This window comes from Podarcis liolepis, assembly GCF_965112155.1.
Source record: "Podarcis liolepis genome assembly, chromosome: 7".
Classification (NCBI taxonomy): domain Eukaryota; kingdom Metazoa; phylum Chordata; class Lepidosauria; order Squamata; family Lacertidae; genus Podarcis; species Podarcis liolepis.
In genome coordinates, this window is record NC_139561.1 from 1,900,687 (window position 1) to 2,042,066 (window position 141,380).

A 141,380-nucleotide genomic window follows, 5' to 3' on the forward strand; every position below is an offset into this window, starting at 1 on the left:
ATAGATGCAGCAAATAAAGCTTTGGCTTATCAATAAAATGTGACCAACTTTGAGGAAAGGCAAATTTTAATAAACTGGACTGAGAGTGGCAAGAGAGGCCTCTGAGGGGCATGGTGCCTGCTTCTCTCTGGCCTCCTTTTACTCCCACACCAACCAGGGCACAACGGGGGCTGGGGGGGGGGGTATAAAGGAGGCAATGGCAGCAGTGGAGGGGAGGCTGCAGAGGAGGAGGAGGGGGGAGGTGGCTTTTCTCTTTTGCCTCAAGCGGCAAAACATCCTGAGCTGGTCCTGTCCACCCCCCCTGGCCACTGGCCGTATTGGCTGGGGCTGATGAGAGCAGGAGTCTAAGAGGATATGGCAGGACCCAGGTTCTCCATCCCAGATATAGTGGGTGAGCTGCCACTCAGTGGGTGGCAACAGGTCCAGTGCAGTCAGGATGCGATCCAACCCAGACCTTGGAGAGACCTCTTTGGAGCAAGAGGCTTCAGAGAACTTCACTGCAACTGAAGACCTGGAAGAACCTCTATGGGTGCCAAGACAGCCAGGAGAGCCCCACCTCAGGAATGCCTTTGCCCTGTCTTGATCCCAAATTCTCTCCCTTCCCCCCTCTGGGCCTAAGGAGTGAAGGTGACTGGAGCCCAATGAGCTCACAGGAGAAAGGGTCTCCATGAGCAGAGGGGAATCTCCAGCTGGTGGTCGTCTTGGCCACTAGGCAATCTTTCCCAAACCACACTCTCATGGGTGACATCAGGTGATGGACCAGGTTGAGAGGTTCGAATCTCTGCTGGCTGCGCATGCCAATTCCCCACAGCCAAAGCAGAAGGATTTTGCAGCACACGTTTGTTGAGTGGCCAAGGTGTGTTTTAAATCCTGCTTAGTCCCTTGCAGAGAGCAGGAGTGAACTTTCCACTCACCAAATGATAAGTGGAGACTTCGGTCCTGCTGGGTGCTGCTTCAAAGTGCAGTGTGGGACTGTTTGAAAGCCCTTTTGCAAACAGCCCCACATTGCTCTTTCAACCTCTGGTTTTTGTAGAGAAATTATTCAGTCAGACCTCGTCCAGACTGTTTCCCTAACTAAGCTAACAGTTAAAACACTTTGCACCTCTCAGTTAAACTTATTCTGGGTCCCTCTGCAGCCTTCTCCTCACTCCTTTCTGCCACAGTTTCCCAACTGTGCTCTTCAACACTTTCCCGTGTTCCAGCTCTCTTAAAGTGTTCCAGCCCTTTCTCTTCCTTGCAGCTCTTCAACTTCTCTAATTACCCTATTGCCCAGCTTGACTTTTATACAGCCTTTTCACTCCTCCTCCCAGTGTTTCAGCCCTGGTTATGTTTCTCTTTTATTGCTGGATTCCTAGGCTGAACCTTTTACCCTCCTGTGTATTTTCTTTTTTTTTAAATAAATAATATTTATTAATAGTTTCAGAATAATAGAAAAAAGAGAAAAACCAATACAGCAATGCAACAACAACAAAAAAACACAAAAAGGAAAAAAAACACAAATCCCAAATTACATATCTTTAACTTCCATTTGCTTGTTTCATTAACCTCCTCACACCTCCCCTTTTGTATTCTGGTTTAATTACCGGTAGTTATTTCAGCAAATTCTTTCCATCTTTCTCAATTTTTGTTAAATAATTTATCTTAACATTTTAACCTAATAGTTAACTCAACAAATCCTTCCCATCTTTCCCCATATTCTGTTATTTAAATTACCTTGATTTATTTAACCTTATCTTATCCTAAAATACCTTAAAGCTTGAATCTTAATGCTCAAATATACATAGCTCCTGATAACATTTCTGCTAGAGTCACATAGTTTTATTCCAACATTTTCCCTAATATTCATTTATTTTAGGCTAATTCCCCAAGTAAAGATTTTCTTTTTTTATATAAAGTATTTATTGAAGTTTAGACATTACAAAAAAAGAAAAAAGAAAAAAAGATATGAGCAATAAACAATCACAAAGCCTCAAAAACAAATATAAATACAGTAGTACAAAACATCAACAATACAAAAAGAAAAAGAAAAGAAAGCAAAAGCATTTTTTAAAAAAGGAAAAACCCAAAAGAGAACAAACATACAAAAGAACCACATATTTTCATATCCTTATCTTTCATTGGCTTATTTCCTTGACTTCCTCACACCTCCTTTTTTGTATTCTAGTTCAATTAAATATTCCAGCAAGTCCTTTCCCTCTTTCACAAATTTAGTTCCATGATTTAACTTAACGCAATTTTAGACTTAAATTTACATCTTTACCCAATATCAATCTATTCATACTTGATTCTTTATAATATTTCTACTAAAGTCATATAGCTTCTTTCCAGCATCTTTCTAACATTAATTAATTTTAGAATATTTCTGCAAGTAAGTTTTGAATTTTTTCCAATCTTCTTCCACCGACTCTTCTCCCTGGTCTCGGATTCTGCCAGTCATTTCCGCCAATTCCATGTAGTCCATCAGCTTCATCTGCCATTCTTCCCTGGTAGGTAGGTCTTGTGTCTTCCAGTGCTTTGCGATGAGAATTCTTGCTGCTGTTGTAGCATACATGAAAAAACTCTGTCCTTCTTTGGCACCAATTGGCCTACCGTGCCCAGGAGAAAGGCCTTTTGACCCTCCTGTGCAGAAGAGCCTCATCTAAAACTAAAAGCAGCCTATGGCTTCCAACCCCAAACCAAATACAATAGGGCTGAAAGTCCTATGTTGCAGTGCGGGGACCAAGAGCTGCTGCACATCCCTGTATGTTCAGAGCCATAGCTGTCAACTTACAGATTTGAAAATAAGGGACCAGCAGCCTTGAAAATAAGGGACCAGCAACCAAAATAAGGGACCTGCAGCCTCACCTGTTCCAGGCACTCCAGTCTTCCTGTCCTCCTGCAGTCTGGTCAAACTCATGCTGGTAGCTTCGAGAACACTGTCCAACCAACTTTGTAACCAGAGGTTCAACTGAATAGAATCTGAATCACATGCACCACAAGGCCTATGCAGCCTAACCTAAGATGGCTCCCCGGCCTGGCTTTGCACTGCAAAGTTTGCAGCAGCACGTGCAACAAAATGGCGTCCAGCATTCAAAAAACCCCTCAGCTTGCATCAACTAGCGACACACAAGGCATGCAAGCTCCACCCCCCCAGTCGTTCTTAGACTTCTTATTGGGTGAGCAACACAGCCAAGCAACACAGTTGGAGCCTCCCTCCTCCCTAGCCGGCAGGGAGGGAGGGAGAGGAGCTGCTTCCTTTGAAATTTAAGGGACATCATTTAAGGTGCTACCACTCAGTGGATTTGTAACTGGCTGACTGACCGAACCCAAAGGGTGCTCATCAATGGTTCCTCTTCATCCTGGAGAAGAGTGACTAGTGGGGTGCCACAGGGTTCTGTCTTGGGCCCGGTCTTATTCAACATCTTTATCAACGACTTGGATGATGGACTCAAGGGCATCCTGATCAAATTTGCAGATGACACCAAACTGGGAGGGGTGGCTAACACCCCAGAGGACAGGATCACACTTCCAAACGACCTTGACAGATTAGAGAACTGGGCCAAAACAAACAAGATGAACTTTAACAGGGAGAAATGTAAAGTATTGCACTTGGGCAAAAAAAAATGAGAGGCACAAATACAAGATGGGGGACAGCTGGCTTGAGAGCAGTACATGTGAAAAGGATCTAGGAGTCTTGGTTGACCACAAACTTGACATGAGCCAACAGTGTGACGCGGCAGCTAAAAAAGCCAATGCAATTCTGGGCTGCATCAATAGGAGTAGAGCATCTAGATCAAGGGAAGTAATAGTGCCACTGTATTCTGCTCTGGTCAGACCTCACCTGGAGTACTGTGTCCAGTTCTGGGCACCACAGTTCAAGAAGGACACTGACAAACTGGAACGTGTCCAGAGGAGGGCAACCAAAATGGTCAAAGGCCTGGAAACGATGCCTTATGAGGAACGGTTAAGGGAGCTGGGCATGTTTAGCCTGGAGAAGAGGAGGTTAAGGGGTCATATGATAGCCATGTTCAAATATATAAAAGGATGTCACATAGAGGAGGGAGAAAGGTTGTTTTCTGCTGCTCCAGAGAAGCGGACACGGAGCAATGGATCCAAACTACAAGAAAGAAGATTCCACCTAAACATTAGGAAGAACTTCCTGACAGTAAGAGCTGTTTGACAGTGGAATTTGCTGCCAAGGAGTGTGGTGGAGTCTCCTCCTTTGGAGGTCTTTAAGCAGAGGCTTGACAATCATATGTCAGGAGTGCTCTGATGGTGTTTCCTGCTTGGCAGGGGGTTGGACTCGATGGCCCTTGTGGTCTCTTCCAACTCTATGATTCTAAGGGACATTTAAGGGACATCCATCAATAAGGGACAGCAGCGGGACATGGCGCTGGAATAAGGGACTGTCCCTTCAAATAAGGGACACTTGACAGCTATGTTCAGAGCACACACAGTAGCTCTGTGAGCTGGGTGGCATGTTGCTTATTTATGATAAATACAGGCTATATAACCAGGTTGTGTGCCAGAGAGGAAAGTGCTGCTGTGCTGGAATAAAAAATGTTAATGCATCTCCAACATGAAACAATAGAGTATAACTTAATTTCATCCCCAACCATGAGCAAAACAACCAAATACGAGTCAGATTCATTAGCTGGAGACGTCATGAATTGGCTGATTTAGCATGTAAGAGTTTTTCATCCTCTTAATTGAGGGAAATTGGTGTGTTTTCTCCCTCTGATGGAATGAGTCACTCTGGATTTATTTCCTCTTCATTCCTTTATTTGTCTCATTAAAATTATTCATGTAGTTTTCAAAGCACCATAGCCATATTGGATCAATGATCTCCACAGCCTTGCCCCCTTCTCCGTTTTGGCTCTGGCTTAATGTAGTAACATACGAAGATGTGTTATATACCATACCCTCCAACATTTCTACGATGAAAATAGGGACGTCCTATTCCTCTGTCACCACCATCCTCATCACCACCACCATCATTTTAAAATTTATACCCGGCCCATCTGATGGGGTTGCTCCAACACACATAAAATATAATAAAACATTAAAAAAATATTTCCCTATGTAGAACTGCCTTCAGATGTCTTTTAAAAGTTGTGCAGTATCACCTTGTTGGGCGGCGGCGGCGGGGGGGGGGGGGGTTCACAGGGCAGGCACCACTGCTAGTCTGGTCAGTTCTTGTACTTGCCATGGTGGGAGCGCCATCTTGTCTTTCCCCACAGGTGGCCAAATCTCTTGCTCTGGCTCTGCTCAGTCACCTCCAAAGCTCCTATTCTTTACACGTCTGGTACCCCAAGCTTTGTTCAATGTGCTCCATCAGACACCTAGCAAGTGCCAAGTCATTTCTGGTTGCTGTTACAGTTTACATGGAAACCTGGACTTGCAGGAACATTTTTTTAAGCTGATAGAAATATCTCTCTCTCTCTCTCTCTCTCTCTCTCTCTCTCTCTCTCTCTCTCACACACACACACACACACAGAGAGAGAGAGAGAGAGAGAGAGAGAGCGAGAGAGCGCGCTCAACACAGGAATCTACTTTATGCTATTATTATCTAGCCCTGAATTTTCTACACTGACTTCCTGTAAAGGGAAGTTTTTAATGGTTATTTTATTGTGTTTTTAATATTTTGTTAGGAGCTGCCCAGAGTGGATGGGGCAACCTAGTTAAATAGCCAGCATATAAACAATAAAATTATTATTATAATAACTATTATGAATAATAATAAGGGTTTGGCTTCTTCAGTCATGTTTTCTGCTTCCTTGAAGAAGGACTTCTGGCAAGAGATGGGCTGCACCTCACAGCGGCCGGCAAGAATGTGTTTGCTAAGAGTCTCCCAGACCTGCTCCAGAGAGCTTTAAACTAGATCTTGAGGGGGAGGGAGATGACATTACAGATGTGGGGAGGGGAGCATCAGTAGTAGAGCGGCCCCCACCCACTGGCTGGCCGGCTCTGAGGGCGCGCTTGGTGCCCTGCGAGTCCAGCATCGCTTTGCAAGACTCACGAAAACAGGGCTGGACTCGCAGGGGGCTGTGAGCTGCTGCATCCTTCTCAGCTGGCCTCCAGCTGGCGGTTCCCTGAGAAGGATGCAGCAGCGCAGGTGCCCTGCAAGCCCAGCACCACTCTAGTTACTCAGCACCAAGCAAGTTGGAAACGCTGTAGCCACTTCCCTCTTTGCCGGCAGAAAGTAAGAATTGCTTCCAGGGGGAATCATAGAATAATAATAATAATAATAATAATAATAATAATAATAATAATAATAATAATTTATTATTTATACCCCGCCCATCTGGCTGAGTTTCCCCAGCCACTCTGGGCGGCTCCCAATCAGTGTTAAAAACAGTACAGCGTTACATATTAAAAACTTCCCTGAACAGGGCTGCCTTAAGATGTCTTCTGAATGTCAGGTAATTATTTATCTCTTTGACATCTGATGGGCGGGCGCCACTACCAAGAAGGCCCTCTGTCTGGTTCCCTGTAGCCTCACTTCTCGCAATGAGGGAACCGCCAGAAGCCCCTCGGCACTGGATCTCAGTGTCCGGGCTGAACGATGGGGGTGGAGACGCTCCTTCAGGTATACAGGACCGAGGCCGTTTAGGGCTTTAAAGGTCAGCACCAACACTTTGAATTGTGCTCGGAAACGTACTGGGAGCCAATGCAGATCTCTCAGAACCGGTGTTATGTGGTCCCGGCGGCCACTCCCAGTCACCAGTCTAGCTGCTGCATTCTGGATTAATTGCAGTTTCCGGGTCACCTTCGAAGGTAGCCCCACGTAGAGCGCGTTGCAGTAGTCCAAGCGTGAGATAAATAGAGCATGCACCACTCTGGCGAGAGAGTTCGCAGGCAGGTAGGGTCTTAGCCTGCATACCAGGTGGAGCTGGTAGACAGCTGCCCTGGACACAGAGTTAACCCTGCCCTGGACATAGAGTTGGAATAGACCACAAGGGCCATCGAGTCCAACATCTGCAAATTTGATCAGGATGCCCTTGAGTCCATCATCCAAGTCGTTGATAAAGATGTTGAATAAGACCGGGCCCAAGACAGAACCCTGTGGCACCCCACTAGTCACTCTTCTCCAGGATGAAGAGGAAGGTGCCTAAAGAAGCCAGGGTGGCTATCTAAAGAACTTTTAACTGAGCTAAGATTAAAAAAGGATGTGTACAAAAAATGGAAAAGGGGGGAAACCACCAAAGAGGAATTCAAACAAATAGCCAGCACATGTTCCATCTTCCATGTTTCCGTCTCATTGGTATTGCCTGAAGTTGTGCTTTTCCTATCTCCCTTTTAACAAACTCCCAGCCATCATGAACTCCCTTTCCTTTTAGTATTACTGTCCATGGGATCTCACCCAGCACTTCCCTAAGTTTTATGAAGTCGGCTTTCTTAAAGTCAAGAAATTGAGTCCTAGTATGCTTGGCTGCTCCTTTCCGCTGTATAGTAAACTTCAGAAGAGCATGATCACTCGCACCTAATGATCCTTCCACTTCTACCCCACTAACCAGGTCATCAACATTGGTTAGGACCAGATCTAAAATGGCTGCTCCTCTTGTTGCTTCTCCCACTTTCTGGACAATGAAGTTGTCTGCAAGGCCAGTGAGGAATCTGTTTGACCTTATGCTCTTGGCTGAGTTTGACATCCAACAAATATCCGGGTAATTGAAGTCCCCCATTACTACTATCTCCCTTCCTTTTGCATGCTTGGCCATCTGTTCCAGGAAGGCATCATCTATGTCCTCTGTTTGGCTTGAGGATCTATAGTAAACTCCCACAATGAGGTCTCTGTTATTCTTCTCTCCCTTAATTTTGACCCAAATGCTCTCACTTTGGCTTTGAGGTTCTAAATCTTGGGTCTCTTTACAGGTATACACATCCCTGACATATAACGCCACTCCTCCTCCTTTCTTGTCTGGTCTGTTTCTCTGAAATAGATTGTATCCCTCCATTATTACATTCCAGTCGTGGGACTTATCCCACCAGGTTTCAGTGATGCCTATTATGTCATATTTAGTTTGCTGTACCAAGAGCTCAAGCTCATCTTGTTTATTTCCCATGCTTTGCGCATTAGTGTACAGACATTGAAGTCCATTAATCATTCCCCCGTGTCTCTTATTTAAGGATTTTTTCCTCCCACCACTAGGTCTGCGTGCTGTTTGCTCCATTTGGTCTATGACATTTGGATGATCATCTTCATCAATTGATAGATTCCTACCTTCAGGAGCACTGTCTCCCTCCCCCACATTAGTCAGTTTAAAGCCCTCCTGATGAGGTTTCTGAGATTTTTGGCAAAAACATTCCTCCCAGCTGTTGTGAGGTGCAGCCCATCGCTTGCCAGAAGTCCATCTTCAAGAAACTGCAGTCCGTGATCTAAGAATCCAAACCGTTCCTGTTTACACCATTTGCGAAGCCAGCTGTTCACTTCCACTATTTTTCCCTCTCTCCCTGGGCCACGTCGTTCAACTGGGAGGACAGATGAGATGACAATTTGTGCATTTAATTGCTTCAATTTCCTGCCCAGAGCCTCGTAGTCTCTTTTGATCTTCTGGAGGCTATTGCTTGCAGTGTCATTGGTTCCCACATGAACCAAGAGGAAGGGGTATTTGTCAGTGGGTTTTATGATTCCTTGCAGTCGTTCAGTTACATCTTGGATCTTAGCCCCAGGGAGACAGCACACCTCCCGAGACATCTTGTCAGGCCCACATATCACTGTTTCTGTTCCCCTCAGTAGGAATCCCCTATCACCACTACACGCCTCCTCTTAGGTTTGGTCGGGGTTCTTCCGTGAGCTGTCCATTCAAAGGTCACCTGCACATTCCCTTAGGACTGACTTTGCTGCTCGTCTTCATATACCTGATCGACTGTAATGAGGGAGAGATCCTCAAATGGAGTCTGCCCTTCGTCTTCCATGCTAGGGAAGAGGACTTCAAAGCGATTGTGTATTTCTAAAGAATCAGAACGAACCCTGGGCCTCCTACTTCTTTGAGTCACGTTTCTCCATATATCTGGCACCTGTGTTGGTGAACTAGCCTCCTTCTCAGGGGTGTCCCCTGTCTCCTCCTTGGTGGAGACGGTGTTCTCTGTTGCTTCCAAGAAGAGCTCCAGCTCTCTAATTCTTTGGAGCGTAGCTACACGTTCCTCCAGTTGCTGGACTTTGTCTTCTAAGAGGGCAATCAACATACAATTGCTGCAGGTAAAGCTGCCTGCAACCTTTGGCAAGATGGCAAACATTGCGCAGGAACTGCAGGCGACTGCAGCTGTTCCCTAACCCTCCATCTTGAGAACGTGTCGTTGGGGGTGGCTACAGTGGTCCTCCATCTTAAAAAGCGTGAAGACAGGACAAATACCCCCCCCAAAAAACCTAGGTCTCCCCCAACAAACCTTTGAGACTAGCTCCCCTAAATCTAAAAGATGGATCAAACTGTGCGCACCGCTAGGCGCGCGCCGCTGCCCTGCAAGCTCTGATAAGCTCCTCCCACAGCTAATCACCTTCCTCAACAGAAACCCTGCCCCCTCTGACCTTTGCACAGGGAGAACAGCTAATCAGCCACAAAGAAACACACACAAGAAAACCCTTTTGCTCCTCCTTCAGCTGCTGCCCTGTAGTGGCATCCTGTCCCACATGGACTGGCAAAACATTGTAGAAGCTTTTGGAAGCTATTGTCCCTTTCCTTAATATTGTTGCCGGCCACCCCAATCTGTGAGTGGTGCCAGAGTTCAGGGGTTCCAGGCACTTCCCCAGGGTTCATGTTTCCTATTGGAAAGAGGCACAGCAGAAACTCTGGTGTCTTCATGATATACGGTTTATTTACACAGATATACAGCCTGGGCCTGCAATGGAGGGGTTCTCCAGCTCGCTTCTTTTCAACTCTACCTTTTTCCTTCTAACTATCTGTGAGTTGAGGGAGGGGCCCCACCCCCACCAATTTGTCATCTCCCACAGAACCCTTTTCCTTTGTTCCCCTTAACGAGCCATCATACAGGCCATCACCTCATCAGGAAGACAGCCTGCCTGATATTTTAACATCTGCTGGTTAGAAGGGTCTTAGCATACATAACAACTCCAGCTCATAACAATATTGTTCCTCTTGCTCCTTTCTTTTCAAATAATTCCTGCCCTTTACTGCCCTTTACTGAGTTCCTTCCTGTCCCCACTACCTGGTGCCTAAAGGTGTATAATGAAGGCGCCAGGCAAACTTTCCACCCTTTTAGCCTGGAGACCCCTGCAATTGCAGAATTTATTTATTTTTTAATGATATTTATTAAGTTTTCAAAGGAAAAAAGTTACATAAGTAAAAAAAATAGACAAAAAGACAACAATAAAAATAAAAGAAAAAAGAAAAAAATACAAAATACAGAAAAAAGATACAAAACATTTGAAAAAGAAGAAAAAACACATCAATCTTTCCATATCATATATTCATATCCTTGCTTCCCTGACCTCCTCACACCTCCCTTTTTTGTATTCCAGTTCAGTTAGTTAATTCAGCAGTTTCTTTCCCTCTTTATTTTTGTCTTAATCCTTTAACTTAATATAATATAATTTTGAGTTCTCACCTATTATTAATCCATATTTCATACACCTTTAAAACATTGCTGCTTAAACCACTTAACTTCATTCTGACATCATTCTAACATTCATTAATTTTGCAATATTTCTGTAAGTAGTCTTTAAATTTCTTCCAATCTTCTTCCACTGACTCTTCTCCCTGGTCTCGGATTCTGCCAGTCATTTCCGCCAGTTCCATGTCGTCCATCACCTTCATCTGCCATTCTTCCAGAGTGGGTAAATCTTGTGTCTTCCAATACTTTGCAATAAGTATTCTTGCTGCTGTTGTGGCGTACATAAAGAAAGTTCTGTCCTTCTTTGGCACCATTTGGCCGACCATGCCCAGGAGAATGGCCTCTGGTTTCTTCAGAAAGGTATATTTAAATACCCTTTTCAGTTCATTATAAATCATCTCCCAGAAAGCCTTAATCCTTGGGCACGTCCACCAAAGGTGAAAGAATGTACCTTCAGTTTCCTTACATTTCCAACATTTATTATCGGGCAAATGGTAGATTTTTGCAAGCTTGACTGGTGTCATGTACCACCTGTATATCATTTTCATAATATTCTCTCTTAAGGCAGACCCCTGCAATTGCAGAATTGCTCTCATAAACGTGAAACTAAACTGAATTACTGAACAATTGGAAAGAGGAAATCAATAACTGAAGCCCCTAATTAACGAACAATTCAGGAATGTCATGGATATGCATATTAACAGGGAGAAAATAATCACAGGGATAGAAGCTGTTTTAAAGGAATGGGGCAGGCAGAAGCTTACTACAGTAATTAAAGGGAGAAAGGCGAGGAAAGCATGGACATTTTTTGGAATGAACTTACTGCTGAGGAAGCATTGTAAAAGGTTCCTTCTTATGACCCCAGAAACTAGCACAGACAAGGACACCAAGTGGGAGGCGCAGCATCACCTGGCTGAGGAGCTGGACTAGTTTTCTGCCTCCGAGCCTGAAGCTGGTGGCCAGGGGACTCCTGAATGGGAAGCTGGTCTGTGGAACCAGAGCCAAGACCCTCACAGACACCTTCCTCTGGACCCAAGGAACTGTGCTGAGGCTGATGGGAATTGTAGTCAAAAGCAGCGGGAGGGCGCCAGGTTGGACAAAGCTGTCCTAGGGTGCCTCCTCCAGATTGTTGCTATTTTGTAGCTCTGCATTCCAGAAATTTAGGTTTTTCCAATGTAACAGATTAAAGCTTGCTGTCACCCTGATGCAACAAATGCACTTTATTTATTTTTAAAGGACTTTTTTGCAGTTAGGAAAGTGACAAGGAAATGCACAGAAAGGAGTGGGATGAATAAATTATTAACTGGAAGATGCATAACCTGTTCACAAAAGAACACACTCTAAGCACTATGTAAGCTTTGTGCAAGCAAATCAGGAGGAAGGCTGAGTGAACGGGTCATGTGGAGGAATTAGAGCAGGGGTCAGCAAACTTTTTCAGCAGGGGGCTGGTCCACTGTCCCTCAGACCTTGGGGGGGGGGCGGACTATATTTTTTTGGGGGGGAATGAATGAATTCCTAAGCCCCACAAATAACCCAGAGATGCATTTTAAATAAAAGGACACATTCTACTCATGTAAAAACATGTTGATTCCCAGACCATCAGTGGGCTGGATTGAGAAGGCAATTGGGCCTGATCCGGTCCCTGGGCCTTAGTTTGCCTACCCTTGAATTAGAGAATTGTAGGGTTGGAAGGGATCACCTTAGGGTGCCGCCCAACCCTGCAATTCTATGATTCTATGGATGTCAGGTGATCTATTTTTGGATGGGTGATTTTTTATATTGCTCTCCAGAGGACTCCAATGCATCAGGTGTGCTAGCAGAAACTCTATGTGCAATAGATCACACCATCTATAGTGCAGCAAAGCTTCCTACTTATGCATCCTTTTGGGCAACAACAAACATTCTCCAGCAGAACAGGTGTACCACTAAGTGACTTTAACTTAGCACTATATAATCCTATAATAACCCACCATGAGATGACAGAGTGAAGGGTAGCCTGTAAGTGCAGGCAGGTACGTAGGTAGGTAGGTGGTGGTGGGGAGAGAAATTTGCTGCAACAGAACTGCTCGTGTGCATAAGAAATACACAAACTAAACAATTAGAGGCCCAGCAAAGTCTGAAGTAAGTGCTCCCCCCACTCAGCTAGCCACCCACGGTGCCTCTAGATGCCCTGGGCTCCTTCCAAGCAGCGAAAATACTCAAAATAGTGACTCACACAGAAACACAGAGCAATTCTGACGCTTTCACACTCAAAAGCCTTTTCAGGTGCAAAGGAGAAATGTGTGTCCAATTCGGGGGGTGGAATAGCATGATTCAAATCCCTGATTGTAATAATAATAGGGGTTGCTTGTGTGTAAGTTGCCGCCACTCCTGGCTAGGTTGCCTGGTTGAACCTTTTCTGTCTGGACAGCCCTTCACTTCGTGGCTGCCTCAGTCGCTAGCAGAATCCATCAGTGGGCGTTTCTTAAACCTTTTCCAGCATAAAAGCTGTTTGACGCCAAGTCTCCTCCTACTCTCCCTGCGCGGAAGTCTTCTTCCGGGAGGACCCGTGCTCTCCCCGCTGGTCTCCCCTCACCGATTCCCCCATCTGCCCCCCTTTATCCCTGGTATTATGCTGATTTCCTTCCCCAGCTGATGAGCTGCCTCTCTCCCTGCTGGGCCCTTCTCCAGCATCACTCAGGAGCCTTCCCTCCGCCTCTGGCTCCGATGTCAGTTCCCTGACATCCACCTCCCCCCCCAGGACCCCCTCCACCCCCGGCCCGACCTTTTGATCCAACTTCGTCCCTTTCTTCGGCCGACAATGCGGGGAACCCCCGGAAGGAGCTGTCGCCATCCTCTGAGGATTCAAAACCCGCTTCCCACCCACTCCGATCCCTTCCCGTGGGGTGGGCCTCCCAGTCTGATTCTTCTTCCTCTGAAGCCTCTCCTCCCTCCTCTTCGGAGGCAGAAAAACTCAGAAAATCCTCTTCATCGTCTGTGGTTCCAAATTGCTCCTCCCAGAATCTTGCTAGTGGTTTAGGTTTGTCCGGGAACAGGCTGTGCAATTCCTCCACAAGATACCCGTCATTGATTGCCTCCGCGGGAACCCACGTGTTTTCCGACCCAGGTTCTCCCTCCCAAGCTACCAAGTACTCCACCTGGCGTCCTCGCCACCTTGAATCGAGTATTTCCGTGGCCAGGTTGTGGTGTTCTCTCTCTTCTATCTGCGGGTGTGTGGTGACTTCTCCCTCTCGCCCCGGGAATTCCCGCCCCTCCCGGTATGGTGAGAGTAGGGACCTATGGAACACCGGGTGTATCTTCATGCTGTCAGGCAACTTGAGCTTGAATGCCACGGGGTTCACCTGCTGTGTTACCTCAAACGGTCCCAGCCGCCTTGGCTGCAACTTCTTGCACCCCCCCTTAAAGGGTAACCCTTGGGTTGACAACCACACCCGGTCTCCCACCCGTATGGTCTCCCCCTCCCTACGGTGCTTGTCTGCCTGCTCCTTGTAAATTTCCTTGGCCCGTTCCAAGTTCATTTTAAGTTGCTGGTGCAGGGCCTCCATTTCTTCCACAAACTGCTCTGCCGCAGGTACGCTTCAACCTTCCTCCCCACTCCCCAGGAAGGCCCTAGGGTGACACCCATAATTGGCCATGAACGGGCTCATTCCCGTGGACACATGTTCAGCATTATTGTACGCAAATTCAGCCAGCGCTAGTTTCTCTACCCAATTGTTCTGCCTCTCGCTGACGTAGCAGCGTAGGTATTGCTGGAGTACACTGTTCGCTCTTTCTGCGTGCCCGTTGGTTTCCGGATGTCTCGCCGTCGATAAGCCCACTTCGACCTGCAGCAAGCTCATGAGCTTCCTCCAGAACCGGGAAGTAAATTGTTTCCCGCGATCGGAGATAACCCTCGAGGGAGCCCCATGCAGCCTGAAGATGTGATCCACAAACAACCTGGCTGTTTCCTCTGCCGTGACCGCATGTGAGCAAGCTATAAAATGGCACATTTTTGTCAGTAGATCGACCACTACCATGACTGCTGTCTTCCCCCTTGACTTGGGCAAATCTGTCATAAAATCGATGGATACCACCTCCCAGGGTCTTCCCGGCGTGGGTAAGGGTTCTAGTAACCCTGCGGGGGCAGCCCTCTCCCCCTTTGCCCTCTGGCAGCGGTCACACCCCTGTACATACTCCCTTACATCTTCCCTTACCCTTGGCCACCAGAACTGCCGGGTGACAAGCAACATGGTTTTGTGTTGACCAAAGTGCCCCGCTTTTGGGCTGTCGTGGAGTTGTTTGAGTACCCTTCCCCTCAAGATCTCCCCCGGTACGTACAGCCCCCCCTTGTAGTACAGTAGCCCTTCCCTTTCCTCAAACCCGCCATGGTTTTCCCTTCCTTCCCGGATTTCCCGGATTTTAGTTTGAGCGCATTCGTCGTTTCTAGTAAGCCCGGCCAGTTCTAGTTTCCCAACCAACACTCCCCCACATACCCATCGGTTCTCGGGGAACACGTGTCTGACTTCAGGCGGTCCCTCTCCTTCCATGTACTCCGGCTTCCGGGAGAGAGCATCTGCTCTTATGTTTTCCTCTCCTGGTACGTACCGGATCTCGAAGGAAAACTTGGAGAACTCCTATGCCCATCGAATCTGTCTCTGGTTGAGTACTCACGCAGTCCTCCAGTATTCCAAGTTCTTGTGATCCGTACACACCTGGATCTTGTGCTGCGCCCCTATTAGCAGATGTCTCCATCGTCGAAATGCTGCATAAATTGCTAGCAATTCGCGGTCATACACCGTGTAGTTTTGCTCCGACTTGCTCAGCTTCCTCGAAAAAAAGGCGCACGGCCTCCAGCGCTGCTGGGCCCCTGGCTGCAACAGTACCGCTCCGATGGCTCGGTCTGACGCGTCGGTCTCCAGTCTCATTGGCTTCTGCAAATCCACGTGCAGGAGCCACTCTTCCGAAGCGAACACCTTCTTCAGTCTTTCAAAGGATTGCTGGGCACTTTCTGTCCAGACGAATTTCCTTTTGCTACTGAGACAATCTGTGATGGGCGCTGTCAAGTGGGCGAAGTTCTTGATGAACTTCCTGTAGAAGTTGCTGAACCCTAGGAACCTCTGCACGTCCTTCCGGGTTTTGGGGGCCTTCCATTCCAGCACCGCCTGCACCTTGCTTGGGTCCATAGCTAGGCCTTTGTCTGACAACTTGTACCCCAGGAACTCAACTTCTCTGGCGTGAAACTGACATTTCTCCAGCTTGACCCACAACTGGTGCTTCTGCAGTCTCTTTAGCACTTCCCTGATGTCTCTGACATGTTGCTTCTCATTGTCCGAATAGATTAAGACGTTGTCCAAGAAGGCTACGCAGTTCTTGTACAGCAGGGACCCCAACACGTGGTGCATGAAAGCTTGAAAACAGGCAGAGCCTGACTGTAATCCAAATGACATAACTAAGTACTCAAAGGCCCCCAGGGGGGTGAACATTGTGGTCTTCCATTCGTCCCCCTCCCTCATCCTAATCAAATTGTATGCTCCCCTGAGGTCCAGCTTGGTAAAAATTTTCCCTTCCTCACCCGTGTTAAAATGTCGTCAATCCTGGGCATTGGGAAGGTCACAGGTTCTGACACCAGGTTGATGCCCCTATAGTCCACAATGAGCCTGGGTTGATTAGTATCTTTTTGTCCACAAAGAACACCGGACTGCCCCCCACCGCCTTTGATTATCTTATGAAACCTCTTTTCAGGTTCTTGTCAATAAACTCCCGCAACTCCTTCATCTCCCTGTCCGACATGGCATACAGTTTACCCACCGGCAGCTGAGCCCCTGGGAGCAAGTTGATTTGGCAGTCAAAGGGTCTATGGGGGGTAGTCTATCCGCCTCCTTCTCGCTGAAGACCTCCTGCAGGTCAGCATATTGTGGTGGCACCTCCCTTTCGGCTCCACAGCTATCCCAGCCACCCTGGCCACGGTCATCCTTGGGGTTTCCCCCCCAGACAGTGTTCCAAGCAGTAAGCTGACCCAAAGGTGACCGTCCGCTGATGCCATGCCACTACTGGATCATGTAGTGCCAGCCAGCTCATCCCTAATATTATTGGGGTCCTGCCAGTGTGGCTACGTGAAAGGCAATGGTCTCCGTGTGCCTGGAAACCCTCATTCTCATTGGTGGGGTCTGGTGCCTCACTTCCCCTCCCAGAAGCTCCCTGCCACCAATGGTAGTCACTTGCAAGGGAAAATCCAGGGCAGCAGGTGGAGCTGGTGCTCTAGGGCGAAGTCCTTGCTGAAGAAATTGCAGGAGCTGCCCGAATCCAGCAGACCCTTCACCTTGACTGGGTGCCCATTCGGGAGTTCTAGCACCACTTCTATGGCTATAGCCGCCGTGGGGGGTCTGGCTGGGGCACTTCTATTGGTTGCTGGCCTGGCTGCTGTGCCCGCTGATCGGCAGCCAAGCGTTGGCGTTTCCCTGCTCCTGCCCCTTTTCTCCTCCTCCTCACCACCAGCAGCTCCCACCATCCCTTGCCAGGCCTTTCTTTGAGGGCAGACCCTGGCAAAATGTCCTGGCCATTGACAGAGGAAACACTTCGTGGTGGTTTTCCAATCCTTTCCCTCCCTCTTGCGACCTTCACTGGAGTTTGAAACCTCGCGCGTGCGCGCCCCACCTATTTCCATTGGCTCAGCCGGTGGGGAGGGCTGCCTCGGTATTTCAGGAATGCGGTAGTCATGGCAACGTTCCCCTCTCCCTTCGCGCTTCTCCTGAGCCCGCGCTTCCTGTCTTACGCCAATCGCAAGCACAGCCTTGGTCAGCTAATCCATCGACTGCGGCCGTGGCGCGCGGGAAAGCTCGTCCTTCACCGCTGGGGACAACCCCTCCTCAAACAACATTTGAATGGGTTCAGAGTCCACTTCCCACCCGAGTCGGTGGATTAACATTGCAAAGCGCGACCAGTAGTCTCTCACTGACTGGTTCCCCTGTTTACATCCCAACAGTTCCCGCTGAGTCACACTTTGCTGCACATCACTGGAATACATCGCATCCATCGCCTGGAAGAATTTCCTAAGGTCTTTCAAGGCGGCATTTTGCGTTTCCATTAGGGGCCTGATCCATTCCCTGGCCCCATCCTGTAGATGCCCGACAATATAGGCCACCCTCTCCCCATTGTCAGCAAAGTCCTTCTGCTGCAGTTCCAAAGCGTACTCTATTTCCATTCGGAACGCATTGTAGTCCTGGGGCTTCCCCCCAAACTTGTGTACCAGTCAAGCTCGCAAAGATATATCATTTGGCTGATAATAAGTGTTGGAAGTGTAAGGAAATTGAAGGTACTTTCTTTCATCTTTGGTGGACGTGCCCGAGGATTAAAGCCTTCTGGGAAATGATATATAATGAACTGAAAAGGGTATTTAAATATACCTTCTTGAAGAAACGAGAGGCCTTCCTCCTGGGCATAGTCGACCAATCGGTGTTAAAGAAGGATAGAACTTTCTTTATGTATGCTACAGCAGCAGCAAGAATTCTTATAGCAAAACATTGGAAGACAGAAGACCTACCCACCGTGGAAGACTGGCAGATGCAGCTAATCGATTACATGGAGATGGCGGAGATGACTGGCAGAATCCAAGACCAGGGAGAAGAGCAAGTGGAAGAAGATTGGGGGAAATTTAAAATTTATTTGCAGAAATACTGTAAAAATTCTGAATGTTGATCACATTGAAATGAATTGTGGAGGCACTAGTAACAAGATAAAAATTTAAGATTAAACCAACAATTAGATAAATTAAGGGTTTTGAATTTGCTGAACCAACCTTTAAAAGGGATACAAGAATGGGAGATGTGAGGAAGTCAGGAAAATATGTGAATTTAAGATATAAAATAAGAAAGAGGGGATTTTTGTGTTTTTTGTATATGTGTGTTTTTTTTATTATTAGTTTTATTAATGTATGTATTTTTGTATTTTGTATTTTTGTGCTTAATGTTCGTATTGTTGTATTTTGTAGCATGTATTGTGTGTTTTTATATCTTTTTTTTTGTCCCTGTCCTTGTATTTTTTCTTCTATTGTTAAGACCTAATAAAAATTTTATAAAAAAAAACCCCACAAACTTGTGTACCAGTCCTGGTACCTTCCTTGCTACGGGGGTGGGTCTGACCTGTGCATCGTGAGCCCGCCTTTCGTCCAACCGCGCCGTCAGAAGCGCCACATGCTGTTCCAAATCTCGGTTCCTCTCCACCAGATTTTGCACTCCAGCTGCTCCCTCCGTGGTGCCGGCTTCTCCGGTTTGGCTCATTATGCTGCCTGCCTGTCGCTGCGCACAAGCAACGTCAGTGACTGATGGATTGCTGTAATAATAATAGGGGTTGCTCGTGCGTAAGTTGCCGCCACTCCTGGCTAGGTTGCCTGGTTGAACCTTTTCTGTCTGGACAGCCCTTCACTTCGTGGCTGCCTCAGTCGCTAGCAGAATCCATCAGTGGGCGTTTCTTAAACCTTTTCCAGCATAAAAGCTGTTTGAAGCCAAGTCTCCTCCTACTCTCCCTGCACGGAAGTCTTCTGCGCAGGGAGGGTGTGGGTAGCGGAGGACCCGTGCTCTCCCCGCTGGTCTCCGGCGAGGAGTCCTGGAGCCTCCTCGCCGATTCCCCCATCTGCCCCAGTAGTGGTTGGGAGCTACTCATGCGTAATCCTGCTCCGTTTGAGCATTAGTTTGCCTGGTTAAACCCTCCGGACTGCACAGCCCATCTCAGCGTGGCTGCCCTTAGTCACTCGTAGAATCTGTCTGTGGGTGTTTCTTAAAGCGCTGCCAACATAAGAGTTGTTTGACGCCTAAGCGTCTCCGCCTCTCACTGCGCGAGAGTCTCCTGCGCAGGGTGGGCGTGGGCAGCGGGGTGCTTGGGCTCTCCTCACTAACTTCCAACGAAGAGTCCTGGAGCCCCTGCACCTCCCTGTCCCGTTGCTCTCCTGGAGCCCTGGTGTTACACTCATTCTCTTCCCCTCTTTCCCAGCTGAGTCTCCCCCTAGCGCTGGGACCTTCTCCTGCAGAATCAGAGACCCTCTCCTTCTCCCGTGCCTCTGATGTCAGTTCCCTGACATCCACCTCCCTCCCAGGGCCCCCTTCACTCCCCCTCCTACCTGTGGGCTCTATTGTAGCCTCTGCTCTGGTCGGTGAGCCAAGAAAACCCCGGAATGAGCTGTCCTCCTCATCTGTGGGTGCGAAAACCTCTTCCCACCTGCTAAGGTTCCCACCCAATGAATGACCCTCCCAATCCGATTCTTCTTCGGATTCTGAAAACCCTTCAAAACTCTCTTCCTCCTCCGTGGTACCGAATTGTTCCTCCCAGAATCTCTCTAAGGGCTGGGGCTTATCTGGGAACCGTCGGTGGAACACTTCCACCATATGCTCGTCGCCAACTGCCTCTGTGGGCACCCACGTGTTTTCCGACCAGGGCTCTCCTTCCCACGCGACCAAGTACTCCACTTGCCGACCTCGCCACCTTGAATCAACTATCTCTGTGGCCGAACTTTGGTGTTCCCTTTCTTCTACCTGTGGTGGTGGCGGGACTTCTACCTCCCGCCCCTCGAATTCCCGCCCCTCTCTGTGTGGTGAGAGTAAGGACCTGTGGAACACGGGATGTATTTTCATGTTGTCGGGCAACCTGAGCTTGAACGCCACGGGGTTTATCTGTTGTATGACTTCAAATGGCCCCAGTCGTCTGGGCTGCAACTTCTTGCACCCTTCCTTAAAGGGTAACCCTTGAGTGGACAGCCACACGCGATCCCCCACCCTTATGGTTTCCCCTTCCCTTCGGTGTTTATCTGCTTGCTTCTTGTAATTGGCTTTGGCCCTTTCTAGGTTCATCTTGAGCTGTTGATGTAACGCTTCCATTTCTTCCACAAACTGATCAGCTGCAGGCACACTCCAGCTCTGTTCCTCATTACCCGGGAATGCCCTGGGATGACACCCATAATTGGCCAAAAATGGACTCATTCCTGTGGATACATGTTCAGCGTTATTGTACGCAAATTCTGCTAACGCTAGTTTCTCTACCCAATCATTCTGCCTCTCGCTCACGTAGCAGCGTAAGTATTGCTGGAGTACGCTGTTTGCCCTTTCCGCTTGCCCATTGGTTTCTGGGTGTCTCGCGGTCGAGAAGCTGACCTCGACTTGCAGTAGGCTCATGAGCTTCCTCCAGAACCGGGAAGTAAATTGTTTTCTGCGGTCTGAGAGAACCCTCAAGGGGGCGCCATGCAGCCTGAAAATGTGTTCTACAAACAACCGCGCCGTTTCTTCCGCCGTCACCGCATGTGAGCAGGCGATGAAATGGCACATTTTGGTTAGCAAGTCGACTACTACCATCACGGCTGTTTCCCCCCTCGATTTGGGCAAATCCGTCATGAAATCAATTGACACCACCTCCCAGGGTTTGTTGGGTGTGGGTAAGGGTTCCAGCAAACAGTGCGTTCCCCTTTGGCCCTCTGGCAGTGGTCACACCCTCTTACATATTCGCGTACATCTTCCCTCACCCGTGGCCACCAAAATTGTCGAGTCACCAGCATCATGGTTTTGTGTTGCCCAAAGTGCGCCGCTCTGGGGGTGTCATGTAGTTGCTTGAGTACCCTTATTCTTAAAGCCTCCCCCCGGTACGTACATCGCCCCCCTGTAGTACAACACCCCTTCCTTCTCTTCGAACCCCTCTGGTGCTCCCCTCCCCTCTTGGAGCTCCCTGATTTTTGTTCGTGCGAATTCATCGTCCCTAGTGAGTCCTGCCAGTTCTCTCGTGCCCACTAGAGTACCCCCACACACCCATCGGTCCTCAGGTATGACGTGTCGGGTCTCCGGCGGCCCCTCTCCTTCGAAGTACTCTGGTTTCCGCGAGAGAGCGTCTGCTCTCACGTTTTGCTTGCCTGGCACATACTGGATTTCGAAGGAAAACTTGGAAAACTCCTGCGCCCAGCGAATCTGTCTCTGGTTGAGCACCCATGTTGTCCGCCAATATTCCAAGTTCTTGTGATCTGTGCAGACCTGGATCTTGTGCTGCGCCCCTATCAGCAAATGGCGCCACCAACGAAAGGCGGCGTAAATTGCTAGCAGTTCTCGGTCGTACACGGTGTAGTTTTGTTCCGACTTGCTCAGCTTCCTCGAGAAAAAGGCGCACGGTTTCCATTCTTGCTTGTTCAGTCCTGGCTGCAACAGAACCGCCCCAATGGCTCTGTCTGACGCGTCCGTCTCCAACCTCAGTGGTTTCTCCAAATCCACATGTAGTAATTGTTCTTCCGACGCGAACGCCTTCTTCAATCTTCCAAAGGATTGCTGGGCTTCCTCCGTCCACACAAACTTTCTTTTACTACTGAGACAGTCCGTGATTGGCGCCGTCAAGTGTGCAAAGTTTTTGATGAACTTCCTGTAGAAATTGCCAAAACCTAGGAACCTCTGCACATCCTTTCGTGTCTTTGGGGTTTTCCACTCCAATACTGCTTGCACCTTGCTTGGGTCCATCGCTAAGCCTTTGTCAGATAACTTGTACTCCAGGAACTCCACCTCTCGGGCATGAAACTGACATTTCTCTAGCTTGACCCACAACTGGTGTTTCTGCAAGCGTTGTAGCACTTCCCTGACATCTCTCACATGTTGCTCCTCATTTTCTGAATATATCAAGACGTCGTCCAGGAATGCTACACAGTTCTTGTAAAGCAGAGACCCCAACACGTGGTGCATGAATGCTTGAAAACAGGCGGAGCCTGACTGTAATCCGAAAGGCATAACGAGATATTCAAAGGCCCCCAGGGGTGTGAACATGGTGGTCTTCCACTCATCTCCCTCTCTCATTTGGATTAAGTTGTAAGCCCCCCTAAGGTCTAGCTTGGTGAAAATCTTTCCCTTCCTCACTCTCGTCAGAATGTCGTCAATTCTGGGCACAGGGAAAGTCACAGGTTCTGACACCAAATTTACCGCCCTGAAGTCCACGACGAGCCTCAGTTTATCAGTGTCCTTTTTGTCCACAAAAAATACTGGACTGCCCTCCACTGCCTTTGACTCTCTTGTAAACCCTCTCTTTAGGTTCTTGTCGATAAAGTCCCGTAACTCCTTCATCTCCCTGTCTGACATGGCATACAGCTTACCCACCGGCAGCTGCGCCCCAGGGAGCAAATTGATCTGGCAATCGAACGGCCTGTGGGGTGGTAGTCTATCTGCCTCCTTTTCACTAAAAACCTCCTTCAGATCAGCATATTGTGGTGGCACCTTCCCTTTACCCTCCACTGCAGTGCTTGCCACTCTGGCAACGCTTATCCTTGGCGTTTCCCCTCCTAGGCAGTGCTGCAGGCAGTAGTCAGACCCAAAGCTGACGGTCCTCTGATGCCACGCCACCACCGGATCATGTTGCGCTAGCCAGCTCATCCCTAATATTATTGGGGGACCCGCTAATGAGGCCACGTGGAAGGCGATTGTCTCTGAGTGCCTAGACACTCTCATTCTCATCGGTGGGGTCTGGTGGGTAACTCCCCCCCCAATCAGTTCCCTCCCATCAATGGTGGTGACTTGCAGAGGTGCATCCAAAGGTAGCAGGTGAAGCTGATGCTCTAAGGCAAAGTCCCTGCTAAAAAAGTTGCATGAGCTTCCTGAGTCCAGCATACCTTGAACCTTCACTGGGTGCCAATTTGGGAGTTCAAGCACCACCTCAATGGCAATTGCTGCTCTTGGAGAATCTGGTTTGGGCACATTCATTGGTTGTTGGCTCGGCTGCTGTGCCCGCTGATTGGCAGCCAAGCGTTTCTGTTTCCCTGCTCCGGAGTCTGGGGTTCCTCCTCCTCGCCCCCCACGGCCCCCACCATTCCTTGCCAGGCCTTTCTTTGTGGGCAGACTCTGGCAAAATGTCCTGGCCGTTGGCAAAGGAAACATTTCTTGGTCGTTTTTACATCCTTTCCCTCCTTTTTGCGACTCTCGCTGGGGTTTGAAACTTCCTGGGCGCGTGCACCGCCTATTTCCATTGGCTCTGCCGGCGGGGAAGGCTGCCTAGGTATTCTAGGAATGCGGTAGTCATGAAAACGCTGCTCTCTCCCTTCCTGCCTCTCTTGAGCCCGCGCTTCCTGTCTTACGCCAATCGCAAGGGTCAGCTGATCCATAGACTGTGGGCGGGGTGCGCGCAAAAGCTCATCTTTGACCGTTGGTGACAACCCCTCCTCAAATAGCATTTGTATGGGTTCCAAGTCCAGCTGCCACCCCAGGCGGTGAACGATCATTGCAAAACGTGACCAATAGTCTCTAACTGACCCTTCTCCCTGCTTACAGCTCAGCAGTTCCCGTTTTGTAACACTCTGCTGCACATCGCTACTGTACATTGCGTCCATCGCCTGGAAGAATTTCGGTAGATCCTCCATGGCGTCATTCTGCGTCGCCATAAGCGGTCGAATCCACTCTCTAGCCCCGTCCTGCAAGTGCCCCACAATATAAGCAACTTTCGCTGCGTCATTTTCAAAATCGTTTTGCTGCAGCTTCAAGGCATATTCTATTTCTGTCCTAAACGCCCCATACTCTTGAGGCTTTCCCCCAAACTTATGCACCAGTCCCGGTACCTTCCTCGCTATGGGGGTGGGTTTCCCCTGAGCATCCAGAGACCGTCGTTCGTCCAGCCTCGCCGTCAGGATGGCTATGTGCTCTTCCAAGTCGTGGTTTCTCTCCTCCAGCGATTGGCCTCCAGCCGCCCCTCCTGTGGCTCTGACTTCTCCGGTCTTACTCATGATGCCCCCTTCTGCTTGTTGCGCACGAGCAACTTTCAGGGACAGACAGATTGCTATAGAGGTTGGGAGTTACTCGTGCGTAATCCTGCTCCGTTTGAGCATTAGTTTGCCTGGTTAAACCCTCCGGACTGCACAGCCCATCTCAGCGTGGCTGCCCTTAGTCACTCGTAGAATCTGTCTGTGGGCGTTTCTTAAAGCGCTGCCAACATAAGAGTTGTTTGACGCCTAAGCGTCTCCGCCTCTCACTGCGCGAGAGTCTCCTGCGCAGGGTGGGCGTGGGCAGCGGGGTGCTTGGGCTCTCCTCACTAACTTCCAACGAAGAGTCCTGGAGCCCCTGCACCTCCCTGTCCCGTTGCTCTCCTGGAGCCCTGGTGTTACACTCATTCTCTTCCCCTCTTTCCCAGCTGAGTCTCCCCCTAGCGCTTGGACCTTCCCCTGCAGAATCAGAGACCCTCTCCTTCTCCCGTGCCTCATATGTCAGTTCCCTGACAGCCCCCCTTTATCCCTGGTGTTACGCTGATTTCCTTCCCCCGCTGATGAGCTGCCTCTCTCCCTGCTGGGCCCTTCTCCAGCATCACTCGGGAGCCTTGCCTCCGCCTCTGGCTCCGATGTCAGTTCCCTGACACTGATATTTTGGCAAATTCCGCATTATAGAATAGCATAAGTGAAAAATATAGTTCTCCGCACTTGAGGAGCTTACAGTTTTTTAAATAGATCTGCAAAGGGTCCAGAGTAAAGGAATCTGGCTCTGGTTTATTTGGAACAGCTTCCACCTCCATGTGCGTCTGTCTTTGCGTGTCCCTTCCCAGCTAATGAAAACAAAACAGCTCTTTCCAAGGCGTGTGAAGGCACCTCTCAGATCTCTCCTACTCCGGTGGACCAAGGTGGCATAATTCACTTTACTGCTCTGCTCTCTTGGCCTCCAAAGGCCAAGTTAAATCAACAGCAGCCCCTCCCTCCTCTCCCTCCACTTGCCAATTTTGTGCCTCCCTTGCCAGCTTTTCACAGGTGGGGATGGCCAGTGACATTTCAGTGCTCAACGCAGAGAAGCCAGAGCATCCCTCCCTATGGGGACAATCTCCTGTGGCAGCTGCCTTGAAATGAATGGGCAGCAGGGAAGGAAAAGGAACCAAGAAATGATGTTTAAAAAGGATGCTGTGGAGGACTGGGGTGGGGGGGTGGACACGTGTATGGAATGGTGGGCCCCAGGGTGGGGGAGATGATTCAGTCCTGAGCCAGATCACAGGGACTTGTCACTTAGCAACCATGCGGAACTAGGGTGCCCAATGTGGGTTGCACTGCTGGAAGCATCTAAATCAAGCACAAACGAGGAGATGGAATGGGGAGGGCCTACTGGGGGAGAGGCATTGCAAGCAGGGCCAACCAATCCCCTTAGCCCGGGGGTGGGGAAATGTATGTCCTCCAGATATTGTTCAACTCCGGCTCCCATCAGCCCCAGCCAGCATGACCAATGGTCAGGGAAGACGGGAGCTAAATTGAACAACACCCCCCACCCCATAAATGGCTGGTTGCTGTTCCAAGTTTCCTGGTCAGAAGCCAGGTATGAAAGTCGGATGCAGCAGTCAGGCTCCCCTTCACAGAGGGTTTGCCAATGATGAGTTAATGCTTGGCAGGGGGTTGGACACGATGGCCCTTGTGGTCTCTTCCAACTCTATGATTCTATGATTCTATGAATGCGGAGGTGAATTTCAAGACTTCAGGAAAAAACATTAAGGCCCCAAGATTTAAGATAAACCAATAAAGAGCAAGTGTAGTAGAGAAAACAGTTGACTGTAACTATCATAAAGCCACCAGAATGCAGACTGGAATTTTTTTAAAAAAAGTATTCAGGGTTTTCCTAAACGCCAATACACATTTCCTTGGGCAGGGCATTCCAAAATATGAGCCCATCACAAAATATCTGTCTGGAAGAATGCTAAACTCAATGGACCTTAGTTTAATATAGTCAGGCAATCCTTATGAAAACTGTATCCATAATCCTGCCCACCCCCAGGTAACAATTCCACTCCAGTGGATAAGAAGAACTCTGTGTAGCTCAAAAGCTCTAAACCACAGAGCCTAGGACTTGCCGATTGGAGGGTCAGCAGTTCGAATCCCCACGACGGGGTGAGCTCCCGTTGCTCGGTCCCTGCTCCTGCCAATCTAGCAGTTCGAAAGCATGCCAAAGTGCAAGTAGATAAATAGGTACCGCTCCGGCGGGAAGGTAAACAGCGTTTCCATGCCTTGCTCTGGTTCGCCAGAAGCAGCTTAGTCATGACCCACATTACCCAGAAGCTGTACACTGGCTCCCTCGGCCAGTAAAGCAAGATGAGCGCCGCAACCCCAGAGTTGTCCGCGACTGGACCTAACAGTCAGGGGTTCCTTTGCCTTTACTTTACTTGTTCTGTTGGCTGAGTAACATAACTTAACGTGCTTCCAGTTAGGAGCTTAATATGACAAGGGCAACACGTTTGGTTTTTGTTTTTATAAAAAAACCTTATTGGATTTTCAGTGGAAAATGTATATCGGATTAAATGGGGCGGGGGGGGGGATTAGAATCCAGGCTGGCATTTTGATGCCCACAATACCACGTGGATGCTATGAAAAACCTGTATGCATGAGGAGCACCAATCCCACAATAAACACCTTTCCGGCAGCACCCTTAAACCCAATTATTTGGAAATGTGGGAGAGAAACCTTAGGTGTCATTCCTTAGACCACCAGTACCACCTTGTGGCCAAGTAGGAATGTACTTTTACTATTTTTTAATTAAAGGGTGGATGAGTTTTGCAGGCAAAAGTTGGAGGTTCTCCCATGACCCTGGGTTCTATGCCATGGGCTGTTATTCTCGGTGAAGCAGCTTGGCTGTCCATAACCCTCATCATTAATTCAACTATCTTGCTGTCTTATTCATTTAACAAAATTTATACAGTGGTGCCTCGCAAGACGAAAAGAATTCGTTCTGCGAGTCTTTTCGTCTTGCGATGTTTTTCGTCTTGCGAAGCACGGTCCGTCGCAACTGCGCCTCTTCAAGCGGCTTTTTAAAAAAAGCGCAAGACGTTTTCGTCTTGCGAAGCAAGCCCATAGGGAAATTCGTCTAGCGAAGCAACGCAAAACCGAAAAACCCTTTCGTCTAGCGAGTTTTTCGTCTTGCGAGGCATTCGTCTTGCGGGGCACCACTGTATGCTGTTTGATTGTAAGAAAACCTCTACCACTGAGCTTCTGCACCACCCTGATAGATGCTTCTTTCTCATCCTGTCCAAACAACCCCCCCCCCCCATAATCTTGCATCTTCTTCCCCAACCAGATGTTTTGAATGACATAACATGCTGGCTGCGGCTGATGGGAGCCAGAGACCAAAACATCTGGGAGGCACCAGGTTGCGACTCTTAGCAAGATGAAAAAACTGGCAGTTATTTATATGGCATTTATATCCCACCTTTCCACCCAAGGAGTTCAAGGTGGTGTACATGCTTCTGTGCCCTCCCTGTTTTATCTTCAAAACAACCCTGCAAGGTTGGCCAGGCTGAGACACCCTGATTGGCTCAAAGACCACCCTCACACCATGCATTCAAAGCGCTATGGTGCCACTTTAAACAGTATTGGCTGCTCCCAAAGAATCCCGGCAACTGTGGCCTGTTAAGGGTGCTCAGAACTGTTAGAAGCCCCTCTCTCCGCCCCCCCCCCCAGCAGTGTAACAGCCAATCCTTCTTCTCAAGGAATTCTGGGTGGGGAAGACCATAGTGGTTCCTTAATGGTATGCCATAAAAAAAAGCCCTGGGCCTCCTCTGGTCTAGTCCCAAGAACAAAAGGTAGAAGATCTGGCCTTCTGTGACAATTGACTGGACCATCTCTAGCGCTGGAGTTTGTAATGCTGGCCTGCCTGCCTGCTTTCTCCTTGCCCTCTTAATTTGTGAATAGATATCAGCTGATAACGTGGGGTGGGGGACCTTTCCCTTCTGTAAACAGCTGGATTCCATGGGGATGTTGTATGCAGTGCCAAAGCCAGCTGCTGCTGTGGGCTGCCGGGGCCACTTTTACAGAGGGCAAATGGGACCCTGCCCCATCCATGTCAGCCCTCGCTTGGCCTCCACTTCCTTTTATTACTTGCAGCCCGGGGGGAGTTGCCAGTCAGCTTCCTCCTCCTTAGTCTCTGGACTCGTCCACCCTTGCCCCAGGCCTGGCAAGCAAGAGCCCAAGCCGTTTCCCACTTGCCTCGTGCTTTCTAGGCATGGCCCTGCCACTTCCCCACACAAAACCTGCTCTTTTGTGCATAATCAGAAAAAATGTCAAACTGGAGAAAACCCAACAATGCTTGCTCCAATTCAGCAGTGGGCATTGTCCTTTGAGGATGGGCTGGGCATTGTAACTGCCAACTGCAGGTTCTGTGCATCAATCATTCTAGGCTGAGAGGCAGCACTTGCTAGCACAGGGTCTGATCCTGAAATACTTTTTAGCTTGGCACGAAGAAGAAGAAGAAGAAGAAGAAGAAGAAGAAGAAGAAGAAGAAGAAGAGGAGGAGGAGGAGTTTGGATTTGATAACCCGCCTTTCACTCCCTTTAAGGAGTCTCAAAGCGGCTAACATTCTCCTTTCCCTTCCTCCCCCACAACAAACACTCTGTGAGATGAGTGGGGCTGAGAGACTTCAGAAAAGTGTGACTGGCCCAAGGTCACCCAGCAGCTGCATGTGGAGGAGCGGAGACGCGAACCCGGTTCCCCAGATTACGTGACTACCGCTCTTAACCACTACACCACACTGGCTCTCAATAAGAACTTGCTTCTCTCCAAGGCCTAGAAGGGCTTGGTGCAGGAGGGCCCTTCAGAGCAGATTTGGGGGTGCACAGGGGGAGGAGAGGAAGAGGGAGTCCCCCTGTGCCAGCAGAGCTGCATGTGTGGAGTATTGGACAGACATTCTGGATGACAACTCTCATGAGGGCTGATGGAGCTGGGACTGGGCCAAGTTGGCAAAAAGTAAAGCAGAGGGTGGTCTGCTGTACTGGGGGTGGGAGGAGAGAGGATTTCATAATCAGAGAGTTGCATTTCCAAAAAGACCTGAGCTGCTCCATCTCTTTGCACCCCTGGCAGGAGACTGGCTAGCCTTTCCCCCATACCAAGCTGCCTCAGGACAGGGGTCGGGAGAAGCTGCAGCCTTCCAGATGCTGCTGGACCCCTATGTTCCACCGGCCTGACCCACTGGCTGTGCCAGCTGAGTCCGAGGGGGGTTGCAGCCCTGTAGCACCAGGAGGACACTGGGTTGGGGAAGGCTGGGATAAGAAACAAGCAAACCTCTGCATTGTTCTTCAATAAACCATGTGAAGTAGCAGTAGCAATTCTCCATGGTCACAAAGAGGACACTTACAGCTTGACTCCTTTATTTAACTCCTGCTTTACAAAGAGATCAGAGCACAGCCCCATGCAAGGGGAGCAACCAGGCAGAAGAGAGTCAAAGAGCCAGACTGCCGATAAACCACCAGCTTAAGAAGAAGCAGACTTTGCCCAGTCCGGCCTAAATGGAGCACCTCGCCCTCTCCGCAAACCACAGCAGCAAAGCCCAGAGTGCTTCCTCTTGGGAGCGGAGTCGACTGGCCTAAAATCCATCCCAGAGAGCAATCCAGTTTCTCTTGAGGAGCTTTGGAGCGGTGTGTGTGTCTCTTGAGCGTGCATGGGGCCTTTCCTGCCCTAGCTGAGCCCTGCTTCACTGCCGCTGTCCTCATCGAGCTGAGTGGAGTTCCTTTCCATGTCCCCTTTCTCCACAAAGTTGAGGATGCGCCGGTTGGCTTGGATCAGGTACTGCTGCTGGCGAAAGTAGACCTTCAGGGCTCCCTTCAGGGCCACAAAAGCAATGCCCCCCTGGCAGGGAAACAGAGAAAAGGAGGGCTAGGTGAAGTTAAGAGCCTCAAACCACCTCTTTTGCCTTCTGAGCACTGGAGAGGCAGGTCCATGTGAAGCACCACTTGGTATGGGAGGGAGGAGAGAGCAGTTCCCTCAAGCCCCTTCCTGAGAGGAGTCTGATTGACAGAGGGAAGCAGCCAGATCATCATTATCTGCTCCAGTCCAGGATTTCCTTTTCCTTTAGAACATTTAGACACGGCTCTTCGGCCAGAAGACTCCAGGGTTAAAGCAATCAGTTAAAACAAAACAGCCCTTTCCCCACAGGCTTACAATCTGAAAGGCACAGCACAAAAGAAAAAAGGGCCAGGGAGGGAAGAAGAAAAAAGAAAACATGGGGGCCAATTCTTAAAGTAAAATTGTGGTTCTTATAATGACCAGCTTGAATGGAAACCGTTCCGAGGCGGAAGGTGCCAGGTGCAACTGGTCTTCCGTGCTGAGAGGGTGCAATGAGCCCCCTTGCCCATCTCTGCCATGGAGGCAGCCTACCAGGTGGAAGCCTAGGATCGAGCACTTTCAGTGGCGCTGTAGGAAGGAAGGCAGCAGAAGCATCACCTGAGGGGGGTACCAGAGGGGACTGGCCTTCTGTAACAGCCAACATGGTGCCCTCCCAGTGCTGTGAGACTCCAGCTCCCACCAGCCCCCATCACCATGGCCAGTGGTTGGGGATGATAGGAGCTGGTGTCTCTCCAAAAATATCTGGGGAATGCAAGTTGGTGACTCCTGACTTAAGACAAAAGGGATCCTCAGGCTCCCTCCAGGTTCTGAAGTATGGAGGCCTCCCCCTGCCCCCCCAGACTGAAAACAACTGTGCTAACATATGTTTTCAAGCCACCTAAAAAAAGAGGGAAGACCTAAATGATGGAGAGGCAGGATATAAATCCAGAAAGAAAAGTGGAAATGTGGAGCTCCTTCTATCGAGTCAGACCATTATTGTTACTTATTAAATTTATACACCACCCTCCATCCGAAGATCACAGTATAAAAACACATGGATAACATAATAATAAACAAAGCAATAACCCCCACAGTTTAAAACGCTGTATATTGTTCAATTGGCCAAAGGCCTGGGAGAAGAGGCATGTTCTTGCCTGGTGCCTAAAGATATGCAATGAAAGTGCCAGGCAAGCCTCCTTGGCGAGAGCATCCCACAAACAGGTCCATCGGTCCATCTGGCCCAGCACCTTGGCGGCTGCATGCCTTCCTGATGGACTGAACTGCAACTTTCACCAGCCTCAACCAACACAGCCATATGGCGCCAGGTTGATGGGAGTTGTAGTCCAAAACTTCTGGAGGGCACCAGGTTGGAGAAGCTGAGTCTAATCTAATGGGCATCATCTCCAACAAAGGTCCTTCCCAGCCTGGCTGTTTGAGATCCTTTTACCCAGAGGTGCCAGTGCACCAAACCTTCTGCATATGAACTATGTGCTGTGCCAGCTAACCCGAGGGCTGTGCCAGCCTTGCCACCATGGCTAGCAGCATTAGGGTGCTGTGGCAGGGATGCTACGTCGAACCAAGCATGGGAGTGATTCCTTCAAATACTTGAATTCTGACCCAAGTATTGCACCCAGTTGACTCCAGAGTTCCTTCCCCAGTCTCTCCACTCACCAGGATGGTACGTTGGAGGCTGGAGTTCACCCTGCGGAAGGTGACTCTGCCAACTAGGTTGGCAATGGTGGGGAAGACCAGGGCCCCGCACAGTGTGCGCGAGATGGAGAGGTGGTCACTCTGGTAGCGCGACTCAGCGAGAGGGATGTGCGGAACAGGGCGGCTGATCCCTGAGGAAGCAAGAGAGATTAGGAAAAACATGGTGAGAGCTAAAAATCTGTTTAATAAAAATAAGAGCAGCTGCAGAATTAAAAAATGCAAACATGAATATTTAGCATGATTTGGACAGACTGCAAACTTTGCTTGGTGCAAATTTGTTGCTGTTGTTGATTACTATTATTCTGCACAATGGAGGAACATGCCTTGCCTCTGCCCTTCCTTCCACTGCATCCTGGCCAAATGCACATGGATTAGAGGGATCAGTTCATGCTGCAGCTCATGGCAATTGCAGTTACCATATTTTTCGCTCGATAACACGCACCTGACCATAACACGCACATCGTTTTTAGAGGGGGAAAACAAGGGAAAAAACATTCTGAATGAAACAGTGGGTGTATCATTTTTGTGCTTCATGCTGTGGCCACAGACATGTGATCTGATGGTGAATTTGGGCTGACCCAATGCAAAAATCCTGAGAATCCATGTGGATCCATGCTTTGTAACCACATTTTAAGTGGAGAGGGAAGGAAAAACACAGAAGGGACAAGGAGCACGAGAGGGGTGTGCAGAGAAGCAGCTGGCTAAGAATGCAGGAGTGGGGTATAACAGGAGGGAGGAAAGGAAGGCAAAAGTTTCCCCCCACCCAAGCACCCAAGCCAGCCAGCTCACGCTCTTTCTCTCCCACCTGCATGTTTTCCGGCTGCCTGATATATATATATTTTAATTGCCTTGACAGAAGAAAGCATTTTAACTGCATTAAGAACTATTTAGCAGCGAAACCTAAGCTTTGCCATCCCTTAAGAGGTACAGACACTGTAATCTTCCAGATCACATGAATTTACAGGCAAAACACTGTTTAAGGATTTCATCCTTTTAAATGGAAGAAAGCATATTTCGATGCTGTGTGTCTTCAAAAACAAAAAGCAGGAAGTCAAATCAGAATTTTAAGCTGAACCTGTAATCTCTCTTCCCTTCACAAACATTGTTCCCTCCGGAGCATGGAGAGGAATTAGAAGGAAGGACGCTCTGCTTTCCCCTCTGCTTGCCTGGAGGGGAGGGGCTTTCCCTGCTCTTTGTTCTGTTTCAGCAAACACAGCAACGAAACAGAGGAGGGTGGGCAGTAAGACCCTGAGGCAGAATGCAGGAAAGCAGCAGCTTCCTCTTTTCAGGTTTCCCTTCTCCGTGAAGCGCGATTTGATTTTTGCCTGATTTTTCGGCTCCAGGGACCACACATTCGCTCAATAACACGCACAGACATTTCCCCTATCTTTTTAGGAGAAAAAATCTGCGTGTTACAGAGAGAAAAATACGGTACTTGTTGTGTGTGCTGCTGTTGCCAAGCAGAACAGTCCATAACTCCAGATGCCATTCAACTCCCACTGGCAAAGCTATGTATACAGGTAGGCTCTTGGCTTACAAAAAGGACAAGGAATGGAGGATCTGCTTTTTTGTCCTGCTGCCCCAGATGCAGAGCTGTGCTCTGCCCAGTAACTAGTCTGGAAGTAGGATGGCTGTGAGAAATCCATATTCTTGTGAATTCCATGAATAGTCCAGCTTTGTCCAACCTGGTGCCCTCCCACTGCTTCTGACTACAATTCCCACCAGCAGGCTGAGGCCAATGGGAATTGTAGTCAAAAACAGTGGGAGGGCAGCGGCACCAAGTTGGACAAAGCTGTCCTAGGGTGCTGCCAATTGCCACTGTTTTGTAGGAGGGATTCATCCGCATACCACAAATTTTAGTTGGCCCACCTTTCCTTCCAAATGCAGAGTCCAGGGGAAGCCTGCCTCATGCTGCTCTCCAGGCCCATCAACTTCACGCAAGTGCCCAGGCCAGGAGGAGCGAGCGGAGGGTGGCACTCACCTGGCACCAAGGCCTGCAGGGCTTGGAGCTTGCTGGAGTATTTCCGCCACACCCGCAGCACGTAGTCTTCCCAGCGGATCATCTTGCCCAGCACCAGCATGACAGGGATGGTGGGGAGCCCCATGAGCAAGAAGAGGGGGTCTGCCCGCTCCATCACATCCAGGCCCTTTTTATGACCAACAACCTGCCAAAGGAGAAGAGACTGATCAGCAGTGCAGTGGGGCGAGCCGGGTGGCTTCTGCCTTCATCAGCGAGGAGAATAAAACTCCATTCACATAACCCAAATGGTCAGATTCTTACTGGATAGCTTCAGATTCCTAGCACAGCACTGTCTGAAGTACTATGATACCACATTAAACAGTCATTGCTTCCCCCAAAGAATTCTGGAAGTTTTAGTTTGTTAAGGGTGCTGAAAGTTGTTAGGGCGCGCGCGCGCACACACACACAATTTCTCTCACAGAGCTCCAAAGTGGACAGAGTTACATGTGAAGAGGAACTGACTGTTTAACCATGCTAGGAATGGTAGCTCTGGGAACAGGGGTCTCCTAACAACTCTTAACAACTGACAGTTCCCAGAATTCTTTGCAGGAAACCATGACTGTTTAAGGTGGTATCATAGTGTGAATGCACCCCCCTTTTTATCCCACTGATTAATCAGTCATAACCTTTGTCAATTCTGATTAAACCGTGCAGCCTCATTAAGCTTTCTTGCATATGATTTTATTTCACAAATTTTCTCCACTGCTCGATTATAATAAAATTTCCAAGTGACTTTCAAAGCTACTGACTGAGCTGAAGGCCATCTGATTCATTCTTTCCCTGCACCCCTTTGCTTTACCTGCATGACAGTGACAGCCCCATACGTCACAGCCGACCAGTAGAGTGTCCCCACGACAATGCCAGCTGCAGTGAAGGGGCTCACTTTGGATAAAATTCGGTCCACTTGTTGCAAGAAATACACCAAGGGTCCTACAAAGGAAGGACAGCAGAAACTCAGTGTTGCAGGCACTCAGCTTGGGCTCTCAACAGCCACCAGGATCATGGCCTAGGCATTCAGGCCCCTTCAGAGGTGTCACATCCCTCAGCCACTGAGATTCCATTGAAAGAGGGGTGTGGGTGTGAAATCCCAAGACAGAAGGAAAAGGGAACAGGAAGGGGTCTATCCGCTTCCTTGGTATTCTGGCCCCTTCTGCTCCTGGCTTCTCAAAGTTCCTGCCAATGAGCCCGAATGCGTTGAGTAACCAACAAATGGTAAGTGATTGTTTCTTTTTAATTTTTTTCTTAAAATCTAACTTACTTTATTAAAACTAGCTCATAACATATTACACTACTTTAGGTTTCTGCTATACATTTTAAGCACTATGATACTACTTTAAACGGTCATAGGTAAAGATAAAGGTAAAGGGACCCCTGGCCATTAGGTCCAGTCGTGGCCGACTCTGGGGTTGCGGCGCCCATCTCACTTTATTGGCCAAGGGAGCCAGCGTACAGCTTCCGGGTCATGTGGCCAGCATGACTAAGCCGCTTCTGGCGAACCAGAGCAGCGCATGGAAACGCTGTTTACCTTCCCGCCAGAGCGGTACCTATTTATCTACTTGCACTTTGACGTGCTTTTGAACTGCTAGGTTGGCAGGAGCTGGTCCTGAGCAACGGGAGCTCACCCCATCGCGGGAATTTGAACAGCCGACCTTCTGATCGGCAAGCTCTAGGCTCTGTGGTTTAACCCACAGCACCACCTGTGTCCCTTAAACAGTCATAGCTTCCCCCAAATAATTTTGGGAGCTGTAGTTTGTTAAGGGTGCTGAGAGTTGTCCTAATCAATCCCTCTTCATGAGGAACTCTGGGAATTGTAGCTCTGTGAGGGGAATAAGAAACACCTAACAACTCTTGGTACCCTTAACTACAGCTCCCAGAATTCTCTGGGGAAAGCCATGACGGTTTAAAGTGGTATCATAGTGCTTTAAATGTATGCTATGGATGAGGCCTCAGTGGAGTAGACATCATCATAAAATGCCTGTCTGTGACAGGGGGGGTGCTCCCAATTGTTCCTTTGCAGCCATGGCTTTGCTTTCGGCACTGCTTGAATTTGGCACATCGTGTTGCTTTTGGAAAGGGCTGGATACACCCATTAGTGATGGGGAGCTCTTGAGTGCATCAGATCCCTTCAGAAAACACTGCAACAGGGAAAGGTGCTAAATTCAAACAGGCCTGAATCTGGCACTTCTTGCAGATGTGCCTTTTGTCAGTTTACATTTCTTAGTACAGAAAGTATTGTGTGTATGATGTGTAGAGATCTTTACTAAATAATTCAAGAGGGTTCTGGAAGTTTCTCTGTGTGAAAGAAACAAGCAGGAGGTTCATGGTGTTTGGGCTATTCCTTCAGGGAATCTGAGTACAACTGGCCTAAACTGGTTCTGTTATCTTTTCTGTCAAGGTCATGCTGACTATAATAGGAGGCCAGAAGGAGTCTGGGCTTCACTTTCTCTTTCTATCTCTCTTCCTTCTGGTGCGGTGATTCTGTACATAGTGTGCTTAGTGTTAAGGTTTAGTCTTATTATAAGTTATTGCAAGTTTAAGTTAAGTCTGCTGCAACTGGATTTCTTATGGACAGTGCCAATCCTGAATGTATTGGATTTGTGACCATGATGCTCACTTGCCTTCAGTAGCAGCAAAGCTCTGCTGGATGAAATGAAATTGCCTCTGGTCTATTCTTTTGGAATCCTGCAACATGTTAAAGTTTTTACTCTGCTAACCATATCTTAAAGATTCTGCTCTGGATAACTACTGAGTACAATACATGACACCATTACCTGTCCTGCAACTGATGCCGCACAATGTGGGTGTGATTTGTGCAAACCAACCAACTGGGTCCATTGGGGAAGTCTGGCAGGGGTCTCATTAGGCCGACCATTGGCTGTTCCCCACTGCTAGTCTATGGGACCAAGCGAACTGTTTTATTTCTTGGAAGTGTTGGGATGCAACTCAGCTTGCACTAATGCTGACCACATTTGCATGGGGAGAAAGTAGACCTCCAAGCTTCTTAAACTTTCTCACTGTCCTCTGCACCTGTGCTGGCCTTCCTTCTGAGGTTAGACTGATTCTTAGGGTTGCTGACCTAACTTCAAGCTTCCTCTCCCGCTTCCTTCTGGAGCAGAAAAGGAGAGGGGACAACCTCCTACTGTCTCTCTGCTGCAGAGATCAAGGGGCAAGGGCAGCTCCTTTGGATTCACAACTAGCTAGAATAGGAGCTCTTTCCTATCCAATACGTTTCCCCTATAATTCTATATGCTTTCTCATTTTCCACACTTAGAAGTCTTGCTCTGATTGCTTTACCAGCCAAGGGTGCTCATACGACAAGCATTCAGTAGTGGCCTGCTTCCAAGCTGTGTGCTAACTCTCCAAAGCAGCCCAACGTTATTAAACTATGACTCTGCTCCTGCATCTTGATCTCGCTTTGGCTTTTAATGACACTGAGCATGTTATCCTCGTGGACCGGCTCCAGGGAATTTTGTGCTGCAGTGGTTTTGGTTCCGCCTCCTGGACTGAGTCCAGAGGGTGGCGTTAGGGGAATGTTTCTCAGTCCCCTGGTGGCTACATCACAGGGCACCATCTCATCTCCAGTGCTATTTAATATCTATAGGAAGGTGCTGGGAGTGATCATCAGGAGTTTTGGGATAAGACACCATGAGGATGCTGAGGATGCTCAGCTCAATTTCTCCATAGCATCTGAACTGGGAGAGGCCAAGCAGTCCCTGGCCTGGACACAGGGGTGAGATGGAGGAGGAAAAACAAGCTGAGCTTGAATCCTGCCAAGACAAAGGCACTGTGGTTGGTTGGCTGGCTGGCTGGCTGGCACCCATGTCTGAGAATTGAGGCAGTTCCCTATCCTGGAGGGGTTGCACTTCCTCTGAAAGAGCAGGTTCACAGTCTGGGGGTGCTTCTGGGTCCAACTTTGTCCCTGGAACCCAAAGTAGCCTCAGGAGCTTGTAGCACCTTTTACCAGCTGCGACAGGTATGGCAGCTTTGACTGTTCCTGGATCAGGATGGCTCGGTCAGTCATTAATGCAGTGGTTAATTTAAGGTTGGATTGTCGCCATGCGCTCTGCATGGGGCTTTTGTTACAGGTGCTGTAGGATGCCTGTTCTGCATTTGTAAGAAACTGATCAGTTAGTGTGGCAGCCCCCACACTCCGGAACTCCCTAATAAAATTATTGAAATTGTTATTCTTATTATTTGGAGGGCACCAGGTTGGCAAAGGCCCGCCAACATTGTCTGTAAGTTTCCCTTGGGCAGGTGGCTGGCTGTGGTGGGAGATCAGAGTGCTGAAGCACATGGACTTTGGATCTGCTCCAGCCAAGCAGCCCTTAGCTCAGGGATGGGGAACCTGGAGGGCACCCTCCAGTCATTGGACCCCACCTCCACCAGCTCCAGCCCACATGGGGAGCTGGGGTGCCCTCCTGCTTCATTAACTTTCAGCATTATTCTCTCTCTCATGCTTAAGGCTGGTCTCCAACAAATTTTGCAAATTCCTCCCCAAAAGTAACACAACATTGTTTTTTATTTTCCAAGCAATGATACTACTTAGAAGATAAGTGGCTCATTTTTGTGTAATTGGGGCTTGTATTCTAGAACAATTTTAGAAAAGATGTGTGTGTGCATTTGTGCAGGGAAGGGGAAGCCAAAGCAGAGCCACACAGAGATGCTGGGACCAGGGAGACCAGGGCTCAGGAGCTGCAACCCTGAACCAGTCCTGCCGCCCTCTCTCAGCCTAACCTGCCTCACAGGGTTGTTCTGAGGATAAAATGGAGAGCTCCTTGGAGGAAAGGTGGAATATAAATGTAATGATCAAGAAAATGATTTGAAGGAACCACTTCTGCTATGGGTAGGAGAGGGATCTCTAAATATTTTGCATACCCCCATCCGTAAAGAAGACTGTGTGTGCCTAGGTGCATGGCAAGGAAGTTGCCACTGACCACCACTGCATTGCTCCCTTTTTGACAGCAGCAGTTCGGCTGCCAGAGGAAGGGTGAGCAAAAAACCAGCCTGCCAGAGTTTTACTCATGCTCCCAGCTTGGACCTGGAAACAGGTGAGACTTCTTTCTCCCAGGACCTCCAAGACCACCCCTACCCAGGGAGTCTGCAGAAGGGGCCTGGATGCTCACCAACCAAAGACCTTCCTTTATTAATAATAATAAATTTTTATTTATACCCTGCAGGAGGGAAAAGGAAATAGAAAGAGGGGGAGGGAATCAAACTGATTCTAAGCCAAAGGTCAGGTGGAACAACTCTGTCTTACAGGCCCTGCGGAAAGAAATCAGATCCTGCAGGGCCCTGGTCTCATGAGACAGAGCGTTCCGCCAGGCCGGAGCCAGTGTTGAGAAGGCCCTGGCTCTGGTTGAGGCTAATCTAACTTCCTTAGGCCCCGGGACCTCTAGGGTGTTGCTATATATGGACCTTAAGGTCCTCTGTGGGGCATACCAGGAGAGGCGGTCCCGTAGGTACGAGGGTCCTAGGCTGTGAAGGGCTTTAAAGGTCAAAACCAGCACCTTAAATCTGACCCTGTACTCCACCGGGAGCCAGTGCAGCTGGAAAAGCACTGGGTGAATATGCTCCCATGGCAGAGACCCCGTGAGGAGCCTCGCTGCAGCATTCTGCACCTGCTGGAGTTTCTGGGACAGCTTCAAGGGCAGCCCCACGTAGAGCGAATTACAGTAGTCAAGCCTGGAGGTGACCGTCGCATGGATCACTGTGGCCAGGTCGGGGCGGGAAAGGTAAGTGTCGAAGGCGGAAAAATGTCATAGAATCATAGAGTTGGAAGAGACCACAAGGGCCATCGAGTCCAACCCCCTGCCAAGCAGGAAACACCATCAGAGCACTCCTGACATATGGTTGTCAAGCCTCTGCTTAAAGACCTCCAAAGCAGGAGACTCCACCACACTCCTTGGCAGCAAATTCCACTGTCAAACAGCTCTTACTGTCAGGAAGTTCTTCCTAATGTTTAGGTGGAATCTTCTTTCTTGTAGTTTGGATCCATTGCTCCGTGTCCGCTTCTCTGGAGCAGCAGAAAACAACCTTTCTCCCTCCTCTATATGACATCCTTTTATATATTTGAACATGGCTATCATATCACCCCTTAACCTCCTCTTCTCCAGGCTAAACATGCCCAGCTCCCTTAGCCGTTCCTCATAAGGCATCGTTTCCAGGCCTTTGACCATTTTGGTTGCCCTCCTCTGGACACGTTCCAGTTTGTCAGTGTCCTTCTTGAATTGTGGTGCCCAGAACTGGACACAGTACTCCAGGTGAGGTCTGACCAGAGCAGAATACAGTGGCACTATTACGTCCCTTGATCTAGATGCTATACTCCTATTGATGCAGCCCAGAATTGCATTGGCTTTTTTAGCTGCCGCGTCACACTGTTGGCTCATGTCAAGTTTGTGGTCAACCAAGACTCCTAGATCCTTTTCACATGTACTGCTCTCAAGCCAGGTGTCCCCCATCTTGTATTTGTGCCTCTCATTTTTTTTGCCCAAGTGCAATACTTTACATTTCTCCCTGTTAAAATTCATCTTGTTTGTTTTGGCCCAGTTCTCTAATCTGTCAAGGTCGTTTGGAAGTGTGATCCTGTCCTCTGGGGTGTTAGCCACCCCTCCCAGTTTGGTGTCATCTGCAAATTTGATCAGGATGCCCTTGAGTCCATCATCCAAGTCGTTGATAAAGATGTTGAATAAGACCGGGCCCAAGACAGAACCCTGTGGCACCCCACTAGTCACTCTTCTCCAGGATGAAGAGGAACCATTGATGAGCACCCTTTGGGTTCGGTCAGTCAGCCAGTTACAAATCCACTGAGTGGTAGCATAGTCAAGACCGCATTTTCCCAGCTTCTTTACAAGAATGTCATGGGGCACCTTGTCAAATGCCTTGCTGAAATCAAGGTAGGCTACATCCACTGTGTTCCCTTCATCTACCAGGCTTGTAATTATGTCAAAAAACGAGATCAGGTTAGTCTGACATGACTTATTTTTCAGAAATCCATGCTGACTATTGGTGATCACAGCATTCCTTTCTAGGTGCTCACAGACTGTTTGCTTAATGATCTGCTCCAGAATCTTCCCTAGTAGTGATGTCAGACTGACTGGGCGGTAATTATTTGGGTCCTCTCTTTTCCCCTTTTTGAAAATAGGGACAACATTTGCCCTCCTCCAGTCTGGCGGGACTTCGCCTGTTCTCCAGGAATTCTCAAAGATGACTGCTAGTGGTTCTGAGATCACATCTGCCAGTTCTTTTAATACTCTTGGATGCAGTTCATCTGGCCCTGGAGACTTGAATACATCTAAACTAGCCAAGTATTCTTGTACTATCTTGTGTTTCCTCTGCTGAATCATTTGCTCAAAATTCTTCAGGTCAGGCATTGTTTTCTTTATTGGAGAAGACTGAGGCAAAGAAGGCATTGAGGAGTTCAGCCCTTTCTGTGTCCCTTGTTTGCATTTCACCATCTTCTCCTCTGAGTGACCCCACTGTTTCTTTGTTCTTCCTTTTGCTACGAACATACCCATAAAAGCCTTTTTTGTTGCTTTTAACCTCTCTAGCAAGCCTGAGTTCATTCTGTGCTTTAGCTTTTCTGACTTTGTGTCTACACGTGCTGGCTATTTGTTTGAATTCCTCTTTGGTGGTTTCCTAACTTTTCCATTTTTTGTACACATCCTTTTTTAATCTTAACTCAGTTAAAAGTTCTTTAAGTAGCCACCCTGGCTTCTTTAGGCACCTTCCATGTTTCCGTCTCATTGGTATTGCCTGACGTTGTGCTTTTCCTATCTCCCTTTTAACAAACTCCCAGCCATCATGAACTCCCTTTCCTTTTAGTATTACTGTCCATGGGATCTCACCCAGCACTTCCCTAAGTTTTATGAAGTCGGCTTTCTTAAAGTCAAGAAATTGAGTCCTAATATGCTTGGCTGCTCCTTTCCACTGTATAGTAAACTTCAGAAGAGCATGATCACTCGCGCCTAATGATCCTTCCACTTCTACCCCACTAACCAGGTCATCAACATTGGTTAGGACCAGATCTAAAATGGCTGCTCCTCTTGTTGCTTCTCCCACTTTCTGGACAATGAAGTTGTCTGCAAGGCCAGTGAGGAATCTGTTTGATCTTATGCTCTTGGCTGAGTTTGACATCCAACAAATATCCGGGTAATTGAAGTCCCCCATTACTACTATCTCTCTTCCTTTTGCATGCTTGGCCATCTGTTCCAGGAAGGCATCATCTATGTCCTCCGTTTGGCTTGGGGGTCTATAGTAAACTCCCACAATGAGGTCTCTGTTATTCTTCTCTCCCTTAATTTTGACCCAAATGCTCTCACTTTGGCTTTGAGGTTCTAAATCTTGGATCTCTTCACAGGTATACACATCCCTGACATATAACGCCACTCCTCCTCCTTTCTTGTCTGGTCTGTTTCTCTGAAATAGATTGTATCCCCCTATTATTACATTCCAATCGTGGGACATATCCCACCAGGTTTCAGTGATGCCTATTATGTCATATTTAGTTTGCTGTACCAAGAGCTCAAGCTCATCTTATTTATTTCCCATGCTTTGTGCATTAGTGTACAGACATTGAAGTCCATTAATCATTCCCCTGTGTCTCTTATATTTTGTATTTTTCTTTTTTCATTTTGTAATATTTTGAAAATTTCAACAAATATCTTATAAAATAAAAAAATAAAAAGTAAGGGGAAATGTGTGTGCGTCTTATGGAGCGAATGCAGGCTGCGCAGCTATCCCAGAAGCCAGAACAGCAAGAGGGATCGCTGCATTCACTGCACAGCGATCCCTCTTGCTGTTCTGGCTTCTGAGATTCAGAATATATTTTTTCTTGTATTCCTCCTCCAAAAACTAGGTGTGTCTTGTGGTTTGGTACATCTTATAGAGCAAAAAATACGGTACTTCAGAAAAAGTACTGTGTGTCCCCTAGCCCAGTGGAAATCCTTGGCTGGACAGCTCACCTGCTGCTTAAACACACCTTGCCTTGGACCTGGCTTTGCTGGGCAGCTCCACAACTTTGCTAGGGACCCAATCTAGCCACACCAGGGAATGGGGCTGGCCAGGCCACCCCTACCACTCACCTAGTTTGGGGAAGACAATGCGATACTCCGTTCCACACTGTGGGCAGCTCACACTGCCTGTGCTGTTGCCTTTCTGCTTCTCATCCAGCCACCGCTGGAGGCAGGCCTGGTGGATCCATTTGGTGGAGCCTTTGCAGCGGCAGGGGCAGACCCACTCAGCTGAGCGGTCATCGCTCTCTGTGCCAAAACAGACCCAGCAGTGCCTGGGGGGGGGGGAGAGAATAGCTGTCACTTGTTCCACCAGTTTGGAGGTGCATAAGAAGCCGGACAAGGTAAGGTTTTAAACTCCCTAAGTCATAAGACTGATATGTGATAGGACTGAGGTAGTATGGAAGAAGGATAAAATTATAAAGGAATTAAATAATTTTTAATAGTTGAAATCTGTGTTACTAGTAAATGAAAGTTGGAAGATGAAGGTTGTCTTTGCAAGAGTACCATGAGAGCATGTAAGCAAGAGATTGTTATAACTGTTGTAGCCACAGAGATAAGAAAGTTGCAATGCCCCATGGTTAAACCAGTAGAAGCCAGTTTTGCCATATATTGATGTAACTGCCGCCACTGCTTGTGTGTAAATCAGTGGCTCTGAAAGGGTGTGGCAGGAGATGGCAGGTGTGGCAGGAAGATTCAAGAACAAAGAAAAGTTAAACATTTCAGAATAGTATAGGATACTATTAGTGCAACGTAGTGCGCACACACACACACACACACACACACAGTGGTACCTCGGGTTACATACGCTTCCGGTTACATACACTTCAGGTTACAGACTCTGCTAACCCAGAAATAATACCTTGGGTTAAGAACTTTGCTTCAGGATGAGAACAGAAATCGCGCGGCAGCAGCAGGAGGCCCCATTAGCTAAAGTGGTTCTTCAGGTTAAGAACAGTTTCAGGTTAAGAACGGACCTCCAGAACGAATTAAGTACATAACCAGAGGTACCACTGTATATGAATATGGGTAGATATGAGAGCAAGAGCATCAAACAGCTCACACCTCTCATTCAGTTTGTATACATACTTAAGGCACATTTGTAAGAGGCTTGCTTATCATTCTACTTTGGGGGTGATTTGTGCTCTTATGTAGCTGCACTATTTTATAATTTCTGGATCATACAGTATTATAAAGTGGATGTCTTCTATGTTATAAATCAAGCACTGCCAGGAGTTGCTTTTTTTTTGTTTTCCAATATATTTCTTATCAATAAAAGAGCATGTTTTTATTCTGAAAGTCTGGCCCAGAGAAAAGAGCTTGAGAACCACTGGAATACAGGGTAGGCCAGGCTGTGTTTTCCAGGCTCAAGACCAGGACAGAGAACCTTCCCCCGACTTTTATTTCCCTGGGAGAAGTGGGTGGGCCAGGACGGGGCTGCCTATCAGTAGCGGACAGGGCCAAAACTCACAAGCACCATCCATACCACCAGCATGGGGCACAGACATGCCCTCTCCTTGCACAGCCCACAACCCACATTCTTCCTCCTTGGGTAGCTTGGGGACAGGGCTCAGCCACACCCCCCAGCCTCCACTGCAGAGCTGTTTCCAGGGCTCAGCTGAGCAGCTTGAGAGCAGGACACAGGATGGGGAGCTTTAACCACACTGCTCACCTGATTTGAAAGAACGGTGAGCATCAAGAAGAAATGGCCGGGGCCTGGGAAGAGGCCAGGGGGTCAGATCAGGAGACGCACTGGGACCCATCCCTGCTCTAAAAGGAAAGCCATGGGAAGACAAAAGGGATTTCCCAGAGTCCAGCAGGTGCTTGGGCTACAGGATGCTTTTCACATCATTCAGGACTGTCTCCCTCTGACCACAGCCTGGACAGGAGCCTGTGGTCCCTGTTGGTTCCCCAGTGGTTTCCAAGACTATACCACCAGCCACGGTAATCCTTCTGCACTAGCGCTGAAAACAGGTCCTGAGACATGCCTGAGGCACAGGTGTAGTGCAGGTCGGCACACCCAGCGTGTCCCAGTTACAGCACACAGAGTTTGAGTGCTTTGATAAGGCTTCTAGTGGCCCTGTAATGTAATACTGCAGATGAAAGCATGAGGCTTGGGAAAGAACAGGAGCAAATATAGGAGTACGCAAGATCTAAATGTGGGACTTCCTGATTTGTGGCTCCTTGTTCTCAATCACCTTGACATGATAGCTCACAAGACTCGTTCCCCACAGCTTGGCCATCAACCCCACGATCCTATGCATTTCTGCCCCGACATACCTGGGATTTCCTCCAGCCCAGGTATGTTTATAGCAGGGATGGGGAAACGGTAGGCCTCAATATGTTGCTGGACTACAACTCCCATCATCCATGGCAACATCTGTATAATAAAGGGTTGTATGCAATGCTAGTTCATCTTGGACCCACTGAAATCAGTGGATTCACGGTCATTGGTTGCAATGTGTTTACTCTGAGCAGAACTCACAATGGAGACAACCCTTATCAATCTGGATTTCTGCTGCTTGTCCTGAGTGAGACTGTGGGACTTCAGACATCTTTTATATAAGAGGTGCTCAACTGGCAACATTTTCTGGGATGGGAAGCTTGCTTCAGACTCACCCTGATGTCTTCCCTCAGCACCAGGCAGCTGAAGGGCATTTCATTTCACCAATTTAGATTTAACATAGGATTGCTTTGATGTGGCTCTTACACCCTACTGTTTAATTACTCTACTCTTTTATTTATTCTGTTTCTTTTCATTTATTTTATTGTAAGCCACATTTGGTATCTATCAGAGGGCAGCATTACCATTTTATTAATATAAATACAGACAATCAAGCCGGTTTTTCTAAATGTGTGGAAAACTGGTTAGAGAGAGGCTTGGGTTCCTAAAAGAGCCTTCTCCAAGCAGGCGCCCTCCAGATGTTTTGGACTACAACACTCATCGGCACGTGCGGTCGCAGTTGGGAGAGAAACTTGGGAAAGGCTGTCCTACGATTTGCTGTAGAGACGCTCATTTGTCTTTCCGGACAAAAAAGCGCTGCGAGGCTTTAAAGAAAATTGGGAGTTTAAATTTCAGTTTCCCCCGAGCCCTTTCCGCCCAAGAAGCGCCCGCGGGGCCGAAGCGCACGGAAGGGGCCCTTGGAGCAGCCCCTCTCTCTCGGCCAGGCCGGCCTCCCGGGGCTGCGGCGGAGGAGAGAGCAAGGCCCCTGTCGGCTCTCGGGAAACGAAGCCCGGAGCAGCCGCGGAGCCTCGGGGGGGGGGGGGCTTCGGAAGCCCGGCGCCGCCGCCGCCGCCACTTCGCGCCCCCAGGCAAGAGGGGCAAGAGAGGCTTGACATCCAAGATGCCCCCCAACACACCCGGGCGATCCCTAGAAGCGGGCAGAGGCGGCGGGGGGGGAGAAGGGGCGGCCATTGGCACGAGCCCCCCCCCCCGGCCTGGCGCGCCGAGCCCAGCCTACCTCTCCGAGGCTTCCCCGGGGGCCGCCGCGTCTGCCATCGCCCGCCGTCAGCCCGGAGATGCGGCCCGGCTTCCGGCTCCTGCTGGCCTCCGCCTGGGGCCGCGGCTGCACCCGCCGCTCTTCTCCGCTGGCCAGGAGGAGCTTCCCCTGCCGGAAGGCCCCGAGACGCGCCCCAGGCCGGCGGAAGGCGGCGGGACTCGCTCCCCGGGGAGCGAACGGGGCGAGGATCGCAGCCCAGCCCCGCAGCGGCCGGAAGACGGGGATTGCGCCGCTCCTTGGAGTTTCTCCAGGAAAGCCCCCCCTCGGCCTTGGGACTCCAGGCGAGGATGGACTAGCCAAGCCTCCTCCTGGAGGGCTTAAAACTGGGCCGCGGGGCATAGGACTTCCCCGTTTTTCTTTCTTTTTGTTTCGTGCATCCGTCTAGTCACCTCAAAATAGGCTTTCCAGGTGTCCTGGAAAAGGACAGTCCTCTTTTGAAGGGCTGCCAGAGGACAGTCCTCTAGGTAAAAGCATCCTTCATTTCTCCAGCACCTGAAGAGCAGACCTTGCAGCACTCAGCTCTCCTGGCCACTCTTTCCCCTCTAGGGAGAGAGCCATTCTATTTAAGATTACTTTTTTCTAATTCTAATTAAAGGTAAAGGGACCCCTGACCATTAGGACCAGTCATAGCCGACTCTGGGGTTGCGGCGCTCATCTCGCTTTACTGGCCGAGGGAGCCGGCACACAGCTTCCAGGTCATGTGGCCAGCAGGACTTAAGACGCTTCTGGCGAACCAGAGCAGCGCACGGAAATGCCGGTTACCTTCCCGCCGGAGCGGTGCCTATTTATCTACTTGCACTTTGACGTGCTTTCAACTGCTAGGTTGGCAGGAGCAGGGACCAAGCAACTTTTATGCAAAGCATGCTCTCCCTTTTGGATGTGTAAGTGGGGCACCCTACCTCAAAAGCCCCCTAGAGCAGGCATGGGGAACCTGTTGCCCTCCAGAGGTTACTGATGTTTTAATCTGTTGGACGCCACCCAGAGTGGCTGGGGCAACCTAGTCAGATGGGTGGCATATAAATAATAATTTAGTATTAGTAGTATTGGGCTGCAGCACTCATCTTCCCAGATCATTAGGCACTCTATCTTTGCCCCCCAAAAGAGAGCCAGTAAGCCGGGGGTGGCGGCTTTTGGCCCTCCAGATGTTGCTGAACGACTCCTCTAATCAGCTCCAGCATAGCTAACAGCCAGGAAGAAGAGAAGAGTTTGGATTTGATATCCCGCTTTATCACTGCCCTAAGAAGTCTCAAAGCGGCTAACATTCTCCTTTCCCTTCCTCCCCCACAACAAACACTCTGTGACGTGAGTGGGGCTGAGAGACTTCAAAGAAGTGTGACTAGTCCAAGGTCACCCAGCAGCTGCAGGTGGAGGAGCGGAGATGTAAACCCGGTCCACCAGATTACAAGTCTACCGCTCTTAACCACACTGGAAGAATGGGAGTTGTCCTTCAGCAACATCTGGAGGGCCAAAGTTCCCTAGCACCTGCAATAAACCTACCTAGGAATCAAATGAAGATTGCAACTCTCATTCCAACCTTGCTTGCTTATTCCTTCTATTGACATTTTATTTGGTTGGAATTTCTTCCTGGCCCCTCCTTTTTTGTGGATACACATAAATTAAATGGCATTGTTGCACATTCAGAATAGAAAGATGAAAGGTCAGAAGGAATCACAAGCTATCTAAATGTAGAGTGCTGAGATCCAGTGCAGAGTATTGTTCTTGGGCTGGAGAGGCCTAGATTTAAATCCTTGCTCCCAAATTCACTGATGATTTTGCATGGATCACCATCAATCTGCTGAACCTCCTACACAGAGTTGTTGTGAAGGTGTAATGTGGGGAAAGGACATTTAGGCTGCCCTGAACTGTTGGGAGGAGTGCCAGCATGCAAATGTAGGGAACTCCCTTGCTCCACAGGGCCACCCACCACTGTGGGAAAGATCCCAGGAGAAGACACCCGTGGGCTAGCTCCTCTCCTCTCTCTACCATCAGCTGCCCAGAGGGAAAGATCTTGATGAGTTTTAGAGTGGATACTGTGAAATGTGGCTATAAAACACACACATTTTAATGTTATTTTTCCATTGTCTGGGAAATATTCATATCCTAAAAGAAGGGATATCAATGACTATACTAGATAAGTATGCTGAATAAAATGGATTCTGGAAGACATGATGGTGATTATTATTTATTATGTTTGTTCACAACTTTTTACAAGACATCTCATAGCAACTTACTGTGAAGGGAGTTTGCCAGGTTTGAAGTGGACTCTGGACCCCAAAGGCTTATGCCAAAAGAAATTTATTAATAACTGGTCCATACAGACAAATCAAATCAAATCAAATATCTTTAATACGGTCAGTGACCAGGAAGCAATTTATAAAATATGACATTAAGAGTAGTATTGTGCTACAAGTAGCAGTAAAAATATGGCCAATTCTCAGAATTGGTGCTTATATTTATGACCAGGTTTCGAGTTTTAAGTTTTTAAAATTCAGTTCAGGAGTCGCTACTGTTTATTATCGTTCTTTCGATGTTTACAGTTTGAACTCCTTTGTAGACATCATTGCTCGTCTTATTCTTGTTGCAATGTAACAGTACTTTGCCACGGACCTGTTAATTTCGGGCTCTTTGTCAGCTAAGAGGTGTCTGATATAGGTGTCGTCTGTACTACGAGGTATTTTCCTCAGAATCGGTTCGATCAGCTCTTTTCTTGAGTCTCGAAATAATGGGCAGTATAAGATGACATGCCCAATGGTTTCGATTTCATTGCTGTTACAGGGACATAATCTTTGTTCGATTGGTATTTTATTGTATCTTCCCTCTAGAAGAGCTGAAGGGAGAGTGTTAAAGCGGGCCCTGGAAAATGCTCATCAGTGTTTAGCGTTGTCTAGAACTTTGAGATAGTTTGCTAGATGGGGCCTCTGGGAATTGTATAGAAGTTTATAAGTTATCGGAAGTTGGTTAAAGTCATTTTGGGTTTCAATGTCCCTGAGTCTTTCTTTGATTATGTTCTTGGCCCTTCCCCCTTCTAAACTTAATAAATACTCTGGGGGAGAGACCATATGTGGCCAGTTTTCTGAGAATGCCCTTCAACCAGCTAGATTGGAATTTGTCAAGAAGCATCAGGGAAAGTAGTCCGACCGGTGAGTTGTTAAGTCTTAGCCAAGTGCATAAGGTTCTTATCCATACTTTGGCTTTAATGCTGTATAAGCCCGCTTCCAGTCGTAGGGCGGCGTTTGGGACGCATTTAGGTGTTTGCAGGAGTGATCTAAGGAAACCTGATTGTATCTTCTCATATGGGTCTAGATTAGAGAGGGAGACGAGTGGTGCGCCGTATAGGATTTGTGCTGTTGGTTTTGCAACGAATAGTTTAATTGTAGCAGGAATGAAATTTCCTCCCGTTGTACGATGGAATCTTAGGATTGCCGTTGTACTTTTTTGGGCTGTAAAGGAGCTGTAGTTTATGTGGGCAGTCTTCTTCCTTGATGCTTGGACTATCACTCCTAGATATTTAAAGCATGTCACTTGTTCAATCTCCTGATTGTCTAAATTCCATCTGTATATTTTCCTTTTGTTAGAGAAAACCATGATTTTTGTTTTTTGGTAGTTCACTGCTAGTTTCTCTTCTCTACAATATTGGGATAAGCTGTTAAGAGCTTTTTTGAGGCCCATCTGAGTCTGGGACAATATAACCGCATCGTCTGCATAGAGTAGGATAGGCAGTTTTTTGTCTGCTAATTTTGGGGCGTGTGTATCCGCTCCTTGTAGGTGGTCTATTAGGGAGTTTATATAGATGTTGAACAAAAAGGGGGCCAAAATGCATCCTTGTTTAACTCCCTTTGTTGTTCTAATGAAATTAGAGAGTTGACCTTCTTGGCTGCATCTTATATGAAGTCGTGTGTTGTTGTACAGTTTGTATATTAGTAGCAGCAGACGTCGGTCTATGGATGATTTGTTGAGTTTGTCCCAGAGTCGAGTTCTTGGGATGGAGTCAAAGGCTGCTTTAAAATCTACAAATGCTGCGAATAGGTGGTGATTGTGGTGCGACGTGTATTTCTCAGCTAGGTGCTGTAAGATCAGGCAGTGATCCATTGTGGATCTCCCTTGTCTAAATCCTGCCTGTGCATCATCAAGAATCTTCGCTCTTTCTATCCATTCGCACAGTTTCTCGCTGAGGTGTTTAGCGTATAATTTACTTATTATATTCAGGAGGCTTATAGGTCTATAATTGGAGGGATCGTCCCTCGAGCCTTTCTTGTAAATGGGAATAACGATGGAAGTCCCCCAGTCATGTGGGATCTGTGCGGTTCTATCTATATTTGTGAACAGAGAGGCTAGCAAGGGGGCCCACCAGTTCGCATTGGTTTTAAATAGTTCCGCTGGTACACAGTCAATTCCGGGGGCTTTCCCATTCTTTAGTTGGTCAATCAGCAGATGGGTCTCTGTTAATGAGACTGCTGGCCATGGCTGTATCTGATCATCCGGTATATCTAATGCATAGGACTCATCGCTGGATTTCTCGTAAAGATTATGGAAGTGCGTTTCCCAGGCTTTCATTGATATGCAGCAGGATAGTTGTGATAGGCCCCTATCCGGCTGTACAGCTACGATTCTCCAGAATAATGATGGGTTACTTGATTTGGAGGCCTCTATCAGTTGCTGCCATAATAACTTCATTGCGTATCTTTTCTTTTGTGTCAGAAGTTTTTTGTAACTTCTTTTGGCTTCAAGCATCTTTTGTCTGTTATCCTCTGTTGGATTATCCTTATGGCAGATGAAAGAGTGGATCAATGATTTTTTGGAGGTAATACACTCATGATCGAACCACTCCCTGGAAGTTTTCCGACGGTGGGGAGACTTGGAATTCGGTTTTACAACAAACTCTTGAATTTTTTGTATAAGCATTTCATATGTTGTCATCATGTTCGGGGCACTCTCCTCTATTTCTAAGCACCCTTCCATAATTGCTTTTGTGAGACGGTAGCTCTCCTCAGTTTTATACCAGTTAGATATCCGCTCGCTCACTTGTCCGTTCCATCTGATTTTCTTGAGGCCTGTTCCGGGTGTTAGATCTGGTTGATATCTGTGTTGTGGTTTGGGCAGATCGAAGGGTAAATCACACACGAGGGATAAAGGTAGATGATCACTTTCAGCTCTTGCTGTAATGGTGAATTTTGATATCCTAGGAATCAGGTCCTGGGAAACAATGCAATAATCTATCGTTGACAGTCTGTGTCCTGACCAATATGTGTATTGACCAGGATAGTCTCCTTTTACAGCCCCATTCAGTAAGTGTAGATTCTGTCTGTAGGTCATGTGTGCTAAATGTAGTCCTCCAATGTTGCATGTCTTACCGTAGGATGATCTTATCATTAGGGGTGGGATAGTTTCCATTTCTGGAGGCCATTGGTGAAAATGTGCATATAGGGCGTTGTCGTTAGGGCCCACTCTTGCGTTTAGGTCACCAGCTAGTAATATCATGGCTGACGGGTGTTGTCTCCTCCATTGCACCACGTGGGCTTCCACTTCTTTCCATAGTTGTTCTACTTGTGCCTGCCGACGACATGTAGGTAAGTATAAGCTTATGCATAGCAGTTTGCTTTGTCCGAAATCTAAAACTGCTGCTACAGACCATTCATCATTGGAGGGTAATTGGATAATATTAGCTTGTATCTGCGTTGAGAACAGTAAGGCTAAGCCTCCTTTGGGTCTGCCCCCTCTTTGACTAGGTGTTGCTCTTTTAATACACGATTGGTAATTATCCAGGTAGAGCTCGTCTATCGACCAGGTTTCCTGGATGAACAGGATGTCAAATTTAGTGAGGAAGTCCATTAGATTGGGATCTTTGCTTTTAGCTCCCCACCCTGCGATGTTCCACATACAGGTGGTCAGCTTGTGATTTTTGGTTGTCAGACATCTCAAGGGACAATCAAACTTAGGTTTATAGCCAATTTGGGATTTATCATTCATTATGTCCGTTTTGGGGTGTGTAGTGGGACAGTTTGGCACGGCGTGAACTTGGACATATTTTAGTGTCCCGGAGGGGCGTTCTTTCCCCGTGACCTTATTTCAGTCCGTGTGAATGGTGTCTAGGGCTCCTAGGTTGTCCACAAAGATTGAACCGTTCTTGCCTGGTGGTACCGCTATTTCAGCTTGATGTGTTATTGTTTTCTTTGTTATAGGTGGTTCCGTAGGTCCGAGTTCCTCTGGCGATAGGAATAGCCTTAGTATCCACTCACTGTTGGATAAAGGTTTTGTGGTATAGGTTGCAGTGTTAAATTCCCTGGTGACGGGTGTGGCTAGGAGTGTAATAGTTTTCCTTATGGATGCTAATCTTTCAATTAGTGCGTCCTGAGCTTTATGTATTTGTTCGATAGTTGCTATAAAGCGGTTTTCCTTCTCTATGTTGGAGCTTTCATCTGGTACGTGGTTTGGGGGTAGGGTTTTTGGTCTTTTAGCCAGCTGGTTTGGGGCTTTGTCTGCCTCTAGTTGAAGCATCTTACAGTTCTCGTCCGTCATAGACATTGTCGGCTTTATTTTTATCTTATCAGTCTTGATTGTTTCGATGAGAGGAATGGGAGTACCGGACACTTCGAATAGGCGAGTCACCTGCAATCCAACTCTTTGTAGCTTGTCCTTATTGTCTGAAACTAGTTTGGTTGTGTGCCAGTCTCTGAATGTTACCACAACTCTGTTTAGGTCCTTGTCTGATGGCAGAAATTTAACATTAATGATGTTTTCTGCTGGGACGAACCCTCTAACGGCTAATTCAGTTTTCTTGAGAATATAAATTCTCTGTTGTGCTGGAGAAAGGAGATCTTTGTGCATATATACAGGTAGGATGATGAGTTTTTGTTTATTTAGAATTAGATTTCTGCGAGAGTATGTTGTTTTAGGAGTAGTTTCTTGCTTAGGTATCGGGTTTTCTCTTGATTTTCCCGCGGTTCCATTCGGGAGCGCTAGTTGCTCTGTTGAATTGAAAAGCCCAGCCTTATGGAGGTTTTTATTTGGGCTTGGGCTGTTATCAAGGGGTGGCAGGACTGGGTTAGCTGGGTTTGTTGGATTTGAATTTTCTAATAGCTTAAATAGTCTTGTGAAGTTCATTTTCTTTGTTCGAGATGGGAGCTTTGTCTTCCTTCCCATTTTTACGTTCTTGGGCTTCTTCTCTTTATTCCTAGGACACTTCCCCTTTAAGAGGGGTTTCTTAGGGTCAATTAAGTTTCCCTTCTGGTTTGCTTTGATCCTAGATGTTTTCCTTTTTTCCACATTATGTCGGGTTTTATTTTCCTTGCTGGTGTTATCGTTTGGTGTGCTAGAGAGAATTTTATATGAATGCAAGTTGTCTATTCTCCTAGTTATTTCAGTCAGAGTGGTAAGTAGGCCCAAGCATTCTGAGAGGAAGTATTCGATGTGTCCCAATTCTCTGCCTATCTGCAACTTCTGTTCGTTTAACAGATCATTATATAGCCCTGTTAGTATGTAAGGGAGGCACTCCAAGTCCAGATATTGGGCTCTTTTTTTAATAAATATTTTATTAAGTTTTAAGAATAAAAGAAAATTCAAGAAAATACAAAAACAGAGAAAATACAAAATCACAAAATACAAATTACATAATACAAAAATACAAACATTAAACACAACAAAAGAAAAAAGAAAAAACACATATAATGAAAAGAAACAAAAATTCCCTCTTTCTTAATTTCTCATCTTCAGTTAACTTATTTTCCCGACTTCCTCATGTCTCCCGTTCTTGTATCCCTTTTACAAATTAATTCAGCAAATTCATATCCTGTTAATTTATCTGTTATTAATCCAATCTTACATTTTACCTTGTTGCTAGAACCCCAGCGGAGGCAGATATTGGGCTCTTGTGTCCTCCAGGTCCTCATTCGTCACAATGTGAAACCCCATCTTCTCCCCGGGCCTAGGTCTTTGGGAGGGCTCATCTGTCTTAATTACTGGGTTTTCCTCTTGTGACTCTTGTTCCTGCTCCAGCCCCGGTTGAATCACTGAGGTTTCATCTTCTATGGCAACTTGTTTTATTTCCATTGCCAGATCGACTCCCACCCCTTCTTCGTCTATTTCCATTAGCTCCCCGTACCTGGTGCGGTCTATGGACCATTCGTGGGGGTGTCGTTTGTCAGCATTATTTATTTTGTCTGTTTTTGGTTTAAAGTATTGTGATATTTTCGCCTGCCTTCCTCTTGTAGAGGGTTCAGCCGCTTTGGTGAGGGGGATTCCCAGCTCTTTACAGCTCTGTCTTGTAAACACCATTCTCTAGGTTGAGAGCTTCCCTTATTGGGCACTTTATTGTAGAAATAAAGGTAGAGGTAAAGTTTGGAAAACCGGTGTCCAGGCTGTTGGGTCAGGGAGCCTCCCTACCTTTCCCTCTTTAAGCCTTAACTTGGGGCGGGAGGGTATTCATGGGGGAGTTCTTGGACTTATCTTATCGAGGTTAGGCTCAATGGAGTTCAGCGGTTTCCTCTGCTTCTTTGGTTGTATTTCAAGCCAGTCCGTCGTCCGGGAGCTCCAAGGTTGTAAGTCAGTGTGGCAGTATCAGTAAACAGTGCAACGATAAAACAATAAAAGAATAAAAGAATAAACTAATTAAAACGAGGTGACAAGACAGACAGCCAACAGTCTTTAAGGTCCTTAAGGTGCAGTTTTGGGGTCTTGAAGAGGCTAAAACTAATAAAAACGCTTAGTTAAAATCGGAGGCTCTAATTAGGCTGCTACCTCCGTCACCATCTTGGCCTCCTCAGATCGTATCATACAGAAACGCCATTTGCCTTCCCACCGCAGTGGTACCTATTTATCTACTTGCGCCAGTGTGCTTTTGAGTGTGCAGGAGCTGGGACAGAGCAACGGGAACTCACCCTGTCGCGGGGATTCGAACCGCTGACCTTCCGATCGGCAAGCCCAAGAGGCTCAGTGGTTTAGACCACAGCGCCACCCGCATCCCAGGTGAAGCAGAGGCTGTCCCTGCACTCCTGCTGATCTTTGCAGCGTCAATGATCAAGATGGCACTGACTTGTGAGGCCTGGCACAAAGACGGCCCTTTATTTACTTGTGATCAGTGAAGAGGCCTCACCAACACTTTGGCGTCACGGGCTGCTGGCATTTTCATCCCCCTGCTCAATTTTGCCAGGATCCAACTGCCCCCTCGCCCTTCACTCCTCACCCAAAGCTTTACATCTCCTGTTTCTACCTCCAGCCTCTGGGATAGGCAGAGAGAAGGCCCCCGGTTCAATTTCCCCATAGCATCTCCAAGTAAGGATCCCCTCCCCCCCAAAACCAGTCTGAAACCCTGGAGGGGCCACAGCCAGCCAGCGTAGGCCACACTGAGGTGACGGACCCCTGCTCTGTCGCATTCACTCACCACGCCCTGCCAGAGGAGAAGCCCATTTGCTGAGTTGGTGCGCACTTCCAGCTCGATCGTCTCTGGTGAGTCCGGGAGGCTGCAACCAAGAGAGAAAAAAGAGACCAAGCGATGAGAGACTGTGCACAGCTCTGCTGCGCTAGCCAGTTTCCCCACAGCCATCTGGTTGGTCACTGGGAGAACAGAATGCTGGATGAGATGGCCGTTCGGTCCAATCCACCAAAGCTCTCCTTAGGGACACCCGTTGTAATAGCAGAACCTCCTTGCCCAGGAGCAGTCTACCTCTGATGGTGAACAGCAACTTTAGAGTTGCACTCGTGCCCTGCCTGGCGTCCCTGCCAGGACGCTGGATTCGATGGGCCACTGGTCAGATCAAGCTGAAGGCACTTATTATGATACGATACGATAATCTTTGTTGCCATTGTCCCATACAGAACAACGAAATTGAAAAATCTACATAAGACATTCAATACCCAACAAGCCTGCTATCCCAGCTATCCCAACCTGGTAAGCCTGGTATTTTATAAGAGATCTGAAGGCAGCCCTGTTTAGGGAAGTTTTTAATGTTTGATGTTTTATTGTGTTTTTAATAATTTGTTGGGAGCCGCCCAGAGTGGCTGGGGAAACCCAGCCAAATGGGCAAGGTATAAATAAATTAGTAGTAGTAGGCAAGAGACTGGCCCCCATGGGGGTGAGAGCATTCTGTCCCAGCAGGAGGTGGTCCAGATTCCTGCATTGCTGGGGGGGGGGGGTTGAATTAGATGATTCTTGGGGTCCCTTCCTACTTCACAGTTCTATGAATCTGTGATTATAAGACCCCCTCACTATGCAGTGCAGAGACTTATCATCATCATCATCATCGAATTGTAGAGTTGTAAAGGATCCCAAAGGGTCATCCAGCCTGACCCCCTACAAGACAGGAATCACAGCTCAGGAATCCCCAAAAGATGGCCATCCAACATCAGTTTAAAAACCTCTGATGAAGGAGAGTCCACCACCTACCAAGGGACTGTTCCACTGTTGAATGGCTCTTATTAAGCCTAACTAAAATCAATCATAAGCTAAAAACACCTGTCAGCATTTTTACATGTCTGGATAAGCAATTGCCTTTTTAAAAATGCTTTTAGCAGGCGCCAAATAGAGTACAGTGAAGGCACCCAACTGATGTCAGTAGGCAGGGGGTTGCAAAGTGTCGGTGCTGCCACACTCAAAGACGGGATTTCCTACAAAGTAACATGTGGCACCTGAGAAGCAGTACCAGTTCCTTCATGGGCTTCTCTCCCTCTATGGCATGACCCCCCACTGATGCCTAGGGGTGCCCTCTCCTAAGGAAAGGAGAAGGTGAGAAACAACGCTCTGGTTTCTGTCACAGGAGAAAGGAGCGAGCGCCAAAGCGAAGGACTTCATCAGCCTCGGGCTGAAGGACGGGCACCTGGTGTTCAGGTGAGGGAAGGCCGCATAAGAGTGCACGCTATTGGTCGCTCTGCATTGAGGCTCCGGGGTGGCCAGTGTGGTGTAGTGGTTAAGAGCGGTAGTCTCATAATCTGGGCAACTGGGTTCACGTCTCCGCTCCTCCACATGCAGCTGCTGGGTGACCTTGGGCCAGTCACACTTCTTTGAAGTCTCTCAGCCCCACTCACCTCACAGAGTGTTTGTTGTGGGGGAGGAAGGGAAAGGAGAATGTTAGCCGCTTTGAGACTCCTTCGGGTAGTGATAAAGAGGGATATCAAATCCAAACTCTTCTTAGAATCATAGAATCAAAGAGTTGGAAGAGACCACAAGGGCCATCGAGTCCAACCCCCTGCCAAGCAGGAAACACCATCAGAGCACTCCTGACATATGGTTGTCAAGCCTCTGCTTAAAGACCTCCAAAGTAGGAGACTCCACCACACTCCTTGGCAGCAAATTCCACTGTCAAACAGCTCTTACTGTCAGGAAGTTCTTCCTAATGTTTAGGTGGAATCTTCTTTCTTGTAATTTGGATCCATTGCTCCGTGTCCGCTTCTCTGGAGCAGCAGAAAACAACCTTTCTCCCTCCTCTATGTGACATCCTTTTATATATTGGAACATGGCTATCATATCACCCCTTAACCTCCTCTTCTTCTTCTTTGACACTGGCCATGTGTTTCCTTCAGTTACCAGCTAGGAAGCGGAGAAGTGAACATCCTGTCCGAAGACCCAGTTGATGATGGAGAATGGCACAGAGTGACAGCCATCTGGTGAGACGAGTGTGGAGAGATGTGGCTTGGGACACCCCTAGTTTGACAAGCCCAAGTGTTAGGGGGTGGAGAAAGGCATAGGCCCTGTTCCCGGAACAAGGCGGGTTGAGGAGCAATTTGTGTGCTTCTGGGGCTGGGGATGCTGCCCTTGAAGCTGACCCAGAAACTCCAGTGGGTGCAGAATGTCGTGGCGAGGCTCCTTACGGGGTCCTTGCCGCGGGATCACATTTATCCAGTGCTTTACCAACTGCACTGGCTCCCGGTGGAGTACTGGGTCAGGTTTAAGGTGCTGGTTTTGACCTTTAAAGCCCTACACGGCCTAGGACCCACATACCTACAGGACCGCCTCCCCTGGTATGTCCCACGGAGGACCTTACGGTCTTCAAATAAAAACATCTTGAAGGTCCCAGGCCACAGAGAGGTTAGGCTGGCCTCAACCAGAGCCAGGGCTTTCTCGGCTGTGGCCCCAATCTGGTGGAACGCTCTGCCACAAGAGACTAGGGCCTTGTGGGACTTAACATCTTTCCGCAGGGCATGCAAGACAGAGCTGTTCCAGCTGGCCTTTGGTTTGGACTCAGTCTGACCCTTATGTTTCCCTCCCCTTATGGTTTTGATCCATGGGATATTTTTAAAATGAGGCTGCATTTTAAATTGCATTTTAACCTGTATTTTAACTTGCCCCCCCCCCGCATTATGTTTTTATTGTAATTTTACTGGTGTTAGCCGCCCTGAGCCTGGCTCAGGCGGGGGAGGGTGGGGTATAAATAAATTATTATTATTATTATTATTATTATTATTATTATTATTATTATTATTTTGATCCACGTGAGGATTCCCCTGTGGAATATCCTTGGACCACATTTCCAATTCTGTTCTCACGGGCAGATGACAAGCACTTCCTTATCCATGCTCATCCTTTCCAATCCAACCAACCTCACTCAAAAACACCTTCGTCCTTCTGACACACTTTCCTGTTCCTCCCCCAGGGAAGGGAAAAGAGGCTTCCTTCAAGTCGACGGCAAGGAGATGGTAGCTGGGGAATCTCCTGGCAAGAACGTCATGGTGAATACCAAAGGTCGAATCTATATAGGTAAGCGCCTTCATCTCAACAAAGCCGCACCACTTTCAGGGCTCATGAGGGATTCACACCTCCCCTTTTCGTTTAGTTTTCGGCAGCCCTCATCAACGGAGTAGGTTTTCTTCTTCTTCTTCTTCTTCTGTTATGTTTCCCTCGGGGGTACAGCCATGAGGTGGGAACAGGCCAGAGAATCATAGAATTGTAGAGTTGGAAGGGACCACACGGAACATCTAGTCCAGCGGTTCTCAACCAGTGGGTCCCCAGATGTTGTTGGACTACAACTCCCATCATCCCTGAGCTCTGGCCTTGCTAGCTAGGGGTGATGGGAGTTGTAGTTCAACAGCATCTGGGGACCCACAGGTGGAGAAAGGCTGATCTAGTCCAACCCCATACAGTGCAGGACCCGTTTGCCTCAATGTAAGACTCGAACTCGTGACTTCATGCTCTGCTGAGTGGTGATGGCCACGGTGGCAGCAGCTTCTGGCAAGATCTTGCCAAGATCTCAGAAGATCTTGCTAGAACCCACTGTTGGCACCACCACTTTGCAGGTGCTGCCGCAGAACCCAGGTCCGGGCGCCAGCCGTGCGGAAGCACCTTCCCACTTCGCCTAAGGCAACAGAACAGGATGTGCCATCCATGCAGGAGGGCATCGCTTTTCATGTTTCCTTTCAATGTTGATTGCCACACTGGTTGCTGCCTGACTTCTAGAGCCTTTCCATGCAAATGGTGTAAAATTCACAGGTGCCGCACGACAACTTTGTGGCATCAGCCCTCCTGAATTTGGGAAGGCTGTTCAAAGGACCCTCATCCTCAAAGCTTTACACTTCAGTCTGGACTGTGTCAGTGTCTCAGGGCCACCCATGCCTACAGGATGTACCCGGGTGGGCATTATCGATTTGCTAAGCAATGCTTCTTCAGGAACGCCTCCTACAAATGATTTATTGAATATTTACAGATAAATCGTAAACAGATAAGAACATTGGCGGGATTATTGTAATAACCTGCAGTTTCATAAGAGTATATATTTAAAGAAGATAAATAAATGTGCAAATTAAGTTACCGTATTGGCCCAAATATAAGCCGCACCCAAATATAAACCACACCTTTAAAATTCAAGGAGGAGAAAGAAAAAAATACAATACCCAAATATAGGCCGCTCCATTAAAATTCTGCAGGCAGCCACACCTGTTCCATTTTACCATATGTCTGTTTCAGCAGCGTTATCGTAAAAGCCAATTTCCGTAAGGTCACGAATTCAAGCCGCACTTTAACTTTTCATGGTCGGAATTTGGGGGGGAAAGTGAGGCTTATATTCAAGCCAATATAGTAATTTGGATATGCAGAAGATACTAAAAATAAATTTAAGGAACTGCAGAAACGGGGTAGGAAGTCAAGTTTTGAAATGTTAAAATGATTGCAAAATCAGTGAAATATCTAAATCTGAAAAGTATATATATATATATGCTTTCGTAGATTTTCACGGGTACAGGAATGCAGGTTTTGGTGTCTTCGGGGGTCTTCCCGTGTAAGAGTTGGGGTGTCTAGGCGACGTTTCGACGAGGTCTAGCAAAACAGGGTTACGAAGCTAATCCAAAAAGAAACACCCCCCAAAAACCAAGACACAGAAGAAAACAATGGCATGGCCCTCCTTCCTTATATCAAGGGCACTACAGATAAAATTAGCAAAATCCTCCATAAACACAATATCAAAACAGCCTTTTGCACCAACCAAAAAATAGCCAATATCCTCAGAAACCCCAAAGATAAAATCCAGTTGGAAAACCAAGGGGTCTATGAAATACCCTGCAAAGTCTGCCCAGCCACGTACATTGGACAAACAAACAGACGAATAAATGCACGTATCGCAGAACACAAGAATGCCGTCAAAAAAGAAGAAAAAACTTCCTCTCTTTTCCAACACATGAAAGAAACAGGACACGAAATTAATTTTGCAGATTCCAAATTGCTCTTTAACATGGAACATCACCACAAGAGAATAATCATGGAAGCCATCGAGATAGAGAAACACCCTCACAACATGAACAAGCGTGACGACACGTCCCGCCTGCCAGACATCTGGAAATTAGCCCTCCCCACAAAAACCGACACCAGAACCAGAGGCACACAGAACGCCATCACCAATCAACCACACCAGACCCAAACCCAGACCCTCTCCACAGATAAATTACAGACACCATCCAGTAGCCAAACCATAGTGGCACCTCCGGATGCTGCACCCCCCTGCAATCCCTACACAGATCTGGCTGGCACAGGGCACAAAACCACAGCTCGCCCCTATACACGAAGCCAAGCCAGAGCACAACTAAGTGCAGTACAACCATCTTCTCAGAAAAACTCTTCACAAGCTCAAGAGGTCAAGACACGAAAGCTTTAGCAACTAATCCACACCTAATGACCCACCTAAGTGGTACTCAGAATATCACTCAAGAAATCACTCAAGATATCCCTCAAGTAATTAAGGAACAAAAGAAGAAAAGGCACACTAACCTGGGAACTTCCTCTCTGCCCAGAACGTTGGAGGCTATACACCACACCCCCTCAACAGTATTTATAGGAACTCAAACACTGAGATCCTGCTCTGTTCCAGTAACAAGAAGCCGAAAGCACCAGCCTGAAGATGACGAGTGAGACCTCGTCGAAACGTCGCCTAGACACCCCAACTCTTACACGGGAAGACCCCCGAAGACACCAAAACCTGCATATATATATATATATATATATATATATATACATATACATATAGAACGCCTACAAAAAAAACCCAGGAGAAACACAACAAAAGGATTTTAATGTATTTCCCTAATCGTGTTTCTACATTTTCCCTTAAGAAAACATAGAAAGCAGCTTGCATGAATTTCATTTTAAAAACGTGGTCCACATGGCAGCGACAGTAGCAAGTGACTTGTGGGCCCGAGTTGTGAACGAATGGATAGCAGCAGGAGAACCTTGAAAAGTCTACCCGCCTCTCTGAAGGATGCTGTGCAATTGAATCCCACGGCCCAAATGAGGGAGCATCGGTGATGATGCTGGAAATCAAAATGTTGGGATGGAGGCTGCGGTCCCTGCCAGCCTCCCGAATCCTCCCAGTGACTTGAGGAGGAGAAAGAGGACAACAGCCTCTCCCCTTCAGGGAACACACTTGCTGACGGACGGCTCTTCCTTTCCCTCTGCGCAGGCGGAGCACCTGACATCCAAACCCTGACCGTGGGAAAGTACATCTCGGGGATCACGGGCTGCATCAAGAACGTGGTGCTGATCAACAAGCGGCCCGGCCAGCAGCCTCAGCAGCCCATTGGCCTGCACCATCACTCGGAAGCCGGTCTCCACATCCAGGAGTGCTCCTCATAGGCCGGGCTTGCCTCTTAACCACACTCTTCGCTGTTTGATTTTTTTGTCATCAGGCCAATTGAGAGACATCTATTGTTATTATTATTATTATTATATTATTATTATGAATTTTTTTAAAAAAGAGAAACACACACTCACAAAAATGGTGCTTTGCTGCTACCAAAAGAAAATGGGGGTGGGGTGGGGAGACGTGGGAGGGAGTTGGTTTAAGGGTGTTTTTTTGTGTGGAAGTGACAGACCGATGGGAGCCACGTAGGGCCTGTCGTCGTCCCACCACCTTCCCCAGCCCTCACGTGGAAGGACAGAGAGAGAGAGGGCACGGTAGACACTTAAAGGACTGGAGAGTGGCATTCGTGAGAGGCCCTTGGACAGAGCTGTGCCCGAGGTTTTCCAGGGAAGAGCATCTCAGACAGGGCCTTGCCCTGAAGAGGCTGCTCTGAAGCCGAGGGGTGGGCAACAGGGTGCCCACGTGACTTCTCTTGCTTCTGCTGCTGGGCTGGGCCAGGCAGGTTGTGACCAAAGATACTGTTCTGTCTTGCCCTTCCCCTCCTGTCTTGCTTGTGGGTGGGGTGGGTGGGTCTCTGTATCGTGGTGCCCCACGCCCAACGCCGTAGCAGCATCCAGCACTCCAGCCAGGGCAGAGTTCGCAGGAGCACCGAGGAGGGAGGGAGGTCATTTGCCCTCGTCCTCCAGCATGAGCCAAGCTTTTCAACTTGGACAAGTTTGAGCTTCCTGCGTTTTGTTGCGGTGCCCCACGTGGCACTGCCCGCCTGGCACAATTGAGTTTGCTCCCGCCCCTCACTCATCCTGGCTAGGCTGTGGCCAGTGTTATTTTTCTAGAAAAAGAGGTGCTGGAACTCACCATGAATGCCTCGCTGGTTCTCTTTTAGTGGCAATGGCGCCTGCCCGAGAAGTGCTGGAACAAGTTCCAGCCAGGAAGGGCTGCGGCGCCTCAGAGCATCCTCTCCACCTGGTCCTCAGTGACACATGCAAAGCCATACGGAGTTCCCCAGTGCTGGCTGGCTGGCGCGGAAAGCAGCCGAGAGCCCAACACCAAAAAGCGGGCAATGGTTCCCATGCCTTAAGCGCCAAAGGGCAGAAATGGGATTTGCCCCTCCCAAGCCATCAGTGCCTTATTAGTCTGCGGGGGGTCTCCCATAGATCCACACCTTGTTTTGCAGTGTACAGTCCCCCAGAGCTGCAGACACCCCGGGGCCTGGCAGGGCCAGTTAAGGAGCTGTTGCAGCCTCATCTGCTGCCTGGGAAGCAGGCAGGCAGGTCTCTCATCAGCATTTCAGAGGACCCTTTCCGTGGGCAGGGGTGGGGACAAGAGTGTTGCAACGTGTGCAGGAGAGCTGCGATGGGCACCCCACACAGCAGCTCCTGCCAGCCTCCCAGTGCCACAAGCACTGGAGGGCAGGAGTTTCCCGTCCAGCGTTCCCAGGAGGGCGGTAAGATGCTTTGTGGGGGGATGAGAGGCAGAAGGAGCCCATTGCAGCTGGGGAAAGGGGTTTTGACTGCTGCCTTCTCCTCTCAGCCCCGAGACACTGAAGAGGGCAGACTTTGGAGCTGATCTTCAGCTAACTATACTGCCTTTCCTTCCCTCTTCAAACAGCCCTGGGTGTTGCCCCTGCAGACAGTGCTGGTGCCAAGCAGGCACTAGGGGGCTTATCTTTTGAGCTTGGGCCTCACAGGATTGTGCTCCAGCCAGCCTCCCACATTCCCTTAATGGTGTGGCTGGCTCTGGCTTGCCCCGTGTGAGCCTTTGCCACCAGTGTTCACTCTGCCTTGCCCGCTTCCTTCCAGAACCAGAATTCTACTGCCTGGGAGGCACCATGATGCTTGTGTCGCTCCAGAACCTGTTCCTGCCTTTTGCTTACCCTGCCTGCCACCCCCATTTGTTCTTTTTCTTTCTTTCTTTCTTTCTTAAATAAATGGTGCTGAACCCCAAAGTCCGTGTGTCAAGTCTGTGGCTCCCTGTCTTACCTGAGGTTGTGTGCATGCCGCACATTTAAAGCACACATGCACACACAAATCTTGGGAACTAGCTTGTTAAGGGTGCTGGGGACTAGCTCTGGGAGAGGCAAACAACAGTTTTTGGGATTCTTTGTGGGACAGTTGTGTGCTTTAACGGGTGGCGCTGTGGGCAAAATCACTGAGCCTCTTGGGCTTGACAATCAGAAGGTCAGCGGTTCAAATCCCCGCAACAGGGTGAGCTCCCATTGCTCTGTCCCAGCTCCTCCCAACCTAGCAGTTCGAAAGCACGCCAGTGCAAGTAGATAAATAGGTACCGCTGCGGTGGGAAGATAAACGGCATTTCCGTGCACTCTGGTTTCTGTCACGGTATCCCATTGCACCAGAAGCGGTTTAGTCATGCTGCCCACATGACCTGGAAAGCTGTCTGTGGACAAACGCGGGCTTCCTTGCCGCAACCCCAAAGTTGCCTTTGACTGGACTTAATCATCCAGGGGTCTTTTATCTTTTGCCTTGGACAGCATTGCAACAGCTTGACCAATGGGAACTGAAAACAACACAGGAGGGCAGAGAAATTCCATACTGGTCTCTGGGTTGATTTTGTACATACCAAGTGTGGTAGATCAGCTGCACGTCCCAAAAGAAGTAAAAAAATCCCCTCCATTTCAGTAATTTCCCCAGTGTTTTCTGCCTTTCCTTATGACTGTGCTGGGAACAGATGAAGAACAGTCCTATGTTTTAAAACAGTGGGTTTCAACCGGTGTGCCATGTCACCCTGGGGTGCCTTGAATGATGGTCGGGGTGCCAGGGCAACACTGGCCTCTGTCCCTCCCTCCTCTAATGCCCTCTTGTGTCTCTGCCTCCCAAAGGCTTGTGCGGCTAATTATTGCAGCAGCCCTGGCTATAAGCTCCCCAGGCAAATGGTACCTTTGGGAAGCACCTCTCTTTGGGGCAGGGGGCAGCTCAGAGACCAGGGATGGCGGCAGCTGCTGCCCAGAGGACTCCCAAGGAAATAGGAGAGGAGGCTGAGGGAACACTCCACAAGGGAGGGTGTTTGAAAAAGGGTGAGAGGCTGCCAGCTCTGCAAGCAAGGGCTCCTGAGCCCCACAAGAGGTGCCACAGAAAGGATGTAGTTGGTCAAGGGAGACATGGACTCAAAAAGGTTGACAATCTAAAATACCCACATTTCAAAGCTTGTCATTCCCAGTCTCCTGATACCATCAGTGGAACAGGTGCCTGACTTGGTGCCTCGATATAAAACAAGAGGGAACATCTGTGGGTCTCCTTTGACTTGATCCCACAACTCGGGTCTTTTCCTTTTCTTACAGTGGGGAGTCAGCTAGATGAACATGGGCTTTCCTTCCCCTATCATAAGCTGACTGTTGCTTAAGAGGAAAGATCTCAGACCCAGAGCAAAAGAGAAACCCCATCCACACACCAAACCTTTAAAGTGTTTTTGGGCCAATTTAATGGTCATGACTTCCCCCCCCCCAAATCCTAGGGACTCTTAGCTCTTGTGAGGGGGGTCGGTCTCCTAAGCACCCTTAAAAGTGCAGTTCCAAGAGCTGTTCGACAGAGGAAGGTGGTGGGCTCTCCTTCCATGGAAGTGGTTGGGTGGCCATCTGTCAAAGAAGCTGTAGCCGAGATTCCTGCATTGCAATTGGTTGATTCTATGAAACCCAAGTGGTATATGACATGAGAACTCGTGCACATCCTGAATGCTGGAAGATTTGGCCCCTATCTGGACAGGGATAGCCTAACCACTGTTGTCTGTGCTCTGGTAACTTCAAGGTTATATTACTGCAATGTGTTATAGGTAGGGCTGCCTCTGAAGATGGTTCGGAAACTTCAGCCAGTGCAGAATTCAGCATCCAGGTTACTCACCTGAGCAAGATGGTTTGAGCATATTACACCGATCCTGGTCCAACTGCACTGGCTACCAATTAGTTTCCGGGCCCAATTCAAAGTGCTGGTTCTGACCCATAAAGCCTTAAACGGCTCAGGACCGCAATAGCTCAAGGACCGCCTCTTTCCATATGAACCTACCTGGATCTTGAGATCATCTTCTGAGGCCCTTCTTCGTTTGCCTCCTCCTCGAGAGGTCCAGAGGGTGGCACCATGAGAACGGGGCCTTCTCTGCAGTGGCTCCCTGTCTGTGGAATGCTCTTCTCAGGGAAGTTTGTCTGGCGCCTTCATTATACACCTTTAGGTGCCAGGCAAAAACTTTCCTCTTTAACCAGGCCTTTGGTTGATCTGTTTGACATCCTATACCCTTTTAAAATGAGGCTCCTTTTTTGGGGGGGTGTTATTGGGTTGTTTTTATTTTGATTATATATATTGTGGTTTTTATGTTTATCTTTTCTGTGAACCTCCCTGAGACCTCTGGGTATAGGGTGGTATAATAATAATAATAATAATAATAATAATAATAATAATAATAATAATAATAATAGGAAATACTACTTTACTTAGTGCATAGTTAAACTATGGAACTCCCTCCCACAGAAGGCAGTGATGGCCAAGAGTCTAGAAGGCTTCGAAAGAGGATCAGGCAAATTCATGGAGGTCAGAGGCAGAGAATGCTTAAGAATTCCAGTTGCTGGAAAGCACAGGAAGAAAGGGTCTCCTTGTGCTCTGGTTGCAGGTTTCCCACTGGCATCTTGGTGGCCACTGTGAGAACAGGATGGTGGACTAGATGGGCCATTGGCCTGATCCAGCAGGCTATTCTTGTGTTCTTAAATGCATGGTGTGGATGTGAGCGTATCTCAAGGCCTGGTGCCAAGTGCCTTAGTTTGAACCCACTGAGGAAAGAAGCAGGCATCTCCTGCCACCTTGTGGGAGATCAGCCAGTATACATCTGTCTGATAAGCCCAGGGGTCAGCAGCCTTTTTCAGCCGTGGGCTGGTCCACCATCCCTCAGACCATGGGGGGCGGCGGACTATATATTTTGGGGGGGAGTAAGAAGTACGAATTCCTATGCCCCACAAATAACCCAGAGATGCATTTTAAATAAAAGGAAACATTCTACAGTGGTACCTCGGGTTACATACGCTTCAGGTTACATATGCTTCAGGTTACAGACTCCACTAACCCAGAATATTACCTCGGGTTAAGAGCTTTGCTTCAGGATGAGAACAGAAATCGCACGGCGGCAGCAGCAGGAGGCCCCATTAGCTAAAGTGGTGCTTCTGGTTAAGAACAGTTTCAGGTTAAGAACGGACCTCCAGAACGAATTAAGTTCTTAACCCGAGGTACCACTGTACTCATGTAAAAGCACCAGGCAGGCCCCACAAATAACCCAGAGATGCCTTTTAAATAAAAGGACACATTCTACTCATGTAAAAACACACTGATTCCTGGACCGTCCATGGGCCAGATTTAGAAGGCAATTGGGCTGCATCCGGCCCCCGGGCCTTAGGTTGCCTACCCCTGGCTTAGCCCCATCATGCCTCCACTGCCAGCTGCACCCCTTCTGGCCCATGCTCTTCTAAAACTGAGGGCCAGTGACCCTGCCCCCCCTCTCGTAGTCACACGGGTGGCTCGGTGCTTCCATGCGGGGTGACCTTGGGGGGCTCCCGGCGGGTGCAGCTGCGTGGGCAGAGGTGGCAGGCAGCGCAGACGGAATTGCAACCGGGCAGGTACCTGCAGGCGCCCATCCTCCAGATGAACCAGCCTGGATTCCAGCAGCACCAGAACACGAAGGCAGCACCCAGGATGGCAGCCAGCGAAGCAAAAAGAGGTTTGCGTTTGTCTGCAGAAGGAGGAGAAGGAGCCTGGTGAGTTGCAGGAAAATGGAACAAATCGTGTTCCCCAGCAAACAATTGCCCCAGCTGTGCTATTTTGATACTGTTGTTCATTTCAAAAAACATAGACACTGCTTGGCTGTAAAGAAAAACTCGGAGCAGTTTACAAAAAGGGTAGAACAAGAAAATCAAAAAATTACAACAATAAAACCTACAAAAATTTAAAATACTAAGAGATTCAAATTCACTTTAACTTTATAAGCATGTGGATAGGCTTAGCTATACAAAAATGTTTTATATATGATAAATAATGAATTGAAAAGGATGTTTAAAATAACGTTTGTAAAAAAACAAAAACAAACCAGAAGCTTTTCTTTCGGGAATTATAGGAACAGTACTACCCAAACTGTACAGAAACTTATTCATGTATGCGACTACAGCGGTAAAAATGTTACTTGCCCCCAAATGGAAAGAAGCAGAAGTCCCAGCAAAGGAAGAATGGACACAAAAACTTATGGAATATGCAGAAATGGCGAAACTTGCCGGAAGAATGAGAAATCAAGAATATAAACTTTTTATAAAAGAATGGAAATAGTTTATTGAACATTTACAGATAAATTGTAAACAGATAAGAACGTTGGCATGGTTATTGTTATAACCTGCAGTTTTATAACAGTAGAAGACTAAATGAGCAAATTAAGTTAATTTGGATATGTAGAAGCTATTAAAAATAAATTTAAGGAACCTCAGAAAGAGGAGGAAGTCAAGCTTTGAAATGTTAAAATGATTGTAAAATTAGTGAAATGTAGACCTGAAAAGCATATTTTTTTAAAAAAAATGTTTTTAGCAGACTTCCAGGGGAGATGAATGGCGGTTTTTCTGTCTTCCTGTTAGCTCCTGCTGACTTGGTGATTGATAACAGATAGTCTGACTATCGCTCTGGAGATAAGGGATGATCTGGGAGTTACCCTCAAATGCTTTGAATGAGGCTGTTTTTCTGCTGTATGCACCTGGAGACTTGGATGGGGATTTGAGTGAGTGGGCGAGCTGAAGAGTTGCCATTGTGCCAAACAACATAGAATCGCCTTTTGTAGGTAAGAAAGAACTGTGGTTTTAGCTTTCCTTCCCAGAAGGAAGAGCAGCAAAAGAGCCTTGAGCCCAGGAGTCAGCCTCTTTTCCTTTGGCCTTAGGCCCACCCCCAGCCGGCTGTCCATTGTCCTCCCTGGCCGGGGGCGGGTCAAAGGCCAGCTCAGGCAGGTGGGTGGCACCCGCCCAGGTGAGCCTCGCTTGGTGCCGCAAACCCCGCCCACCTTCGGGGAAGGGAGGGCGGATATTAGCTGAAAAGAGTACAGTGATAGCCACCTGCTTGGTATCAACAGGCAGGGAGTTCCCAAATGGCACACTATAAGCAACCAAGTTATTACAAGGCCTCATTCCTGCCAGCAATGGTACTGCTGTACCTGTTTTGTCCCAGGTGGCAGTGCCTGGGGGCAGGAGCTGGCTTTCCTGGGGTCCTGCGCAGGTCACCTGACTTGGCAGGGCGTTAACTGCAGAAGAGGCCTCGGCATTATTCAAGGGCGGCAGGCGCGTGGGTGAGCCTGGAGTTGAAAAGGAGAAAGAGTCAAAAACAGTAGTGGCCTCTGTGCTGCCACGGAGAAACCCAAAGCAGAGGGGCGTAGCCTCCTCCCTTTCCTAACAACTTAAGGGGCCGCTGCAGCCATCAGGCTCAGGCATTCAGCCTCACTTTCTCACCCATTTTTTAAAGTGATCATGAGCAAGGAATGGCACCGTTATAAGAATTTTAAGGTGATAAATATATAAAATAAATGTTCATAACTGTATATAAACCACATGTCTGAAACCCCATAGAAAAAGTCCTGAACAAATTGACCTCAAATATTTCTCTGCAAGGTCAAAATGGAAACTCTCCCCATTGTCTCTTTGCACACAAATCCTGTCTTAAGGGCACTTTTAAGATATGAATAGAGTGTGAGCCCAGTAGTTATCATAACAAAAGAATGGCCAGGATCCCCAGGTAATCCAGTCAAGTGACCATTAACAGGCAACCTGGCAGAAATGATAAAAACAATGCACTCAGATTTCTGTTGTAGACCGCCTTTTCTGTGATGTAGGTATGATGTTTCTGGGGGTGGTCTTGGACTCCAGGATGGGCAATTTAAAATGTCTATATAAGGGCTTGCGCGCATGGTTCGGGGTCTTCCTCCTCTCTCCTGCGTGTGGGGGAGCACCCTGTTGCAACAGTTAATAAAGATCAGGCTTACTAGCTGATTTGCTTCTCAATATTCTCTGGCTGGCCTCTATTATTTTCTCCTACCGATAGAGAACCTGCAAAGGGACTCTATATGGGCTCTTGGGTACCCCATAAGGGAAAAGGAGCAGTTTGGGTTTTTTTACTTATAACAGCACATACACACACCCTCTTCCTTGCACCAGGCTGGGGACTGGGCAGCCTGGTCTGTACCATCCCCACAGTTATCGACACTGCTGCCATCGCAGACTAGGCTGGGAGGGATGCATTTTCCATTGTGGCAGGGAAAATACGACTCCGTGCTGCAGGCCGAAGCGTTCAAGCCTGCAAGGGGAGGGAAAGGCAGATTTTGCTGTTCTTGCTGTTTAATGTACCTATACAGTGGTACCTCGGGTTAAGAACTTAATTCGTTCTGGAGGTCTGTTCTTAACCTGAAACTGTTCTTAACCTGAAGCACCACTTTAGCTAATGGCACCTCCTGCTGCTGCCGCCGCACCACTGCTGCACGATTTCTGTTCTCATCCTGAAGCAAAGTTCTTAACCCGAGGTACTATTTCTGGGTTAGCAGAGTCTGTAACCTGAAGCGTATGTAACCTGAAGCGTATGTAACCCAAGGTACCACTGTAATCAGTGCTTTTTTATAGAAAAAAAGGGGCCAGTACACGAAGTTGTTACAGGGAGGTGTTGGTACAGCGTACCTTTGAGTATCCCTAGATAAAAAGCACTGCCTAGAATATACCTCCCAAACTAGCTTAAAACAATAGTTAAAATGCATTTAACACCAGCATTGAAATTTTTAAAAAGGTAAAAGTAAAGGACCCCTGGATGGTTAAGTCCAGTCAAAGGTGACTACGGGGTTGTGGCACTCTTCTCGCTTTCAGGCTGAGGGAGCCAGCGTTTGTCTACAGACAGCTTTCTGGGTCATGTGGCCAGCAGGACTAAACCACTTTTGGAACAACAGAACACCGTGACGGGAACCAGAGTGCACAGAAACGCTGTTTACCTTCCTGCCACAGTGGTACCTATTTATCTACGGTTGAACGGTTCAACAAAAGGCGATAGAAGCGGGGAGTTTACACACTTCTCCCCCCGAGGATGCAGTGTCATCGACTATATTCTTGTTCCTTATAATATTATAAATTCGATCATGGACCTCAAAATTGGAACGCGTACTGAAAGCGACCATCAGCCATTATCGTTGTCTATTAACTTAAAGGATGAAACCAAAATAACCAAGTATAATATCATAGAACCTTCTCAATACAAACAAATGACTCAATTAAAATGGTCCCAGGAAATGAGTGCAGCAGTGGGGCAAAAACTTACAGCCAACCTGAGAAAACAAGTACTATCCAATTTAAAGACCACTAATCCCTACAGTGATATTCCGAAAATCTATAATGAAATCTTTCAAATGTTTGTAGAGCTTAGTACTCCACTTAAAGTATGGATACTTAAACATAGCGCTAGCCCCTGGTTTGACGATGAATGTTTCCAGCTAAAAAGAAAACTGCGCCAAACATTTAAAAATAATCGCACTAAACTAGAGCCCTCTTATCTTGATGAAAAAAGAAAATATCATTACATTCTGGCCGAAAAGAAACAGAAATATGCAACCCAAAAATGGCTACAATTATTCGACTCAATTCAGAGTAAAAACAACAAAGCGTTCTGGAATCTAGTGTACGGAGGATTGAAAGCCGAAAATCAATTAACCCAACCACCAATTGCAGAATCCAAATGGTCCCAATACTTTACATCTGTATTTAACAATCTACACAGTGAACTTAAAGGAAATGAGACCACTAAAAATAAAATCAATAAACCCCAGGAGTGGCCAAGGGTAGAAGAAGTGGAAATTAGAGAGATAGTTAAAAATTTCAAATCGGGGAAATCTCCTGGGCCAGACGGTCTACCAATAGAATTATTCAAGACCTATATAGATTGGTGGGCAGAACCCTTAGCTCAATTGTTTACTCTCATAGACAAAGATGGGATCATACCTGAGATATGGTTAAGATCAATAATTATCCCAATCTTTAAAAATGGCGACCCAAAAGAACCAAGGAATTATAGACCGATAAGCTTATTATCAGTGATAGGGAAAATCTACGCTAAGCACCTTTTATCTAAACTCCTTACCTGGATGAAAAATCTAAATTTACCAGGGAAAGAACAAATAGGTTTCTCCAAAGGTTGCTCTACATTAGACCACTGCCTTATACTTATGCATTTGGTTGAAAAATATAGATCCCAAAGGCAATCTAAGATATATGCTGCTTTTGTAGATTTTCGTGGTGCATTCGACTCAATTGACCGCCCAAAGCTGTGGAGGAAACTTGCAGAATTAAAAATTGATCAGCGCTTATTGACTTTAATACAAAATCTATACTCTTCCAATGTCTGTCAAGTCAAACTTAACACCAAAGGTCACCTTTCATCAGACCTCCCAAACTCGAAAGGGGTAAAACAAGGGTGTATTCTTGCCCCCTTTCTATTTAATTTATTTTTATCAGACTTGCCAGATCACCTTCAAAAAATAGAATCACATGCCCCTAAACTTAATCAGAAACCAGTTCCTCTCTTATTATACGCAGACGATGCAGTCCTACTATCATTAACGAGTTTGGGTCTGAAACGTCTTATATCTTCTCTGATCCTTTACTGCGAATGTAATAAACTCTCTATAAATTATGAGAAGACAAAAATTTTGGTCTTCTCGAATGGTTGGAAACTAGAGAAATGGAAAATAAGAGGGCAAGAAATCCAACAAGTAAAAATCTATAGGTATCTGGGAATCTTATTCCAGAGCAATTTAGGGTGGGCAAATCATCGCACAAACGCCATAAAACAGGCAAAGTGCACCTCATCAGCAGTTGCCCGTTTTTATTATCAGAAAGGTAATCAATTTATTCCTGCGGCCAATCAGATATTTCAAACAAAAGTGCAAGCCCAGATACTCTATGGAATCCCGCTATGGGTCCAAGCATATAACAGTGATTTAAAAAAGATTCACTCCAGCTTTCTGAGACGTATTCTTGGACTCCCAGCTGTGATCAAATATGAAACAATGTGTGCAGAAATAGGCATACACACAATGGAATACTGGGCCTGGTCCACCTCAATAAAGTACTGGTTACGCTGCCATTTTCGCTGCTCTCCATCAAGCCTGCTCGCTGATTTGCTCAAAGACTCCTATAAATCAAGATGGTATCAGTACCTCGAAAAAAAGATTGAATCTTTAGGCATCGAGCTGGAGCCCCTGTACAATTCTAATGAGCAATACATTTTCCATAATATCCTAACTAGACTAAAGGATGTCGAGAGACAAAATATTATGGCAGCTGTAAACAAAATTTGCTCCCCCATATTCTATGATTTAAATATCTTAGATAGCAGAGTCAATTACGTCACCAAATTAATAATCCCAGCCCAACGTAGGGCTTTTATGCTGGCCCGGTTGAATGTTTTTCCCTCAGCATTTGTCCGGGGAAGATATCAAAACATCCCTAGAAACAAGAGATTCTGCAGATGCTCTATGAATGTCCCGGACACTGTAGAGCATATTCTCTTTCATTGCCCATTGTACAGTACGCTCCGTCAACGCGTGCTGTCCCCTCTTTTGGGTGGTCTGGAACCCCAGCAAGGTGAATGTGTGGGATTCTGCCTATCCGACGTTGACCAAAGGGTAACGGCGGGGGTAGCTGAGTTTTTGGTAGCAGCCCTCCAAGGAGCAGGTTAACAAGGAAATCCACTGATTCTATATGTATATATATATATATGTATGTAGCCAACTGCTGCCTTTTTATATATATTTCAAGGCTTTTACATGTTATTTTCTCTTTTATGGTTTTATTTGCATAATGCCTAATAAAGGTTTGATTTCAACACCAACTTGCACTGGCGTGCTTTCGAACTGCTAGGTTGGCAGGAGCTGGGACAGAGCAATGGGAGCTCACTCCGTCGCTGGGATTTGAACTGCTGACCTTCTGACCGGCAAGCCCAAGCAGCTCAGTGGTTTAGACCACAGCGCCAGTTATCCTGACAGCAGCCCAGTGGTCCACATCACCTGCACCTTACCCTTAGGGTTCCAAGTGTTGGACTAGGACCCAGGAGAGACCAGAGTTCAAATCCCCCCACTGGGCAACATGAAACTCCCTGGCTGACCTTGGAGCCCAGTTGCTCACCCACCTTCTAGGACTGGGAGGATTAAATGAGGAGGCACACACCACCTTGAGCTCCTTGGAGAAGCAGTGGAATATCAATGCTCAGCTCATTTGCAGCGGCTTCCTGCCTTACCAGTTCGAACGGAGGTGAAGTCACCGACAAAGTCGAGGTTGCTGGCCGCGAGTCGCGAGCCTCAAGGTGAGGAAGTTGCCTGTGGAGGTGAGGGGCCGTGGGATGTTCTTCCCGCACAGCGGCATCCCCAGGGGCTTCGTGGTGTGGTTTTGGCCATCGTAGAATTGCACGTAGGAGCCTGCTGTGCAAGGGTCAGGGGTCTCCCGCTCGCTTCTGGACTTGGGAAGGGCCAGAGTGGGGTGGTCGTTGCTGGCCCTGCTGGCCAGCGTGCTGGAAGGCGAGCGCACCATGCTGTACACCAGGAAGAAGCGGAACCGGAACTGGACCTTGTCTTTGGGGGTTGCCGCTTGCATGGTCAGCTGGCAGTCGGTGCTGGCCACTACGAAGTAGTAACGGCGGGAGTCTCGGTGGGATGTCAACACCATCCCATCCCCGTGCAGGGTCTGGCTGCAGAAATCAACCATGCTCACTGTTGGGCAAGAGGGAGAGGAAAAGGGAAAGTCATTGGCAAGGCACAAGGACATACATAGAAGAACCACCTTCTGGATCGGGCCAGAACCATCCATTATATTATTATTATTATTATTATTATTATTATTATTATTATTGTTGTTGTTGCTTTTCAGATTTATACATTTCACTAATTTTACAATCATTTTAACATTTCAAAACTTGACTTCCTTTCCCCTCTTCTTTCTGCTATTCCTTAAATTTATTTTTAATACCTACTGCATATCCAAATTAACTTACTTTGCCCATTTACTCATCTACTTTAAATAAATACAGTGGTACCTCGGGTGAAGAACTTAATTCATTCTGGAGGTCCATTCTTAACCTGAAACTGTTCTTAACCTACAAGACTTCGGTTATAACATTATGTTTGCAGACTGGGAACAGTTATGGACCACCGGTATAAAGTTTACGGCATGTAATGCTTTAAGAGAGAATATTATGAAAATGATTTACAGGTGGTACATGACACCAGTCAAGCTTGCAAAGATCTACCATCTGCCTGATAATAAATGTTGGAAATGTAAGGAAACTGAAGGTACATTCTTTCACCTTTGGTGGACTTGCCCAAGGATTAAGGCCTTCTGGGAGATGATTTATAATGAAATGAAAAAGGTATTTAAGTATACCTTCCTTAAGAAACCAGAGGCTTTTCTCCTGGGCGTGGTTGGCCAATTGGTGTCAAAGAAAGACAGAACTTTTTTTATGTACGCCACAACAGCAGCAAGAGTCCTTATAGCAAAGTATTGGAAGACACAAGAACTACCCACACTGGAAGAATGGCAGACGAAGGTGATTGACTACATGGGACTGGCTGAGATGACTGGCAGAATCCGAGACCAAGGAAAAGAGACGGTGGAGGAAGATAGGAAGAAATTTAAAGTCTATCTTAAGAACTATTATAAAATAAATGAGTGCTAAAATGCCAAGGTTAGAGAAATTAAGAGGTTACAGCTGTATTGATTTAGTAAAAGACAGGGGGAGTAAAAGGTTAATTAGTTAAATTCTGAAGTGAGGATTTGCTGGAAGAAATTTGAAAATAGGGATGCAGAAAGGGAAAGTATGGGGAAGTCGGAGAAACAGGGTTCAAGAAAAAAAGGTTTTGAAATTTTACATGTTTATGTGTTTGTTTGTTATCGTATTGTGTATTGTTTGTGTTAAATATGTGTTAAAAAACCAATAAAAATCATTATAAAATAAAAGAAACTGTTCTTAACCTGAGGTACCACTTTAGCTAATGGGGCCTCCTGCTGCCACCGCGCGGTTTCTGTTCTCATCCTGAAGCAAAGTTCCTAACCCGAGGTACTATTTCTGGGTTAGCGGAGTCTGTAACCTGAAGCGTCTGTAACCCGAGGTACCACTGTACTCTTATAAAACTGCAAGTCATTACAATAATCCTGCCAATGTTCTTATCTGTTTACAATTTATCTGTAAATATTCAATAAACTATTGCCATTCTTTTATAAAAGGTTTGTTGTCTTGATTTCTTATTCTCCCAGTAAGTTCCACCATTTCTGCGTATTCCAGAAGTTTTTGTATCCATTCTTCCTTTGCTGGGACTTCTGCTTCTTTCCATTTTGGGGCGAGTTACATTCTTCCCGCTGTAGTAGCATACATGAATAAGTTTCTGTACAGCTTAGGTAGTTCTGTCACTATAATGCCCAAAAGAAAAGCTTCTGGGTTTTTTTTTTTTTTACAAAAGTTATTTTAAACATCCTTTTCAATTCATTACACAGTCGTACCTTGGATCCCCGAACACCGATGGAGAACCTACAACTAGACCCTATAAGGGCTCTTGTGTCCCCCATAAGGGAATAAGGGCAGATTTTGTTTATTACACCTCAAAGCTGGTTAGTCCATCTCATTCAACATTCGGTTACTGGCAAGAGATGACTCAAGCTCATAATCAGGACATGAGGCTGCAGCCTCCCCACCTCTTCCTTTGTCCCCCCCCCCCTCCCCATACATGATATTATGGGGTATACTGCCTCTGAAAGTGGAAGCTTAATTTAGTACCAATCTCCAGACAGAACTATCCTCCATGACAATTTGTGTACAACTGTGTGCAGTTTGCAGTCAACAAGGTGCAACGTTGGCTATTTCGTTTTGCTTCTAAGAATGAAATATCTAGAGATTTGGGGGGCGAGTGAGAGTTCAGCCTAATGTTCCTGTCACAGCTGTTTGAAAATGGATGACTTCACCAAGCATTTATCAGCGTGCTAAATGAGCACACTATCACACGTGCTTAAATTATTTGCTTTACTAATTGCAACACCCAGCATATTACCATGGGCTCATCGGTGGCCCAGAGATGGCCGAAGGAAGCCTGTTTAACCCGAATAACACCCAGAGGATGGTTGCCTTGCTACTGTCGAGTGCAACAGAGGACAGGGTTGTTTTGTGGCAATTTAGAGTTGGTAAAGAGATTTATGGTAGTGGAAACCTTTGTGGCCTAAAGACCCCTTCTCCTTTAGTCCACATACGTTTATGCCACTATAAATCTCTTGGTCTTTAAAATGCCACAAGACTCTATTGTGTTGCCTAATGTCAGCTGCTGTCTCAGTTACCCGGCACTCGTTTATTTCACTCCTTTTCACCATTACCCAGAAGCAACAAAACGGCCAGCACATTAAACCCAGGAATTCTGGCCCTCTAGTTCTTCCCATCAGCCTCATAATTTCCATACATCCTAGTGTGAAGAATGAGAGGCTGTACTCAAGAGGCCCCCCCCCCCCACCAGCTTCTGGGAAATTTCACTTGGGCATTTTGTCACTGGCTCATTCCAACTTGCCAGCAGTGAGTGAGAACAGCCTCTGGAGACAGGTTTTCAAACACTTCTGAACCACACAGTGTTCAAGGTAGCTGTTATGTTGGCGTATAATTATGGAGGGGCGGGTTATTATTCAACCAGAGCCAGGGCCTTTTCAACACTGGCTCCGGCCTGGTGGAACGCTCTGCCTCACGAGACCAGGGCCCTGCAGGATCTGATTTCTTTCCGCAGGGCCTGTAAGACAGAGTTGTTCCATCTGGCCTTTGGCTTGGAGCCAATTTGATTCCCCCCCTCTTTCTTTTTCTTTTCCTTCTCCTCCTGCGATGAGGCTACATTTTAATATTTTAATGCTTCAATATTTTAATGTTGTATTTTAATTTTGTTCTTAAGTTGTATTCATTCAACTTATTTTTATTATTGCTTGTTAGCCGCCCTGAGCCCGGCCTTGGCTGGGGAGGGCGGGGTATAAATAAAAAATATTATTATTATTATTATTATTACAAAAGAATGGCCAGGCTCCCCAGGCAATCCAACCAAGTAACCTGCCAGACAGGAGATAAACAAGGACAGGAGAAAAACAACATTCAAATTTCTGTTTAGACCGCCTTTTCTGTGATGTATTTCTGGGGGTGGTCTTGATCTACAGGGTGGCAATTTCAAGTGTCTTTATAAGGCCTTGCGCGCCATTTTTCTGGGTCCTCCTCCTCTCCTGCTTGTGAGGGGAGCACCCTGTTGCAACAGATCAAGAAAGATCCGGCTTACTAGCTGCTTTGCTTCTCCATATTCTCTGGTTCTCCTACCAATAGGGAACCTATGTAAGGACTCTCTATGGGCTCTTGGGTACCCCAGAAGGGAAGAGGGCCATTTTTGTTTACAACACCCGCTTGCCACATTTTCTTATCTCCTTTTTCTCCTGCCGTCTCCTTTGCCTATTCTCAGTATTTTCACTCATATTCCCCCCCCCCCTTCAGTCCTTTTCTGGTTTGGCTTGAAAAAGAAGGGAGTTGCCTGCCTCAGAGGGTGGTATTTTTCCACCTGTCTTTTCTCTTGGCCTCATTTCTTCTTCACTGTCTTTTCTTTCTTATTCCACACCCAGGGCCAGATTTAGGTTTGATGAGGCCCTAAGCTACTGAAGGTAATGGGGCCCTTATATGTCCAGCTGTCCTTTATCAACAACGAATTGTCGTTGTTTTTGGTGTTGAATATATGCTAGATGGTAATTTATGGACCTAATAGGCATCTAAAGCCATTTGCACATAACAAAATATGTATTTTATCAAAGTGTTATGAGGGTTATAAGGTCTAAGATATAAAATAAATGTTCATAAATGTACCAGACGCAGGCACATGCGTGCGCGCACTCACACAAACACACAAAATGTCTGAAGCAGTATAGGAAAACAGTCCTAAAGCCATTTTCACTCTTTCAGTGACCTCAGATATTGTCTCTGTGCTCACAAATCCTGCCTTAAGGGCACATTTGGGTATGAATAGGGTGAGCCTGTGAGGAATTACCATAAGTATTTATCATCCCAAAAGAATAGCCAGGCTCTCCAGGTAAACCCATCAACAGGTTTCCTGCCAGACAAGATTTTGTTGTAGACCGCCCCTTCTGCTGTGATGTATGTATGATGTATGGGGGGGGGTTGAGGTACAGGGTGGAAATTTCAAAAGTCCATATAAGAGTTGGCACACCTTTCTTCTGGGTCTCTCCTGCCTTCTGTGTGTGGCAGTGAGCAACCTGTTGCAGTAGTTAATAAAGATCAGGCTCACTAGCTGCTTTGCTTCTCAATATTCTCTGGTTGGCCTCTGTTCTTTTCTCCTTCCGATAGCGGACCTACTTAAGGACTCCATATGGGATTAACATATTCAGCTAAGCAAAAGTGATTAATATTCTGATTTTCAAGGGACCCCCCCCCCCGGTTGCCCCCGCAAAAGGCTTCTCCTTGCAGAGGCGTAGGGAGGCTGGGGTGGATATCCTCACATAAGACAGTCTGGTTCATTGGAGATATGTGCCTTCTGCCAGCTGCCTGGGGTCATTCACAGGCTGCCATGTCTCTCTCTTTTGTCATTTATGGCGCTTAACTTGGCATCTCAGAGTAGTCCCGAAGGTTTCCAATCTAATCAATAAAATGACTCTTAAACAAAATCACAGAATTGTAGATTTGGAAAGAACCCCAAGGTGCATCTAGTCCCATCTCCTGCAAAACAGGAATTCAATTAAAGAATCCCTTGCAAATGGCCACCCAACCTCTTGTGTATAAAAAACCTCCAAAGAAGGAGAGTCCACCACCTTCTGAGGGCGTCTGCATTGATATCCCATCTTTTACTCCAAGGAGCTCAAGATGACATACATAGTTCTCGCCTTCTCATTTAATCCCCACAAGCTGTCCCCAGGTCACCCAGTGAGCTGCATAGCTGAGTAAGGAGGCATTTGAACCCTAGTCTCTCCCAGGGTTTCCCCTTCTGAGAAACAGCTCTTTACTTCACTCACAGAAGCTGCTCAGTTCTGCTCCTGATGAGCAGTTGCTGGCGTGGTTTAAAAAAACACAAAACTGCAAGCATTCTATGATGTCACAGTATGGGGCTTGCAGGCACTGGGCAACCAAAGCCGGCATGAGTGTTACACAAATCTGAAGGTGCACACATAGCAGCCATGCACCCTAGAGAAAAAACAATCCTTCCCCATTCAAAAATTATAAAATATTCCCTGGAAAAAAGACACACTTTCTTTGAGTTCACAGAGCAATCCCGAAGCCATCTTGACCCTCTTAATGACCCAAGATACATTTACTCTGCAGTTGAAGGAAAAACCTTTCCCAATAGTTCTTTTCACTTACAAATCCTTCCAAAGCTATCTCTCATATAACAATAATAATAATAATAATAATATTTTTTATTTATACCCCGCCCTCCCCAGCCAAGGCCGGGCTCAGGGCGGCTTACAAGCAATAATAAAAACAAGTTGAATGATTACAACTTAAAAACAAAATTAAAATACAACATTAAAATATTGAAACATTAAAATATTAAAATGTAGCCTTATCGCAGGAGGAGAAAGGAAAAAGAAAGAGGGGGAGGGAATCAAACTGATTCTAAGCCAAAGGCCAGGCGGAACAACTCTGTCTTACAGGCCCTGCGGAACGAAATCAGATCCTGCAGGGCCCTGGTCTCGTGAGGCAGAGCGTTCCACCAGGCCGGAGCCAGTGTTGAAAAGGCCCTGGCTCTGGTTGAGGCTAATCTGACTTCCTTAGGGCCTGGGACCTCTAGGGTGTTGCCATTTATGGACCTTGAGGCTCTCCGTGGGGCATACCAGGAGAGACGGTCCCGTAGGTAAGTGGGTCCTAGGCTGCATAGGGCTTTAAAGGTCCAAACCAGCACCTTCAACCTGACCCTGTACTCCACCGGGAGCCAGTGCAGCTGGAAAAGCACTGGGTGAATCTGCTCCCATGGCAGAGACCCCGTGAGGAGCCTCGCTGCAGCATTCTGCACCCGCTGGAGTTTCTGGGACAGCTTCAAGGGCAGCCCCGCATAGAGAGAATTACAGCAGTCAAGCCTGGAGGTGACCATCGCATGGATCACTGTGGCCAGGTCGGGGCGGGAAAGGTAAGGGACCAACTGCTAATTGGGCCCCCGCAAGAGAAGGGAGTTGGTCCCTCATCCCCACGCCATCCCGACCCAGCCATAGGACCTCTGTCTTCAAAGGATTTAGTTTCAATCGGCTCCCATGAAAATTTATAAATAGAGGAAGATCTGTGACAATAGATTCAAGAACTGAGGTATTTACCATTTCAATGGAACAGCTCAGACTGGCCAGGAAAGGGCAACCAGCAAACATTGTCAGGTATCATGACAAGAGACAAGCCAGGAGACAAGACTGCCTCTTGCTGTGATTCATGTCTGTTGCTTGTTGGGTGGGCAGTGGTTTTCAATCGGTATGCCGTGGCACCCTGGGGTGCCTTGAATGATGGTCAAGGGTGCTGCAAGCAACACTGGCCTCTGTCCCTCTTTCTCCCCGCCCCCCATGCCTTCTTGCATCTCTGCCTCCCAAAGGTTTACATAGCTGTTTGTTGCAGCACCCCTGGGCTAGAAGCTCCCCAGGCGAACGGTGCCTCCGGAGCTGGCCAGGGGGTACTTCCCAGGCCCCCGTGGGGCAGCGTGAGGAGGCACCTCGCTTTAGGGAAGGGGCGGCAGCTGTGGCTGTCCAGAGGACTCTGAAGGAGAGGGGAGAGGAGAAGAGAAGAGGGAACACTCCACAAGGAAAGGAGTCAGAAAAAGAACGAGAGGCTGCCAGCTCTGGTGACATAGCTGGGCTCCTGAGCCTCACAGAAAGAATGTAGTTGGTCAAGGGAGCCGTGGACTCAAAAAAGTCCAAAACCTCTGGGCTAAGGGAAACCCAGCCAGATTGGGGGGGGGTATAAAAAAAATTATTATTGTAATCATTGGCAATTTCTCAAGTCTTTAAAAGTTGTTACACACACTTGTCTTGGCTCCTCACCTCCATGCAACATGTAAGGTGAGAAACTCTGTCGCAACAGTAAAATTAAGATCTGCCTTGCTTTGACTGGTTCCTGCCGCCGCTCATTTTTCTCTGACCCATCATGGATTTAGCCCCAACCCCAAGAAACTAGTAACTGAAGGAGGTGGGTCATGGGAATTGAAGCGTATGCTTTCTGCATACAACACACCCACTGCCAAGCACCTCCATCTCACCTGCCCCCAACCCCATACCACCCTCTCTCCTAAAATAGACCGGGGTCACTGAGTCCTTCCCAGCAATAGAATTAGCCGTTCTGGAAGATTCCTAAAATGTTATTAATCCAGAGTTCAGAGTTCAGAATTCAAAGGTCCCAAATATAAAATAAACGTTCATAAATGTACACGGCAAACATATAAGTAAGTACAGGGGTGCAATCCTGTCAGCTTCTTTAGGAGACAACAAGAGTCTGCAAAACAGGATACAAATAATAGAAAAAGTATTAAACTGTACATTTCAAAGAATATATATATATCACCCTAGTGTTGCATGGCATTAACATTTTCTAGCCACTAGGCCACACGGACTCTCCTAGCTAGAACCTTGCCACTGAGGCCAGGAATTCCATGCTCTCAACTGCTGTTGCCTAGGAACGGAGCTTGCGACCATTTGAGGTTCCTCAGCATCCAGAGGTTGGCAGAGGTGTGGCCTGAGGATGGCGTCCCAAAGACCCCTGGAGGTAAGTCTAGGTTGCCATGGCCAGGGGACCTAACCCTGGGACCTACTTGTATGAACTTTATTATGGTCACAGACCAGGATAAAAAAAAGAAAGAGCATATAAATAAAGTAGCAGTGAGGATTTATTTTTTTTAACCGATAATTGTTAGAGCAAATGAGGACAAAGAAACAGGCATAGGATAAAACTGTTGAATGGTCACTTTAAAATGTGAAGGTTCATTGTTGCTTCCCAAGTTGTGTATGTCTTTAAGGGCCAGGGCAAGTAACGAGGCCCAGTCTTACAGCTGTGAAACATAGCAGGTGCTGCTGAGTTGTGTTAATCAAGCTGTGTCAGCAATTGGGTCTAGTATCTAAGGAGCAGCACCTAGCTCTCCCATTACCCGGGGGGGGGGGGGTTGGTGGTTGGGTCTGGTTGTTGTTGATGTGTTTAGCGTATAAGGAGTTTTTGCTTTTGTTATTAAAACCTTGTTTGAGTTATTTTTGAGTCCCTTTTTAATGCATGGTCTCCCCAGCAAGCTCTCTGCAGCGCTACTAAACTGCAAATAGCCAACAAAAACATCTGAATAAAATACAAGATTAAACACGGATAATGGATGGATAAAAACTGATAATTAAAACAGATAAGAACTAAAGAACAAACAAAGGCACGCAGTTAAAACAACTGTAAGAGCATAAGAACGAAAAGACTCGCCGTTAAAACTATAAGAGGCTGCAGAGTAGAAGCTTCTGAAATAGAGGACACTCACAACATTAGAAACCGCTGTGCAAATATGGTTAAAACAGACAATTAAAACAATGCAAAACAATAAATGTAGAAACAATGTTGTAGTAAAGGGGCTCTGGCCACTCACCCCTCCCTCACCTGCCCTTACCCTCCAGCTGGGTCCGGTTTCTGGAACGGAGGCCGGCAGTCATTTACTTTTTGACAAAACCAAACGCCACAGAAATGGTAATGCTGCCACCACTCTGTCTCAGGGCACCCGGAGGCACAGTCCAAGGGAGAAGACTCTGCTCCTTTGTTACCGGTTGCCCCACTCTGCAAGCTGCTTCCACAAACCTGCAGGCAGAAATTCATCAGGTATAGCGTAACCAAGTAGTCAGGCGTTGGACTTAGATTTTCCCTCAGATTTGCACATAAGACAAAAGATTCTTTTTTTAAAATTTATTTAAAAAAACACAGTTAACATGCTTAAAAAGCAGGCATATCTTTTGTATCTTTCAGGCAGATAAAATAAAGACATTGTTTAATATAGCTAACTAAGATACTCACTTCTAAGAACTTCTATCTGAAGAAGTGTGCATGCACACGAAAGCTCATACCAAGAACTAAGTTAGTTGGTCTTTAAGGTGCTACTGGAAGGATTTTTTTTATTTTTTCTAAGAACAAAGACAGAGATAGGATAGTTTCAAAGTCCTTCAGTAGATCCGCATTACAAAGTCAGCAGGAATCTCCATTACAAAGAGACACAGGACTGCTGTTGGCAAATCGCAGGTTGCAGAGCGCAGTTCTTAGGCTCTTTATTCACAAATCTCACGTGGAACCAGAACCCAGACCCAATCACAATTCTTGATTACATTCAAATTCACCAATGACCAGCTTATGGGCTAATAATTTTGACTTGTGACAGCTGAGCTCATTAAGTTCCCAGAACCTGGATCAAAGGGCTCACCCCTTTCCTCGGATGTTTCACAGGTGCACATTCCCAGGTAATTAAAAGACTGATAACAACACTAGGTGGGTGTGAATAGCTGGAGCCCCAGGTGTCAAGACCCCAAATCAAACTAGAGAACTTCCTTCCTAAGATAACAATTTACACATTTGGAGACTGTGGTCTGCAGGGTTAAAGCAACAGACCTGTTTCCCATGACTTTTGTGGCTTTTTGATTACCCACAATACTCTGCTACTTTCTTGACCAAAGTTTGAAATCCTTAGCTTCACTACACCCTCCCCTCTAAGATGAAATTACAGGGCTAAGTCCCTAAATTTCATCAAAACAATGTACAAACTGATGCAAACATTTCCAGCTTGAGTGGTTAAGCAGCCTTTTAAAGAAAAAATCACTAGCAGCACACTCAAACTGATCTTCCCAGAACTAGGGGGGTTGCACAAATAACTCATCCCGGGTCAGTACCACAGGCACAGTAAAAAAGCTGTGAAATAACAAAAAACTTCCTAGCCTATGTTCTGGACAGGGTAGACAAGGATAACACATCAAAAGTACCTTTAGCCTGTTTGTACCCTTCTATGAAGTCTAAGTGCACCAAGGCTACCTGTGTTCGACTTCCAAAAGGAGTTAACAAAGAAAATTCAAGTTCCACATACATTTTCACAGTATTAGCATGGTGTTCGCTAAAAGAATTAGGCACCTTTTGGTATTTCTCTTGATAAAGCACAGGACTTAGCTTGGCCTCGGATGTACTAAGGCCAGGCCAGTAAATGACTCGCTTAGGGGGGAGACTGGTAAGATTTAAAGTTACAGGCCAGTCTCCTTTCTCAAAACTTTGAGTCACTATTTCCAGATCAGAAAGATCTTTTTGTTCAGCAGTGGGATGGTCTTTCTGTCGGGGCTACAATTCTTTGCTCAGGTGCACCACAGGTTGCCAACTTCTCTCATTGTCCCTTTGGAACAAAGCTTCTCCTAATCCTATTTTACTGGCATTGGTTTGCATTTCAAAAGGACGCTGCTGGTCAGCCACAAACTTACAAGGGCTTGTGTTAACAACTCAGCGGCTGGCTTGAATTGGTGTAAGAGCCATTCCAGTACACACTGGATTTCTGCTCCCAGGGATTTGATGTTTCCCAAGCCCAATCTAAAGCCAAAATCACTCACTTCTCCTTTAACGGGAGGGCCGGACCTCCTGCCAGAAGCTGAGGCTGTCGGTCTGTACCCACCAGCCGGTCCCCTGTTTACCAGATGAGAATGATTTAGTCTGAAAGATTCTGCGAATTCTGTAGCCTCCTCTAAAGATCGTGGACTTTGGTCAGCAACCAAACTCGCAATTTCTGGAGACAGGTGGCGCATAAGTTGCTCTATTAGCATCAGCTGCTTACCGTATTTTTCGCCCCATAGGACGCACCGGAGCTGGGTCTCCCACGGCTAGCGGATAGGCGGGGCCTGAAGCCTCATAAGGACTGCGTGCTGCTTGCTGCCTGCTGCCCAGGAGGACTCCCCTGAGTGAGTGCCTGAGGGCCCTGCTCTTGCCACTTACCATCTGGCCTGGGGCGGGGCCTGAAGCCTCATAAGGACTGCGTGCTGCTTGCTGCCCAGGAAGACTCTCCTGAGTGAGTGCCTGAGGGCCCTGCTCCTTCCTGCCACTTACCACCTGGCCCAGGGCGGGGCCTGAAGCCTCATAAGGACTGCGTGCTGCTTGCTGCCTGCTGCCCAGGACGACTCCCCTGAGTGAGTGCTGAGGGCCCTGCTCTTGCCACTTACCATCTGGCCTGGGGCGGGGCCTGAAGCCTCATAAGGACTGCGTGCTGCTTGCTGCCTGCTGCCCAGGACAACTCCCCTGAGTGAGTGCTTGAGGGCCCTGCTCTTGCCACTTACCACCTGGCCCAGGGCGGGGCCTGAAGCCTCATAAGGACTGCGTGCTGCTTGCTGCCTGCTGCCCAGGAGGACTCCCCTGAGTGAGTGCTTGAGGGCCCTGCTCTTGCCACTTACCATCTGGCCTGGGGCGGGGCCTGAAGCCTCATAAGGACTGCGTGCTGCTTGCTGCCTGCTGCCCAGGACAACTCCCCTGAGTGAGTGCTTGAGGGCCCTGCTCTTGCCACTTACCACCTGGCCCAGGGCGGGGCCTGAAGCCTCATAAGGACTGCGTGCTGCTTGCTGCCTGCTGCCCAGGAGGACTCCCCTGAGTGAGTGCTTGAGGGCCCTGCTCTTGCCACTTACCATCTGGCCTGGGGCGGGGCCTGAAGCCTCACAAGGACTGCTGGGTCTCCCACGGCTAGCGGATAGCTTCCTGAAGCCTGCAGAGTGAGAGGGGTCGGTGCGCACCGACCCCCCTCGCTCTCCAGGCTTCAGCGAAAGCCTGCATTCGCCCCATAGGACGCACACACATTTCCCCTTCATTTTTGGAGGGGGAAAAGTGCATCTTATAGGGCGAAAAATATGGTAAGTTCTTCTCGATGGTCGTCTCCCACAGACACTTCTTGCAGCTGCTGCGGCAGATCTTGATACTCATAAGCCATCCGGCTGACTCTCGGCCCCATAAGAATGGACTGGCCCATCTTTGGAAACTTATCACGGCACCGGTATCCACCTTGGTCTGGGTTTTGCACCCACTCAACCGCATCGCCCTCTGAAAACTCCATCTCTTTAGGCTCTGCATAAACAAGATAGTTCCCTCTAGGAGGTGTGGAGGCCATCCCAGCTTCCACTTCCTCACGAGGTGACAAGGGGTGGTTAACTGGCATGCCCCCCTCTCTCTCCAAGTTGCAGGACTCTTGCCCACCCTTCTGAACAGTTCTTATTTCGCTGGCGTCCACCAGCTCTCTCTCCGACTCAGGATCTCCCGAAAACCAGGAGGCGGATTCCGCTCTGGGACTTGGAGATTGGGGGAGGGGTTGTCTTCTCCACCTGGACCCCATTCGTCCACAGTTCGCAAAGTGTATTCCTGTAAAGCCCCAGCTTCCATGATTCCTGACTATCTCTATCCCAAAAAAATAAAACGCCTGTAGTACCCAATGTTTCGTGCCAATTTAAAATCAGAGTGCCTTTCTGCAGGGAAGTTCCATCCCACCGCTGCCACCATGTAGTAAAGGGGCTCCTTTACTAATAATAATAATAAAATTTTTTTTAATGATATTAAAATTTCAGAGAAAAAAAGAATTACACAAAAACAAAAAATAAAAATACAAGGAAAATACAAAATACAGGAAAAAAGGAATAAAGGACACTTAAAAAGAAGAAAAGGAAAATGAATAAATCTTTCTATAGCTTACATTCATATCCTTGTTTCCCTGACCTCCTCATACCTCCCTTTTTTGTATTTCAGTTCAATTATTTAAGTCAGCAATTTCTTTCCCTCTTTGTTTTCTCATGATCCTTTAACTTAATATACTATAACTTTAAATTTTCATCTGTTATCAATCCTTTTTTACATACACCTTTATAGCATTACTGTTTAAACCACCTAGCTTCATTCCAACATCATTCTAACATTCATTAATTTTGCAATATTTCTGTAAGTAGTCTTTAAATTTCTTCCAATCTTCTTCCACCGACTCTTCTCCCTGGTCTCGGATTCTGCCAGTCATTTCCGCCAATTCCATGTAGTCCATCACCTTCATCTGCCATTCTTCCAGAGTGGGTAGGTCTTGTGTCTTCCAATACTTTGCTATAAGTATTCTTGCTGCTGTTGTGGCATACATAAAGAAAATTCTATCCTTCTTTAGCACCAAATGGCCGACTATGTCCAGGAGAAAGCCCTCTGGTTTCTTCAAGAAGGTATATTTAAATACCTTTTTCAATTCATTATAGATCATCTCCCAGAAAGCCTTAATCCTTGGACACGTCCACCAAAGGTGAAAGGATGTACCTTCAGTTTCCTTACATTTCCAACATTTATTATCGGGCAAATGATAGATTTTTGCAAGCTTGACTGGTGTCATGTACCACCTGTATATCATTTTCATAATATTCTCTCTTAAGGCATTGCATGCCGTAAACTTCATACCTGTGGTCCATAACTGTTCCCAGTCAGCCATCATTATGTTATGTCCAACATCTTGTGCCCATTTAATCATAACAGATTTCACCGTTTCATCCTGTGTATTCCATTTCAACAGCAAGTTATACATTTTTGACAAAATCTTAGTTTTGGGTTCTAACAGTTCTGTTTCTAATTTTGATTTTTCCACCTGGAAGCCAATTTTCTTGTCCAAATTGTATGCCTCCATTATCTGATAATAATGAAGCCAGTCTCGCACTTTGTTTTTTAGTTTCTCAAAACTCTGCAATTTCAGTCTATCTCCATCTTGTTCCAAAATTTCCCAATATTTCGGCCATTTGACCTCCATATTGAGCTTTTTCTGAGCTTTCGCTTCCATCGGTGACAGCCACCTTGGGGTTTTATTTTCCAATAAGTCCTTGTATCTTATCCAAACATTAAACAATGCTTTCCTGACAATATGGTTTTTAAATGCTTTATGTGCTTTGACCTTATCATACCACAGATATGCATGCCATCCAAATACATTGTTAAAACCTTCTAAATCCAAAATGTCAGTGTTTTCAAGAAGCAGCCATTCTTTCAACTAGCAAAAGGCTGCTGATTCATAGTAAAGTTTAAAGTCTGGCAGGGCAAATCCACCTCTTTCCTTTGCATCTGTTAATATTTTAAATTTTATTCTAGGCTTCTTGCCCTGCCAGACAAATCTAGAAATATCTCTCTGCCACCTCTTGAAACAGTCCATTTGGTCCACATTTGCAATGTTTGAAACAAAAACAACATTCTAGGCAATACATTCATTTTTACCACAGCAATACGACCCAGCAGTGAAAGCTTCAAATTTGACCAAATTTCTAAATCTTTTTTCACTTCAGCCCAGCATTTCTCACAGTTGTCTTTAAACAAATTCCCATTTTTTGCTGTCATGTTAATCCCCAGGTATTTAACTTTCTTAACCACTGTTAAACCTGTCTCATTCTGAAACCTCTCTCTCTCCATTGGTGTTAAATTTTTCTCTACAACCTTGGTTTTTAACTTATTCAATTTAAATCCTGCAACTTGACCAAATTCTTGAATCAGTTCTAAAACCCTTTTGGTACTAGATTCAATAATAAAATTTATTTATACCCCACCCTCCCCAGCCAAGACCGGGCTCAGGGTGGCTAACAACCAATAATAATAAAAAAGTTGATTAAAATACAATTTAAAAGATTAAGATACAACATTAAAACATTAGGATGCAGCCTCTCCACAGGAGGGAAAAGGAAATAGAAAGAGGGGGAGGGAATCAAACTGATTCTAAGCCAAAGGTCAGGTGGAACAACTCTGTCTTACAGGCCCTGCGGAAAGAAATCAGATCCTGCAGGGTCCTGGTCTCATGAGACAGAGCATTCCACCAGGCCGGAGCCAGTGTTGAGAAGGCCCTGGCTCTGGTTGAGGCTAATCTAACTTCCTTAGGCCCCGGGACCTCTAGGGTGTTGCTATATATGGACCTTAAGGTCCTCCGGGGGCATATGGGGAGAGGCGGTCCCGTAGGTACGAGGGTCCTAGGCTGTGAAGGGCTTTAAAGGTCAAAACCAGCACCTTAAATCTGACCCTGTACTCCACCGGGAGCCAGTGCAGCTGGAAAAGCACTGGGTGAATATGCTCCCATGGCAGAGACCCCGTGAGGAGCCTCGCTGCAGCATTCTGCACCCGCTGGAGTTTCTGGGACAGCTTCAAGGGCAGCCCCACGTAGAGCGAATTACAGTAGTCAAGCCTGGAGGTGACCGTCGCATGGATCACTGTGGCCAGGTTGGGGCAGGAAAGGTAAGGGACCAACTGCTTGATGAGGCAAAGGTGGAAAAATGTCGCCTTGGCTGTTGTAACCTGCGCCTCCGTGGAAAGGGAGGTGTCAAGGATTACACCCAAACTCTTAACCAAAGGCTTAAATGAATAGAAGGGTGAATAAGGTCTCTAAGGAAATGGAGGCCAGAGATTTTCAGTTTGTTTCCCAACCTACCTCGTCTGTGCTTTCCTGATGAACACAAAAACATGAATGGGTCTGATCCATTCTTCACATTCTGACGTTCCTGTTTCTCTTTTCTCATGGACAGGTAACTGATTTTGATGAAGAACAAATATCGGAAGTCCGCCTGGAAGATGGGGAGGATCGTCCTCCAAGGTAATCCTGTGCTAATCCCCTCCCCCATAATCAATTGCTTTAAAAAAACCACCCGGTCCATTTCTATGGTGGTGGTGGTTGGGGTCTTTGAAGGATGGGAGGCAATAAACCCTTTTAATAAAAGTGCTACTCCTGTCTCCCCTCAGCATACCAACCACAGCTTCTCCGGCTGATCTTCCTCCTGAAAGCGTCAACGAGGACCGCAAGTTCTTCTTGGTAAACCTTAAATCCCAAATCGTTCCCCACCAGGACAGGACTTTTGCACACTTCAGGATCATGTACTATAGTTAGGTGGTTTCCATAGTACCCCTTATACGATACTGGAACAATGGCAGTAGGTTGAAAAATCTCATTCACACCATAGGGGCTAATCTTTAAGGGTTTAGCCTGCATCTGTATGGGCAAAACCAAATCTCTGGGCACACTGGTAATGTCAGACCCAGTGTCTCGGAAAGAGTTCACAGCAATTCCGTTGATCTCAATGGGGGCTGTAAACTTTGAATTAGCCCACTTCACATGAGGCACACTTGGACCAGCACCAGTACTCACAGGTCCCACAATAACTGCACTTGAAGTGGCTACAGCTGGTTTGAAAGCTATAGCGTCAGGAGCTGCCCCACCCTTCCCCTCCGGGACCGGGCTTTCCCAAGTTCCTGATTTTTGCTGTTCCGCTTCCCAATCTTCCTCCGGTTGCTGGATCATGTGCACCGCAGGAGTCGAAGTCAAAACTGGAGGCTTCTTTTCACTTAATTGGGGGCAAACTGCTTTTATATGCCCTGGTTTCTTACAATAAAAGCACAGTGTTCCCCACCTGCTGTAGATGAGTCTTTTGCAGGAGTAGGGGGACCCCTGCTTTGATCTTTAACGGGAAGGCCGGACCTCCCGCCAGAAGCTGAGGCTGTTGGTCTGTACCCACCAGCCGGTCCCCTGTTTACCAGATGAGAATGATTTAGTCTAAAAGATTCTGCGAATTCTGTGGCCTCCTATAAATATCGTGGACTTTGGTCAGCAACCAAACTCGCAATTTCTGGAGACAGGTGGCGCATAAGTTGCTCTATTAGCATCAGCTGCTTACCGTATTTTTCGCCCCATAGGACACACCTAGTTTTTTTGGGGGGGGGGGAATAAAGGGGGAAAAATTTTATTTCCCCCCCAGGTGCACTGTGCTAAGCCCGAAGCTTGGGGCGTGCGGTGCTCAGCGCGCCCCAAGCTTCTGGGTGCCGGCAAGGTCTCCGCTAGCTGTGGGAGACTCCTGGAGACTCCTGGAGGTAAGTCTAGGTTGCCATGGCCAGGGGACCTAACCCTGGGACCTACTTGTATGAACTTTATTATGGTCACAGACCAGGATAAAAAAAAGAAAGAGCATATAAATAAAGTAGCAGTGAGGATTTTTTTTTTTTAAACCGATAATTGTTAGAGCAAATGAGGACAAAGAAACAGGCATAGGATAAAACTGTTGAATGGTCACTTTAAAATGTGAAGGTTCATTGTTGCTTCCCAAGTTGTGTATGTCTTTAAGGGCCAGGGCAAGTAACGAGGCCCAGTCTTACAGCTGTGAAACATAGCAGGTGCTGCTGAGTTGTGTTAATCAAGCTGTGTCAGCAATTGGGTCTAGTATCTAAGGAGCAGCACCTAGCTCTCCCATTACCCGGGGGGGGGGATGGGTTGGTGGTTGGGTCTGGTTGTTGTTGATGTGTTTAGCGTATAAGGAGTTTTTGCTTTTGTTATTAAAACCTTGTTTGAGTTATTTTTGAGTTCCTTTTTAATGCATGGTCTCCCCAGCAAGCTCTCTGCAGCGCTACTAAACTGCAAATAGCCAACAAAAACATCTGAATAAAATACAAGATTAAACACGGATAATGGATGGATAAAAACTGATAATTAAAACAGATAAGAACTAAAGAACAAACAAAGGCACGCAGTTAAAACAACTGTAAGAGCATAAGAACGAAAAGACTCGCCGTTAAAACTATAAGAGGCTGCAGAGTAGAAGCTTCTGAAATAGAGGACACTCACAACATTAGAAACCGCTGTGCAAATATGGTTAAAACAGACAATTAAAACAATGCAAAACAATAAATGTAGAAACAATGTTGTAGTAAAGGGGCTCTGGCCACTCACCCCTCCCTCACCTGCCCTTACCCTCCAGCTGGGTCCGGTTTCTGGAACGGAGGCCGGCAGTCATTTACTTTTTGACAAAACCAAACGCCACAGAAATGGTAATGCTGCCACCACTCTGTCTCAGGGCACCCGGAGGCACAGTCCAAGGGAGAAGACTCTGCTCCTTTGTTACCGGTTGCCCCACTCTGCAAGCTGCTTCCACAAACCTGCAGGCAGAAATTCATCAGGTATAGCGTAACCAAGTAGTCAGGCGTTGGACTTAGATTTTACCTCAGATTTGCACATAAGACAAAAGATTCTTTTTAAAAAAATATTTTAAAAAACACAGTTAACATGCTTAAAAAGCAGGCACATCTTTTGTATTTTGCAGGCAGATAAAATAAAGACATTGTTTAATATAGCTAACTAAGATACTCACTTCTAAGAACAAAGACAGAGATAGGATAGTTTCAAAGTCCTTCAGTAGATCCGCATTACAAAGTCAGCAGGAATCTCCATTACAAAGAGACACAGGACGGCTGTTGGCAAATCGCAGGTTGCAGAGTGCAGTTCTTAGGCTCTTTATTCACAAATCTCACGTGGAACCAGAACCCAGACCCAATCACAATTCTTGATTACATTCAAATTCACCAATGACCAGCTTATGGGCTAATAATTTTGACTTGTGACAGCTGAGCTCATTAAGTTCCCAGAACCTGGATCAAAGGGCTCACCCCTTTCCTCGGATGTTTCACAGGTGCACATTCCCAGGTAATTAAAAGACTGATAACAACACTAGGTGGGTGTGAATAGCTGGAGCCCCAGGTGTCAAGACCCCAAATCAAACTAGAGAACTTCCTTCCTAAGATAACAATTTACACATTTGGAGACTGTGGTCTGCAGGGTTAAAGCAACAGACCTGTTTCCCATGACTTTTGTGGCTTTTTGATTACCCACAATACTCTGCTACTTTCTTGACCAAAGTTTGAAATCCTTAGCTTCACTACACCCTCCCCTCTAAGATGAAATTACAGGGCTAAGTCCCTAAATTTCATCAAAACAATGTACAAACTGATGCAAACATTTCCAGCTTGAGTGGTTAAGCAGCCTTTTAAAGAAAAAATCACTAGCAGCACACTCAAACTGATCTTCCCAGAACTAGGGGGGTTGCACAAATAACTCATCCCGGGTCAGTACCACAGGCACAGTAAAAAAGCTGTGAAATAACAAAAAACTTCCTAGCCTATGTTCTGGACAGGGTAGACAAGGATAACACATCAAAAGTACCTTTAGCCTGTTTGTACCCTTCTATGAAGTCTAAGTGCACCAAGGCTACCTGTGTTCGACTTCCAAAAGGAGTTAACAAAGAAAATTCAAGTTCCACATACATTTTCACAGTATTAGCATGGTGTTCGCTAAAAGAATTAGGCACCTTTTGGTATTTCTCTTGATAAAGCACAGGACTTAGCTTGGCCTCGGATGTACTAAGGCCAGGCCAGTAAATGACTCGCTTAGGGGGGAGACTGGTAAGATTTAAAGTTACAGGCCAGTCTCCTTTCTCAAAACTTTGAGTCACTATTTCCAGATCAGAAAGATCTTTTTGTTCAGCAGTGGGATGGTCTTTCTGTCGGGGCTACAATTCTTTGCTCAGGTGCACCACAGGTTGCCAACTTCTCTCATTGTCCCTTTGGAACAAAGCTTCTCCTAATCCTATTTTACTGGCATTGGTTTGCATTTCAAAAGGACGCTGCTGGTCAGCCACAAACTTACAAGGGCTTGTGTTAACAACTCAGCGGCTGGCTTGAATTGGTGTAAGAGCCATTCCAGTACACACTGGATTTCTGCTCCCAGGGATTTGATGTTTCCCAAGCCCAATCTAAAGCCAAAATCACTCACTTCTCCTTTAACGGGAGGGCCGGACCTCCTGCCAGAAGCTGAGGCTGTCGGTCTGTACCCACCAGCCGGTCCCCTGTTTACCAGATGAGAATGATTTAGTCTGAAAGATTCTGCGAATTCTGTAGCCTCCTCTAAAGATCGTGGACTTTGGTCAGCAACCAAACTCGCAATTTCTGGAGACAGGTGGCGCATAAGTTGCTCTATTAGCATCAGCTGCTTACCGTATTTTTCGCCCCATAGGACGCACCGGAGCTGGGTCTCCCACGGCTAGCGGATAGGCGGGGCCTGAAGCCTCATAAGGACTGCGTGCTGCTTGCTGCCTGCTGCCCAGGAGGACTCCCCTGAGTGAGTGCCTGAGGGCCCTGCTCTTGCCACTTACCATCTGGCCTGGGGCGGGGCCTGAAGCCTCATAAGGACTGCGTGCTGCTTGCTGCCTGCTGCCCAGGACGACTCCCCTGAGTGAGTGCTTGAGGGCCCTGCTCTTGCCACTTACCATCTGGCCTGGGGCGGGGCCTGAAGCCTCATAAGGACTGCGTGCTGCTTGCTGCCCAGGAAGACTCTCCTGAGTGAGTGCCTGAGGGCCCTGCTCCTTCCTGCCACTTACCACCTGGCCCAGGGCGGGGCCTGAAGCCTCATAAGGACTGCGTGCTGCTTGCTGCCCAGGAAGACTCTCCTGAGTGAGTGCCTGAGGGCCCTGCTCCTTCCTGCCACTTACCATCTGGCCTGGGGCGGGGCCTGAAGCCTCATAAGGACTGCGTGCTGCCTGCTGCCCAGGAAGACTCTCCTGAGTGAGTGCCTGAGGGCCCTGCTCCTTCCTGCCACTTACCACCTGGCCCAGGGCGGGGCCTGAAGCCTCATAGGACTGCGTGCTGCTTGCTGCCTGCTGCCCAGGACGACTCCCCTGAGTGAGTGCTGAGGGCCCTGCTCTTGCCACTTACCATCTGGCCTGGGGCGGGGCCTGAAGCCTCATAAGGACTGCGTGCTGCTTGCTGCCTGCTGCCCAGGACAACTCCCCTGAGTGAGTGCTTGAGGGCCCTGCTCTTGCCACTTACCACCTGGCCCAGGGCGGGGCCTGAAGCCTCATAAGGACTGCGTGCTGCTTGCTGCCTGCTGCCCAGGAGGACTCCCCTGAGTGAGTGCTTGAGGGCCCTGCTCTTGCCACTTACCATCTGGCCTGGGGCGGGGCCTGAAGCCTCATAAGGACTGCGTGCTGCTTGCTGCCTGCTGCCCAGGACAACTCCCCTGAGTGAGTGCTTGAGGGCCCTGCTCTTGCCACTTACCACCTGGCCCAGGGCGGGGCCTGAAGCCTCATAAGGACTGCGTGCTGCTTGCTGCCTGCTGCCCAGGAGGACTCCCCTGAGTGAGTGCTTGAGGGCCCTGCTCTTGCCACTTACCATCTGGCCTGGGGCGGGGCCTGAAGCCTCACAAGGACTGCTGGGTCTCCCACGGCTAGCGGATAGCTTCCTGAAGCCTGCAGAGTGAGAGGGGTCGGTGCGCACCGACCCCCCTCGCTCTCCAGGCTTCAGCGAAAGCCTGCATTCGCCCCATAGGACGCACACACATTTCCCCTTCATTTTTGGAGGGGGAAAAGTGCATCTTATAGGGCGAAAAATATGGTAAGTTCTTCTCGATGGTCGTCTCCCACAGACACTTCTTGCAGCTGCTGCGGCAGATCTTGATACTCATAAGCCATCCGGCTGACTCTCGGCCCCATAAGAATGGACTGGCCCATCTTTGGAAACTTATCACGGCACCGGTATCCACCTTGGTCTGGGTTTTGCACCCACTCAACCGCATCGCCCTCTGAAAACTCCATCTCTTTAGGCTCTGCATAAACAAGATAGTTCCCTCTAGGAGGTGTGGAGGCCATCCCAGCTTCCACTTCCTCACGAGGTGACAAGGGGTGGTTAACTGGCATGCCCCCCTCTCTCTCCAAGTTGCAGGACTCTTGCCCACCCTTCTGAACAGTTCTTATTTCGCTGGCGTCCACCAGCTCTCTCTCCGACTCAGGATCTCCCGAAAACCAGGAGGCGGATTCCGCTCTGGGACTTGGAGATTGGGGGAGGGGTTGTCTTCTCCACCTGGACCCCATTCGTCCACAGTTCGCAAAGTGTGATCCTGTAAAGCCCCAGCTTCCATGATTCCTGACTATCTCTATCCCAAAAAAATAAAACGCCTGTAGTACCCAATGTTTCATGCCAATTTAAAATCAAAGTGCCTTTCTGCAGGGAAGTTCCATCCCACCGCTGCCACCATGTAGTAAAGGGGCTCCTTTACTAATAATAATAATAAAAATTTTTTTAATGATATTAAAATTTCAGAGAAAAAAAGAATTACACAAAAACAAAAAATAAAAATACAAGGAAAATACAAAATACAAAATACAGGAAAAAAGGAATAAAAGACACTTAAAAAGAAGAAAAGGAAAATGAATAAATCTTTCTATAGCTTACATTCATATCCTTGTTTCCCTGACCTCCTCATACCTCCCTTTTTTGTATTTCAGTTCAATTATTTAAGTCAGCAATTTCTTTCCCTCTTTGTTTTCTCATGATCCTTTAACTTAATATACTATAACTTTAAATTTTCATCTGTTATCAATCCTTTTTTACATACACCTTTATAGCATTACTGTTTAAACCACCTAGCTTCATTCCAACATCATTCTAACATTCATTAATTTTGCAATATTTCTGTAAGTAGTCTTTAAATTTCTTCCAATCTTCTTCCACCGACTCTTCTCCCTGGTCTCGGATTCTGCCAGTCATTTCCGCCAATTCCATGTAGTCCATCACCTTCATCTGCCATTCTTCCAGAGTGGGTAGGTCTTGTGTCTTCCAATACTTTGCTATAAGTATTCTTGCTGCTGTTGTGGCATACATAAAGAAAATTCTATCCTTCTTTAGCACCAAATGGCCGACTATGTCCAGGAGAAAGCCCTCTGGTTTCTTCAAGAAGGTATATTTAAATACCTTTTTCAATTCATTATAGATCATCTCCCAGAAAGCCTTAATCCTTGGACACGTCCACCAAAGGTGAAAGGATGTACCTTCAGTTTCCTTACATTTCCAACATTTATTATCGGGCAAATGATAGATTTTTGCAAGCTTGACTGGTGTCATGTACCACCTGTATATCATTTTCATAATATTCTCTCTTAAGGCATTGCATGCCGTAAACTTCATACCTGTGGTCCATAACTGTTCCCAGTCAGCCATCATTATGTTATGTCCAACATCTTGTGCCCATTTAATCATAACAGATTTCACCGTTTCATCCTGTGTATTCCATTTCAACAGCAAGTTATACATTTTTGACAAAATCTTAGTTTTGGGTTCTAACAGTTCTGTTTCTAATTTTGATTTTTCCACCTGGAAGCCAATTTTCTTGTCCAAATTGTATGCCTCCATTATCTGATAATAATGAAGCCAGTCTCGCACTTTGTTTTTTAGTTTCTCAAAACTCTGCAATTTCAGTCTATCTCCATCTTGTTCCAAAATTTCCCAATATTTCGGCCATTTGACCTCCATATTGAGCTTTTTCTGAGCTTTCGCTTCCATCGGTGACAGCCACCTTGGGGTTTTATTTTCCAATAAGTCCTTGTATCTTATCCAAACATTAAACAATGCTTTCCTGACAATATGGTTTTTAAATGCTTTATGTGCTTTGACCTTATCATACCACAGATATGCATGCCATCCAAATACATTGTTAAAACCTTCTAAATCCAAAATGTCAGTGTTTTCAAGAAGCAGCCATTCTTTCAACTAGCAAAAGGCTGCTGATTCATAGTAAAGTTTAAAGTCTGGCAGGGCAAATCCACCTCTTTCCTTTGCATCTGTTAATATTTTAAATTTTATTCTAGGCTTCTTGCCCTGCCAGACAAATCTAGAAATATCTCTCTGCCACCTCTTGAAACAGTCCATTTGGTCCACATTTGCAATGTTTGAAACAAAAACAACATTCTAGGCAATACATTCATTTTTACCACAGCAATGGGACCCAGCAGTGAAAGCTGCAAATTTGACCAAATTTCTAAATCTTTTTTCACTTCAGCCCAGCATTTCTCACAGTTGTCTTTAAACAAATTCCCATTTTTTGCTGTCATGTTAATCCCCAGGTATTTAACTTTCTTAACCACTGTTAAACCTGTCTCATTCTGAAACCTCTCTCTCTCCATTGGTGTTAAATTTTTCTCTACAACCTTGGTTTTTAACTTATTCAATTTAAATCCTGCAACTTGACCAAATTCTTGAATCAGTTCTAAAACCCTTTTGGTACTAGATTCAATAATAAAATTTATTTATACCCCACCCTCCCCAGCCAAGACCGGGCTCAGGGTGGCTAACAACCAATAATAATAAAAAAGTTGATTAAAATACAATTTAAAAGATTAAGATACAACATTAAAACATTAGGATGCAGCCTCTCCACAGGAGGGAAAAGGAAATAGAAAGAGGGGGAGGGAATCAAACTGATTCTAAGCCAAAGGTCAGGTGGAACAACTCTGTCTTACAGGCCCTGCGGAAAGAAATCAGATCCTGCAGGGCCCTGGTCTCATGAGACAGAGCGTTCCACCAGGCCGGAGCCAGTGTTGAGAAGGCCCTGGCTCTGGTTGAGGCTAATCTAACTTCCTTAGGCCCCGGGACCTCTAGGGTGTTGCTATATATGGACCTTAAGGTCCTCTGTGGGGCATACCAGGAGAGGCGGTCCCGTAGGTACGAGGGTCCTAGGCTGTGAAGGGCTTTAAAGGTCAAAACCAGCACCTTCAACCTGACCCTGTACTCCACCGGGAGCCAGTGCAGCTGGAAAAGCACTGGGTGAATATGCTCCCATGGCAGAGACCCCGTGAGGAGCCTCGCTGCAGCATTCTGCACCCGCTGGAGTTTCTGGGACAGCTTCAAGGGCAGCCCCACGTAGAGCGAATTACAGTAGTCAAGCCTGGAGGTGACCGTCGCATGGATCACTGTGGCCAGGTTGGGGCAGGAAAGGTAAGGGACCAACTACTTGATGAGGCAAAGGTGGAAAAATGTCGCCTTGGCTGTTGTAACCTGCGCCTCCGTGGAAAGGGAGGTGTCAAGGATTACACCCAAACTCTTAACCAAAGGCTTAAATGAATAGAAGGGTGAATAAGGTCTCTAAGGAAATGGAGGCCAGAGATTTTCAGTTTGTTTCCCAACCTACCTCATCTGTGCTTTCCTGATGAACACAAAAACATGAATGGGTCTGATCCATTCTTCACATTCTGACGTTCCTGTTTCTCTTTTCTCATGGACAGGTAACTGATTTTGATGAAGAACAAATATCGGAAGTCTGCCTGGAAGATGGGGAGGATCGTCCTCCAAGGTAATCCTGTGCTAATCCCCTCCCCCATAATCAATTGCTTTAAAAAAACCACCCGGTCCATTTCTATGGTGGTGGTGGTTGGGGTCTTTGAAGGATGGGAGGCAATAAACCCTTTTGACAAAAGTGCTACTCCTGTCTCCCCTCAGCATACCAACCACAGCTTCTCCGGCTGATCTTCCTCCTGAAAGCGTCAACGTGGACCAGCTGAAGGACAGACTTGCGGATGTGGTCACAAGGATGAAGAATAGGAAGATCCGAAGGAAGGCGCTCCGAGATCTTTCCGCCCTCCTGCAGAAGATCCAGGAATATGTGAGTTGCGTGGCGAGTTCCCGCCTCCCCCATGGAAATAAAGACACAGGACACCAGTATTTTAGGTTAATGGGCAAAATTAGGCCACAACTTTATTGATTACAGGAATTGAGCGGTATTGGCTTAGGCATTGGTCCTATCGACTAACCGGCTTCAGCCTGATTGCTAGAAGACCGGCAAGGGTTAACCACCAGTAGGGGGAGTCCTGCTGATGTACATCAACTAGGAGCTCCCCCGGGGTCACCGCTCAGGGGCGTGCCTTAGGCCCACACCTCCATAGGCTTCGGACAGGGCAACGCCCCACGGAATCCTACTGGACTACCCTTCGATATGGGGGAAGGTGATGGCGCTTCCTCCCCCCCCCACTCATCTGCATAACAATACCCTTACCAATGCCTAACTGCCAATGCCGAGGAAGTTGTGACGATTTGCTATGAGGTAGGCAAAAAGCCAAATGGCTGGTGCCAATTTGCCAAGTGGAAAAAATTCCTGCCAGGCCCCTTGACGGCGACCAACCGAGGTCCATAGCAATGTCAAAGAGCCAAATCTAAAGGGTGGGAGGGTGGGGGAACCGGAGCAGCTGTTGCACTGGGAGAAAGAGGGAAATCTCAGGCGCACCGGCCCTAAATAGCGCGGGCCATGCCTCCCAGGCCAGCCGATTGGCTGGCAAGGGAGATGACGCGCCCGAGGATTCCCTGCTCTCGCAGGGGCTGCAAGCCAGCCCCCGAGTACGTGGGGGGAGGGCATGAAGCCCGCAACCCCACCTCCTCTGCAGCTTGGAAGTGGCTTTACTGAAGGGAAGCATTGCAACCATGCAGGGCTGTCAAGGCCTTCAGGCTGCTGCTTCTAGGCCCACCCTGCAAGGTGCCCAAGGGACAATCAGGCATCCCAGCACATACTCAATTTGGAGAACAGAGCTGGGCCATAGTGAGTAAGACGGCTGAGAAAAGAATAAGAAAAGCAAACATTAGGAAAAGAGGGGTGGGAAGTCAAAAAGAAATCATTTTTTTTTCTGTAGAGGATGCTAAATGTTTTGGAATGTTTGGAAGATTTAATAAAAATGCTATAGGGAAAATGGTGATGGGTTGCTTCTCTTATCAGTCCCTTCTCTGGGTTTCTTTTCAGCCATCGGAAGCACTTCCTGCACCCTCCCTTGGCCAACTGGTGGCGATTTCCTGCCTTTGTGCACTGGATGAAGACCCGGAGTGCAGGCAGAGGGCAGCAGAGGCCCTCTGCCATCTTCTGCCCATCCTGCGGCACAACGAAGGTAAGACTGGAAGAATGCATCCCAGCATGGGGTGGGGGTGAGCAAGACCCAAACTAACCCTTTGGCTTTCCTTTGCAGAGACACTGGCAGGAACGTTTAGGAACCAAATACTTGTCACCGGAGCTGAGAAGGTCCTCAAATCCACCGGAGGACCGGTTCCTGAACTGTTCATGAATAATTGTTGCTCTCTTGCCAGGGTAAGTCGCTGTCTCTCAAGCCACATGTTCTGGGTTCTGCAGAGGCAGCATCTGGGCTTTCTGCTCCCCAGCCCTGCCCTGTGGGCATCTCTGACCTTCCTCTCTCGCTTCAGGTCTTTGGCGCCTTTCTCCCTGCGGAGCAGCTCTTGGAGGCCATGTGCTTCCTGGCCAGAGACCTGGTTGTCGAGAGCAGCTTCAACTCACTGGCTATCTCCCACTTACTGCAAGAATTCATCAAGCAGTTTGGCGGCACAAAAGTGGAGGTAAGGCATCTGCAAAGGTAGGAGAGAATAAGATTCTCTGCTTTGGTGTAGGGGAGGCAACCTCATGCCATTGGGTGGCCAGGACACATGTTAGTTGAGAGGGGCCTGGCAACGTCAGGACAAGAACCTCAGCCAAGGGTCCTGAGAAACATGGATTCAGGGATGGGGAATCCTCCTCCTTCTGGGAGCAGACTGGCAAGCTTCTTCTCTTGGGCCACAATGGATAGGGGAACTGGTGCCCTGGAGCTGCCTGGGTCCAATACTCCCCAGGACCCTGAGTGGTACCTTGGAAGGAAGATGGCTGTGGTGGCACAGGTCAAGGGTCCCTCTTTCAATGAGGGATGGAGGGATCCGCCTGCAGACAGCCCCGCTTCCTTGTACTCTCCAAGCAACCCTGTCCTTTTCTCTGACAGGTGGAGGTGCTGCTGGAGGCCTTCCTTAAGATCAGCCAGGGGCCTGCAGTGCAAGGCAGAGACATGGCCGTCTTTGCTTTGTCCATCCTGTCACACCAGCATCTGGCGAAAGTGGTGCAATATCTCCCCCAGCTTCCCTTCAGGTATGGAGCCCTCCAGGTTGTACTGGGCTAAGGGGAAGGTTGGCAAGCTGCAGGGCTTGCTCAGAAAGCCCTTGCTGCCATTTCCTCTCTCTGGAGCATGGCAGCAAGCAGAAGACTTGAATCTGACCATTGCTTTTGTTTTTGCATTCACAGAGACTGTGAGGGAATTTGGAAGGAGGTTTTGGCATCGGCCAATCCAGAACAACTGACCCATCTCATGGCCAAGCAGATTTACCAAAGCCCCTTGGCGGAATCTGCCACCCAAGTGGTAAGGACCAACCTCCTGCTTTCTGGCTTCCTTCTTCCCAGGGTAATATCGAGGGGTTCCCGTATTCTGCAGAAAAGCAGAGAAAGTGACTTGCACCCCTCTCTCTTCCAGCAACATCTCACCAGCCTGTTGCACGCCATCCTCAGGATGGAGGACTACAAGGCAGCTGTGCGCCAGAACTTCCCACAGCTGCTGATCGCTCTCCTGGGGATGGTTATCAACTTCCACTATGAACAGGAATTCCTCGTGTGAGTAGTGTGATGCAAAGGGAGCAATGAAGTCCTTTCCCCTTCAACCTCGGGGGGTTTCCAGTCCAGCTTGGTTTTCCAAGGGAGGCTCTCCTTCAGGCGGCTGCTAGGGAGGAAGGATGGGGAAGGAATTTGAGTGTGTGGCAATGACCCTCCTGGTGATCATGGCCTTGCTTTGGTTCCAGAGGGGCTAAGGAAGTTCTGCACCTCCTTCTTGGCACCACTGGAGAGCAAGTAGAGACGGCCATCGTCGACCAACTTTTCTGCCGGGAGAATTTCAGCCAGGGGTTGTCTGCCATGGTGAGGTAAGAGGAAGAACACGGTGACCTTCCCCAGTGGTCTGGCAAACGGAGCTGAAGGCACGGGATCAGACTGTGCCCCTGTTTGCTTCCTGCAGTGTCTTTCCCTTCCTTACCAAGATCTGCTTCTCCATTTCAGAACTGTCGGAAAGCGAAGCTGGTGGATCCCTCCCATGGTGGAAAGCATCATCGCTGCTCTCGAGGACCAGGCATTTGCCGGAATGCCACAAGTTGCGGCAGCTATCTACATCGAGGTGAGGGGGACTGAGGTGCAGGAGGAAATGTGTGCAGCAAGGAGGCCCTGGCTTGGTTTCGGTCGAGTGTTGGACTTTGTGTTCTTTAGCTCCTTTTGTGTCCTTGGTTCCCCAACCAGCCTTCATCAGAATTTGGACCTTGCAATTGCCTTTACCTTCCAAATTCTGTGGGTTATGTCAAGGCTACTTTGAGCCTAAGGACTGTTGCCTGTTTTAGTGCTCCTCAGAGTAGACCCATTGGATTTGATGTACATGACAAACTTTGGTCCATTCACTTCAGTGGGTTTGCTCAGTGCAGAATTGCAAATGGTGGGTAAAAGGAGAATGTGCCTCAGCCTCTCATCACTGAAGAGTTTCTTTCTCTTTGGGCCTCTTTAGCTGCTCAGCTGCCATCTGCTTCCCTGTGAAGATACACTGGAGCAGTTCTTCAACTGGCTGGAACACGACTACCTGCAAGTCCGGAAGCTCAGCATCAGAGGGATATCCCTGCTTCTGGACTCTGACATGGCAAGTGATGCTCAGAGGGAGGGAGGGAGGGAGGGAGGGAGGGAGGGGGGTACAGATCTCGATTCTAATCATGGCCCAGCACTCTTTTGCTGGCACAATACTGAAGAGCCTGTGCTAAAAGGCGTGAGGCATTTCAGACCTTTGAAAAGATTCTCTGTTTTGTGTAGGATCCTTCGCTTCTGCGGGACTTGCTGCTGGATTCCCTCCCTTATGCAAAAGCCGATGTCCTCCCAGAGTTGATAGAGTTGGTACACCAAGCCTACCTCTCCGGGGACCTGAAAGAGGAAGACCTGAAGATGCTGGCGGCAACTTACTGCGGTCTGGCTGCCCATGTGAGTATGAGGAAAAACATGACATCACACACGGTGGAGAAGGAATGCTTTGGAAGAGGAAGGGTGGGGTTTAGACTGGCATGCAGCGGAGATGTTCTGGCTTCAGGAGGCTGTTCTTCTGGAGCACCTTCTCTTGGAAGCCTGCCTGGAAAACACAGGGGGAGAGTCACCCTGCCCCCAGTCTCCCCCAGGAGGAGGATAGGGGGCTGAGCAGCCTCAAAATACCCCAGTGGGCAGGAGAAAGGAAACTGCTCTGATGAGAAACACAGTCTCTGATGTTTTCTGCCTACAGGAGGAAGACTCCGTCCAGGCATCAGCCATCCAACATCTGGGGCTGCTTCGAGGCTGGGCGAGAGACCAAAGGCTTCCCAAAACATCAACAGAAGAAGAAGCCATTAACGAACTGGTTGTCGTCCTCATTCACCTCGAAGCCGAGGATGAGGTGGCCAAGGTGAGGGCCAAAGAGATGGACCTATGCAGTAGGAGGGAGGGATTGTTCTCAGGAGCTTCCAATAATAATAATAATAATAATAATTTATTATTTATACCCCGCCCATCTGGCTGGGCCTCCTCAGCCACTCTGGGCGGCTTCCATAAAAACCAAAAATACAGTAAAATATCACACGTTAAAAACTTCCCTGAACAGGGCTGCCTTAAGATGTCTTCTGAATGTCAGGTAGTTGTTTATCGCTTTGACATCTGCTGGAAGGGCGTTCCACAGGGCGGGCGCCACTACCGAGAAGGCCCTCTGCCTGGTTCCCTGTAGCATTGCTTCTCGCAATGAGGGAACCGCCAGAAGGCCCTCGGCGCTGGACCTCAGCGTCCGGGCAGAATGATGGGGGTGGAGAGGCTCCTTCAGGTATACTGGACCGAGGCCATTTAGGGCTTTAAAGGTCAGCACCAACACTTTGAATTGTGCTCGGAAACGTACTGGGAGCCAATGTAGGTCTTTCAAGACCGGTGTTATATGGTCTCAGCGGCCGCCCCCAGTCACCAGTCTAGATGCCGCATTCTGGATCAGTTGTAGTTTCCGAGTCACCTTCAAAGGTAGCCCCACGTAGAGTGCATTGCAGTAGTCCAAGCGGGAGATAACCAGAGCATGCACCACTCTGGCGAGACAGTCCGCAGGCAGATAGGGTCTCAGCCTACGTACCAGATGGAGCTGGTAAACAGCTGCCCTGGACACAGATTTGACCTGTGCCTCCATGGACAGCTGTGAGTCCAAAATGACTCCCAGGCTGCGCACCTGGTTCTTCAGGGGCACAGTTACACCATTCAGGACCAGGGAATCCTCCACACCTGCCCACCTCCTGTCCCCCCAAAACAGTACTTCTGTCTTATCAGGATTCAACCTCGATCAGTTAGCCGCCATCTATCCTCCAACCGCCTCCAGGCACTCACACAGGACCTTCACTGCCTTCACTGGTTCTGATTTAAAGGAGAGGTAGAGCTGGGTGTCATCTGCATACTGATGAACACCCAGCCCAAACCTCCTGATGATCACTCCCAGCGGCTGCATGTAAATGTTGAAAAGCATGGGGGAGAGGACAGAACCCTGAGGCACCCCACAGGTGAGTGCCCAGGGGTCTGAACACTCATCCCCCACCACCACTTTCTGAACACGGCCCAGGAGGAAGGAGCGGAACCACTGTATAACAGTGCCCCCAGCTCCCAGCCCCTCAAGACGGTCCAGAAGGATGCTATGGTCGATGGTATCAAACGCCGCTGAGAGATCCAGCAGAACTAGGAAACAGCTCTCACCTTTGTCCCTAGCCCACCGGAGATCATCAACCAGTGCGACCAAGGCAGTTTCAGTTCCATGATGAGGCCTGAATCCCAACTGGAAGGGATCCAAATGGTCCGCTTCTTCCAGGCGTGCCTGGAGTTGTTCGGCAACCGCTCGCTCAATCACCTTGCCCAGGAATGGAAGATTTGAGACTGGGCGATAGTTGGCCATCGTGGCCGCATCTAAAGATGGTTTTTTAAGAAGTGGTTTAATAACCGCCTCTTTCAGCGGGTCTGGGAAGGCTCCCTCACGGAGGGAAGCATTCACCACCCCACGAAGCCCATCGCCCAGTCCTTCCCGCCTAGCTTTTATAAGCCAGGATGGGCAAGGATCCAGGCGACAGGTGGTTGGCTTCACTCGTCCAAGCAGCCTGTCCACATCCTCAGAGGTAACAGATTGGAATTGATCCCACTCAACTTGACTAGACAGAACTCTAGCACTCTCCCGCCCCGGACCTGCTCCCACGGTGGAGTCTACTTCTTCCCAAATCTGAGCGATTTTATCTGCAAAAAACTTTGCAAAATCATTGCAGGAGAACATGTGGCCCGTACTGGGCCCCGGTGTTGCAGGTGGTTCCGCTAAATTGTGAACCACCTGAAAAAGTCTCCTGCTGCTGTTTTCTGCAGATGCAATAGAGGCGGTGAAGAAATTCTTCTTCGCCGTCGCTATCGCCACTTGGTAGGCTCGACGTTGAGCTCTAACCTGTGTCCGGTCAGATTCGGAATGAGTTATCCGCCACCGGCGCTCTAGCCGTCTCAACGATTGTTTCATTGCCCTCAGATCCGTGGAAAACCACGGGGCTGTCCGGGCTCCATGCAATCGGAGAGGGCGCTTCGGAGCCAAACAGTCAATAGCCCTGGTTAACTCCACATTCCAGCGGGCCACCAGGGAATCGGCTGAAAGGCCATCAACATGGGATAAAGCATCCCCTACCACTCTCTGGAAACCATTTGGATCCATTAAGTGGCGGGGGCGGACCATCCGAATTGGTCCCACCTCCCTGCAGAGGGGATGGGTCGCAGAGAAGTCCAGTTGCACCAGGAAGTGGTCTGACCATGGCACTTCTTTTGTTTCGCTTTTACTTAGTGTCAGATCACCAACATCCATAGAGGTAAACACCAGGTCCAAGGCATGTCCGCGGCTATGGGTTGGGCCAGACTTATTCAGGGACAGCCCCATGGATGCCATGCTTTCCACGAAGTCCCGAGCGGCTCCTTGTAAGGTCGTGTCGGCATGGATGTTAAAATCCCCTAGGACGACCAAGCTAGGTGTCTCCAGGAGAACATCCGCCACGACCTGAAGCAGCTCGGGCAGGGAATCCTTGGTGCAGTGGGGAGGTCGGTACACCAAAAGGAATCCTGTACTGCCCCTATTGCCCAACTTCCAGAACATGCACTTGGAAAACTGGGTCTTCCCAATAGGACGCCTGGTGCAAACTAATGACTTCCTAAAAATCACTGCAACCCCCCCTCCCCGCCCACATGACCTGGGTTGCTGTGCGTAAGAGAAACCTGGTGGACAAGTAGCGGCAAGGACAGGCCCATCTGCTTCATCCAACCAAGTCTCTGTTACACATGCCAGGTCAAATCCTCCATCCATGATCAAGTCATGGATGGCAGTGGTCTTATGAATCATTGACCTGGCATTGCACAGCAGCACCTTCAGGTCATGTGGGTATCCCTTGCTGATTCTAGTATCCATCCGGTCAGGACCAGACCCGGAGGCAGGAATAGTCCTCAGACAACGACTAAACCTGCCCCCTCTGTAATGACATGGTCTAGTCTTAGCGTAACTCCTCCTTCTGCCCGTGATCACTGAGATCGGTTGTCCCAGTGCATCCCCCCCTGTGGAACATGTCCCAGCCATTTTGTGGGCTGGGACCCACTCCCCGGCAGCCCTGACCCCTCCCCTTAAGAACAAAATAACACCTTAAACAAACAAACAAAACCAATAAAACAATACAAACAAAAATGTAAAAATTACAAAAACATCAAAATAAAAATAATAATAATTCCCCAAGCCCAACCAAACATTCATCCCACCCCCACCCCCCACATACAAAAAATCCAAAGAATTTTTTAAAAAAACATTTTAAAAACACTCTGTGCCCCTCCTGCAGTAACAACTGTCCTAGTGAGGCCTGTCAGGCCCCGCCCTGGGCCAGGTGGTAAGTGGCAGGAAGGAGCAGGGCCCTCAGGCACTCACTCAGGAGAGTCTTCCTGGGCAGCAAGCAGCACGCAGTCCTTATGAGACTTCAGGCCCCGCACCAGGCCAGATGGTAAGTGGCAAGAGCAGGGCCCTCAAGCACTCACTCAGGGGAGTCCTCCTGGGCAGCAGGCAGCAAGCAGCACGCAGTCCTTATGAGGCTTCAGGCCCCGCCCCAGGCCAGATGGTAAGTGGCAAGAGCAGGGCCTTCCAAGACTATGTACTGCAATTTGTAACCCTCTTCTCTTCTTGTGTTGCAGGCTGCAAGGAGGGCTCTTTCCCATCTAGCCCCAGAAGTCAAGTGGTGGGCTCATCCCAACAAATTTAGCCTCCACTTTGCTCTCCACCAGGCTGCCAAGCATCTGGTAAGTTCCCTCTGCTTCATTGGCAGCTTTGGGAGTGCAAGGTTCCTCTGCCGTGCTCTCAAGCCTCTCTGGTGCCACTTCTCCTTTGTCTTTGCCGACAGAGCAAAACCTTCAGCAAGGACATCGTTCGGAGTGTTGCCTTGTCATGTATGAAGCTGTCTGCAAACAGGCTGCCAGCACTCTCCAGGGTGGCAGCTCTGCTTCTGGGTAAGTCAAGCAACGTCCTTCCCTGGTAGGGATGGACAGAAATGTCTTGGTAATGATGGCAGGGAGGATGGACATGTCCCCAGGCCACCTGCTAGGTAGGCCTCCATCTGTGCCCAGATCTTGCTCTGAGTGCTCTGTGAGGGTGGAGGCCTCTAGACGCAGCAGAGCATACCTGTCTTCCTGCCAAGCTGCCTCTGTCTCTGTTTGCTTTGCACCGAGATGATGTCCCTTTTCTTGCCCCCCCCCCCCTCTCTCTAGGTCATCTGGCTTTCCGGGATGCCGGTTTCATCCACAATCAAGACATGGCATCCTATGAAACATGTGAGTGAGACGTACGGAGGGCAGGGAGGGGTGCTTCTGCTGAGAAAGGTCTTCAGGGGAAGGCAAATTCTCAGATGTATGTTCAGACTGAGGTGCCACAAGATGAACATGCAAAGAGGAATGGAATGTGACTTCACTGCTCTCTCTCACACACAAACACACCTGACGGCTGTTTTCATATTGTTGATGGATGGCTCTTTTCCTGTGCCTCTTCACCTTGCTCAACCTTTCTCCCTTGCCACTCAGGGCTGGAAGAGATGCAGCAGCACGAGGAAGAAGGGCTCAGGCAGACAGGGAGGAGCTGCCTGAACATCATGCAGCGGGCCTATAAACATCAGAAGAAAGGCAGGGTCCAGCGCTTTTTGAGGAGGCTGCTCCACTGTGTTCACAGGGAACCTTACCCACAGGACTTCCTGAGCTGCATGCCAGGTGAGTGAGGCATCTGGTGGGCTATTGGGACATCTGGTAGGCTGTTTGGAGGTGACGTTTCTCAACGAGCCCCTTTCTCCTCCTGACAGAACATCCGCAGTAGCGCCAGGCTAAGGCAACATAACATCAGAGTTGTGCTGCAGAGATACCATCTTCTGCTCTCCGCGGGATCCAGTCTGGACCAGCGCCAAGAACATCAACGCCATCAGGGTGGACCAAGAGGAGTGGTGCTGCCCTCACGACCCTCCGTACACAGCGGTAGGAAACCTTTTTGTTGTTGTGTTTCTTTTTGATGTTTTTTTGATTGTTGATTTTATTGATTTGAATCTCAGGGTGGTTCACAACACCAAGTATACGAAGCACAAAATACATAATAAGAATAATCACTGCACGAAATTCATAATAAAAATATCAGAACATAATATAAATTAAAATAATAAAAACATACTAAAAATAGCCACAAGACCAATGTATGCACACTAATAAACAATACAAGAGCCCTGAAACAACACTCCAGCCCACAAATACAAAATCTAAATCAACATAACACATTTAACAACCATTTAAAACAACCCCACCTTCTTGAAGAAGGCTGATATATTAGATTTAGAAGGTTGGAATACGAGGTTTGGATGGCACGCCTACCTAACATACAACAAAGTGGCAGTGCATAAGGACTTTTTAAATCATATAGTCAGAATTTCATTATACAAGGTCTGGGATAAGTACCACAGACTCTTAGAGCCCCAAATACCCTGGTGGGCATCCCCAGTGGAGATGATAACGGTAAAAAAGACAAACACAGGGTCCCTGATTAGTCCTGGGATGAGGGACATGTCAGCTACCTTTCTAGGGTGTTCATAATAAAGGGTGACATTTTTGCCATATATTTGAAACATCCGCTTAGCATGCTTTACAAAAACATTTTCTTTGGTCATTGGTCTCCTCAAGGTCAAGATGCACATCAGGGTTAACATCAACTTCATCATGATCAAGGAATTCCAGGGGTTCAAGGAGACCAAGGATACCAACAATTCCTCGTGGATAGTCTTTCCAAAGAAATACCTCCTGTATACGTAAAAGAAGATAAGAAGGAGAACAGTTATTATGACAGTAAGAATTTAAAAAAAAATAAAAAAATAAAAAAAATTAAAAAAATAAAAAAATAAAAAAAAATTAACTACTCTAACCCTACCTAGAATAGATAAATTCTTATTTTCCCATGATTTTATATCCTTCTCGATCTTTCTCCACTCTTCTTTGTAATTTACATCTGGAATCCTAGCACTATTTTAAATAATATTTACCCCTAAGTATTCAATTTTTTTCCTATTGATATCCATCTTTGTCATTTTTGTAATTTCCTTCTTCTCCTCTTTATTTACATCCCCAAATAAGATTTCAGACTTCTCCAAATTTACTCCCAATCCCGACTCTTCTTTAAAGTTCTTCAGGATTATCATAAATTCTCTTACACCCTCTAAGGGGTTTGTAAATAATAATAGGATATCATCTGCATAAATCTTTAACTTACCGTATTTTTCGCCCTATTTTTCGCACCTAGTTTCCAGGGGGGGAAATCAAGGAAAAAAATATGATTTCCCCCCCGCAGCTCTGGGAGCAGCGGACAGGCTTTTTGTTCATTATAGATAGCTTCTATACCTTTTCTAAATCTTTCACCCAGCCCCATCGTTTTTAGATTTTCTATCAGGAAGCACCAAGAAACGTTATCGAAGGCCTTTTCGGCGTCAATGAAAATCAAAGCGGCTTGTTTGTCTATTCTGGTTTCCAAATATTCAATGATATCTATCACATTTCTTACGTTATCCTTCAGTTGTCTCCCTGGAAGGAAGCCCGTTTGATCTTTATGGATTCTGTTATTTAGTACTTTTTAAAATCTTTCTGCCATTACATCCGCAAACAATTTATAGTCGTTATTTAATAACGAAATCGGCCTATAGTTTTTCACCTCTAAAGCATCCACATCTTTTTTAGGAATTAGTGTAATGTAGGCTTCCTTCCAGGTGTTCGGGTTCTTCCCTTCTTTTAAAGTATTGTTCATCACTTCACATAGGGTTGGGCTTATTTGATCACTTAATACTTTATAATATTTGGCTGACAGACCATCTGGCCCCGGCGCTTTGCCAATTTTCATCTTTGATATTGCCTTCCTTACCTCCTCCTCCGTAATCAGCTGATTTAATAATTCTTTTTCTTCGGTTGATATCTGTTGTAAATGATGTTCTTTCAGATAGCGTTCTATATCATGGCCTGACTCCTTATCTCTTTTATATAGATCCTTATAGTATTTCTGAAACAACCTTTTTATTTCATTTGGGTCTTCCACTATCTTATCTCCATCCCTTATCCTACATATCGTATTTTGTTTTTTCCTTTCTCTTAGTTGCCAGGCCAAATATTTTCCTATTTTATTAGCAGATTCAAAACTCTTCTGTTTCAACATTTTAACTTTCCCCTCAATCTCCTGGTTTACTATCATAGAAAATTGGACTTGTAATAACTTTATATTTTGTTTTATAGTCTCATCACCTGCTTAGTAGTTAATTGTCTTTCATTCTCCATTAACTGTACCAAGAGCTCCTCCTTCTTTTTCTCTTTTTCTTTTCTTTGATGACTGTTTTTCTGAATTAGAAAGCCCTTCATGACGGCTTTCCCTGCGTCCCAAACCGTTGCTAAAGCTGTCCCTTTATTTAAATTCCACTTAAAGTACTCTTCAATTGTTTCTTTTGCCTTAATCACTATCTTTTGATCATTAAATAGAGATTCGTTCATTCTCCATCTAAATACTCTAGTCTCTTTACCCTTTAACTCTAAATATACTGGGTTATGATCAGATATAGTCTGTGGGAGAATTTCAGATTTGATTAAATTCTGTATCAATTCCTTAGTGATCCAAATACCATCTATTCTCCCCCAACTCTGGTTACGATTTGAGAAGAAAGTATATTGTTTTACAGTAGGGTTTTTGAATCTCCACGCGTCAATTATTCCTATATTATCAACCAAATCAAAAAATGTCCGCGGTAACTTGCCTTCCTTAATCTCTTGTTTTCTTGTTGATCTATCCAGGTTCGGTGACACCACTCCATTAAAGTCACCCATCACTATCATTTTTTGATCCATCCACTCTTAACTTATTACCTAATTCAGAGAAAAAGACTGCTTTTCTGTCATTAGGTGCGTATAGTCCGACGACAATAATCTTTACTCCTTGAGACATAATCTGCACTACAATCATTCTCCCTTGTTCATCTTTATACAGTAATTTTGGATCAAGTTTTTCCTTTATATATAGAACCACTCCTCGTTTCTTAACTCTATCTGAAGCCACAAAATCCAATCCTAATCTCTTATTGCTTAGAATTTTCTTATGCTTTCTTATTACGCGAGTCTCTTGTAGGCAGATTAAGTCAAGGTTCCTTTTTAGTAGAATATGCGCAATCTGATTCCTTTTATTTTTATTGTTGAGTCCGTTCACGTTCCAGGTCAGAACTTTTAGAGCCATCACTTGTATGCAAATAATAAAATAACAAGTCTAGATTAAATCTACTGCTTTTTATCGTCTATCTCTTCTCCTTCCCTCTCTTCTCCTGAATTTGTCTCCCTCTCTCCTTCTCCACTCTCTCCGCCTCCGTCCCCACTCCCCGATCGTTCACCCTCCTCCACCCCCCCATCTTTCCAAGTTCTTTCTCATATCTTCTTGCAAATTTTTCTAATTCTGAAGGGTTGGACAGTTTGAATCTTTTTTCCTTAAAATAGAATGAAATTCCTTCCGGAAATTCCCATCTATATAGGATCCCATTTTTCTTCAGTTGGTTAGTTAATTTTTTGTAGGCATCCCTCCTTCGAAGAAATCTCGAAGAAATCTCTTTGTATATGATAATTGGATTTCCTGCAATATATAACCTTTTGTTATAAGTCTGTTTCAGTATTTCGTTTCTCATATCCATCGAATTGAACATAACTAATACATCTCTGGCAATCTTTTCCCCCTGGCTTTAGCTGATTTTGTTTTTATCCGAAAGATATTTGCCAATGAGTAGCTTATCTCTTCTTCCTTTCTATCTAACCAGATTGCCAGCTCTTTCACCATTTTAAATCTTATGTTCTCATTTATCTCCTCTGGGATCCCTCTAAATTTCAAATTTGCTTGATTCTGTCTCATCTGGGTCATTGCCATACTATCCAACAATTCTTCCTGTACTTTACCTATCTCCTTAACTTCTACTTTAATCCTGTCCAAGTCCCTCTTACTATCCTTCGTGTCTTTCTGCACCCTTTTCATTGAGTCCTCAAGCACCTTGGCTCTTACCGATAGATCTTTAACTTTTCCTGTTAATTCTCCCACCACCCTCTCCAATCTTTTGTCCAACGTATCTTGTACTTCCAGTAGTTTTCTTTCAATATATTGCTCATTATGCTTAAATTCCTTCCTTATCTCAACCATTAAACGGTCATAGTCCTTGATTTCCCTCCCCTCCTTCCCATCTTCTTGTCTAGATGGCCTCCTTTCTGATGGCATTCCCACCCCCTTTTTCATATTGAAAACTCTCCCTCCCCTGGCAGTCCCTGAAACCCCCTGCTGGCTTTCTCTGTTCTTCTCAAAGATTCCTTCCGAAGTAGTCCCCTCCGCTCTCACACGGTGGCGCCTTGTAAACATTCCAAGTCCTGGATCTATTATCTTCCGTAGGGTCTCACGGCCAGTTGTCTCTCTCCCCGCACCACACGATAACTGCTCTCATAAGTTACTGGTTATCTGCCATTGCTGCGACCATTGGCTTGAATCTCATCGACCAATAGTCCCCTGGAACTTAAACAGAGTGTGGAGTGAGGTTTAATCCAAAAGCAGGCATATGGGTGTGGGGCAGGACCAAATTAGGACGTCTCCTGGGGGGAGAAGCTTTTATATATAGCAAAAAGTCCTGACACATTGTCCTGATTATGCTTTCTGTTCTCAGTCTCTTTCCCCCAGGAATTCCCCCACCTCCTAGAAAAGCCGAGGAGCCCCTTTAAAGAGCGCACGGCTTTTGCGGGAGGTGGGGGAATTCCCACATCTCCCCCAAAAGCCCGCAGGAGGGAGAAGGGACTGACTAGGCCAGTCAGTCCCTTCTCCCTCCTTGGGGAAAAGCCCCCAAGAGCCGCTTGCTCTTTAAAGGGTGCGCGGCTCCTGTGGGCTTTTCTAGGAAGCGGGGGAATCCCCCCCTAGAAAAGCCTGCAGAAGACGCGGAGCCCCTTTAAAGAGCGCGCGGCTTTTGCGGGCTTTTGTGGGAGGCGGGGGAATTCCCCCATCTCCCCCAAAAGCCCGAAGGAGGGAGAAGGGACTAACTAGGCCAGTCTGTCCCTTCTCCCTCCTCGGGCAAAAGCCCCCAAGAGCAGCGCGCTCTTTAAAGGGTGCACGGCTCCAGCAGGCTTCTCTAGGAGGTGGGGGAATTCCCCCACCTCCTAGAAAAGCCGCGGAACCCTTTTAAAGAGTGCACGGCTTTTGCCTGCTTTTGCGGGAGGCGGGGGAATTCCCCATCTCCCCCAAAAGGCTGCAGGAGGAAGAAGGGACTGACTAGGCCAGTCAGTCCCTTCTCCCTCCTTCGGGAAAAGCCCCCAAGAGCCGCTTGCTCTTTAAAGGGTGCTCGGCTCCTGCAGGCTTTTCTAGGAGGTGGGGGAATCCCCCCCGTAGAAAAGCCAGCAGAAGCCGCGGAGCCCCTTTAAAGAGCGCGCGGCTTTTGCCTGCTTTTGCGGGAGGTGGGGGAATTCCCCCATTTTCCCAAAAGCCCACAGGAGGGAGAAGGGACTGACTCGGCCATTCAGTCCCTTCTCCCTCCTCGGGGAAAAGCCCCCAAGAACCGCTTGCTCCTTAAAGGGTGCGCGGCTCCTGCAGGCTTTTCTAGGAGGTGGGGGAATCCCCCCCTCTCCCACAAAAGCCGCCTCCTAGAAAAGCCGGCAGGAGCCGCGCATCCTTTAAAGAGCAAGCGGCTCTTGGGGGCTTTTCCCCAAGGATGGAGAAGGGACTGACTGGCCTAGTCACTCCCTTCTCCCTCCTGTGGGCTTTTGGGGGAGATGGGGGAATTCCCCCACCTCCCGCAAAGGCAAGCAAAAGCCGTGCGTTCTTTAAAGGGGCTCCACGGCTTTTCTAAGAGGTGGGGGAATTCCCCCGCCTCCTAGAAAAGCCCGCAGGAGCCACGCACCCTTTAAAGAGTGCGCCGCTCTTGGGGGCTTTTCCCCGAGGAGGTAGAAGGGACTGACTGGCCGAGTCAGTCCCTTCTCCCTCCTGCGGCCTTTTGCGGGATATTGGGGAATCCCCCCCACCTCCCGCAAAAGCCCGCAAAAGCTGTGCGCTTTTTAAAGGGGCTCCGCGGTTTTTCTAGGAGGTGGGTCAGTCGGGGAAAAGCCCCCAGGAGCGGCGCGCTCTTTAAAGGGTGCGCGGCTCCTGCGGGCTTTTCTAGGAGGCGGGGGAATTCCCACACCTCCTAGAAAAGCTGCGGAGCCCCTTTAAAGAGTGCACGGCTTTCGTGGGCTTTTGCGGGAGGTGGGGAAATTCCGCCATCTCCCCCAAAAGCCCACAGGAGGGAGAAGGGACTGACTCGGCCAGTCAGTCCCTTCTCCCTCCTCGGGGAAAAGCCCCCAGGAGCGGCGCGCTCTTTAAAGGGTGCGCGACTCCTGCGGGCTTTTCTAGGAGGCGGGGGAATTCCCCCACCTCCTAGAAAAGCCGCGGAGCCCCTTTAAAGAGGGCACAGCTTTTGCGGGCTTTTGTGTTAGGTGGGGGAATTCCCCCATTTCCCCCAAAAGCCCGCAGGAGGGAGAAGGGACTGTCTTGGCCAGTCAGTCCCTTCTCCCTCCTCGGGGAAAAGCCCCCAAGAGCGGCGCACTCTTTAAAGCCAGCAGAAGCCGCGGAGCCCCTTTAAAGAGTGTGCGGCTTTTGCCTGCTTTTGCGGGAGGTGGGGGAATTCCCCCATCTCCCGCAAAAGCCCACAGGAGGGAGAAGGGACTGACTCGGCCAGTCAGTCCCTTCTCCCTCCTCGGGGAAAAGCCCCCAAGAGCCGCTTGCTCTTTAAAGGGTGCGCGGCTCCTGCGGGCTTTTCTAGGAGGTGGGGGAATTCCCCCACCTCCTAGAAAAGCTGCGGAGGCCCTTTAAAGAGCGCACGGATTTTGCGGGCTTTTGTGGGAGGTGGGGGAATTCCCCCCTCTCCCCCAAAAGCCGCCTCCTAGAAAAGCCTGCAGGAGCCGCGCACCCTTGGGGGGAGATTGGGGAATTCCCCCACCTCCTAGAAAAGCCGCAGAGCCCCTTTAAAGAGTTCACGGCTTTTGCGGGCTTTTGCGGGAATTCCCCCGCCTCCTAGAAAAGCCTGCAGGAACCGCGCACCCTTTAAAGAGCGTGCCGCTCTTGGGGGCTTTTCCCCGAGGAGGGAGAAGGGACTGACTGACCGAGTCAGTCCCTTCACCCTCCTGTGGGCTCTTGGGGGAATTCCCCCACCCCACGCAAAAGCCCACAAAAGCTGTGCGCTCTTTAAAGGGGTTCCGCAGCTATTCTAGGAGGTGGGGGAATTCTTTAAAGGGTGAGCGGCTCCTGCGGGCTTTTCTAGGAGGTAGGGGAATCCCCCCCCTCCGTAGAAAAGCCAGCAGAAGCCGCAGAGTCCCTTTAAAGAGCGCACTGCTTTTGCGGAAGGTGGGCAAATTCCCCCATCTATCGCAAAAGCCTGCAGGAGGGAGAAGGGACTGACTCGGCCAGTGAGTCCCTTCTCCCTCCTCGGGGAAAAGCCCCCAAGAGCGTCGCGCTCTTTAAAGGGTGCGCGGCTCCTGCGGGCTTTTCTAGGAGGTGGGGGAATCCCCCCCCTCGTAGAAAATCCAGCAGAAGCCGCGGAGCCCCTTTAAAGAGCGCACGGCTTTTGCCTGCTTCTGCGGGAGGCGGGGATATTCCCCCATCTCCCCCCAAAAGTCCGCAGGAGGGAGAAGGGACTGACTAGGCCAGTCAGTCCCTTCTCCCTCCTTGGGGAAAAGCCCCCAAGAGCCGCTTGCTCTTTAAAGGGTGCGCGGCTCCTACGGGCTTTTCTAGGAGGCGGCTTTTGGGGGAGAGGGGGGAATTCCCCCACCTCCCACAAAAGCCCGCAAAATCTGTGCGCTCTTTAAAGGGCCTCCGCAGCTTTTCTAGGAGGTGGGGGAATTCCCCCACCTCCTAGAAAAGCCCGCAGGAGCCGCGCACCCTTTAAAGAGCAAGCGGCTCTTGGGGGCTTTTCCCCGAAGAGGGAGAAGGGACCGACTGGCCGAGTCAGTCCCTTCTCCCTCCTGTGGGCTTTTGGGGGAGATGGCGGAATTCCCCCACCTCCCGCAAAAGCCCACGAAAGCCGTGCACTCTTTAAAGGGGCTCCGCAGCTTTTCTAGGAGGTGTGGGAATTCCCCCGCCTCCTAGAAGAGCCCGCAGGAGCCGCGCACCCTTTAAAGAGCGCGCCGCTCCTGGGGGCTTTTCCCCGACTGACCCACCTCCTAGAAAAACCGCGGAGCCCCTTTAAAAAGCGCACAGCTTTTGCGGGCTTTTGCGGGCTTTTGCGGGAGGGGGGGATTCCCCAATATCCCGCAAAAGGCCGCAGGAGGGAGAAGGGACTGACTCGGCCAGTCAGTCCCTTCTCCCTCCTCGGGGAAAAGCCCCCAAGAGTGGCGCACTCTTTAAAGGGTGCGTGGCTCCTGCGGGCTTTTCTAGGAGGCGGGGGAATTCCCCCACCTCTTAGAAAAACCGTGGAGCCCCTTTAAAGAACGCACGGCTTTTGCTTGCCTTTGCGGGAGGTGGGGGAATTCCCCCATCTCCCCCAAAAGCCCACAGGAGGGAGAAGGGAGTGACTAGGCCAGTCAGTCCCTTCTCCATCCTTGGGGAAAAGCCCCCAAGAGCCGCTTGCTCTTTAAAGGATGCGCGGCTCCTGCCGGCTTTTCTAGGAGGCGGCTTTTGTGGGAGAGGGGGGGATTCCCCCACCTCCTAGAAAAGCCTGCAGGAGCCGCGCACCCTTTAAGGAGCAAGCGGTTCTTGGGGGCTTTTCCCCGAGGAGGGAGAAGGGACTGAATGGCCGAGTCAGTCCCTTCTCCCTCCTGTGGGCTTTTGGGAAAATGGGGGAATTCCCCCACCTCCCGCAAAAGCAGGCAAAAGCCGCGCGCTCTTTAAAGGGGCTCCGCGGCTTCTGCTGGCTTTTCTACGGGGGGGATTCCCCCACCTCCTAGAAAAGCCTGCAGGAGCCGAGCACCCTTTAAAGAATTCCCCCACCTCCTAGAATAGCTGCGGAACCCCTTTAAAGAGCGCACAGCTTTTTTGAGCTTTTGCGTGGGGTGGGGGAATTCCCCCAAGAGCCCACAGGAGGGAGAAGGGACTGACTCGGTCAGTCAGTCCCTTCTCCCTCCTCGGGGAAAAGCCCCCAAGAGCGGCACCCTCTTTAAAGGGTGCGCGGTTCCTGCAGGCTTTTCTAGGAGGCGGGGGAATTCCCGCAAAAGCCCGCAAAAGCCGTGCACTCTTTAAAGGGGCTCTGCGGCTTTTCTAGGAGGTGGGGGAATTCCCCCACCTTCTAGAAAAGCCCGCAGGAGCCGCACACCCTTTAAAGAGCAAGCGGCTCTTGGAGGCTTTTCCCCAAGGAGGGAGAAGGGACTTACCGGCCTAGTCAGTCCCTTCTCCCTCCTGTGGGGTTTTGGGGGAATTCCCCCACCTCCCGCAAAAGCCCGCAAAAGCCGTGCACTATTTAAAGGGGATCCGTGGCTTTTCTAGGAGTTGTGGGAATTCCCCCACCTCCTAGAAAAGCCCGCAGGAGCCGCACACCCTTTAAAGAGCACGCCGCTGTTGGGGGCTTTTCCCCGAGGAGGGAGAAGGGACTGACTAGGCCAGTCAGTCAGGGGAAAGCCCCCAGGAGCTGCCCGCTCTTTAAAGGGTGCGCGGCTCCTGTGGGCTTTTCTAGGAGGCAGGGGAATTCCCGCACCTCCTAGAAAAGCCGCAGAGCCCCTTTAAAGAGCGCACGGCTTTTGCGGGCTTCTACGGGAGGTGGGGGAATTCCCCCATCTCCCCTAAAAGCCTGCAGGAGGGAGAAGGGACTGACTAGGCCAGTCAGTCCCTTCTCCCTCCTTCGGGAATAGCCCCCAAGAGCTGCTTGCTCTTTAAAGGTTGCGCGGCTCCTGCAGGCTTTTCTAGGAGTTGGGGGAATCCCCCCCTCGTAGAAAAGCCAGCAGAAGCCGCGGAGCCCCTTTAAAGAGCGCACGGCTTTTGCGGGTTGTGCGGGAGGTGGGGGAATTCCCCCATTTCCCGCAAAAGCCCGCAGGAGGGAGAAGGGACTGACTCGGCCAATCAGTCCCTTCTTCCTCCTTGGGGAAAACCCCCAAGAGCCGCTTGCTCTTTAAAGGTGGCGGGGCTCCTGCAGGCTTTTCTAGGAGTTGGGGGAATCCCCCCCTCGTAGAAAAGCCAGCAGAAGCCACGGAGCCCCTTTAAAGAGCACACGGCTTTTGCGGGTTGTGCGGGAGGTGGGGGAATTCCCCCACCTCCTAGAAAAGCTGTGGAGTCCCTTTAAAGAGCGCACGGCTTTTGCGGGCTTTTGCGGGAGGTGGGGGAATTCCCCCATCTCCCCCAAAAGCCCGCAGGAGGGAGAAGGGACTGACTCAGCCAGTCAGTCCCTTTTCCCTCCTCGGGGAAAAGCCCCCAAGAGCAGCACGCTCTTTAAAGGGTGCGCGGCTCCTGCGGGCTTTTCTAGGAGGCGGGGGAATTCCTCCACCTCCTAGAAAAGCTGTGGAGCTCCTTTAAAGAGCGCACGACTTTTGCCTGCTTTTGCGGGAGGTGGGGGAATTCCCCCATCTCCCCCAAAAGCCCGCAGGAGGGAGAAGGGACTGACTCAGCCACTCAGTCCCTTCTCCCTCCTTGGGGAAGAGCCCCCAAGAGCCACTTGCTCTTTAAAGGGTGCGCGGCTCCTGTGGGCTTTTCTATGAGGTGGGGGAATTCCCCAACCTCCATGAAAAGCTGCAGAGCCCCTTTAAAGAGCGTGCGGCTTTTGTGGACTTTTGCGGGAGGTGGGGGAATTCCCCCATCTCCTCCAAAAGCCTGCAGGAGGAAGAAGGGAGTGACTCGGCCAGTCAGTCCCTTCTCCCTCCTCGGGGAAAAGCCCTCAAGAGCGGCGTGCTCTTTAAAGGGTGCTCGGCTCCTGCGGGCTTTTCTAAGAGGTGGGGGAATTCCCCCACCTCCTAGAAAAGCCGCGGAGCGCCTTTAAAGTGCGCACGGCTTTTGCGGGTTGTGGGGGAATTCCCCCATCTCCCCCAAAAGCCCGCAGGAGGGAGAAGGGACTGACTCAGCCAGTCAGTCCCTTCTCCCTCTTCGGGGAAAAGCCCCCAAGAGCTGCGCGATCTTTAAAGGGTGCGCTGCTCCTGCGGGCTTTTCTAGGAGGCGGGGGAATTCCCCCACCTCCTCGAAAAGCCGCAGAGCCCCTTTAAAGAGTGCACGGCTTTTGTGGGAGGTGGGGGAATTCCCTCTTCTCCCCCAAAAGCCCGCAGGAGGGAGAAGGGACTGACTTGGCCAGTCAGTCCCTTCTCCCTCCCCGGGGAAAAGTCCCCAAGAGCGGTGCGATCTTGGACTTCCGGGTTAGCGCGATCAGCTAATGGCGATTTCCCTCCGAGCTCCGGAGGGAATCGGCTCGGAGGAAGAGGGGTCCTGCTGCGGTGGCGACGCGGGGACCCTCAGAAACAACAGGCGCGGATGCCTGTGGACTTGGTGACTCGGCGGCCACCATTTGCGCTCCCTCCGACCTGCAAAGAAGCCTTTTTAAAGGCTTCGTAGCGGGTGGCGGAGAGTGGCGTGGTGCTGTGAGTAGACCGCTTCTTCCATGGGGTGAAGCCGCAAGCCATGGCTGGAGAGCGCTGACTTCTTTACTTGATCATTTGGACTACAAAAAGTAACAACCCGTGAGTAATACGGAAATTGGAATTAAAAATCTCTTTTAATTGAATTCGGTACGACCGGGGGAGGTGCCAAAAGGAAGTCCGCCTCCCCCCCCCCCTTGCAGGCAATTTAAAGCAAGAATTAGATAACTAAGGTCGAGAGACTGTTTTTCTCTCTTCGAGACGAATAATATATAAGTTTCTTACTGGATATATAAGTTTCTTACTGGAGGATTAGAACTGAACGTTAGAGTTGAAGTATAACCCCCCCCCCCCGATCCGGGAGCGATCCGAGAGAGAGCCTGTAGAAGATATTTACAGAGTTTGACAGCTGTCAAATGAGCTGTCAAAGTCAGGAAATTCTGTTTTTTGCTACTTGTGCCGGTTATTTTCACTACATTGGACTTTAAGTTTTTGAAAATAGAGAGGAAATAAGAACAAAATAACCTGATTGTTGGAGAAAGAACACTTAGTAACCAGAATCCCTCTAGAGGGGGTTCTGAGACATTACAATGGCTGCAGATGGAAAAATACAGGCAGAGTTGGATAGAGTGTTTTATTTCCTGGGAAAGCTGCAAGAGCACAGTGATGTTATGGCTACAAATCTTACAACCTTGAACTTTAAAATAAACAAATCTGCTGAAGCAGTTAAGGACTTGACTCAAGAAAAATCTGCAGCTGGAAAGGAAGATACATGTGTCGCCTTGGAGGAATGTGAAGGAGGAGCTGAAACGCTGCAAGTGAAAAAGGACAACCAGAGGCCTGTTAAGTTGGAATTCAAGGAAAGCAAGGTTTGGATGATGAAAATTTGGTTTGAAATGGATAATGAAGATTGGGGACATTTCCCTGTGGGGAGTCCGGAAGACCTATGGATTACAAATTTGATCAAGGTGAAAACTGGAGTGTTTGGGACATTTGGGACACTGGGACTTAAAAAGAGTAAGAAGCAAGATCTGGTCTCTTTCTTTGAATATGGAGGTCTGGTTGGAAAAAACATAGACCCTACTGGGTCAAAGATGCTCCGAGATCTGATGTTCAACATAAAGGACTGTCAACAAAACCGGCTGAAAGGGACTGAGAGAGATTTAAGAGCCTCGGACGTGAGAGATCCAGGCTGAGAACTGACTGACTGAAGGACAATTTCTGGGGATCGAAACTGGGGAAGGGGGGGGGGAAGTTTTGGAATCCAAAGGGGTATAATTATATGTCTTTATTTGGTAGGTTGTTTTGTAATTATTTTAATAATTGGGAATCTCGTGAAAGGGAACTTGGGTCGACCTTAAAAAAGGGAAATGTTGAGTATTAAAATGAGGTTTAGAAGTTTAAAATTGGTTAATTATGACGAATTAAGTAAAATGTTAATAAGGGATAATTTGGGGATAAAGAACTTGCTGAGCTAAATATTGGAATTGGGATGCAAGAAGGGGAGGTGGGGGAAGTCTGGGAAAGTGGTTAAGAAAATAAGCCTTTAAAATTATACGTGTTATTTGTGTGTAGTGTCAATGTGTATGCCTATGTTTTTGTGTCTGTCAAAAAAATAATGGGGAATTCCCCCACCTCCCGCAAAAGCAGGCAAAAGCCGCGCGCTCTTTAAAGGGGCTCCGCGGCTTCTGCAGGTTTTTCTACGGGGGGATTCCACCACCTCCTAGAAAAGCCTGCAGGAGCCACGAACACTTTAAGAGCAAGCGGCTCTTGGGGGCTTTTCGGCAAGGAGGGAGAAGGGACTGACTGGCCTAGTCAGTCCCTTCTCCCTCCTGCGGGATTTTGGGGGAGATGAGGGAATTCCCCGCCTCCCGCAAAAGCAGGTAAAAGCCGTGCACTATTTAAAGGGGCTCCGCGGTTTTTCTAGGAAGTGGGGGAATTCCCCCGCCTCCTAGAAAAGCGCGCAGGAGTCGTGCACCCTTTAAAGAGCGCGCCGCTCTTGGGGGCTTTTCCCCAAGGAGGGAGAATGGACTGACTGGCCGAGAAGGGACTGACTAGCCGCGAAGCCCCTTTAAAGAGCGCACGGCTTTTGCAGGCTTTTGCGGGAGGTGGGGGAATTTCCCCATCTCCCCCAAAAGCCCGCAGGAGGGAGAAGGGACTGACTCGGCCAATCATTCCCTTCTCCCTCCTCGGGGAAAAGCCCCCAAGAGCGTTGCGCTCTTTAAAGGGTGCGCGGCTCCTGCAGGCTTTTTTGGAGGTGGGGGAATCCCCCCACGTAGAAAAGCCAGCAGAAGCCGCGGAGCCCCTTTAAAGAGCGCACAGCTTTTGCCTGCTTTTGCAGGAGGTGGGGGAATTCCCCCATCTCCCCCAAAAGCCCACAAGGGGAGGAAGGGACTGACTCGGCCAGTCAGTCCCTTCTTCCTCCTTGCGGAAAAGCCCCCTCTTCCTCCTTGCGGAAAAGCCCCCAAGAGCGGCTTGCTCTTTAAAGGGTGCTCGGCTCCTGCGGGCTTTTCTAAGAGGTGGGGGAATTCCCCCACCTCCTAGAAAAGCCGCGGAGTGCCTTTAAAGTGTGCACGGCTTTTGCGGGAGGTGGGGGAATTCCCCCATCTCCCCCAAAAGCCCGCAGGAGGGAGAAGGGACTGACTCAGCCAGTCAGTCCCTTCTCCCTCCTCGGGGAAAACCCCCCAAGAGCTGCGCGATCTTTAAAGGGTGCGCGGTTCCTGTGGGCTTTTCTAGGAGGCGGGGGAATTCCCCCACCTCCTCGAAAAGCTGCAGAGCCCCTTTAAAGAGTCAGTCCCTTCTCCCTCCTGCAGGCTTTTGGGGGAGATGGGGGAATTCCCCAACCTCCCGCAAAAGCCAGCAAAAGCCGTGCGCTCTTTAAAGGGGCTCCGCGGCTTTTCTAGGAGGTGGGGGAATTCCCCCACCTCCTAGAAAAGCCCGCAGGAGCCGCGCACAGTTTAAAGAGCAAGCGGCTCTTGGGGGCTTTTCCCCGAGCAGGGAGAAGGGACTGACTGGCCGAGTCAGTGGCGTAGCGTGGGGGTGCAGGGGGGGCCGGCGGCACCGGACGCAATATCTGGGGGTTAGGGTTAGGGGGCGCAAATCCACGGGTTAGGGGGCGCAAATCCACGGGTTAGGGGGCGCAAATCCACGGGTTAGGGGGCGCAAATTACTTGCCTTGCCCCGGGTGCTGACAACCCACGCTACGCCACTGGGCCGAGTCAGTCCCTTCTCCCTCCTGTGGGCTTTTGGGGGAGATGGGGGAATTTCCGCACCTCCCGCAAAAGCAGGCAAAAGCCGTGCGCTCTTTAAAGGGGCTCCGCGGCTTTTCTAGGAGGTGGGGGAATTCCCCCGCCTCCTAGAAAAACCCGCAGGAGCCGCGCACCCTTTAAAGAGCGCGCCGCTCTTGGGGGCTTTTCCCGTGGAGGGAGAAGGGACTGACTGGCCGAGTCAGTCCCTTCTACCTCCTGCGGGCTATTGGGGGAGATGGGGGAATTCCCCCACCTCCCGCAAAAGCAGGCAAAAGCCGCGCGCTCTTTAAAGGGGCTCCGCAGCTTCTGCAGGGTTTTCTACGAGGGGGGGGGATTCCCCCACCTCCTAGAAAAGCCTGCAGGAGCCACAAACCCTTTAAAGAGCAAGCGGCTCTTGGGGGCTTTTCGGCAAGGAGGGAGAAGGGACTGACTGGCCTAGTCAGTCCCTTCTCACTCCTGCCGGATTTTGGGCCAGTCAGTCCCTTCTCCCTCCTTGGGGAAAAGCCCCCAAGTGCCGCTTGCTCTTTAAAGGGTGCGCGGCTCCTGCAGGATTTTCTAGGAGGTGGGGAAATCCCCCCCTCGTAGAAAATCCAGCAGAAGCCGCGGAGCCCCTTTAAAGAGCACACCTTTTTTTAAAAAATGAAATTTTTATTGGTTTTTCAATGTTTATAAAACACATACAATACAATACACAATACAAACAAACAAACAAACAAACAAACAAACAAACAAACACATAAACACACAAATATAATTTCAAATCTTTTCTTTTCATAAGCCTTACTTCACCGACTTCCCCATACCTCCCCTTTCTGCATCCCTATTTCCAAATTCATTTCAGCAAATCCTCCCCCTTACATTAATCTAATTTTCCTTGTTCTTCTCTTTTACTTAATCTTTTACAGCTGTAATCACCCCTTTTTCTATAACTCCAACATTTTAACACTCATTAATTTTACAGTATTTCTTGTGATAAATTTTAAATTTCCTCCAGTCTTCTTCCGCCGTCTCTTTCCCTTGGTCTCGGATTCTGCCAGTCATTTCAGCCAGTCCCATGTAGTCTATCACCTTCATCTGCCATTCTTCCAGAGTGGGTAGATCTTGTGTCTTCCAATACTTTGCGATGAGTATTCTTGCAGCTGTTGTAGCGTACATAAAAAAGGTTCTATCTTTCTTTGACACCAATTGGCCCAATGCCCAGGAGAAAAGCCTCTGGTTTCTTAGGGAAGGTACATTTAAGTACCTTATTCATTTCATTATATATCATCTCCCAGAAGGCCTTAGTCTTTGGGCATGTCCACCAAAGGTGATAGAAAGTACCGTATTTTTCTCACCATAGGGCGCACCCAGTTTTTAGGGGGGGAATTCAAGAAAAAAAATCTTTTTTCCCCCCGCAGCCCCAAAGAGCAGCGTACAGGCTGCACACAACCTCTCCCTGCCGGAGGGGTTGCGTGCAGCTATGGATCAAGCCAAGGCAGCGAGCGGGATGGATCCCGCTCACTGTTTTGGCTTCCCCTAGCCCCGTGCAGCCTCTCCCTCCCGGGAGAGGCTGCGTGGGGCTAAAGAATCCATAGCCCCGTGCAGCCTCTCCTTGGCAGAGGGGTTGCGCGCAGCTATGGAGGAAGCCAAGGCAGCGAGCGGGATGGATCCCGCTCGCTGTTTTGGCTTCCCCTTTAGCCCCGTGCAGCCTCTCCTTGGCGGAGGGGCTGCACAGGGCTTTCCTGGCTTTCCTGGGAGGCGGGGGGGATTCCCCCACCTCCCGCAAAACAGGCAGAAGCCACGCGCCTTTTAAAAGGGCTGCACGGCTTCTCCTGGCTTTCCTGGGAGGCGGGGGGATTCCCCCACCTCCCGCAAAACCGGCAGAAGCCGTGCGCCTTTTAAAAGGGCTGCACGGCTTCTCCTGGCTTTCCTGGGAGGCGGGGGGATTCCCCCGTCTCCCGCAAAACCAGGCTCCCCCCCCCAGCCTTCTAACCAAGTCGGGGGACAGCGGGAAGGGCGCACTGCGCCCCTGCCGCTGTCCCCCGAGTTTGCGGGGCTGGCGACGGGGAGGAGCAGGCTTCTCCCCCCGCCAGCCTTCTAGCCAAGTCGGGGGACAGCGGCAAAGGCGCACTGCGCCCCTGCCGCTGTCCCCCGAGTTTGCGGGGCTGGCGACGGGGAGGAGCAGGCTTCTCCCCCCGCCAGCCTTCTAGCCAAGTCGGGGGACAGCGGCAAAGGCGCACTGCGCCCCTGCCGCTGTCCCCCGAGTTTGCGGGGCTGGCGACGGGGAGGAGCAGGCTTCTCCCCCCGCCGCCTTCTAGCCAAGTCGGGGGACAGCGGCAAAGGCGCGCTGCGCCTCTCCCGCTGTCTCCCGAGTTTGCGGGGCTGGCGACGGTGAGGAGCAGGCTTCTCCCCCCGCCAGCCTTCTAGCCAAGTCGGGGGACAGCGGCAAAGGCGCGCTGCGCCCCTGCCGCTGTCCCCCGAGTTTGCGGGGCTGGCGACGGGGAGGAGCAGGCTTCTCCCCCCGCCAGCCTTCTAGGCAAGTCGGGGGACAGCGGCAAAGGCGCGCTGCGCCCCTGCCGCTGTCCCCCGAGTTTGCGGGGCTGGCGATGGGGAGGAGCAGGCTTCTCCCCCCGCCAGCCTTGTAGCCAAGTCGGGGGACAGCGGCAAAGGCGCGCTGCGCCCCTGCCGCTGTCCCCCGAGTTTGCGGGGCTGGCGACGGGGAGGAGCAGGCTTCTCCCCCCGCCAGCCTTGTAGCCAAGTCGGGGGACAGCGGCAAAGGCGCGCTGCGCCCCTGCCGCTGTCCCCCGAGTTTGCGGGGCTGGCGACGGGGAGGAGCAGGCTTCTCCCCCCGCCAGCCTTCTAGCCAAGTCGGGGGACAGCGGCAAAGGCCCGCTGCGCCTCTCCCGCTGTCCCCCGAGTTTGCGGGGCTGGCGACGGGGAGGAGCAGGCTTCTCCCCCCCGCCAGCCTTCTAGCCAAGTCGGGGGACAGCGGCAAAGGCGCGCTGCGCCTCTCCCGCTGTCCCCCGAGTTTGCGGGGCTGGCGACGGGGAGGAGCAGGCTTCTCCCCCCGCCAGCCTTCTAACCAAGTCGGGGGACAGCGGGAATGGCGCGCTGCGCCTCTCCCGCTGTCCCCCAGCTTGTGGGGCTGGCGGTGGGGCTCTCCTGAAGCCTGGAGAGCGAGAGGGGTCGGTGCGCACCGACCCCCCTCGCTCTCCAGGCTTCAGCGAAAGCCTGCATTCGCACCATAGGACGCACACACATTTCCCCTTCATTTTTGGAGGGGAAAAACTGCGTCCTATAGTGCGAAAAATACGGTACCTTCAATTTCATTACATTTCCAGCATTTATTATCGGGCAAATGATAGATTTTTGCAAGCTTGACTGGGGTCATGTACCACCTGTAAATCATTTTCATAATATTCTCTCTTAAGGCATTACATGCCGTGAATTTTATACCGGTGGTCCACAACTGTTCCCAGTCAGCAAACATAATATTATGACCAATGTCTTGTGCCCACTTAATCATAACTGATTTAACAGTTTCATCTTGTGTATTCCACTTCAGCAACAAGTTATACATTCTTGACCAATTCTTAGTATTGGGTTCTAACAGTTCTGTTTCTAGTTTGGATTTCTCCACCTGGAAGCCAATTTTTCTGTCCTGTTTGTACACCTCCATTATTTGATAATAATGGAGCCAATCTCGTACTTTAGACTTCAACTTCTCATAGCTCTGTAATTTCAGTTTATCACCCTCTTGTTCCAGAATTTCCCAATATTTTGGCCATTTGGCCTCCATGTTAAGCTTTTTCACAGCTTTAGCCTCCATTGGCGACAACCACCTTGGGGTTTTATTTTCCAGCAAATCTTTATATCTAATCCAAACATTATATAATGCTTTCCTCACAATATGATTTTTAAAAACTTTATGAGCTTTCACCTTGTCATACCATATATATGCATGCCATCCAAAAACATTATTGAACCCTTCCAAGTCTAAAATGTCTGTATTCTCAAGAAGTAGCCAATCTTTCAGCCAGCAAAAAGCTGCTGATTCATAGTACAGTTTTAAATCTGGCAGGGCAAATCCCCCTCTTTCCTTTGCATCAGTTAAAATCTTAAATTTTATTCTGGGCTTTTTGCCCTGCCAGACAAATTTCAAAATATCTTTCTGCCACCTCTTGAAACATTCCATCTTATCAAGTATTTGCAATGCTTGAAATAGAAATAACATTCTAGGCAATACATTCATCTTAATAACTGCAATTCGACCTAACAAGGAAAGCTTCAAGTTTGACCATATTTCTAGATCCTTTTTAACTTCTGTCCAACATTTCTCATAATTATCTTTAAATAAATTCACATTCTTAGATGTCATATTAATCCCCAAGTATTTCACTTTCTTAACCACAGTTAAACCTGTTTCATTCTGCAACCTCTCCCTTTCTATACCTGTTAAGTTTTTCTCCAATACTTTAGTTTTTTGTTTATTCAGTTTAAAACCTGCGACTTGACAAATTCTTGAATTACCGTATTTTTCGCTCTATAACACGCACCCGACCATAACACGCACGTAGTTTTTAGAGGAGGAAAATCCGTAGGCATGCCACCCGTAGGCATTCCCTCCATAACACGCACAGACATTTTCCCTTACTTTTTAGGAGGAAAAAAGTGAGTGTTATAATGCAAAAAATACGGTAATTCAAGTACCCTTTTCGTACTAGTGTCTGGCTCCTGTAATGTAAGTACCAAGTCATCTGCAAAAGCCCTCAATTTGTACTGTTTAGCTCCGACCTGTACCCCCTTAACCAGCTGGTCCCTTCTGATCATGTTTAGCAAAACCTCCAGGACTGATATAAAAAGTAATGGGGATATTGGGCACCCCTGTCGTGTCCCTTTTTCAATTTTCAATTCTTCCGTAACCACATTGTTTACAATTAGCTTTGCCTTTTGTTCAGAATATATTGCACCCATACCATTCTCAAATCCTTGGCCTACCCCCATCCCATGTAGATTCTTCTTCATGAAACTCCAAGAAATGTTATCAAAAGCTTTCTCCGCATCCACAAATATCAGTACTGCTTTAGTATTTATATTCACTTCTAATAATTCCAAAATGTCTATTATATTCCTCACATTGTCTGACAAATGTCTTCCTGGGAGAAAGCCTGCTTGGTCCTTATGAATCTCTTCCATCAATACTTTTTTCAATCTTTTTGCCAAAATGTCTGCAAAAATTTTGTAATCCACATTGAGTAGTGATATAGGGTGGTAGTTCTTAAGTTGAGTCTTTTCAGTCTCTGTTTTCGGTATGAGTGTAATATACGCTTCTTTCCACGATTCTGGTGCCTTTTCCCCCTCTAAAATTTCATTGCAGACTTCCTCCAAAGGTTGTATCAACCACTCCTTCAAAGCTTTGTAGTATCTGGAAGTCAACCCATCTGGTCCTGGAGATTTTCCCAATTGCATATTTTGAATGGCACCCTCTATCTCTTGTTCAGTTATTTTCTGGTTCAAGTCCATTTTACTTTGCTGAGAGATTTTTTGTAGTCCATATTCGTTAAGAAACTCATCTATATCCCCTTCATTCTCCGGTCCTTGTGAATATAATTTTTTAAAATAACTCTGGAAGCAGTTTCTAATCTCATTTGGCTTGTAAATGTTCTTTCCTTCCACCTCTAAGCTTGTAACCGTATTTAATTTTTGTCTTTTCTTCAATTGCCAAGCCAGAAGTTTACCACATTTATCTGCAGATTCAAATGTCCTTTGTCTCATTTGTTTGATCTTCCATTCTGTTTCTTGGTTCATCAATTCCATATATTGCGTCTGATATAATTTAATTTCTCTCAAAATCTCCTGGGACTTTGGTTTAGACCTCAATTTCTTTTCTCCTTCTTTAATCTTTTCCAAAATCTTATCCTTCTTCTCATTTTGATTTTTCTTCTTTATTGAGTTTTGTTGTATTAAAAAACCTCGCATCACAGCTTTACTTGCGTCCCAGATTACTCTTTTTTCCACATCCATTTTTAAATTTATTTCAAAATAGTCTCTCAGAGTTTTTTGTGCCTTTTTAAGGACCTCTTCATCTCTAAATAGGGTGTCATTCATCCTCCATCTAAAAGAGCCAGCTGTTGTTAACTTCATCTCCATCTTTACGGCATTGTGGTCGGAGCAGGCTTTTGGGCAGATTTCTACTTTCCTTATCTTTGGAGCCATCCCACTAGTAACCCAAATTTGGTCGATTCTAGTCCATGTCATCATAGCTTCAGAAAAGAAAGTTCCCTCTCTCTCGAGAGGGTTCTTTGTTCTCCAAATATCAATCAAGTCCATATTTTCAGTCAATTCAAAGAAAGTCTTTGGTAGTCTCCCCTCTTTAGAAACTACCTGTCTTTGTGCTTTGTCCATATTTGTAGATACCACTCCATTCATATCTCCCATCAATATTAAATTGTAATCCAAATAGTCCAGCAGGGTCTCATGCAACTTCTTAAAGAATTCCGACTTCCCTTCATTTGGTGCGTAGGTTCCTAATATCAGAAATTTTTCTCCTTGAACTTGAATTTCAATTGCCAAAAATCTTCCTTGTTCATCTTTAAACATCAATTTCAGAGATAATTTTTCCTTTGCATAGATTACCACTCCTCTTTTCTTTACTTTATCAGATGAAATGAATTCCTGTCCTAATCTTTTGTTGATGAGTAGTTTCCTATGCAACCTTGTCACATGTGTTTCTTGTAGACAAATCAAGCCCAATTGCACTCAGAGGAGAAGATGGTGAAATGCAAACAGGGGACACAGAAAGGGCTGAACTCCTCAATGCCTTCTTTGCCTCAGTCTTCTCCGATAAAGAAAACAATGCCCGACCTGAAGAATTTGGAGCAAATGATTCAGCAAAGGAAACACAGCCCAGAATAACTAAGGAGATAGTACAAGAATATTTGTCTAGATTAGATGTATTCAAGTCTCCAGGGCCAGATGAACTGCATCCAAGAGTATTAAAAGAACTGGCAGATGTGATCTCAGAACCACTGGCAGTCATCTTTGAGAATTCCTGGAGAACAGGCGAAGTCCCGGCAGACTGGAGGAGGGCAAATGTTGTCCCTATTTTCAAAAAGGGGAAAAGAGAGGACCCAAATAATTACCGCCCAGTCAGTCTGACATCAATAGCAGGGAAGATTCTGGAACAGATCATTAAGCAAACAGTCTGTGAGCACCTAGAAAGGAATGCTGTGATCACCAATAGTCAGCATGGATTTCTGAAAAATAAGTCATGTCAGACTAACCTGATCTCGTTTTTTGACAGAGTTACAAGCCTGGTAGATGAAGGGAACGCAGTGGATGTAGCCTACCTTGATTTCAGCAAGGCATTTGACAAGGTGCCCCATGATATTCTTGTAAAGAAGCTGGTAAAATGCGGTCTTGACTATGCTACCACTCAGTGGATTTGTAACTGGCTGACTGACCGAACCCAAAGGGTGCTCATCAATGGTTCCTCTTCATCCTGGAGAAGAGTGACTAGTGGGGTGCCACAGGGTTCTGTCTTGGGCCCGGTCTTATTCAACATCTTTATCAACGACTTGGATGATGGACTCAAGGGCATCCTGATCAAATTTGCAGATGACACCAAACTGGGAGGGGTGGCTAACACCCCAGAGGACAGGATCACACTTCAAAACGACCTTGACAGATTAGAGAACTGGGCAAAAGCAAACAAGATGAATTTTAACAGGGAGAAATGTAAAGTATTGCACTTGGGCAAAAAAAATGAGAGGCACAAATACAAGATGGGTGACACCTGGCTTGAGAGCAGTACATGTGAAAAGGATCTAGGAGTCTTGGTTGACCACAAACTTGACATGAGCCAACAGTGTGACGCGGCAGCTAAAAAAGCCAATGCAATTCTGGGCTGCATCAATAGGAGTATAGCATCTAGATCAAGGGAAGTAATAGTGCCACTGTATTCTGCTCTGGTCAGACCACACCTGGAGTACTGTGTCCAGTTCTGGGCACCACAATTCAAGAAGGACACTGACAAACTGGAACGTGTCCAGAGGAGGGCAACCAAAATGGTCAAAGGCCTGGAAACGATGCCTTATGAGGAACGGCTAAGGGAGCTGGGCATGTTTAGCCTGGAGAAGAGGAGGTTAAGGGGTGATATGATAGCCATGTTCAAATATATAAAAGGATGTCACATAGAGGAGGGAGAAAGGTTGTTTTCTGCTGCTCCAGAGAAGCGGACACGGAGCAATGGATCCAAACTACAAGAAAGAAGATTCCACCTAAACATTAGGAAGAACTTCCTGACAGTAAGAGCTGTTCGACAGTGGAATTTGCTGCCAAGGAGTGTGGTGGAGTCTCCTACTTTGGAGGTCTTTAAGCAGAGGCTTGACAACCATATGTCAGGAGTGCTCTGATGGTGTTTCCTGCTTGGCAGGGGGTTGGACTCGATGGCCCTTGTGGTCTCTTCCAACTCTATGATTCTATGATTCTATGATTCTATGATTCTATGCTCTTTTTTCAATATATGAAAAACATTTTGTCTTTTCCTGGGAAGGTTCAAACCATTACAATTCCAGCTTAGAAGTTGCAGAGACATCTTGCCGTTATTTACTTTCCCCTCCAACTGCTCCAAGTAGTTGCTCTTCCTTCGCCGGTGATTTAAGTCCAAATGTCAGATTTTGGATATCTGTTATTTCCTTTTCTGCTAGGGTTGGTTCCACTTCAACCACCTCCTTCAGAAGATCTTCCTCGTTATCTCTCAAAAAGTGCTCTTTATCTTGCACAGATCTTATTTTAGTTTTCCTTCCTTTATATTTGAAAGATAGTCCTTGAGGAAATTCCCACCTGAAGATTATTCTGTTCTTTTTCAGCAGATCAACCAGGTCCTTGTAATAATTTCTCACGTCCAAAATATGCTTAGGTATATCCTTGAAAATCACCACAAAAGAATCTTCAATCTCCAGAGTTCTTTGAAAATGCAAATTTAATATTTTATCTCTTTCTTCTTTAGATCTTAAAGTTATCAAGCAGTCCCTTGGCTTTTTTTCTATTCTGTCTTCTGCCCAATCTAAAGGCAGCCACTATCTTCAATTCTTCCTTTTCTGGCTCCAGCTGCCAAAAATCAAAAAACTCATTTGTAAGGAAGTCCACCAGGTTATCTTTTTCACTTTCAGGTACTGCTCTCAATCTCAAATTTCTCTCCTTTCTTTGTAATTCCAACATAGACAAAGCTAATTTGTGGTCTTCTAGCTTTTTGTAGACTGGTATTATCTTTTCCTGGGTAGCATCTGCGGAAACCTTAGCTTCTTCTGCAATCTTTCGAGTTGTGGCAGAGTCCTCTAAAAGTTTATTAATAGTCTCTGTATTTGAGGTCACCCTCTTCCCCAGTTCATTTATACTTTGCGTGTTCAAATAAAGTTTTGCTGAGAACTCTGCCAGTTGTCTACTATTTTCCGCATCTTGTTTTGTCAGGGATTCTAAAGATTCATTTATCTTGACTAAAGCTTGTGTCACAGGATCTGTTGGCATAATTGTTGTTTTTGTCTGCCCAGTTGCAACTGCTGCAGCTGTTGCTGCTGTTACTGTGCCTGAGACTGAAACCCTTCGTTGTTGTGAAGTTTTACTCTTGTATTGTCTGCCAGATCTAGTAGTTGTCTCCTCAGCTGTACCACTCATGTCCCAGTCAAGGTCGTTCCCACGTCTGTAGATTGTTTTTAAATGGTAAATTCCAATGACTTAGTTATTGTAATCCACTTTGCAACTGTTTCAGCAGAATCCTCTAGGGCAGTGTTTCCCAACCTTTTTTGGGCAAAGGCACACTTGTTTCATGAAAAAAATCTCGAGGCACACCACCATTACAGCCCCGTGACGTCAGCGCGCAGCGTCACGCCGGGAGGGACATGAATTGCTAGCAAATTACATAATCACCTCCTTGAGGGCTGGCTCATCTTCTCCGAAGGCAGAACCCCATTAATTAACAGCACAGACTCACACCATAGCCAAGACGAGGGGGGAAAACCTCAGTCATGCACAGTCATGCACATGTGGGGGCTAAATGAGGACGAAGACCGGGCAGAGAGCAGGGTTCAAATCACCCCACCTGGCCAGGACAATCCCTGGGTGCTCCCTTGGGCCACTCGCCTGACCCACCTCGCAGGGCTGTTGTTGCGAGGATAACACGGGGAGAACCACGCGCGCCCCCGGGAGCTCCTTGGAGGAGAAAGCGGGCGATGAATGCAATGCACAAAATATATGAGAGGCGACCAGGTTTTGCAGGTGAGGGGCCCCCGCCAGCCTCCGCTTCCAACACCTGGCGCAACGACGCCGAAGTTTCCCCCCGGGCTCGGCTCGGGGAGCAGCGCTGCTCCCCCCCGGCTCCCCTTCGCCCTCCCGGCTGTCTCTGCCGCCCACTGGGGACCCCCCTCACCTGCCAAGACCGGAGCGCCGGTGGAAGTTGCATGCATGCATGCAGGGCGCCGCGTTGCCATTGCATTGCACTGCACTCCATGCAACGCCTGCACGCATGCATTGCCTTGCACGCCCGCCAAGGGGTCTCCCCGCGGTCCGATGCATCCCCTCCGGCGCGGATGCAGCATTGCAAAAATAAAAAAACCCCGACACAGCCCTACCTGGGGGGCAGCCTCCGCCTCCGCCGCTCCGCCTCCGCGGGGATCCCCGGGCTCCATCCTGCCGCCCGATCTCCGGGGGGCGCAGGCAAGCTGTGCGGGGTCTGCGCGGAAGAGCCCCTGCCCGCCCGGCCGCCGCCGCTGCGCTCATTCCATGGCCGGGAGAAGAGCGCTTAAAACAAAACGCCTGGCAGCCGCCAAGCCTTGGCCGAGAGCCAGGAAGGGCCTCCCCGGAGGAGGAGGGAGGCGCAGAGCGGGAGGGAGGGAACCCCAGGGGTCATCTAGTGACGGCGCCCCAATCAAAAATTTGACTTTTAAAAAAAAAAAATCTTTCGAATTTTTTAATTTTTCCCGCGGCACACCAGGCAACATCTCGCGGCACACTAGTGTGCCGCGGAACAGTGGTTGGGAAACACTGCTCTAGGGGGAGAAATCTCCAGATCTTTTTCAACAAAATGTCCCTTATAGCCAAGTCCCCCGTGCCTCCAAGAAAGGGAGAAAAAAGTCTATTGTAACAGTTCCCAAATGTATTTCCAAAGCTTAACAGTCTAGTAATTAAATATCTTTCAATAACACAGCAGTCCAGTAATTAAGTAACTTGCAAAGAGTCTTAAACAAAGTGACAGTTCTCAGTCCGGCTCCCTTATTTAGGCAGTCCGTTCCAAGGGCTTTGAAACAGCGGGTAAAATTTTCCCAAAAATTCCTTTCATGCAGGTTATCAAAAGTCCACTGTCCTCCCCCTCTGCTCCTGCCGGCAGGAGGGGGGGTTCAATTCCAATGTAAAGTTTGCTTGGTTCCCAATAGCCTTTCTCCAGTTACAGCTTTATACTTTCTTTGCTTTAAACTTTCTGCAGTCCGGGAAGGCAGACTTCCTTATTTTATGCCTGTCCCGTTTCCGGCCAAATTTTTCTTAATTTATTTGTAAATCCCAAAAGATCTTTAGGTCCTACTCACAGGTAGTTGGTTTCAAATCCAAATTTCAGGAAGGAATCGGCGCTCTCGACCATGGCGACGCGGCTTCGCTCCACGGGCTGGGTAATGACTCTCAGCACCGCGCCACACACCCGATGCCACTCCGGAGCCTTTAAAAAGGCTCCTTTGTGATTTCGGGGGGCGCAAAGGTGCCCGCCGAGTCTCCTTGTTCACAGGCTTCCGTGCCTGTGATTTTTGTGGGTCCCCGCTTCGCCGTAGCGGTCAGACCCGAATTCGCGGAGCAGTCTCCCTCCGGAGCTCGGAGGGAAATCCACCATTAGTCGATGGCGCCGACCGGAAGTCCAAGAGCGCGCGGCTTCTGCCTGCTTTTGCGGGAGGTGGGGGAATTCCCCCATCTCTCCCAAAAGCCCACAGGAGGGAGAAGGGACTGACTCGGCCAGTCAGTCCCTTCTCCCTCCTTGGGGAAAAGCCCCCAAGAGCGGCGCGCTCTTTAAAGGGTGCGTGGCTCCTGCGGGCTTTTCTAGGAGTTGGGGGAATCCCCCCCTCGTAGAAAATCCAGCAGAAGCCGCGGAGCCCCTTTAAAGAGCGCACGGCTTTTGCCTGCTTTTGCGGGAGGTGGGGGAATTCCCCCATCTCCAGCAAAAGCCCACAGGAGGGAAAAGGGACTGACTCGGCCAGTCAGTCCCTTCTCCCTCCTCGGGGAAAAGCCCCCAAGAGCGGCGCGCTCTTTAAAGGGTGCACGGCTCCTGCGGGCTTTTCTAGGAGATGGGGGAATTCCCCCACCTCCTAGAGAAGCCCCGGATCCCCTTTAAAGAGCGCACGGCTTTTGCGGGTTTTGCGGGAGGTGGGGGAATTTCCCCATCTACCCCAAAAGCCAGCAGGAGGGAAAGGGGACTGACTCGGCCAGTCAGTCCCTTCTCCCTCCTTGGGGAAAAGCCCCCAAGAGCGGCACACTCTTTAAAGGGTGCGCGGCTCCTGTGGGCTTTTCTAGGAGGCGGGGGAATTCCCCCACCTCCTAGAAAAGCCGCGGAGCCCCTTTAAAGAGCGCTCGGCTTTTGCGGGCTTTTGCGGGAGGTGGGGGAATTCCCCCATCTCTCCCAAAAGCCCACAGGAGGGAGAAGGGACTGACTCGGCCAGTCAGTCCCTTCTCCCTCCTCGGGGAAAAGCCCCCAAGAGTGGCGCGCTCTTTAAAGGGTGCGCGACTGCTGCGGGCTTTTCCAGGAGACGGGGTTATTCCTCCACCTCCTAGAAAAGCCGCGGAGCCCCTTTAAAGAGCGCACGGAGCCAACGGTAATGGCGGTCTCCTTCTGAACAGGAGGAGAAGCTCCGAGGAATTTAGCGTCTTACCGCTATGGCGCAGCGGGGACCCGGGAAAAAACCGCAGGCGGGAGAAGCCTGTGGCCGTGGGACCCGGCGGGCGCCAGAAGCGCCCCCCCAACTAGCAAGGGAACCCCGTAAGGGGCTCCGGAGCAGAACGGGGGTGGCGCGGTGCTGAGGGTCGATCGCTACTTCCGTGGAGCAAAGCCGCGCAGCTGTTGCCGGAGAGCGCTGTACTCTATCCTTTGGAAATTCGGATTACAAACTACAACCCGTGAGTAAGATCTTTAAATCGGGAGATCAGAGGATTGGATTACCTTTGATCGGCACAAAAGACTTTGAACTTGGCACTGAAGCGGGAAGACGCAAAAAGTTAGTCCGTCTTCCACTTTTGTAAACAGGAGTAAAGCAAAGACTTTTAAAGCCAGAGCCAGAGAAATTAAAGTAAGAGGACCTAGATTTTAATGCCAGATAAAAGAACCCCCTCCTGCAGTGAGGGGGAGAGGGAAAGTTTTGGACTTGAGAATAAGAAAGTGGAGGGAAAAGACCACTGCCTAATCCCTGATATTGGTCTGCCAGAGACAGCAAGAAAGTGTTGCACCGTTTATAAATATTTGTAACTGTTTGAGAATACTCTGCTTTTGAATTGGATGGGACTCTTTGTAACAACTGGAATTGGAAGGACTTTTTGTAATTGTTGCCTCTTACTGAAAAATGAAAGTAGGACAGGACTGCCTTTGGGAAGCTGTTTTGAAAGTAACATTGTTGCCAAGGTACTCCCCTAGAGGAGGCCTAGAATATAGCTGGGGATTTTCCACTACAACAGGTCTGGAAATTTTCCCATCAGAAAGGAACTTGAACTGTGTGAGTGACCTTGAATTTTAAAAAACAAGGCAATGGATCAGGATAAGCGCCAGCCAACAAGGATAAAAACTAGACAGCAGCAACGAAGACAATCAATAGTAGCACCTCCTGTTTTAGAAAAAGAGGATACTGGACAGACAAAAAGCAAAAAGCATGGGTGCTGAAGAGAATTTAAGTGCATCATTAGACAAAATATTTGGAGCCGTGGAAAAATTGTCAGCTAAAATTGATTTAAATACTACAACTATTAACTCCAACACTCAGGCTATTGACAGGCTGGTGCAGGAATCTAAATTGACAAGGAAAATTGCTGATGAAGCTAGAGAAAAGCTGCTGGTGGTAGAAGGAAAACTGCAGCCAATTAACAAGCAACTAGAAGAGCATAAGGCACAACTGTCCTTATTTGAATTGAAAGACAAACAGGCCAATTTAAGGATCAGGGCGGTACCGGAATCGGAAGAAGGTAATTTGAGTGAATTTCTTACACAGGAATTTGAAGATTTCTGGGGCCTTGATCCTGAGAAAGACTTTAAGATAGTGACAGCCTTCAGACTTGGCAGAGGGAACAAAGAGGGAAGAAAGAACAAGGTAAGAGACTGTTTGATTACGCTTAGATCTAAAGAAGAGAGAGATAAAATACTGGGCCTACACTATCAGAAATCACTGGAAATAGAGGGTTCAAGGATAGAAATCTACAAAGATATCCCAAAACATCTACTGGACCTCAGAGCTAAATACGGAGACCTGGTGACCTTACTAAGAAGAAATAGTGTTGTCTTCCGGTGGGAATTTCCCCAGGGGCTGTCTTTTACTTATATATTTTTTTAAAAAATATTTTTTATTGCATTTTTTCCAGATAGATATAAACAGCACAGAAAAACAAAGAAAACAAGAAAAGAAAAGGGGCTGTCTTTTACTTATAAAGGGGGAAAGGTCAAGATAAAATCAGAAGAGGATAAAGTGAGGTTTTTGAGGGACCACGAGGAAGATTTATAAAAAGAGGTGGACAAAAGAGAACCAAGGTTGAAACCAGGAGTTTTGGACTTAGCAAAGCTACCACTGGAGGACAAACCAGAAGTGATACCACCCACAGATCGAGAACAAGCACTGGGAGCAGTTGGAGGAGAAGCAGAATAATTACACAATGTCTCTGCAGGTATTAAGTTGGAACATTCGAGGTTTGAATTCCCCTGACAAGAGAAAAAAAATCTTCCATCTGTTGAAAAAGGAAAAATTGGACTTGATACGTTTGCAAGAAACTCATGTGATCAGAACACATAGGAAAGTGTTAATCAACAAAAGATTAGGACAAGAATTTATTTCATCAGACAAAGTTAAAAAGAGAGGAGTGGTGATCTACGCAAAGGAAAGTCTATCACCTAAATTTGTTTTTAAAGACGATCAAGGAAGATATGTGGCTATTGAAATACAATTTCAAGGTGAGAAATTTTTGATAATAGGGATATGACACCAAACTGGGAGGGGTGGCTAACACCCCAGAGGACAGGATCACACTTCAAAACGACCTTGACAGATTAGAGAACTGGGCCAAAACAAACAAGATGAACTTTAACAGGGAGAAATGTAAAGTATTGCACTTGGGCAAAAAAAATGAGAGGCACAAATACAAGATGGGTGACACCTGGCTTGAGAGCAGTTCATGTGAAAAGGATCTAGGAGTCTTGGTTGACCACAAACTTGACATGAGCCAACAGTGTGACGTGGCAGCTAAAAAAGCCAATGCAATTCTGGGCTGCATCAATAGGAGTATAGCATCTAGATCAAGGGAAGTAATAGTGCCACTGTATTCTGCTCTGGTCAGACCTCACCTGGAGTACTGTGTCCAGTTCTGGGCACCACAATTCAAGAAGGACACTGACAAACTGGAACGTGTCCAGAGGAGGGCAACCAAAATGGTCAAAGGCCTGGAAACGATGCCTTATGAGGAACGGCTAAGGGAGCTGGGCATGTTTAGCCTGGAGAAGAGGAGGTTAAGGGGTGATATGATAGCCATGTTCAAATATATAAAAGGATGTCACATAGAGGAGGGAGAAAGGTTGTTTTCTGCTGCTCCAGAGAAGCGGACACGGAGCAATGGATCCAAACTACAAGGAAGAAGATTCCACCTAAACATTAGGGAGAACTTCCTGACAGTAAGAGCTGTTTGACAGTGGAATTTGCTGCCAAGGAGTGTGGTGGAGTCTCCTCCTTTGGAGGTCTTTAAGCAGAGGCTTGACAACCATATGTCAGGAGTGCTCTGATGGTGTTTCCTGCTTGGCAGGGGGTTGGACTCGATGGCCCTTGTGGTCTCTTCCAACTCTATGATTCTATGATTCTATGATATATGCACCAAATGAGGGGAAAGCAGAATTTTACAAGAAACTGCATGAGACATTGTTGGACTATATGGACTTAAACATTATTATGCTTGGAGATATGAATGGCGTGGTATCGACAAATATGCATAAGTCAGA

The 141,380-nt window shown here is 48.1% G+C and overlaps 4 protein-coding genes and 2 long non-coding RNA genes across 8 annotated transcripts; 2 read left to right on the forward strand and 4 right to left on the reverse strand.

Moving 5' to 3' along the window:
• Window positions 1–29,602: 29,602 nt before the first annotated feature.
• Window positions 29,603–80,512, reverse strand: LOC310711924 (E3 ubiquitin-protein ligase MARCHF5-like). 3 transcript variants are annotated; one of them, XM_083514419.1, is made up of 7 exons: window positions 80,413–80,512; window positions 55,688–55,766; window positions 42,884–43,086; window positions 34,603–34,733; window positions 33,765–33,948; window positions 31,745–31,914; window positions 29,603–30,097 (listed from the first exon to the last, which is right to left on the reverse strand). In XM_083514419.1, exons 2-7 carry the CDS (start codon window positions 55,711–55,713, stop codon window positions 29,927–29,929), a joined length of 885 nt encoding a protein of 294 aa, XP_083370545.1. In that variant the 5' UTR covers window positions 55,714–55,766; window positions 80,413–80,512; the 3' UTR covers window positions 29,603–29,926. The 3 variants fall into 3 exon arrangements, with proteins under 3 accessions (XP_083370545.1, XP_083370544.1, XP_083370546.1); XM_083514418.1 differs by lacking the exons at window positions 55,688–55,766; window positions 80,413–80,512 and adding an exon at window positions 46,273–46,542; XM_083514420.1 differs by lacking the exons at window positions 55,688–55,766; window positions 80,413–80,512 and adding an exon at window positions 44,349–44,368.
• On the forward strand, window positions 57,022–64,305 carry LOC310711977 (basement membrane-specific heparan sulfate proteoglycan core protein-like). Its single transcript, XM_083514517.1, has 4 exons — window positions 57,022–57,130; window positions 57,823–57,906; window positions 58,893–58,996; window positions 62,181–64,305. Exons 3-4 carry the CDS (start codon window positions 58,933–58,935, stop codon window positions 62,351–62,353), a joined length of 237 nt encoding a protein of 78 aa, XP_083370643.1. The 5' UTR covers window positions 57,022–57,130; window positions 57,823–57,906; window positions 58,893–58,932; the 3' UTR covers window positions 62,354–64,305.
• On the reverse strand, window positions 67,855–75,344 carry LOC310711125 (uncharacterized protein; the record flags this gene model as incomplete). Its single annotated transcript, XM_083512595.1, is given in 5 exon segments — window positions 67,855–68,078; window positions 69,531–69,668; window positions 70,508–70,663; window positions 74,639–74,673; window positions 74,675–75,344. Coding segments are annotated over 5 exon segments (1,173 nt in total). The 5' UTR covers window positions 75,295–75,344.
• A 3,834-nt stretch (window positions 80,513–84,346) lies between the features above and the next one.
• Window positions 84,347–84,593, reverse strand: LOC310712966. The gene is made up of 2 exons (XR_014529049.1): window positions 84,525–84,593; window positions 84,347–84,419 (listed from the first exon to the last, which is right to left on the reverse strand). It is a non-coding gene; the product is annotated as an uncharacterized lncRNA (long non-coding RNA).
• A 1,909-nt stretch (window positions 84,594–86,502) lies between these two features.
• On the reverse strand, window positions 86,503–87,006 carry LOC310710456. The gene is made up of 3 exons (XR_014528073.1): window positions 86,952–87,006; window positions 86,724–86,840; window positions 86,503–86,612 (listed from the first exon to the last, which is right to left on the reverse strand). It is a non-coding gene; the product is annotated as an uncharacterized lncRNA (long non-coding RNA).
• Window positions 87,007–102,933: 15,927 nt separating this feature from the next.
• LOC310711876 (uncharacterized protein) lies at window positions 102,934–111,243 on the forward strand. Its single transcript, XM_083514300.1, has 13 exons — window positions 102,934–103,170; window positions 103,282–103,418; window positions 103,604–103,723; window positions 103,857–103,971; window positions 104,350–104,478; window positions 104,646–104,810; window positions 105,103–105,261; window positions 109,062–109,166; window positions 109,268–109,373; window positions 109,632–109,694; window positions 109,941–110,123; window positions 110,213–110,381; window positions 111,075–111,243. The coding sequence occupies exons 1-12, from the start codon at window positions 103,000–103,002 to the stop codon at window positions 110,224–110,226; spliced, it is 1,467 nt and encodes a 488-aa protein (XP_083370426.1). The 5' UTR covers window positions 102,934–102,999; the 3' UTR covers window positions 110,227–110,381; window positions 111,075–111,243.
• The last annotated feature ends 30,137 nt before the right edge of the window (window positions 111,244–141,380 follow it).

Excerpts from the sequence above, each read along its gene's own strand:
- LOC310711924 (XM_083514418.1), bottom strand. The coding sequence starts at position 46,310 with ATGGCAGACGCGGCGGCCCCCGGGGAAGCCTCGGAGAG. Across the intron at positions 43,087-46,272 it reads CCCGGGGAAGCCTCGGAGAG|GCACTGCTGGGTCTGTTTTG; the intron begins GTAGGCTGGGCT and ends CCCCCCCCCCAG. Across the intron at positions 31,915-33,764 it reads CCTGCAGGCCTTGGTGCCAG|GGATCAGCCGCCCTGTTCCG; the intron begins GTGAGTGCCACC and ends TTGCTTCCTCAG.
- LOC310711977 (XM_083514517.1), top strand. The coding sequence starts at position 58,933 with ATGGTAGCTGGGGAATCTCCTGGCAAGAACGTCATGGTGAATACCAAA. Across the intron at positions 58,997-62,180 it reads CAAAGGTCGAATCTATATAG|GCGGAGCACCTGACATCCAA; the intron begins GTAAGCGCCTTC and ends CCCTCTGCGCAG.
- LOC310711876 (XM_083514300.1), top strand. The coding sequence starts at position 103,000 with ATGGCAGCAAGCAGAAGACTTGAATCTGACCATTGCTTTTGTTTTTGC. Across the intron at positions 103,171-103,281 it reads CGGAATCTGCCACCCAAGTG|CAACATCTCACCAGCCTGTT; the intron begins GTAAGGACCAAC and ends TCTCTCTTCCAG. Across the intron at positions 103,972-104,349 it reads CGGCAGCTATCTACATCGAG|CTGCTCAGCTGCCATCTGCT; the intron begins GTGAGGGGGACT and ends GGGCCTCTTTAG.